Source organism: Mucor mucedo (genome assembly GCF_025094135.1).
Source record: "Mucor mucedo strain NRRL 3635 chromosome Unknown EV154scaffold_5, whole genome shotgun sequence".
NCBI lineage: Eukaryota > Fungi > Mucoromycota > Mucoromycetes > Mucorales > Mucoraceae > Mucor > Mucor mucedo.
In genome coordinates, this window is record NW_026252289.1 from 218,334 (window position 1) to 351,943 (window position 133,610).

The following is a 133,610-nucleotide window of genomic DNA, read 5'->3' on the forward strand; positions in this document are numbered from 1 at the left end:
CCACGAGACAGGGCAATAAATCCTGTGGTTGCTTCTCTGGCGTGAAAGAGTGGGGCAACAATCGTAGGAATCACATGCACCAACCAGGCGATCCAGTCCACCGAACGATAAATAGATCTAACATTATCCAGATTGACACCAGCAAACGAACCACTGAAATCCGCAGGAATTGCACGAAGGGAGTCATCCATGGCGGTTTTGATGCGAGTAAAATCAGCAGTCTCGAGAGCAAACGGGTACGTGTCTTCGTTACCATCAAACTTGAACCGAGTGTTGAGCTTTGGTGAAAGCATGTCGAAGCAAAGCTTGCTGACATTCGAAAACATATGTAGCTCGTCACACATGAAAAAGTCGATGGAGAGGAAGGTACTCAACTGACCAAAGGGAGAAGCACTTTTAATACCATAGTTGTGGTTGGGACAAGAAGGCTAATAAAGGTAAATCAATTAAAATATGTAAAAAAGGCTACACAAGTTAATACTTACTGCGTCTTTCTCAAGTAATAAAGAAGCTTTGGTTCTGATAGCCGAGTCTCTGCCAAAGAAGTACATACCACCTTTTCCTCCGTCAACTGGGTGACCGCCTTTAACTAAATTTAGAAGGGTCATTTTGTTAGTGTCCACGGTCATAGCTTAGTAACTGACGACTTACCAATACAAAATCTACATCCCCACCAGTTGGTATGACCACTAAACATCAACAACCGCTGGTTGATCTCTATACCATCTGCAATGACACCCAAATTGAAAATTCTAGCCGACGTGACATGAACACCATTCTTGCGAACAACAACAGGTTCACGACTCAAACGATCAAGGCTTTCAATAATTGGACGCAGATACGAGTCAAAGTCTTTCTTAGTGTCACCAAAAAGAATTGCAACTTGAAAAGTATATTCATCGGTGTATCTGCAAATGGTGTTATTACGACGTAAAAAGATTGGATGTATTGTATATAGAGCCAAAATTTACCTGATAGACGGATCAATGCTAGCAATTATAACGTGTACCATCACCATACTTTTTCTTGATACCTTCGAAGTGAACCCATCAACACATAGAACGATGGCTAAATCGTGCTGACCAGTGAAGAGACCTTTAGATTTCATTTCTTTATACGCGGCTCCAGAAAAAAAATCGGTATATGGATCATCGTCTGTCATGGAATCGATTACGTTTCGGTATTTTTCGACTTCATCACGAAACTCGTCACAAGCTAGCATACGACTTAAATGTTCACCAATATCAATCATTTTTACCACAGATTCTTTATGTCTAACAGCGTTACAGTGAGGACAAGCGGTTTTATCGGCATCATCGACAGGATCAAAGAGATAACACCCCTTTCGGGAACAGATTTCATGGCTTTGACTGAAAGAAAGTGGAAGTTTCTTCTTGATCAACGAACGACACTCCTTCAATGCGAGTACTTTTTTCTTTTTATCAAGGCCTAAAAGGTAAACTAAATTAGTAAATAATGATACTTTGTAAATACAAATCATTAACATACTGTTGTTTTGGTTCAAAGTGTTCTCAAAAAATTTCTTCATAACGCGCACAGCTTCTATGGTCATGTTTCTACTAAATGTAAGATAGTTGAACATAATACTACTCAGCTCGCTGGTGCTAAATACGTTAATGGGGACAATGATATCCTTGATGTTGTCCTGTATTGTTACATTATGATCAAGTGACAATGGTTCTAAAAGTGAAAATAATACATCCGGTAAGTTGTCATGATGTCAACAACTCGAGCATCCTTAGTTACCTTCGAAGTTCTCTTCGTCCGTGGATTCATACAAATCCTCGTCTACTTCACCGTCTACAACAAAACCATCATCAGAGGATTCATCTTCAGCATCTACGTCTTGTATGGACATTTGTCCAATTAAGGGAAGAGCGATTTGGTTATCGAGGTCAGCCATATCAACATCATCGTAAAAATCCATTTCTTCGTCATAGTCAAAAGGTGTACGGTTGGTTATTATAGCAGTTGGGAAGCCAGTAGATACTGAAGAGGATACAGCAAAAACAGAAGTGTCAGTTGGGCCAGGTATAATGGAGGCAGCAGTAACGGCCAAGGGTTCATATGTGCCTCTTAAAAGACGTTGGTTAGCGCCGTTTCGAGAAGCTCTAAGGTTCTTGGGTTTTTGAATTTTGGGGTAAACCATTTTGAAAAGTTTTTAAGAATTTTGTTTTTGGTAAGTCGGGAACCGATTTTTGCGCGTAGTTTTATACATGTTGCTACATCTTATTTACAGCTTATTAATAGTCACTGACCGTTCTTAGAACCAATTGGAATTACTCGTGAATTTATCTTATAATTATTAATAGAGAGGATATGGTAATTCTGTGTAGACTATGGATACCTTTCAAAACCACTAGAAATCGTTGTTTGGGACTTCAAGCTTGATCTATTGTTAGATTTTCGTGTAACGAGGTTATTAAGCGAAATTTTTTTTAATTCTGTACCGTGATTGGTGCAAATAAGTTGAACCACTTACATCAAGGTAAATGACAATGAAAAAAAAATGTATCTTTAAAACATCTATATAAGATCCAATACTTACACCTATTTTCTCATTTACATCGATTTTTCACTCTATTTATCACAATGAACGGTACCCAAAACTCAAATTCTCGAGACGAAGTCATTGAAAAACTCGTTAATGTCATTTACGATATGCAAAGAAAGCTTGATGCAATGCCTGCCACAATGAAAGAATATATCTACCTGCCAGTTGGTCAACACTGTGAATGCTGCAGCAAGGTTAAGAAAGTGGTCAAATCCAATGGTACTTCTGCAATTACTTCTCGATCTGGATATATCACTGGTACGTTTTTATTTTATTTTACTTTGTAAGACGAATTAAGTTAATAATTGCCCTATCTTTTCAGCAAGAAATTCCGCTGCTCAACAAATGTACGAATTCGTGGTCAAGGCTGTCGCCTATTACAAGGAGCAAGTTATACCCAATGGTATTCACACCTCTTGCAATTCTCTCGGTGTAAGATCCATCACCGTATGTACTTATACAAAGAAAACCGTTATAGACAAGGTTGCTGCGTACTGGAGATCTTTGGTAGGTACCTATACTGAGGATCAAGCTAAAGAAAGGGCGACAGCAGCTTACAACAATGTCTTCACCATTTGCCAACATTTCTTGAAAGCATTGTACCAAGAACGATTTGGAAAGAATGGTGTCATTTGGAGGGGGATTCCTGCAAACGAGCAGAATGAAGTATTGTATATGTTCGAAAGAATTGTATACTTTTGGAACAAGCGCTCTGGCTTGAACGTTGGTACACCCGTTGAGGCATATCCTGGAGACCTTATCTCTGTCATTGACGCCGAGAATCCTATGCTACCCATGCACCTCGCAGATAAAAACTGGATATCCAAAAATATGATCCAGATAATGTTGAGGAACTCAGCAAGAGTAAGTAAAGTTTAGATATCAAATTAAGAATTTTTAACATTAACATAAACCTCAACTCTAGCCAGATGACATTGCTCATGATACCTCGGGTTCATTTTTGACTGGCCTGGAAAACCTTGGTGTCAATTCGGGTACTGAAGAGAGGTACGAAGACTTGGATATGGGCCTGTTTGAAAATTTATTTTCGATCCCTGATAACAGACCTCTTGTACCATCGTCTTCTTCCGCTTCGGTACAAAATCCTGTTTTGACCTCTCTTCCTCCCTCTGAGATGCCTCCTCTCTCTGACTCGCCTCCTCCCACCTCTGACTCTCCTCCCACCTCTGACTCTCCTCCTCCCACCTCTGACTCTCCTCCTCCCACCTCTGCACCTGCCCTCTCCACCCCAAGTACTACCCGTCCAAAAGGTAAAAGAAAGGCTGATGAAATAGCATCTGGGACCAATAGTCGACCCTCAAGGGCTTTCCAAAAATAGAATTGAGCCTGAATTTTTTTTTTTTCTTATTTAAACTCTGATTTTTTTATTATTTTTTTCTTTTTCTTTCTATTTCTTTCAAATAAAAACTAAACTTAAGGTTTGTATATGTGTATAGTTTGTGAATATATGATTTATCATAACCATTTGTTTACAAATGAAGATATAGTTATGTGACTAAACATTAAACGTGCTGACACTCTCCAAACGGATTAAACCAAGACTCTTTGCTTTAAAAGTAAATTTACTTACTCTTTTTATATGTATTAACACATTTGTATAGCTGAAGCCATCTCTACTTTCACCGCTTGTGAAAAGGTAAATATCTCGACTTTGGTTTATGTGTTCATTATTAGTTAACCCAAATTCCTAAAGCTAGCTACTATCGCTGTTTATTTGAGGCTCGTACATCCCACGGTTTTGTAAAGGTACACATTGCTAAACTTGATAATTTATTCTCTTATTAACGTAAACCATCTTTATGCAGGTAAGTGAATACTGCTGCTCTTCCGAGGTCTTCGTATGGTCATTATCGTAGTTCCTCTCATTATGTCTGTCTCTGGTCATATTTTACTGGTCATTTTCTATATTTGAAGAGGTCTATCATGATCAGATTCGACGTTATTTAGTTTTTTTTTATAAATAAAATTTTTTTTTTTCCAATATATACAAACGTATCAATTTTAAGCCTGTATCCTGATTTAGCAGGGGTGTAAAAGTAATATTATATCGATTATCGATTACCCCATTTTTTTTACCCCATCCAACGATATTTTTTTGTTTTTTTGATTTATGGATCGATATCGTCAATCGCGATATTTTGGAAAGTTTGATCGATATTGCCAATAACGATATTTTAGAAAGTTTGATCGATATCGCCAATCGCGATATTTTGGAAAATTTGATCGATATTGCCAATCGCGATATTTTGGAAAAATTTATCGATATCGCCAATCGCGATATTTTTAAAAAAAAGATCGTTATTTCCGCTCTAATTTGTTTGCGATATTTTTCAATTTTTGATCGCTGATTTATTTTAGGGTGATTACACATCTAAAATAGAGATAGATGCTATCTATTAAAAGAGTGATGGGCGTATGTCAATCAAAAAAAAAAAAAAAAAATTGGCGTCCGAACAATACTACTTTATAGTTTTTTAACTCAAACATGTCAAAAAAAAAAAGAGAAAAATAAAATAAAAATATAAAATGGGATTATTATTATTTTTATTTTTTTTTTAATATATATATAAGTATGTAAGTAGGTTATAAAGAGAAATAAGATATACACAATGTTTGAATTATTATCAAACATTTAAAAATAATAATTTAAAAGCACATGAAGGAAGATTTCTTTTTTAACAGTTCATCCAACTGCTTTTCTAGCTTCTTTATGATCTTTTCGGATCTCTCTTGTTTCTGTTTTTGTTCAGCCAATTCCTTTTCCATTTCGTCACGAGCTAGCTTCATTTGATCCTGGCAATTGGAGAGTTCTTCCTGTAATCGGTTCTTGTCACGCGCCAGTTGGTCAATCTTGGCCTGGGCAGCATCAGCAGCGGCGTCAGCAGCAGCAGCAGCAGCAGCAGCAGCAGCAGTATCAGCAGCAGTAAAAGTAGCATCAACACCGGCATCAACACGGACAACAGCGGCTAAAGAATCTCGAGGTGATTGAGAAGGACCAGGTTGTTGTGGCATGGCTCCCGATCCGTTTTGGTTATTATTGGAAATGTCATTGTTTTTACCAGATGACCGGTCACCTTGTGTTTCGGACGAATCAACAATTGACATTTTACGAGTCGATCGTTCTTCTTGAATCATTATTAATTCCTTTATTTTAGGTACAACCGCATCATCTGATATCACACAGAGAATATTCTTCATGTCATTCATCTGCTCTTGATAAAGTTGGACATTCTCTTCCATCATATCCAGATCTTCGGCCAGAACCTCCTTTTCTTCTGTCATACGGTTCATTTCTTTTTCCAATTCTTGTGCTAAGCCGGTATATTCAACATTCTCTTCTTTCAAATCATGCATTTGTTTCTCAAGACCCACAATGGCTCTCTCCTTCTCACTTATCTGCTGAACTTGACCTTCCATCTCCATTCTGAGTTGCTCCATCTCTTTTAAAAGTGTATCTCTTTCTTGTCTGGCTTCATCCATTGCTGCGCCCTGACTAGCATGTGCCTTCACATCATACATTTGGATCTCGTCTTGATGTATTTCCTTCAGCTCCTGGATCGTCTTTTCGTGCACCGACTTTAGCTCGGAAATAGCCTGTTCATAACGAGTCAGGTCCACTTGGTGCCTTTGTGCAAGTGTGACATGGTCGGCCTTGGCAAGTACCAACTCAGATTCCAGCCTAGCTATCTTTTCCGTGAGTCCGCCTTCCCTTTGAAGTACATCTGACTGTAATTGTTGGAATTCCGTCGCATGAACCGATTGTAACTGTCCTACCGTCTTTTCATGTTCAGTTCTCAATGTTTGCTCATCCAGAACTGTCCTTTTTTGACAAGCTTCTAGTTCCCCCTGCAATTGGTGGATGCGTTCATTACTGCTTTCGAGAGCGGTCTCCCAATCCTTTTGGGCAAGACTTGTCTCCAATCCTTCGGCCTTCAACATTTGATGTTCTGTGCTCAACTGCTTTAATTGCTTTTCATGTGATATCTTGACTTCATTCAACTCTAATTGAAGCGTCTCTCGCACGTTCTTGTGTGATTCCTTCAGTCCTTCATTTTCTGACATGAGGCCTTCTAACTGAGTTTGATGCTCCAATTTCAATTTTTGCAATTCATCTGCGTGTAACGCCTCTAATTCAGCCAATGCATCCTCTAGAGCATCATGTCTTTCCGCTTCAGATTTTAATTGAAGGATTTCTTTTTCTAAATGATGGATAGCATCATCATGTTGTAAAGTAGCCTCACGCGATCGTTGATGATGAATACTGAGTGTTTCTTGATGAATGTTCTTTGCCAATTCCAGTTCGGTTTGAAGCGATGCCATGGTTTCGGCTTGATCATTGGACCGAGCCTCAAATTGCTGAGTCAAGGTGGAAATCTGAGCCTCATAATCTTGTATTAATTTCTCTTGATCCAAATAATTCGTATGCTGCGCCTTTTCGATTTGCTCCTTCAATTGTCTTTCCAACTCCATCATTTGCTCTAAAGCTTGCTCTTTTTCCAATGTTGCATGCTTTAAAATTTGATCCATGTCTTCCATGGTCTCCTGGATACTAATCAGTTCGTTCTGGTGTCTGTCCACCAACGCCTCCCTTTCTTGCTTGTGCTTTGCAACCTTCTCCGCATCCTCCAGAGCCGTGGTTTGTTTCTTTAAAAGTCCGTCATGGGAGATCTTTAAGACCGTCAAGGAAGCCAAGGTCTCGGCTAAGCGTTTTTGTAAGGAAGTCGATTGCTGATTGGACTTTTCCAGATTCGTTTGTAATTCGTTTTGGGTGGTGGAACGTTGCTCCAAATCTTGCTTTAATTGAACAAGGTAATTTTCCTTTTCGTCTAAATCAAGAGTGATCTTTTCTAAATCTCTTTTTAATTCAGCATGCGCTTCTTTCCATTGCTCCGTTTGTCGCTTTTCTAAATCGAGTAAGCTTTGATCCTGTTGGAGCGAAGCTGCGTGTTGGATATCATTTTGACTTTGTTGTGTCTTCATGTCGTCTAATTCGGTTTGTAACTTTTGCATTTGGTGATGTGTATCTGCTTCCACTAATTTTTGCTGTGCCAAGGTTTCTTGCAATGTGGCGATTTGTGCTTGATAGGCCTGCTTCTCCTGTACCAGGGCATCTTCTTTGGCTTGTGCAATTTCTTTGCTGAGATCCAGCGATTTGGGTACGGGTATCACGACATCCTCTTCATGAGCAGTAATGGAAGAAGAATCGCGTTCAAGAAAATCGAGCTGTTCCAAACTTTCATGATAACGTTGTAACACCTCTTCTAATTCCTTCAAGGTTTCAGCGTGATCAAATTGTAAATCATCGAAATTTCTTTGTAAGCGATCCGCGCGTTCAGTTTCCTCCTTGGCGCGCAATTCCGCCTGAATTAAAGTTAATGCAGCGATAGAAGAGGGGGTCTCCTTTTCATCTGCGAAGCTTTTACGGTTCTTGAACTGGGTGGGGGAGGCGATAGACGTAGATTCTAATTCGGATTCGAGGGTCGCACCTGAACCTGTCTTATCCACCTTATTGGATCCTTCTTCTTGTTTTAAGGATAAACTCGTACGATGATTCTCTTGAAGATCCTTGACTTTTTCTTGTAGAGCATCACGCTCTCTTGTCAGATCAAGATTTTTGGCATTCACCTCATCTAATTCTTTCAGCATGAGTTTCTCTGTACTCGTATTACTTGTGGTTTTGGATAATCGTTTCAAAAGCTCAACATTGGTTCGTTCTTTGGCTTCGATTTTAGCTTCAAGATCTTCAACGCATGTTCTTAAACGGGTTCGTTCTGCATCGCCCGAAGCCAATCGTTGCTCTAAACTATGAATATATTGCTCCGTATTTTCGTCTGTCTCCTTAAACTTCATAATCTTGTTTTTTAAATCGTTAAGCATTTCCTGATCCTTGGTCGTCTCATTGGCGGATTTCATCAACTTGGTTTCCAGTTCATGAATATAACTTTCATTGCTCTGTTCCCGTTCCAGCACTTTACCAAGACGTAACCTTAATTCACTAATGGTCTGCTCCTGTGAACGAATCAAGGTTTCTAACTGTCCTAATTTCGTTTGTTGTTCTTCATATCCCATATCCGAATGATTGAGAGCGGCTTTCGTCAAGGCTAATTGCGATTCCAATTTGGACACGCTTTTTTCGTATTCTTCAATCACGGGTTCCACCAAATGTTGGAAATCTACATCGTCTTCCTCCTGTTTACGTTCCACCATGGCTTCCAGACGTCGCACACGTTGTAATTCCTTTTCGACAATACGATTGCGTTCACGCGTCACAGACGCTTCTCCATCCAATTCTTCTACTTGTCGTTGCAAATCGGCAATCAGCATGCGTTGGTCATGATACGCTTCATCATCATCGTCGTCGTCCTTTTCCATCATGAGAGCTGCTGCGGTAGTAGGTGATACATTGGATTTGACATAATTTAGCTCATTTTTTAATTTTCCAATCAAGGAACGCAACAATTCGATATTTTCAGTCGTCATCCATTCCTCCACTTGGTTCTTTTCCGACCTATTTTTAATATTTCGAGCTCGGTTTGCGTATTGTAAGGTATTTAGGGTTTCGGCCAAATTATATTCAACAGGGCTGGCACAAGCAATCATTAAAGTCGTTGCACTCCCGCCCAAGGAATCTTGTAAAAGTCGGGTTAATTTAGAATCGCGGTATGGGATATGGACTTTAGTTTTCTTGGAGGGATCGCCCAGTGCAGAAATGACATTGCCTAACGCAAGTAAACCTGCATTGATATTAATTCCTTCCTTTCGACGGTCACCTTCTGCAGCTGTTCGTTTCAACTAAATAGTGCATAAATAAAAAAAAAATTGAAATATATATGAGGTTGATGTCCCAAAAAAAAAAAAACCATGGATTCAAATCTTTTTTGTTTTTTTACCCTTTCACTGCCCGCTAAATCCACGAAATGAAATTTGGAGGTGGTGATCAACCATTCTCCGTCGTCTTGAGTACCCGTGAGTAAACGGGATGTGTTGGGTGTAATGGACGATCGTGTGCTCATTGAACTGGCCGGTCGTTTTTTCTCAGCTGCTCCTGATGATGAAGAAGGCATCCATTTTTCCTGCTTCAACGATACTGAGAAAATCGCATGCGAGCGTGATGATTTCTCATTCATGTCTGTGGAACCTGTAGCTCTATTTTGGGTACCTTGCTCGAGATAACTAAATTAATTAAATAATAATTATATATATAAAAAAAAGGAATGCATTTTTTTTTTTTTAGTTTATCGAATAGTGAAGGAAAAAGTTGGGCTAAAAGGGGACTTACTAAAGAACATCATCCGTGCTATGGACAGTTACTTCTTTTACACCTGTCCAATAAATTCGTCCCTTTGTATCCTCCCGAATAGTGATAGGCGGTAATTCCTCCAGAGGAGCCGAATTTAATAAATCATGCAAATCCTCATTGTAAATTTCAATAAAGGAAACTTTGACAGTAAATTTTGTTTTATGTGGGCTGTTGGGTAGCTGTGGCACGACTTGCGGTACATGGCTGCTGCGATTGCCTAGTTTGGATTTGGGTCGTAATAATCGACTGCTGCTTTTGTTGGATGCGGAGGTGGAGGAGGAGATGGAAGAAGTGGGTGAGAGAGGTCTGGTGTCGTTGTTATGGAGTAGGTCGAATAAAAGTGCCATGGATCGAGGCACAATGCCTTCGTCTGTTGTATTATGTCCGCCATCCGCTGCTGTGCCCATGGTATAGGTTTTTCCAGAGGATGTTTGACCCTAATCATACTCTTTATAAATATATATATATATATAAAAATCATGTGGTGAGTTACAATTTCGAACTTACATAGGCAAGAATCGTGATGTTGTAACCTATTTTTTTCCTATATAAGTATTTTTTTTTTTTTATTGTGCCTGAAAAAAAAAAATGTACCTTCAACGAATTTTCGAATAAGATTATCACCTAGTGCCGAAAAGATTTCTTTTTGGGTACTTGTTGTTCCAAATACATGATCAAATGTAAATAGTTTATTTTGAGGTACAACTTGTACTGTACTTTCATGAATTTTTAAAACGTCGTCATGGGCAAGATTTGCAAATCTTGGTTGAGCTCGATCACGATCTGTTAATGGTCGAATTCGTAGTGCTATTGTTTTTATGGTTTGGGGTTTTTGGTTTATTTTTCTGGGTTATTTTTTTTATATATATACACAACACTCATAAAGAGGGAGAAAAAAGGGGGAGAAAACAACTCTACTTGCCTACTTGTACGGCTGTCGTCTGGCCGCCTTCTTTGGTCATAGTTTATGTCGTTACGGAAAAATAATTATTAAATGTGTCTAATATAAAAAAATAATAATAATAAAAAAAAAAAACTTTATTTGTGGAGTGTAAAATAAAACACACACAACAAATATGAAATCAATTAAGCGCTCAATGAATGAATGGAAAAGAGAGAGGAGTGAAAAAAAAAAAAAAAAAAAAAAAAAATCAGGTTGGAGCAAGGCTTGCTGAGGTTTAAAAAAAACATGTAAATATTTATTAAAGCTGGTACAACACAAACAATCATAAGAAATTTTCATAAACAATAGGAGAACATGTTATTTTTTCAGGAACAACAAAAAAAGCAAGTATTTATAAATATTCCGGGTCATTCGTGCTGCATCTTATTGTAATCTATTTTTAAGGTTGTATTGGAATTTTACTGACAAAAAAAAAAAAAAAAGGCTCAAACAGCATATGGCATATAAAATATGCACAAAAATTATATTCATAAAGCGACTAAGGCTTACTGTCCATTAAGCGTGTCAAGATGACGTACATTGCCCAATTTTGGAATTCTGCCATGAAGTGCCATGTTGAAACCCGCAACCACAGCCGTGTGACAATGAACGAAAATAGGTTTGGACTACAACCCAAGATATTTATTGATTAGGATGGCCAAGAAAATTCTGAAATTGGGACGTCACTAGTTTCTCTTGCTGCCTATAAATAAATAAATAAAAAAAGGGCGTGGCTGTGTTGTCTGCGTGTAATATCTTGATCTAATAACAATTGTTGGTAGATTTTACATTTGAGTCTAAAAAAAGGGAGTTATAAACCATACATATATGTTTAGGCGTATATGTAGTTTTAGCCATGATGGTTAAAGATAATACAAAAAACTCAAAACCAAACACAGTCATGACTGTTCTTTGTAAGTAAATTAGAGAAGACCAACCTGATTCACCATCGATTGTGGTTGGGAGCATTAGCTTGTAAGTGAGTCTATCAACGAATTAAGATTCATGCTGGATTGGATCCCCACCTAATTTACTTGGAGATACAACCTGACTTTTCACTGCATTGATATGGTTTTTTTTCATGACATGCTACACCAAATATCACATTGCATAACGAAATGTTCGTGCATTGTTGTTGTTGTTTTTTTCTAGAAAACATAGTCCCCCTCTTTTTCTCTTAGTGTAAAGGGGGTTGTTCAGTAAGACTTCTTCGGGTGCAACATGTGTTATTCTTGTGCAACCATTTACTTTTTGATTGTCCATTGATTACAGCTTTTACTTCTTAATCTTTTTTCTTCTGTACTTTTTACCTTTTCTTTCCACATGCCCGTGTCAATACATGTATGTCATGTAATGCTAAAGTCGTATCTTGCATTTAACATCTAGACAACAGAGTTACAGTTCCATCATTGCTGTCAACCCATGCATCTACTCTTTACCGATACTTTGGAAACCCAGAAAGGGTGGCTTTTTTTTTTTTTTTTTTTTGAAGCATGAAGCAAAATTCCCCCCTACCCCCGGTGTATTAAGAATGTGGCAAAAATAAGAAGCATCTATTTCCCCTTTTTGAACAAAATATAAACATGCATAACAATGAGTCTATTTTTTGATAGGCTGTGTGTGCTCTTCTTAAATCAGTGCTACTTGCATATTTTGATGTCAGCATGAAATTTCTATGGTAATTGCAGCATTTTGCGTAGCACTTGGCTATTTTTCAAAAAAAACACATTTGGCTCTTTCTTACTCTTTACCACTGAGAATCTCTATACGAAGCGATTAATACATTACCTTCTTTTTTTTTTTTTTTAATAGGGATTTTTTTGCATTGTAAACGCAAGTACTTGAAAGCCTTCATGTTAAGATGACGAGCTCTCCATCACGCAAAACATTCTACCTCTAATAAGGTTCCATTAATAAAATAGATAGTAACTAAAAATATACAACTTTTACAGTGCTACTCATAAGATACATCACATTATGATGCTAGCCAAGAAACCAAATCGATCCTCCCTACATGTAAAACAACTGAATCTGTGGGTTGAAACACAAAGCTTTATGTAAATATAAACTTTTTTTTTTTTTGGGAGTTCAAAGCTTTACAATGTAATGGGTGAAAACGAATGATAAAGTATATACCATGACCTCTTATTGTTGTTCTAGTTATTCATCATATAAGACTCTAATAAAATGAATGGACCTGAACAACTTGTTGATCTGACAAAATAAGAAAAAGTCTCGTCTCGATGCAGTGCTAACAAGCAAAAGTAGACAGTGAGTATGAAGAAGTAATGTAAGATTTTGATCAAGCAAAACTCCCCCGTAAAATTATTTATAAATAACCTTCTTTTGATCACTCATACTAAAAATCTTGATGTTAATTACCTATGTGGTCTCAAAAGTCATGGAAAATAATCAAAGCACGAGAGAAAGAAAACAAAGAATTAAACACTGGGTACATTTTCAAGTTTTAGTATTGCCGTTCACTTCAATCCAGCAGCCGCCTTTAAGAATAAATATATACTTTTAGGTATTTGACATTGGATTTCCTCTCTCTTTGGAGGATTTTACTTTTAGATCAATATCAAAAAAAAAAACTGCTTCTAATCAATCAAGTCTCTTGGATGACTTGTTATAATCCCGTAATATTAATATATTGTTAAAGGAAGTGATACAAATCTCACCAATGCCGATTAGCTTTCAGATAAAATACAACTGTAATCTGTGTCAATTTTCCTTACATTTCTCTTTTATTACATTTTATAACTTACAGTCAATGTATAATTAATTACATATATATATATATATAAACAAGTGGCTAGCTAAAGTGTCCAAGTTAGAGACTGTCACCAGTTTTGGCAATATTAATTGCAGCATCAACGGGCGTCCAAACAAATATTTGCAGTGCATCCCCCCCCCCTTTCAACAAAAAGAAAAAAATTTGCATGTCAATGTGGGGAGGGCAGGAGAGGGGTTATATAATTTCTTAAAAACAGGATAAAATACTTCCCTCCATGGATGTTCGAAAAAACTCTACCACAGCATTAGCCAAAGTGACACTCAGCCGGTTCAGTAGCAGCATGATTAGCCCAGTAAAACTTGGCGGGGTTGAAATTCGAGACGGCGGTGCATTGACGACGAAGAAAGGATCTCTTGGCTGCAACTGGTTTTTCTCTTTCCCTAGATTACTCCAAAAAAAGAAGAAATTAGAAATGTCCCCATCCTCATCATCGTCGACAGCCCCGAAATCTATCACCGAATTGAATTTATTGGCAAGAGTACACACCGATCCTTGTATACCCACCGACATTTATGTCAATTCAGCAAACCTGTTACTGAAGCAAGCACGCATATACCTCAAAGAGGAGAATGAGGAACAGGCCTATGTTTACTACCTTAAATATATCAAGTGAGCAATACATGTATACAATTGACATTACTTATATACTAAACATTACGATTAAGCTTGCTGTTAAACGAACTAAGTCTACGTCCTGGGTTCAACGATTCCGATCAAATGGTGGTCAAGGTAGATCGCTGATCAAGCATTACTTTGAAAATCTAACACTTTCTTTTCTCTTTCTTTTCAAAGACATGTATAGAGGCCCTAGATACGATTGAATCCTTAAAACCATCCATCGAAGCGGTTCATGAAAGCTATAAATTATTCCATTCAACGAAGCAACCTGACCCTGATTCTCACAAGGTCCCAGAATACAATGTTACATATTACACCGAGTAAGTGCATATACACGGGTTGAGCTCCACCAGATATCATTTTAATTTTTTAAGCGTGAATTTCTAGGCCAACCCCAATGGAATGGGAGTATACACCTGTACCTAGAAAGTAATATTGAATTTTCTTATAAAAAATGAAAATGTATATGTCGTAATTATTGAACCTTTTTTTTTATATATCCTGTAGATTCTCATCTCAACAGCAATTCACTGATACCCATAGATTAAATAAGAAGCAAGAGCAGCAATTACCTCCCCCACCATTGCCACCTAAAATTAAATTAAATCATGACATACCACCACCTCTGCCACCCAAAATTCGAGAATATTCAAATCAAGAGCCTCACTTGGATACTCAAACATTTTTCGAGCCAAGTAAGAATAATTTTTTTTTCTAAAAAGAACAGGGTGTTAAAACTAATGAATTGACAGCTATGTTACGTAATATTCACGTTCCCGTATGTATCAAAGAAAACTTTTTGAATGTTGCAAGGTATAATACCAGTCTAAATATCGAGACTTGCGGTATACTTAGTGGAAAATTGGTTTGTGGCTATTTTTTTGTTTTGTTTTTTTAGTTTTAGTAAACTGATTGATAAATTAGCAAAATAATGAGTTGTTTGTGACATCTTTGTTAATACCGAATCAAGAGGGCACGAGTGATACATGCATTACAAGAAATGAAGAAGCGATTTTTGAGTACCAAGACAATCATGGATTACTGACACTAGGCTGGATCCATGTAGGTTTTTTTTTTTTTAAAAAAAAAAAGAGTTTTATAGTCCCTTTCAACGAGTATTCAACATTTCCCCTTTTTAAAATAGACGCATCCATCCCAAACATGCTTTTTAAGTTCGGTAGATTTACATACTCATTGTTCTTATCAGCTCATGTTACCAGAGGCTATTGCCATTGTCTGTGCGCCAAAGCAAACCCCTGAGTAAATAGAAACATATGTCAATCTGTCTATTCCGTGATACTAATTATAAAGTTTAAAGTTTTGGTATATTCCGTTTAACAAGTCCGGATGGTTTACAAGAGATCACCAATTGCAGAATCCAGGAATCCTTTCATCCACATTCAGATAGTTCGATACTTTACCAAGTAAAAGTGAATCCTTGAATAAAGCAGTATCATAGTTACTAATGTTTAATTTATTTTTTTAAAATAGGACAACAGTGGGCATATCAGGTTGGATTCACATTGCACATTGGATATCATTGATCTCCGCTGATTTAAAATTTTATAAACATTCACACTGCGTGATACACAAAAAACCCAAAAAGAGAATATTTTTATTGTGTGAATGCTTTTTTTTTAAAAAAAAATATAAAATTATGATCCTGTACTTCGTCAAATGCAAAAGTCTTGGTTTTTTTTTTCCGCTTCCCTTTTTATTTATTTTGTGTGTGTTTTTTTTTTGAAAAATGGAATCTCGAACAAAAATCGACGATGAATCATGGCATGAGGATGTAGAAGCCATGCCGACGGGATTCAAGACTTACAAGATCCGTTTCTTTGGTCTAACCGTGATTGCTTTATGTAATATCGCTTCTTCCTTAAATTGGCTCGCAGTTGCACCTATCCCAGATTATTCTAACAGTTATTTCGGCGGTATTGGCTTAACGGCTGTCAATTGGTTTTCCAACGTATTCATGCTGGTTTATCTTGTGGCTGGTCCACTTTCCAGTTACGTTTATGAGCATTGGAATATCAAAATGGGTGTAAAGTTTTTTCATGATTTATTTTGATTTATATATTATGCTTACTTAATTCAACTTTTTTGCTTATTTAGTTGGTCATTGGTGCTGTGTTACAGGCCATTGGTGCTTGGTTGAGATATTTCTCATCATTTATTCATGATCCCAAAGGTAGATTTGCTTTAGCCATGCTTGGTCAGGTATAGAATTGACACACCACCATAACCCTACGTTTTTGTTTTGATTTAACTTTTTTGTATTTTGGGTCTAGGTGGTATGTGCGGTTGGACAACCTTTTATTCTAAATATTTGTACTCCTGTAAGTATGACATGATTGAAATACAGACTTATAGATCTCCTAACCTCGGACATCTAGTATTCTGCGTTATGGTTCAGCGCGGGCAGTCGAGGTACCGCTAGTATGATTGCTGGTGTCAGTAAGTATAACATGGTACATACCACCCTTTTTCTGTCCGGCCATTTATAAATGTCTCTTTTAAATGTAGCAAATTCGGTTGGTATGGCAGTTGCATCGCTTATTCTTCCTGCTATTGTCACTGGAGCTGATAGTGTTCATACTGGTGTAAGCTCACTTTTTTTTTTGTTTTGAAAGAGGAAATTATCATATGGGTTTAATGTAATCTAATTATTTAAAATAGTTCCTTGTCATCGCTTGTGTCACAACAGGTGTTGCACTACCCGCTCTTTTCGTACCCAAGAAACCCAAGACCCCTCCTTCACACAGCGCTTCGTCCAAGGACAAGTTTGCTATTCCATTTCGTCGGTCGCTTGGCCAGTTGGCTAAAAACTGGAACTATTTAATTATTATGGTTTCCTTTGGTATTCTTTGTGGTATGGCATCTGCTTTGACCTCTCTCTTGACACAGATTGTACAACCGTATGGTGTATCTGTGGACGATGCAGGATTTTTGGGTGCTGCCTTTATTATTGCTGGTCTTGTGGGAGCGATAGTCACTGGTATCTTTATTGATAAAACAGGTCGTCACAAGATTGTACTCAAGGTCTTTGTTCCTATTGTTGGTGCTGCTTACTTGGGCTTTTATTTCGTTGGTAAGATTTTTATCATCTTTTTCTATATATATAAGGTACTAAAAAAAAGAGAGATGCGTTATTTTAGTCAAATCTGCCAACTACAGCGCTATGATGGGCGTTTGCTGTATCCTGGGATTCTTTACCTTTTCACTTTTACCTGTAGCACTCGAGCTTTCAGTTGAATGTAAGTGCACGTGCAACGCAAATTTTCATTGATCTCTATTTTCTAACAATATTTGTATATATATATAGCATCATACCCTATCAGTGAAGCTATCTCTAGTTCTTTATTATGGATGTGCTCCCAAATATTAGGACTTATTATCTTGACGGTCATGGACGCACTTCGTAACCCAGATGATACGTACAGCCGAGGACTTATTTTTGCCACTTGTGTCTCATTTCCTATTTGTATCTTTACTACCTTATATAATTCACCCAACAAACGTATAGAGTTTGAAGATAAGGCTAATCATAATCAACAGCAGCAGTAAATATAATATGCGCGCTACTATCTATTTCTTTATTAAATTAATTTAAAAAAAAAAATTATTTTACAACACATGATACAGCATCGCATAACTTTAAAAATGTACTTCTATCTAATGTATCAAAAAACAAGAGACCAGATGCCTTCTCGATCGCTTGCAAATCCACCTGGAAGCTTGTAAGTGGGACGGAATTATCAATGGCCTGATTCGGCAACACAAATGCACCCAAGGTGTATTTGCCATCCTTGACCGACAACACAATCTTGAAGAAATGCGTAGGTACAGCTACATTGGCCGTCGTATCCCCAATCACCTTGTATGTCATGGTGTATTTGTTGCTGTTAGATGTAGCTCTCTTTTGAATTCCGTCGTCTCCAAATGTCACTTTGGCACCGGCAAAAGCATATTCAGCACTGCTACCGGTGGCACCGGCCGCATTATCAACGGTGGGTAAAAACAAGGGACCGGTATACACATAAACGTCAGTGTAGTTTTTGGTCAGGTCACGAACAAAAGTCTCTAAATAAGCCCAGTATTGACGATTGAATCCAACACCCACTTGAGGTGCAATATTCGTTAATAAAAATGTCTGGTCAAGACCTGCCTGGGTTGCACCAGCGTCGCCTGCAGGTGCCATGTGACCGCGATCATAACCACTGTAAGTGTAATCCTTGGTGGTGATACGAAACAAGGCAGGAATAGCTGGATCACCTACAAAACTGGAACTATCTCTTGTTACGCCATCGCCCTTGATAATACCTTGCGCTGTAAGGTGTTCTCCCACCCAATGAGGAATTCGGTCTTTACGGTTGAAGGAGGCGGTGTATGCAGTTCTTTCGAGTAGATCGGCGACAGGACCTATCTTTTAGGTTTAGAAAAAAGACAAAAAGAACAGCCAAAAAAAAAAAAAAGCAGGAGAAAATGAGTAATTACCTGGGTTACCGAACTTTAATATAGGGTTGGTATCAGCTCGGGCGTGATGTCGACCATGTGCCTTTTGAACATTGGTGCGGAATGGCATCAAGTTATACATGAAGAACATGCCCAAAAAGAACCCACCAGTTAGCCAGTAGAATTGTAGAGCGGGTACGGCCATTCTTTTTGTTGCTGTGTGTATTTTAGGAAAAAAAAGACGATAGAAAGAAAAAGAGAAGTAAGAAAAAAAAAAAGTGCGAATATTTATACCTACTAAATTTGTCAAACGCTATTGATATGTAAAAAGCATCTAAAGATTACTATAATTGGGAGATCACGTTGCAAATATACCATTCTTTAGAGGATTGTTTATTTGTTTCGTGTACCTTTTAAAGAAAAAAATGTAGCATTTGGACTAGTGTGTCCCTTGTACAATAGCTACACATCAATGCAAAATGACAAGGCCTGATCGAAGAAATTTAATAATAGAGCTATTTAAATTTATGTACTACGGCTTTTTTTAATTAATCATGTAGTAAAAAAAAAATTAAAAATTAATTGAGATAAGAAGGGAATATATTTAACAGAAGAGAAAAAAAAAGAATAGTGCAGTTGAGAAGAAAGGTTATAATACAAGTAATGAAATGAAGGATATGGAGTTGTTGTGAGAGGGAGTAATTTTTTTTTTCTTCTTGAGGAGAAAAAAATAGTTGACATGGGAAGTGGGTGTGGAATGATATTACAAGATTAAATAAAAAGTAAGAATTCTAATATGAAAAAATAAAAAGGGAAGAATAAAAAAGAAAGAGGGTTTTTAGATGAATCTTTGAGGGGAATCCTGAGATAATTGCATCATGGCAAGAACAGCGTCTTCTTCCGTCGTTGTCTTCTGTCGCTTATTGTTATGGTTATCAAGCGAAAATAGGTTTCGAATAGGTGGCAGCTTTACAGTGGGGTTGAAACTTGTCACGTGGGAAAGAGGAGGAGAGGGATATAAAGAGTAACAAGAAGGAGACGCAAATAATTTATCATAGGATTGTTGCTGGGGTGAGTGCAAAGATACTCGAGGTGGAGAATAGTGTGCCATCACAGGACTGCCTTCACTACTGCTTGTGCTTTCTGTACCACTACTGGTAATGCTACCTCTTCTTTCATAATAAGAAGGTGAACCGCCAGGGTTTAAGGTATCAATAAATGTAAGAGGAGAAGGGGCTATGGGGCTAGGCTGAGAAGGAGTGGCCAGAATGTACTGTTCAGTATGGATTTCAAGCTTTCTTTTGCGACAAGAGGCATTAGGACTAAATATAACATTTAGTTCAAATGAAAGATGAATATAAATATAAGGTATGACTTACACTTGGGCACGGTTTTCTTTACGAATTCTGATACGAGCACCCTGGTCAGAGAAAGATCTTGACAGGAAGGTAGAGTCAAGCATACCGGGGAACTTTTTGGTAGCGTAAACAGTAAATGGACCAGTGAATAAGTGTTGGAGGCAGACAGCACCTGTAGAAGTAATTTCAAATAACGAAAGCTTTAACCGAAAGTTTCCTTCCACCTTGACAGAGAGATCACCAAAGATAAAGAAGGCGCCATCTAAGTTTAAAGAGTTAGTAAGAAAGAAAGAAAAAATATAATGAAGCTAACATACCATGGTTGTCAATATCTTTAAGCTTGTACATGGAAGAGACTGTTTGACCAGACAGGGCATTGTGAGTGGGTGTGTAAATTTCATCGTCATCGATTGGATGAGCTAAATTGGCGCACATATAAAAATAAGAATTTTGGTGAAATGTGCTAAGAAAAAAAAAAAAATCAGATAAACAAAAATTTCTTAGATGATCAAGGGTAGTACATACTCAGTTTGTTGCGGAGTAGAGTTATTCAATCTAATTTGAACGATGGGAGGTGGATCTATTGGTCGACGATCTAAGATAAAAAAAATTGTGTAAATAAGAGTGCCCAGCCTTGTAATAACGGAAAAAAGTAAAAATAAAAAAAGGTTTGAATATTTTACCTCTTTCGTTGTTTGTACTAATACGAGCATGGATAGGCTGTTGACGAGTGATCAAAGAGAAAGAACTGGTTGGCATAATAATAAGAGAAAAAGTTAGATATCACAATAAATCTACCCTTGCAAAAAAATAATATAAAATAATACCTCGAAGCAGATTCAACATCTGGACAGGCGGGGACATAGTTGTAATGATTGATTTTTGACATTGTTGTTATAAGTAGTAGTTGTGTATGTAAAGATTATAAGTAAAAGTGTCCGGTTATCGATTGATTTTCAAGTTTTTTGTAAATAAAAAAAAAAAGAGGAAAAGAAAAAAAGATGATAAAGAAAAAAGAGAAGGTTTAGGGAAAAGAAGGAAAGGGTTGTGCTACAATAAAAAGATCTGATAAAATTGTTTTTCAAATTATTTAAACGGAGTTTTTGTGTCTGCGAGTTCTTTTCACACAACCCAACCCACCCACCTTTTGAGTTCAAAACCAAGCTTCCATCAAAACGTCAAGCATGATGATCCCCTCAAGGTTTAATGGGCTCGATTATAATCGATAGTAGTATTCCATCTATGAGTATAAAATCAGAAGAATAGGAGCATATTGGGGTCATAAAAATAAAGAGTGAGGGGACACCCGTGTAATACGAGAAGTTTCATCTGATTGTATCGTGTAACCGTAGTCCTGAAATTACTTTTTTAATCTCTTAAATGAATCATATTAATCTCTTGCATCTAGCAGCCCTATTCATTCAATGTCTTGCTCTGTCTGGTGTCCATTTGACACCAAACATGTCATAAATTACAAACAAGAAATATATGGAAATTCAGTCAAATGCAAGATAATTAGTAGGGTTGGCGGTATAATAAAATATTGGGTTGTATTGGAATCAGGGAGCCCTTGTATGTATATGATTATCTTACGGGGGGCTTTTTTTTTTTTTTTTTTTTTTTTTTTACTTCTCCAAGTTTGAATAAATGTTACATGAGTTTCTTGTAATACGGACCATGTCTCTGTGTATACTCGTATTTTGCCAATAGAATATATTGGTCTAAGGAGTGACATTGTCAAGCCTCACTAATTACTACAACCATTCAAAAACGGACCGAAAAAAAGCTGCAAATGCTAGGAAAATCGTCTTTTTTTTTTGCTTCACATATCTCCTATCCCCCCACTCCTTGAGTAAATTGGGTCATACTAGGATTGTTTGGGACACGAGTCCAAATGATTAGTCAATATTTTAAACTGGAGAAAGCTCCAAATTTTTATCTGATGGTAATTTTCTTAATGCTGGGTTTTATTTTAGTGTAAAAACTAGAAAATAAGAAGGGTATTAAATGACACCTTTCTCCTTTATCTGTCGGATGATCAAAAAATCATAGATGTACCAGTGTCTTGAGTTCAAATTCGGGAAGTTTCTTTTTTCGTGGGACAAAACTATATTTATTTCCCAGACATCCTATTCAATCATTGTCTTTTTTTTACAGGCAGTCATGAATTAAACACTTGCATGTACAAAATAAAATTTCGTATTTTATATTGGGCTGTATCCCGAAAAAAATAAAAAAAAACTCTTTAACCAGGTACCTATTAGAAAAGTATACAAATGCTTCAACAATCAGTTACTGTGGTGATAGTCTTACAAGTAACCATGATTATTGGGAAAAGAATATCTTTTTTGTACAACATGCGCTTTTCTTTACCAATCAGCGCATAATAACGTGGATTTGTCACCCGCGGTTCAGGTCGCTCTGAGTACGTAAATTTTGTAATCCTCCATCAATAATAAAGATGCCTAGCTTTTTTTTCAATTGGGTGGTCTTTCTTTCTTTCAAAAAAAACTTTCCAGTTTTAATTACTGTTGACTATAATACATTGACATCTTTCTCCTTCTGCAATCAATTGTTTTTTATAATCACAAACAGTATTAAATCATAAAAAAGAAATCTTCAATATTAATCATAAGGAATCTGATACTAACATTTGCTCAAAATGATATCGCTCTCATACAAATACCATGTTTTCTGATCCAAAATTATTTTCAAACGCGCGAGAGTATCAAATGAATATTAACCCCAACATTCGCCACTCAAAATTCTGAAATGAAGTAATTAAAAAGCGCGGCTATAAACATCAATTATCCCGTCCTCTTAAATCCTACATGTTGTATGAAAGAGAGTCAAAGCAGAATGATAGTTTATAGAGCTACAGAAAGAAAAAAAAACGTGCCTGTTTCTGATTATCATTCACCTTTGCATTATTTCCATCTGAGAGAACCCCAGCATTGAGGAGAAAAAAAAAGTCTAAAAAAAGGATTTATCACCCAATAAAAAAGTTATTTTTGTAATTTTGTCTGGATTTCCAGTAATCAGTTGGAAAATAGCTACTCTCCCTCTCCCTAAATCCCCCCCCCCTCCCCCAAACGTATTCCTTGGTCTCGGCAATACAATATTGCAAAAACACGACACAGTTCGTATTACAATCACTTATCATGCAATGTATTTTCAAACTTGGGAAAGAACTCTCCTCCTCTCCTTGAATAGTCATTTTATATCGAATAGTTCCCTGATTCGAATATAATCCGATTGCTTACTATGCCTAGCTAATTTATACCTGTGGCATCTGACTGTAATATTCTTTTTTTTTTTTTACATATATAAACTGCTGTTGCTTTAACAGCAGTGTACGACATGAATGGTTAGCCAACTGTTATGCTACGATAAATAATTACAAGTTAATATTAAAACCAGACAGTCCGATGAGAATACCAGTGTTGATTGACATGTAAATTAGCCATAGTTATCAGGCTCAATTAAATTGGGGCTATTTAAACCTTGAAGGGGGGTAAAGATCGTCGCATGTGACTCTTGGATGGAAAGCTTGGATTCAAATGGGTGGAAAATAAAATTGGTTCTGATCTGAGCAGGGAAAATATATATCCCCCCTAATGTTTGTCCGGGATGCCGACTTTATCAGAGCACTGACTGATCAATAGTAATCTCGATTGTTGTCTCCAAGGAGACAAATATTGTGCAACATGCATATTTGAAACCTGATCTGTTCATCCCCCTCCTTTTTGTAAGTATAATCCTGGTATCATATTGCAATCAATTTGCGTAAACATCTAAGATCCAAACGCAGTATTGCGTAATTTGAACCATTGTTTGATGGCTAGATTTTATATCATGTTGGATTACAACTTATTTTATTTATTTGGGCTTTCCTCCCTAGAAATACACAACAAAAAACACGAGTTAAAAATCAAACTCTGGACGGAATTGATTCAGATCTGCTCCAACCACTGCCTTGTCCGCCAAATCACGACGATCCTAAAGAGAAAAAAAGTTAGTGTTTCCTTTGACATGTCTATTACATATTTATTTACCATCTGAATGAAAGCCTTTCGTAACATTTCCCAAGAGTTATTTGATACATTCACACCTTCTTCCGCATCCCCGTTACCTCGTTTATGCATGGAAAGACCTGTTAAGAAATGTTCGGCGGCTTCTTTATAACAGCCAATGTTAATACAGCTCACGCCAATATTGTATCTAACACGGACAAAAGAGGGACGTAACTCAAGTGCCTTGTGATATGCATCAATTGCTTCTTCAGGACGGGCATTATTAGCCAAGGTAGCACCCATACGATTCCATAATAGATAATCCTAAAATGTACACATTAGTATACCACTTGGCATCTTCACGATAAAAAAAAACTTACATTAGGACGACCCTTTAATGCAGCTACAAAGCAATCAACGGCTTTATCAAGTTCTCCACTTCCATAGAACAAAACACCCAATCCTACTTGTACATCAGGGTCCATCAATTGTCCATCTGGAGCTTGTCTGGCTGCTGTCAAAAACAAGTCCGTAACTCTATCGTGAAGTTCAAAGGGAGACGTAGCATTTGGTAATGGTTGATGCCCCACCACATGGGGGTATTTCTGGGTGATCCAACGTTCTAAGATTTGATAAGCAGCATGATCGTAGGATTCATTGGTGTAACTGACAGCCAACGACATGAGAGCTTGTAGATTTCCTGGATCTGCCTCGATCGCTCTTTCCAAAGCACGAATAGCTGGCTCCTCTTTTTCATTCTGAGCTTGAGCATTACCTAAATGCATCCAAGCTTCGGAATCAGCAGGATTTTTTTGCACGACGGCTTCAAAGGCTAAAGCAGCTTGACTCAATGAGCCGCCTTCTTCTAACAGACGCAAACCAACAGCCATAGGATCTTGATGATTCAAGTATGGATTCCCAACTTCAAATACATACTCACCCAAATCCGGTTTATAGATGACACCTGTATTATTAAAGTTTCCAAATTCATCCTCCCAGTCATTATCCTCTGCCATTTGATCCCGAATGTTTTGCCAAACGTTTTCAAATTGGTCAAAAGCAGGATCTTGAGCAGCGGCAGCCTCCTCTACTTTGCGGGCCATTTCTTCTTCAGAGAGTTGATCAAATGCAGCGAATTGCTCTTCCCAGGGAGCATTGTTGTTTAATTCAAGGCGTCCTTTACCCTTATTTTGATGAAGATCAAATTCGTTGGCCCAATCAAAGTGTTTCTCAAAGGCAGTTTCGAATTCAGCCAATTGTGCTGGATTCATGTTACTGACCTCAGGATGCTTCATAAACTCATCTCGCCATACTTTTTTTTTTTAAAAAAAAACAGTCAGTTTTTTTTTTTTTTTTTTTTTTTCTTACATAAACACATATGACTTTACCTGATGCGCTTTGGGTTGGACCAGCAGCAGCTTTACTTTCCAAAAAGGCCTTTTCCATGGCGGATTCTTCTCCGGGTGTCAATTCCCAAAGTTTAGGACCTGCTTGTGTTGCATGACCAAATTCGTTGGCCCAAGGCACCTGTCGTACTGCATCCAACTCTCTTTGTAATGCTGAGAATTCAAAATTATTCTGCATACCCATTCTTTGAGGTTGTTGTTGTTGTTCTTGGCCAAAGAATTCGTTCACCATGTCTCCTCCGGCACCTTGAGGAAAACCTTGCTGTCTTTGTGTACGCATCTACCATGACATGAGTTTCTTGTGCAGATCAACCCCCCCTCCTTTATTTGTAATACTTACGGATGAAGGTCCGGCATTGTGTTGAGAAGGTCCTGCGAATTGATCCTTTTGTTTTATGTAAAAGTTAGAAATTTGCCAAAAAGGTGTTAAGAAAGAGGGAACTTACTCTTTGAAGCGAACGATCTTGACCAAACTGTTTAAGCATTTGAGCCATGGGGTTTACACCACCGCAAGAGTCATCACCATTCATCATTTAAAGTATTGTTTAAGAAAGGAAAAAGGAAAATCAAAAGATGACTAAAAGGCATTATATTTTTAAAAATCCGGTCTTTTTTTTTATTATTGTGGGGTTTTTATGCTGACATGTGTGAATTTTATTTTGGAGGACAGGAACCTCTTAAAAGTTTTTTCTTTTTTTAAAGTAGGGATCCACTATAAGACTTGACCACAATGGCTCTTTATCTGATGAAATTCTTTTCACAGCATCCATTCTCTTGACAGCGGGTTTTTACACAAATCGCCTCGCTGTATCCAATACGTGCGAGAAATAAATCATCAACTAAATAATCGTGTACCTTGTTTTTTAAGATACCGCCTCCTCCCCCTTTATGGCAGCTATTTCATAATAAGATAGCTGTGCGTGTGATCACAAGTATTATAAGCATGAAAATCCTTTACTTAGAGTTAAGCGCATTACATTTAATCATAATCGCTCGTACAAAAATTCATATTAAATAGAAGAGCTTATTTTATGGATACAGCTCAAAAGATAACTCGTACTACCAAACTTTTTTAACGATTGCTGTCATGTCAAACCCTCATGCAGGGTTTGTACCAGTTCCAACCGAATAAAGTTTTTTGTTATTATTATTATTATTGTTATTATTATTAGGCTCTTAATATCAAATGAACTTTATTGTGGTTATTCTTTCTGGATCAATACATCAACAACTGTGGGAGGAGCATTATTGATGCCATAGCTATTTTAATGTATTATTTTTCTTTTATGACATGCTATACCTATACATTACAGCGAAAAAAAAAAATTAATCATCCATCGCATTGGCCAAGTTTCTTACTTTTCGTTTCTATAAATCTGTCGTTGGTAGCAATTGATCAACATTGATAGAGTGTTGATTTTTTAAGAATCAAGGATTATCTGTTTACATGGTTTGGCTAAGGAATGAAATATTCATAGTTTAATTTATCCGTGTTTTTCAATGCCGAACCAAATCATCATTTAAATGTTTTTATGGTATTTATTTATTTTTCAAACGGACTAGTCAGTAGGTTATGGCGAAAGAGAACATATAATTTTTAAAATCGTATATATAAAAGGGATTAAAAACCTCAATCCCGGCGGTCAGGGTCGGCCAACTTGTGCACTGTTACGAATTTACCAGGATTGATACCAGTAGCATCTATTTTTTTACAGGTTAATTAATGAATTTTTGTGTGTGTACAATAGTATCGATTTACCTTGTGGGGTAATTAAAATATACTGCGAGGAATTATCATTTGCTGCGTTCATCTGTTTCATCGAAAATTAAGTGGGAGAGGGTTAAATAGATTAATTTTTACTCATTTTTTATAACAATACTTACAATCATGCTCATGGTTTGTTTACGATTCACAGCATCCATAAACACGTCGAATTCATCAAGACTAACGATTGAAATTAGAATTTAAATTGATTGATACGTTATTATTAGACCTACCAGATAATAGGCGAGGAAATACTCTGCCACAATGATAACAACAAACTGATTTGAGAAAACGATTTCTCGCCACCAGAGAGAGATCTTGAATCTTTTTGACGCGAGCCCTTACTGTATTGATCGCCTGTAGATACACGAATATCCAATCGTTTTGTGACATGATTAAACCGAAGCGTACCTTCATCACCTCTTAAATGAAGATAATAACTGAAATACTGTTTGGCTGCAAGTGACATGTAACCACGAAAAGATTCCCACTTAAGGAGACGTTTTTCAAGCATTTTTCGTAAAGAACGTAATAGCTTCTCCATACCTTTAATCACTACCTTGGCCTCATCCCAAGCAAAACATGTAGAAATTGTTAAAGCTTCGACTTCTTCTACACTAATGCCGACTTGGTCTTCAATACGAGAGGCGATACCTTGCAAACGCTTGATTTCCATTTCAATAACATGGGGCTCTCTTTCAGTATCGACTCGGTCAGGATAGTCTTCTTGACATTCTTGGATCCAGGTACGCACAAGATTTTCAGCTTCAGCCAAAAGCGTTTTGCGACTTTCATAACGAGACTTTGCTGTTAGTTTTTGGGCGTTTAGTTCCTCCAACTTATCAGTGAGCTTTGTTTTTAATTCGTGCAACTTATTGACTTTGGTACGATATTCCTGGGACACTTCATCTCTTCCTGCTTCCTTTTGCTCGATCAATCGAAGTTTCTTGACTACCTCCTTTAATTTTTCAACGACTACACTACGCTGTGCACTGATGCTTTTGAATTGTTGAACATAATTCTTGACCTTTTCATTACACTCATTGATCTCTTCCTCAAATAGAGATAAATCCACAGGATCTTCTTCTTTGAGGGTATCTTCCCTATCTTCAATGTAACGGTATAACTTTCTAATTCCTGTCTCAATGGCATTCTCATCATTACGGCAAGCCCTTTGTCTCCTTTCGAGTTCGGCGATACGATTGGTAATATTTCTCATATTCGCCTCGTTCTCTTCATATATCTGTTGCAGTTCTTCGATGTCATCTTTATATTTTCTAATTTGTGAATCGATATCTGTTTGGAATCTGGGAGGACCTCGATAAGAATCCAGAGATTCAGTCTTCATGCCGGATTGGCCACCAACCTTGTGGCCAGAACTCGTGAAACACATTTGGATATTTCTGGGTCTTTGTAACATAACATTGTCAGCCTCTGCACGATCTTCCATTAAAAGTGTTTTTTCAATCTTGTTGGAAATGATTAATTGACGTTTCACCCATTCATCTTCAAACTTGAGTGCACGAAGTACGGTCATGTATTTAGAATCTGGTTCACCGGAAGAATAGTCAAATATGTCATATCCAGACACCATGATTGGGGTTTGTTCCATTCTTGCTCTTTTCAGGATACTAAACAATAAATGTTTGTCTTCGAAGCACTCCACGACAAATGCATTTAATGTCTTTTTAAAAAAGATTTCCAATGTTTCGGCATACTGAGGCTGTAATAATTTCAGCGTAGATCCAAGAGGACCAACAGGTTTTCGCTTTTTCCACCGTGTCTCACGACGAATGGCATCCAAAACCTGAGGCATATTTGAACCATATGCTTTCATACTATCACCCCGTTGCGACTCTAATTGGTTTACTTGTCTACGGTAATCCTCGATCTTTGTTCTAATATCCTTGGATTCGTTTAACAGACGTCCACGGCTATCTTTGGTTGTCCTGATTTGATTTTCGAGATCGCTAAATTGGATCTTGAGCTCCTTACCCTTTTCTGTTTTTTCTTCGATCTTTGCCTTTGCTCCTTTGATCTCCTCAAGAATCTCGTCACGCTTAACTTTAGTGGATGCTTCAAGTTTATCTGTTTGGATCTTTAAATTGGCCTCCTGTCTCTCTTTGGCTAATTTTGTAGTTTTGATAAGCTCATTAATATCGGTAAGTTCATCCTATTTGTTTGAAAAGATAAGTTTTATATTATACATGTACAATTCTTTCGCTTTTTATACCTTGAACTCCCTGTTTTGAATTTCCATGCCTACTTTTTGTTCCAGCAATGCCTTCTTTTCGTCAGCATCAGGATCGGGCACATTTTTATGAATATCCCATTCGTTCTGTACATCTTCAATCTTCTTTACAACATCGTCAATTTTTGATTTTTGACCTTCGTATTGCTCCTTCATATCGCTCAAGTTTTTTTCGGCAGTAAGTACATCGCGTTTAAGTTTTTCAGCAGCTTTTTCCTTAAGAATGATTTGTGACCACACCAGCTCGTTGTTAAATTCATCAATTTGAGTGGTGACATCTCTAGCTTGTTGTAAATCCTCGTATCGACGTTGCGCTTCGTTCGCCTTTTCCTGTAATATGGGAAGGCCTTCCTTTTTACGCTCCAAGGTGATATGAGCAGTATCCAAACTCTCGCGCACCGTTTCAAAGTCTGCCTTTAGTTGGGATAGTTGAGTGCCATGCATAAAGAGCTTATACTTATCCTCTGCCGTACTATCACTAAGAAATTTTCGGGCCATATCCTGGGTCAGCATGGTCAAAGGATTGTTGACCAAGATACTGAAATGATCCAGGATGGCCACAAGTTCTTCCTTTTTGTACGATACTATTTTACCAGACGCGTTCTTAAGTTTGTAAGGCGAGGCACCCTCTTTATTCAATCGACGTTCAACGACAATGATGCCAGGGTATAGTTCTGGTTTATAAGGTCGATGTCCGCCGTTGGTAAGATGAATCGTGATATTAGCCACGCTAAATTCCAAACTCGTCAGCGATTGTATTGTTTTCGTTCTTTCTTGTTTTTACCTCATGCCTTCCTTGATAAAGGACCCAATATTCCTTCCACGATTAGTTGAACTGGCGTTGGCACCCAAAGCAAGTGTAATGGCCGTCAAAATGGCACTCTTTCCACTTCCGTTATGGCCAATGACGAAATTGATCTTTGGTCCCAAATCAACCTTTAAATATTTATGACACATGAAATTGACAACTTCAACTCTAGCAATTGTGCCACCTTCATTAATTGCCTAAATTTCAACAAAAAAAAAAAAAAAAAAAAAAAAAAAAAATAACCAAAATCAATTGACATGTTGCAAGTGCCTGTGCCTTTTTTTTTATTTCCTATTACCATGTTATCAAAGTCGACGTTATCTTCAAGTGTTCGTCCGGAAGATCGTTGAATCTGCTCTTCCTCTTCCTCTTCTTCTTCTTCAGAATACGCATCCATGTCTTCGTCTTCCTCTTCTTCCTCTATCACTTCCCGTTGAATCCTTCGATTCTTCTTGGGTTTGTCACCCTGCCATACACAAAAAAAAAACGTCAGAATATGTCCCTTTGAACCTCCCTCCTCCCTTAATAATTAATAATTTTCTACCACAGGCTCCGGGCTATCGCGAAAGCTGTTTGTTCGTTTCAATGAGGTAGACGGCATGCCTTGCTTTGAATTTAAAATGAGAGAAAAATAAATTAAAAGGAAAAGCTGACTTTTTTTTAAAAAAAAATAAAATAAAATAAGGTAAACCTCAGCATTCATCAGCTTTGTAAAAAGCCTTTGCTAAAGCAGGGGTTTTCACTTTAACCCCCATAAGAACCTCTACTAAAGTACTGTCTTGTCTGGCATTCGACAAATTCCCTCACGAAAATCTGAATTCCATTGACTAACGTACAAAGCTTCAAATATTGTCGTACTGCTAAAAAAGGGTCATATTGTCTGGATTTTAAAGTGTGTATTTCCCGCTAACCAACTGTTGTAGTTGGTTCGATTGTGAGGTTTCTATAAAAAATCAAACATTTATATTTTGAGTCAGCAAATTTTGCTCCAAACGTAGAAAACATTCATTATATTTGAGCAGTCTCCCAGTTTAACAAGAAGTAGGTAGATTTTTGAGTGATTACAACATCGGTATAACAAATACTTAAAAAATTAGATTTGTACGTGGGCTGTTCAGTTTTCAACTAGTTAAGTTATATCACCATCGAAGTTAAATAATACATAGATTAATAAATTATGTCTTAAGATACGAACATTACTGTCAGCCACACGGAACATTATCTGAGTGTCCTAAAGGTGTCAGTTAGTTATTTTACGAATTAGCTTTCTATTTATATCTTGATACTGGGTATTGGCACTGGCCAGTCCTCCATAAAAAATAGAGAATTTTTGCCAAATGAGCATGTCAAATTGGTACTGCCATGATTCTTTTCTAATATGGAAGCAAACAAACTTGACATTTCATGGGCGGGGTCGTGTGCGTTTATAGACGTAAAAAATGTAGCCGAGCTTTCGATAAGTGATATTGAGCAGGTAGCTTTCTTCTGTAATAATGGAATCCAATGGACTACGAACTTACTCGTTACTTATAAAACACTTAAATTACTTGATAATATAAAAATGGATTTTCTAGGTAAAATTTATGATAGGCACTTTATCCAATTCAGTTTAAGGGATGATATTTACAGTTTCAGGTTTTCTTTAGTGCTAGTGAGTGGTTTGTAACAAGATAGAGTGGGTTGAGTTGAGTTTAGCTCAATTCTGTTGAGATGTTGAGTATTGGGTATTGAACGTGTAGTTTAAATTTGGGAGGTTGGTGTCTCGAAAATTATCAAGGAAAGGCATTGTGTTCCTGGTATGAGTTGAACTAGGTTGATGGCGTGATTAATATATAGTTTAGAAAGCAGTTCCAACTAGATGATGTTGAACTAAAATCTAGACTGAAGTTCCCAAAAATTCATTGTAATTGCTAAAGTGATAATTTGTCGGTATTGGTTTGTGTTATGATGCTGAATGGTCTCAAGTTGAGATAATTCACCTTTGCTTCACTCTGAAGACTACATTGACCTTAATTGTTATGGATACCTTTACATTGTTATCATGACAAATATATTCAAAATTTTACTGGTTGCTGTATTTCGGTTTCTTCGTGTTATCTTGCTGCAGATTACAATTTCATTAACCTCCCTTCATTAACGTATCTAATTTTCCTCAATTATATTCATGTGCGACCTGTTTAACCAATCAAAATTTAGACATCACGTGAATATCACGTGATTTGTTACATTTAATTTACCGTCATATAATTGTTGTTGGTTCGTATTAAATATATGGTTTCTTGGTGTAGTCGGTTATCACGTCTGCTTAACACGCAGACGGTCGCCAGTTCAAGTCTGGCAGAAATCATTTTTTTAATTCTTACTTGATAACGTTGTACGTTGACTGTGATATTTTTTTGCTCTAACACACAAATGATAAGAGTTTTTTTTATGCAATCTGAGTTGTCTTTCCAGTTTATATGCAGTTCAATGAATATCGTGTGTAGCTTATCTAGTAATTTGTATAAAATCAATAAAACCCATATAGAGCAACAAATGGTTCCAGGTAACTAACTTTCACAGCCGCGGACTCGGTAGCGGAAACCCGCAACATGTTGCGTAATTCCACGACATGTTGCGGAAAAACGCAACATGGTGGATAAAACACGCAACCATCGGCATATAATTTTTTATTTATATTTATTTTTATTTTTCCTTCCTTTCCTCTTTTTAAATTTTTTTCTTTTACAAGCACTGTCATTAGATCAATTGTTGAAAAGAATTTAATTATAATAAAACTTGTCTACGCATTACAGAGAAAGATACGACCAACTTACAAATCAGCTAAAGAACCAGCAGGATAATGATTAACCTTATGAGTATAGTTAATTTAAGGCAAACAAGCATTATAAGAAAAATATAACTCTTCTTTGACCAATAAGGAGCAAATCCGTAGAAAAATGGATGATGTGCTTCTACAAAAAAGTGTTACAATCAGCTACTGTAGAAGATGTTTTAGCGTGATTCGCACTTTAAATAATTTGCTATAGATTAATAAATTTGATCATTTAGTTTTCTCCCTTTCTTTCTCTTATAACTTTTTTTAAGGCAGCCCGGAATTCTGCTTCGTGTTGTAAGTGCTGTTATTTAAGTAATAGATACCGTAGATTATACAAACTAGGTAAATATGACATATGAAATACAAATTATTATTATGTCATTACACTTTAAAGTACCAAGAATTTGTGTGTATACATTGTCATATGCTGAAGGTAATTATCATTTGAATTTCCAATACGGTTTTTCTAAAGAGTTGTATAGATTTTGAGCCGTCTTTGGATTTGAAAAGCAGGTTTAGGCTGTGAAAATTTTTCAATTAGGCTATATTTTTTTCTTTAGGCTATAAATTTTTCTTTTAGGCTGCAATTTTTTCTTTTAGGCTGCATTTTTTTTTAGGCTGATAAAATGATTTGGTCTATATACTGCTACATCTCGCGGGACTCTCGAATGTTACCTGTATCTATAGGCGGCTGTTTGGCTAGTATGGTGTTAATTGGGCCCGTTAATAGTAAGCGCAAGAAGTATTATGGAGGTAAGTGTACCTTATCAATTTGGAGATGATATGTACAAAAATTATAATAAATAAAGTAAAATACAAAATAAAAATTGAATAAAATAAAACGTTTTCATTTAAACCCTGCTTTTTTATTATATAATGTATTTCTTGATTGCACAACAGTATAAAGGTTCATCAGCATCAATAATAATATAGTTAAAGTGATGTAATAACGTACGTACTACGTTTTGAGTGAAAGGACGCTATATTATGGTAAAAAGACGCATCAAGTGGAATTTAGTAGCTACTAGAAGTGGTATAAATACGCAACATGCGGAAGAAACCCGCAACACTAGGTGGTAAAAACACGCAACATGTAGCAAAAACCCGCAACATTAGGTGGTATAATTTTGGAGTTTTACCACATCCGGTGGTAAATGAACCACAATTCCGCAACATTCGGTGGTATAAAATGGACGTTTTTACCACCAAATGTTGCGGGTTTTTACCACATGTTGCGGGTTTTTACCACCCAGTCCGCCACTGTGTTTACAGCCGTAGTCGTAAGTAAAGACCCAAATGGTATTAATGACGACAAACTGCCTCAATTAAAGAGAAAAACAATAGATTGGTTCTCTCATTCCATGTGAATTTATGACATAACGCAAACAAAAAGTGTAAGCGTTTCATACCTAGGAGTAAAAGCTCTCTATAATAGAAGTCTTATGCTTTTAATAATAACTCTCTTACACTTGTAGTTAGATATATATACAACTCTCTTTTGCCAGTGACATTTTCCCGTTTTACTAGGGCTATAAATTCCTTTGTTTAAGCTATTTTTGTTTGTCAACATAATTTACTTTCGGGACACAATTCCAATCATACGTTTCTGGTGAGCTAAATATAGCCTAAATAAAAAGCGAAACTGTAGAAGCCGTATATGATTACACAGCAAATGATTTAAAGGGATTTATGCAGGCTTTATTGGCACATTTGTTTAGAGGTGTTTTACGAGTAAATTCACAAAAACCTTGGCCTAAGTTTTCCTTAAATACATGTCGCTTTGAGCATTCCCGACCGTAAATTAGAGTGAAAAAAAGCCATCAGATCTTTAACAAAAATAATCGCAACCATTTATCAATATATAATCCACGTTATATCTAATCTTTAAAAAATTGGCCGGATCTAACTACAGAAATAATCAACCGTTGGTAATGCTCATAAAATCAATGTGATATTGTCGCTCGATATAACTTTAAACTTCTTTGTAGTTATCAACCCTGGCACTGTCAAGTACCAAGATAATTGAGTCCAGGAAAAAAACCGTCAAATCAGGAGATATACTGTTACTTTCTTTGCTAATACGTTTTTTTTTCGATCCTTGACAGGCCGTAAGATATTTTTTTTTTTACAAATATGAAAAGAAACTGGAATTATACTGTACATGTCAACTAAAATGAACTCCAAAAAGTATCACCTGATGCTGATTCGCCCAAGTTTAAAGTACCGACACCCGACAGATATAGTCCAATGTGCCAAGAAATCGTTTTATTTTACTGTTCTTTTATAAATCAAAACAGTTAAACTACTGAATAATGGCAATCTATTACGCACTTACCTTTGGTATATTGGTTACTGAGGTAATAATACTGGAATAATTGAGATAAATCTATACGTGCTAATGATTTTTTATAGATGGTCACCTTTGGTCTCCTTGTTGTAAGTGAAAAGAAAGAAAAGCGAGTAAACAACCCAATAATTTTATTCGACAACAATTTATTTTTATAGCTCCCTTTACCCTCTCGCTGGCGTCATGCTATGCTTAAGTTTGCTTTAGGCTCTCCAGCAGTAAAGTATTACCGAGATTAAGTAAAGCTTGCAGGATTTTAAACACAATTACTGTTTTTTTTAGATGGCAAAAGCCATGTATTTCTTCAAGATCATTTTCGGGTAAAGTACACTTTTGAGGCTGCTTAAAGAAAAAAATTACTTACTCTCTGTAACTAGGTTTATTTTTGTCCTGTTCATTGGTAAAAAACAAATAATAGGAGACGCGTTTTACCATTTACTTTTTATGCTAACATACGACGCGTACAATAGATACTATTAGTCGACTCCAACGTATTGATTCTGAAGTAGAAGGGGAACAACATCATCATGACTATAGCTATGAAACCAGTATCAAGGCCAAGAAATTTTATGCTCAAAGAAACCTCTATCTTACAGGCTTCACTCTCTTTTTATCCTTGTAAGTTTGAGCGTATAGGGGTTTTAATTATAATAATATTCACATGTTATTTTTTTAGAATCTTGGAAAGAACTAGTGCGCTTGTATTAGAATTATTACAACGTGAGGAAGAATTGAAGAAGGCAAAGACACAGGTACATAAAAATTGATGATATATAAGATTGCACGTTTTTAATTCAATATGCATACACCAGACTGCTGATGTCACCAAGGATCAACAGCGTTTGATTGACATGGAAGACGACTTTAAAAAGAAGGTTGATGTATTGAATGTGCAAATTAAGGAGTTGAAGCGTGAAAACCTCGACTATGAGACTTTGAAAAAGCAGGCTGATCAACAGGCAAAGGAATATAACAGATTGGCTGATGAGCATAACAAGCTGGAAAGACTTTCGACTCCAGTTGAGGCCAGAAAAGACATTTAAAACGGATACCACACTTGCTTTTACTAAAAAATAAATACCTTTTTTCCTCTTTATATTCATCAGAATATTTACATTTGTAAAATATCATAAAAAAAGACTACAAATTATCAGACCACTCATCTACTAACAGATAAAAAAATTCAACTAGGTTGACGTGATTGTATTTTTGTTGATAATAAAATACTTAAGGAAGTGTAGAATAATTATCCACATTCAAGGAAGAGACCGATGCCATAAAAAGTACCTATAATTCTTATTAAAAAAATTATAGCCATCCTTCTAGTTGTCAATTGTCTTAGTGTCTGGCAATTGAGTCTTTGCGACGCAGCTGTACAGGCCAATATTATTTTTATGCGAGAAAAAGATCATCTTTATTAATACTCTGTGAAACTAAAAATACAAAAACACAATTTGAACACCGATGCTCTTATGCAGCATCCTTCTTCACTCGCTTTAACCTTTTAGGTATGGTTGGCCTAAATCTTCCTGCTGGCTTGGTCCATCGATTCCACCTCTGTATGAACAGTGGTACCGGTCCGACATAGTTTTTGGAAAGAGAAGCTACATGCACCACACAATTAAAAATAATAAAAAAGTAATTCCCTGACGGGGAATTGAACCCCGGCCGCGTCGGTGAGAGCGACGAATCCTAGCCACTAGACCATCAAGGAAAGATATATTTAGCTATTTTGTAAATAATATATAGATTACAAAAATTAATAAAAGATCACGTGATATACACGTGGAAGAAATTCTATTGGCTGAATCCGTATGTCAGACAATTTTTTAAAAAAAAAGGATAATAAAACACGCCTTATCCTGTAAGAAAAATGTTCTTATCGTCTAAAACTGATTAGTTTACAAATATCTAAAGAAGGCATTATTTGATATTTTATTTCATATGCCATACTCCAAACACACAACTTGAAGTGCATACAATGAAAAAAGAAGTAAGGTCTTATTCATTAAGGATTACATTTATTTTTTACTGATTACATAAAATTATTACTGATATTTTAATTTAACTAGTTCACATATTTTTTTTGTCTTCTTCCTCCTGTTCATCCTCATCCTCATCAGAATCTTCATCATCTTTTGATGTTTTCTTCATGATTAGATAATGTGCTATTTGCAAGCCAATGATGCCTATTTTTTTTTTTAATCATTTGGAACAATTTTTATGAGTTTGAAACTTACCGGTGATGGATAAGACAATGATAAAATGAGCTGCAGCAATATTTTTTAATGATGTCGTTATATCATTCAAATCTGACGACTCATTCACCGTAGCAATAGCTATAATTGTAACATGTAAGTATTGGAATGCGTTATCCAATGTCAACTTCTATTACCTGGTCTTACAGATGTCACATAGGTTGATAATCCAAAAAACATTAAAACTATGACATAACTTAGAGATGTGCACATTTGTTGATATATTTATAACCCATTTACCTAATGATGCACCATCAAATAATAAATTACCGTCGGTCATTGTGAAAAGGCCTATGACAAATCCAGCAGTTGCAATGCATAAATTTGCGATTGGCACATATTTTAAGATTGAAGGAATATGTGCTTGATTTGCATAATAAAACTGGTTTATACTTTAGTTTATACTTTCTCAAGAGAATTAAAATAAAACCTACTGCTGCTCGACTAATAGCTTCTGGGTGGTCAAGTGGATTCGCCCACAATAAGTAATAGTCGAATGCCCAGTCTGACCAATATGTCTACAATAAAAGTTAAATAAGATCGATGAAAGATCGTTATACGTACTTACACCATATGAAAAGAAACACGAGCATAATACAAGTGCTACTTTAGCTGTCTGCATTGCTTCTCTTCCCATTGCTTGTGCGAATAAATAAGTAAATTGAAGCTGTGGGAGAAAGGAAAAAAAAGGAAAAAAAAAAGTCTTTGATCTACCATCGAAAATGACATCATTATTACCACTTATATAAAATTGAGTGGTTCTTGGATATTCGGCTCTGTCTTTTTTTTTTTTTCCTTTTCAACTTTTTTCCTTCCTCAATGAGCAATGAATCCTCCTCAAAGGGTAAAAGGCGACCGTATAATGCAGCTCCTTTACTAGGATCCCCATTGTCTGATCCCGGTTTACCTTCGCTATCCTCTTCGCCACAATCTTTTTTCATTGAAAGAACGAGATCACTTGATGTTTTTCAGCAACAAGATCAACAGGATTTCAGTCAAGATTTGTTTGGTAGATCACCCTCTTCATTCAGTGAAATTGATGTCATTTTGGATGATGGCACCGTACAAAAAAGAACTGTCTCTCTCAGTACTTTACCGGATGAAGATGAAGGCAGTAATGATTATATATCAACCAATTATAAAGGAGATAAAAGGTAATTTTTTTTTATTGTGATTTTGATTGTTTTTTAATCCAAAAATAGCCCACCAAAAGATACCACACCACTATTGAAGTCTCACAAAGATACATACCAAGGCATTGGATATAACGATGCCAGCTCATCTTCATCCTCATCTGATGATGAAGATAGTGATTCAGATGAGCCTTTCTTTCCTATAAGCACAAAGCCAAAAAGGAAATCAAGCCATATAGTCGAGGATGATGAAGGCTCGGCTGGTTGTTGGAGCCAGTTCCAAACAACAATCAAAAGTTTATATGATTCTTGTACGTTCTCTCCAAGACAGAGACTCGTCTTAAAATGTAGTTTCGCTTACTTTTTAGGTTCGCTTTTTACCTTTGTACCTGCTTTAAATGCAATGATCGGTTACAATCATACATCAAGTCATTTAGTAGCTACTGCTACTGTTTTTTTTAATCCCGCAAAAACATTGGGTGGTATGGTAGAAGCTGCTGCATATGGTTGGGCGTATGTTTTGTTTGCTGTATTTATTTGTCTAGGCTCTATGGTGACGACTGATTTTTTTGTTGACCGTCATTACAATGTCATTGCACATTCAGTATCTCTACTCTTTTGGCTCTCCGGAGCTACATTCATCATATCGTTTTTGAAAGCACATTGGAACAAACCACCTGTAGCTACAGCTTCAAGTCTTGCATTTATTACAATCTTTGTTATTGTTGTTCGTGAAGGATCTGCTAATTTAGGAGATTTTGATACCACTCGTATTGAACAAATCACTACCTCCGTTGCCACTGGTACTTTAATTACAGTTGCCTGCTGTGTCATCTTTTGGCCTGTCTCTGCTGCAAAGAAATTGAAGAAGGATGTCGATGCTACTTTGGCTTCCTATCGCGTGTTATTAAAGCTGTTAACGAAGACATTTTTATTGGATGACGATTTACCAGAATTTAAAGCAAATAGAACTTTGCAGACTGCCATCCAATCCCATCAAGCAAGTTTTACAGCCTTACAAAAATCACTTAAGGAAGCTAAATTGGAGACAGTCTGGAATAGTGAGGTTAGAGGAAGAGCAGAAGAGTACGATGAGGTCATTAAAAGTATGCAACGTTTAGCGCAACATATGGGTGGATTACGCAGTAGTTGTGGTATCCAATTTGAAATTATGGGAAGTGAAGCTACAAAACAATACAAGGAGACAACTCGTAAAAAACGAACCAAGAAACAACTTTCCAAGCTGTCTGAATCGCCTCTGGTTCATGCTTCAGCCGTTTTATTTGGAACGAAGAACTATGGAAGCACAACCAACACCAGTGATAAGAAACGTAGTACAGCAAAACTATCACAATCTTATGTACCACCTTCAACCTTAAAAGATACGAATTGGAATGTAAGAGCAGGTTATCGTCGCAGAAAACTTCAAGATGAAATGCGTAAACAAAAAACGTTTGCGAGTAAATCTGACGATCGTTTCGACGAGTTTTTGAAAAAACATAGACAAGGGAAATATATGGATTCGTCCTCATCCTATACACCTCACGAAGAAGAAGAGGCCGAGTACACTGGCACTTCATTAATCAACTTTATTCAAACCATTCGACCTCCACTTAAATCGTTTGCTTACACCTGTAAACAAACATTATATCATCTACAAACTAGTTTCTCAACAACCACTACAACCAATACATGGCTACCTCGATTAAGTAAAAATAGATCTTCGCCTTCGTTACCAGTATTAAAAGCAAATTTGGAAAAGGCTATCGCCTTGTTTGAAACTGCTCAGAAGCAAGCCATCAAAAAGTTATACCAAACTCGCGTAGAATATATTATGAATAGATCATCAGGGGATGAATCAGGTGATCACGTTGAATCTGAAGCTATTGGTTGTGTTCTTGGCGAAGAAGTCATCCTTGTGTATTTCTTTGTTTTCAATATGACTGAATTTGCAAGGGAATTAATTACGTTGGTTGAGTCTGTCGAAAATTTAAAAAAGGCGCACAGTACTGGATTATACACTTGGTTAATTTCATGTGTCAAATGTGGTTGGAACAAATTGACTTCTAAGAATCTAGGACAAAAGAAACATCACCATTTGCATATCACCCCATTTGTACCGAATGAAAGGAATACCTTCAACACATTGCACACACCAGAGCCAAAGACAACTTGGAGAAGATTCTTTATTCGTGTTTGGAGAACCTTTTCGTTATTTAAATTACAAAAGATCAGATATGCAATCAAGGCAACGATTGCTACTGTATTGCTAGCGACTCCTGCATACTTAGAACCGACCAAGGAATTATACCGTGAATATCGCATGGAATGGGCTTTGATTACTGTAATGTCGATACCATAACAAATAACCACGATATACACTGACTCATTTTTTTGATAGTTAATGGTGGTTATGACACCTACAGTCGGTGGAACTAACTTGGTCGCAATTTATCGTATTTTCTCTACCATTCTCGGTTGTTACACAGCCATGTTTTTTTACATGCTTTTCCCAGGCAATATGTACGTATTGCCTGTTTTGACCTGGCTGTTTTCTATTCCCAATTTCTGGATGATCTTGAACAACAAACACGGAAAGTTTGGCCAGTTTACCTTATTAGCTTATAATCTCGTCATGCTTAACAAGTTCAATGACAAGGAGACAAACAGTATTGAAGTATGGGTTTTGGCCACACAAAGATGTTTTGCTATTTTAATTGGTGTTGTAGTCGGATTATTCGCAACCGCTTATGTCTGGCCATATGAAGCTCGTGTAGAATTGCGTAAAGGATTATCTGACTTCCTGTTAAGATTGGCATGGCTTTATCAAAAACTAGTATCGATTTATGCCGATTATCCTGTCAAGAGCCGAGGTAACGGTGAGACCCAAACTCAACCTCATATCGTAAATTTGATGGAAATAGGCCCCAATGCATCCGAAACTCAAATATTAACATTTGAGGCACAAAAGCGATTAGCAACGAAATCTTTCATGGATTTGGAATTAGGATTACAACGTGCGTTACTAGATTTACAGTCACTGTTATCACAAACCCCTAATGAGCCACGTCTCAAGGGTCCCTTCCCTGTAGACACCTATCGAAACATGTTACTCTCTTGTCAGAATATTGTTGATCGATTTTTATCAATGCGAACCGTTATGCTGAAAGATGCGTGGTATGAAGAGGTACAGCATGATTTTATGACACCAGTCGCACAAGAAAGGCGTGAAATGGTGGGTAATGTTTTACTGTATTTTTATCTCCTGGCCTCTGCTCTTCGCTTAAAAACTCCTATGCCCCCTTTCTTACCACAAGCAAGAAAAGCTTGGAAATCACTATTGCAACAACTAACGGATATGCCGATTGCCAAATCAAAGCGATTATTGGAAAAGGACAATGCGTACGTCTTCTACTATGCATATGTTACGTTAATGGAGGATATCATTCGTGAACTAGACAAGGTAATTTTTTATTTGTATTTTCTTCCAAAAATATGCTTTGCTAATCATACTTTTTTTAGTTGGGTGATAATATGACTCAGCTATTCGGATCGCTTGTTCCTCCCGAGCAATGGGATTTATTGTTTGATGAAGAGCAACAACAAGTTAAATTGAGTAATGAATAAATTGTAATTTAAATGACTATCAAATTAAAAAAATGGATAAAATTGGTTTAGTGTAAGGCATGTGTTGATGGCTGTACACATATCTTCAGAGCTTAAGCACATTTTTACTTTGAGCGATTAAACAGTCGTTTCTTAAATAAAATTATGGATAATTTTCGCATAAATAGCAAAAAAGAAGCCGGAGATAGAAAGATTTTGCAAAACCAGCAGAGGCCCCTTCTTTTAATATTTCTTTTTCAGTTCTTTTTACCATGACTTATGAATCCGTCTGCGAAGAGCTGGATGGTTTAGCGCTATCATACCTTAATATACTCAACGAATATACACATCAATGGAAAGATGCTGGGAATGAGTTTCAGCAGGTATAGAATGAAAAGATTAATAAAATAAATAAATAAGGAAGCTTACAAACTTTAAAGGGATTCCTTGACTTAGCACATGCAAAGTATACGATGGGAGCAAGAACTATTTCACATTACTCATACGATGAGCGCATGAAGGCTCTTTTACAAGTGTAGCGTTAGTTGTGGCACACCAATCTTTAATATTTACTAATCAAACAAACTATTATAGTGAGATTGAAGATTCCAACGACATTACGTTAAAACATGTGTTACCACCTATTAAGGTACCAGATAACAAGAATGAGGGATTAAGAAAAAGACACGAACCAGCCAAGAAAAAGAACTCTGAGTGGGTTCAGACTGAAGATAACAGTTTTTCAGATAATGATGATATCGAGCTCGATGAAAAAAAGAACAAGAAAAAGATTAAAAAGAGTGGGGATCCTTTACATTGGTTTGGGTTGTTTGTGTCTCCCTCATTGAGAACCTCACAGGACCATTTCAAGACAGCTACTGAACAATTAATCCATCAAGTGAATAGAGTTAATCAACTGAAATATATAGAAAAAAGATATCATGAATTACAGGAAGAGAAACTCGTTTTGAAATTAAAGCAGACTACTATTGTTGCATAAAAAAATAAATTTTTATTTGGTATATTTATGATTCTTGTTCATGACGCATGTTTTCAAAAGTCTCAGAATCAACAAGCTTAATTTTGGTATCAGTCACTGTGGCATCCATTTCCGTTCGGGCAATCTCTTGTACGTCAAGTACCTCTTCTCCTAGTACTCCCCAGTTGGCAGCACCAGCTCCCATTTTTTTTACGCCAAAACGAATTTCAGTCTGGCCATTTCTATACACACTTAATTAGTTAACTTTACACGATAGTAGATTTGAATAAAGCATGTCATCTTACCTAGCTACGTGTTTTTCGTGGCGGTTTACGTTATCTTTGGTACGAGTCATTTGTTATTAATCAATTGGTTGATAAAGAGTAAGAAAAAATATGGGCGTAAACCCGTATCTTATTTATACCTGGGAAAATTAATATTATCGCATGACCGAGTAAACATCATGCGGTTTTTGACATGCCGGGCGGAGGTTCATTCGTATCCGAATTGTTGTGATAAAAATAACGCCATTCTTGTTTGACATCACACTTTCTTTTTCTCGGACGAAACAGAGTTTATTTTTAGATGTTGCTTCCTCTTAGCAACTTAAGATTAAACATCTTCTATATTGGCATTCTTTATTATTTTTTGAAAACCATAGATTGCTCCACTCCAGGACAAATAGGCTGTGTAACTGAAAAAGATGAAAAAAAAAAGCGATCAAGGGAATAAACCAATAGTTTTTAAGACTGCATCAAGTTGTCAAAAATGGCTGAAACAGATGCTTTAAACTACCGCTGACATAGTAAATGGGAGAAGCCGTGCACGTTAGTGGAATAATTAGGATTTATAAAATAATCTGAATAAAAGTACGTGTTTTTGTTATGTATGCACGATAGAAGGAAATATGATGGAACACCGGAGCTTCCATTTCTTATTGTCAAAAAGTTGTCAAGACAGTATTTTATTATACCAGATCTAAAATAATGATTAATCATATAAATTTTAATGCCGAATCACGCTTTATTACGCATCAGATTTAACTTTAGGATCTATAGCTTAAGATATGTCGGCTATCAACGAATACCAAGATTGTAACCAGAAAATAAGACTCAGTACTATGCATTTATCATACTTCAACACATTGAACAACGATAAATTAGAATCCATCTTACTCTTTAGATATTATTAAGTACGGGTCTAATAGGGTCACCCGGGTGCACTTAGTCATAATGTAGGATTGTATATCTACGTACAGACATGACTGGCGATATCCTCAATCTACATCTATTGCAGCATTTTTTACAAGAGTATTAAGCGAGATAGAAACAGCTGTTACTGACCAACTTTAATGTAGTAGGATTGATCAGACAAAAAAGATACTTTACAATGAGAGCCAATTCATGTGCATACAAATTGAAAAAGATTTTATTTACAAAAGTGGAAATAGTAGTCGTGTTGGTAGTGGTCGCGTAATATATTATTTAACAACAGGACAGAATGGAACAATTGGAATCCCACCATTGAGTGGATGAACAAAAGAATCAAAACTGACGTACTACGAAACAAAATATTAATATAGCAGTTGAAACATTTGTCAAGTGCAAGAAGCTTACCAGTGTAAATATCATGACTGCAACTCCAAACACGATGAGTGCAACGTTTAAAATAACATCAAGTCTCTTTTTAGACACCTTTAAATGAAACATGCCCGGAAAGATAAAACATAACGGCACACAAGCTATAGACCCAACCAAGGATACAAATTTATCCAAATTGTCTCCACCAATACCAAACGCGATCGCAGCACAAGTAATGCATAGAATAATTCTATATATGTTCTTGGACCATTTAATACCAGCATTATCTTTACCAGAGCTAAACTTATGAAACAAGCATTTTTCAATAATCTTCAATGCTGGGAACAGCATCAATGGAGCAGTGAGACAGATTGCTACAGAATACAGTATTTTAACTGTAACCGTCACCATGTTATCTTCTGGAAAGTTATAGATTACTGCAGACTGAATCGTGTCTCCGTAAGCCAAGTACGAGATCGTACCAATGAGTATATAGATGACGCACACAATGATCATTCCCAATGTCAGGACAAAGGGGAATTTATCAGGACGTTGCATCGATTCGACGATAGGTATAACTTATGTGTACATTATTTAATTAATAAACGAAGAAAAAATAGATGCACAATTGTTTTTACTTACTTAGGCCAATTCCCTCAAATGAAAAAGTCGCAGTTCCAATCATAAGAGCAAAATTCGATGGATTGACAGCTGCAACGTTGGGACCAATGCCATGTGTACTCAGCTGCTCTGCAGTAAAGTAAAGTGTACAAACTAACCCAAACAATATAAATACATCTGCAATGATGGCAGTGAACGACAGTTTAGCAATGTGTCGTACCAGAGCTAGAGGGATTAAAATAATTAATGGCATCCACATGTAATATTTCTGTTCGATTCCGGCAGAACAATTTGAAAGTACATCGACGACACTGACAAGATTACCGGAGACAAAGATAAAATAAGAGCAGACAAAGCCAACTTGGGATATGACGATAAAAAATAATACAATGAAACGAAGGAACTGGCCATAGAGAATACCGCCAATATCACCATAAGAACCACCAATAATTAATTGGGTGTTCACCAATCTTAAAAAGGCAAATAAACAAATCATGGCAATGATGATCATTAAAATAGGTGACAGAGCTAACCCCCCGTGCTGAAAACTAAAACAGTAGTAAAACTCGTCATTAATACAAGTATGTAATTGTGCATATCTTAAACTTACGCCTTTGGCAAAAATAATACTCCTGATCCAATAAATGCTTTTAAAAACATGACCATGGCTTTCCCAACAGATGCTTTAGGGGACTCCCCACTATCTGAATCAAAACTTTTGGCACTGTTATCATCCATTGTGCTGGAAGACTCTTTTAAATGTTTGCGCTTTTCAACATCTGACGTGTCCATAGATAGCTTTCGGCTGTCTTTTCTCTTGTTATGACTGAATCTCTCACCAGCAAAATGTGAATAAAGTGAGAAAGAAGATACTGATCTTGAGAACGATTTACGGGATGCCACAGATGGTCTACGTAGAGAATATCCTTCACTGTGTGATATACTGCTTTTGTTCATACCGGGTCTAATTGTAGATGCTTTATCGAAGTGAGCATGAACACCTTGTTGTTTTCCTCTCGGTAATTCAAAAGATTGCGATCGTAAGGTTGGCAGCGTTGGTGGTGCATCCTGAAAGGTAATGGTGGGTATGACAGTTGTGGGTGATACTAATTCTTCTTCTGAAGCTTTCCATTTTTCTTGTGACATGTTATAGAAGTGCGAAAGAAAGGGAAAGAATAAAAATTAGGTGCATTTATGATGGAGTCCTTTTTTTTTTCGATTCAAAAGAAACTATTTAAATTTACGCTAAAACAAACTCCTCGGGATCAAATTTGACTATATGTGATAGTGTTTAACACTGCATTTTGTTTTCACTACAAACATTTAGGTAGCATGAATTACAACATCCCCTTGCAAAAAATAAAAAAGAATAAAATTATCTATAATTGTGGCGTGCCTCCCAAACCGAAAATGTCGGCAATTTTATTATAACATTTATTATCATTTTATACAATAGCAAGTTATGTTTCTAATATTCATAGGCTCTGAGTGTACTAGTGCAGAATTATGCAATTGCCATGTGCGCTTACCTGTTATAATTGAAAACGTAGATAAAAATACAAAGTGTAGAATAATGTAAACGGTAACAACAAACAGTACAGAAATCAGAAAATATAAGAGTTTGATGTTACATGACCAGGTGAACGGTAACTATCTTATCACAGAAAAATAAATCCTGATACTATTTTTCATCGCCTGCTCTATACATGAAAAAACCAAAAAACCAAAAAACCAAACTGCACTCATAATTGTAATTCAATCTGTTTTATTGTTGTTTATCTGCTACTACTATTTACCTCAACAAACCTACTATAATTGGTCTAGATCATCGTTAGATTAAAAACATGATAATCTGTTATATCGTTTGCATAGCTACTCGCTACCTATAAAGCCTTTTTCAATTTAACCGAGTAACTATGTTAAAAGTATTTTGATCATCCGCATAAGCGTGTTACCATTGCTGCCGATCTTGTATTCTATCCTTTTGCTGTTTTCAAGGACGGAGATATACGGGTAATTTAAGACACATTCAAACACAATACTTCTGTGAATAGAGACACAACTCGTGTCCAGTTTCAGGTACAATAGTGTGACATGAAGACATGATCTGGTTAGTATGAAATCATAATCGATGATGGAGAAAGGAGTAGCAAGTTAAACTGCCCAAGAAAAAGAAAAAAAAAGCTCAGACTCCTGAGCTCCTGATTTTTTGGTGTGAATAAACACAGATAGCCTATTTTCCTACCCGGAGAGCAATTGTAGCCTATTTTATCTCCATACACATATTCATAAGCAGCATGTAAACATTGTTTTGTTTGATATGCGTCGGAACATTTATCGCTATTGAACTTTAATTTGTAACAAATCGTGAATTCCTGATCGATTCAGTTCAAGTTGTTTTGGCTGTGTGCACAACATCATTATGAATTGGGCTACCTATTCACACGGAAAACTTTAAACTCACTCAACAACAGAATCGTATTTTTAAAAAAAAACGGATTTTTATTTTATTTTAACATTATAAATAAACCTCTTACCTGTCAAAAAAATAAAGATAAAGGCAATCAGTCAGAGCGATGAATGAAACCAATTGAAAACTTCCGAGTAAAGATCATGGCGGGATGATCCATTGTTCTCATAAAGGGCGGTAATATAAGTGTCGATTTATTCAACTTTGTTACCAATTCCTTACACACATTATCAGGATAGATTAAATGATCGGTCGACTTATCATTCGACCACATACCGATGGATCGGGTTGTTTGTTCATTCTCTTTGGTGCAATCCAGATAAATCACCTTCATGACTAAATGTAATGTGTTTAGCCCTCGAACTATACATTTGCTATCCTAAAGGTTACCTCTTTCTCTTTTCAGACTACTGGACCCGTGTGTGTATCCGTTATTATAAATAATGTTTGTATCCCAATTAAACAACCAGATCAGCGCATAAATATTTTGACTTTGGCGACCTTGTATTAAAAAGCGATGCGTGGCATGAATTTTTGCTGTGTTGATCAAATCGGATACAAGGTAATCCGTGAATTCAGGGTGTTCAGGCAATGCAGGTACGATCGTGATGCAATACTTGAAAATTTTAACTGCCAGCAGTTTCAAAGCATCATCTTCTACACAGTATTGACCTTCACCAATAACATTTTTACATTTTGAACAGTTGACAGCAATCCATTTTGTAAATGTACCACGATCCCACTAAAATAATAAAAAGTTGGTTAATATGTGACATGGTAGTAGTTTGTTGTAAAACAATGAAGTTTATAGAAAGTAAAGCTTGCTTCTATCAAACTGTTGAATGCCGAATAATCTTGGATTTTTGTATCGGTTGATGATGATATCTAACGCATCATCAACCTTCTTGAAATCCTTTTGAAAATAGTAAAAGATAAAAAAAGAAAAGGTTCTTACGTTTGTGCGGTCCAAAACCATTTTGTCGACTTGAACAGAATCCTTTAAAAGATTATCAGGGTGGATCAAGAAATACGAAGTTCCCACCAACAAGAGATTAGGCCTTGCAAGAATAGGTCTCATACGAGCTTGATGCTCTTCAGGTTTGGTTTCGTGACAGATCCAACATTCAACCAGTTCATACCAGTGCTCCGAAGGTAAATCCTTAATTTTGTATTCCACAGAGTTGTCCAAGATAGACGCATCACAGTGTTGACAATGAATTTCCTTTTTACACGTTGCAGCACCTCCTAGTAAGAGTTTAGAAGTCCACCATTCTTTAACCTCGGCTTGTTGTGATCTTAGAGGTGCTGGCGCTTTGGCTAGATATAATTTGATTTCCCAAGGAAAGAGGCCACTCTTGTCTTGCTGGATGCTGGGTGGTTGAGCAACCACTAGATTATCTGTAGTAATTTCAACTTGCACGGCATTCAAGTCAGCTACTAACTGGTCCTTGAGCATGATTGCATTATTGCTAACTGAGAGAACTTCACTCACATTGCAAGAAGGTTCTGTAGATATAGAGGCACGGAGTACGTTAATGTTGCCAAGTTCTTCTGCGTAAAAAGGAATCATTTATTTATTAACCAACGTGAAAATTTTTTCAAGGACGCGTTGCCCCTGGGACTCTTTTTGTGTGCGGCACCACGCTAAACTGTTCGCACTTTAAATATTAAGGGAACTGGGGGGGGGGGAGAGTGGGAGGGTTTGACAAATGTCTTTCTGGGCAAAATAATAAAGCTAGTTTATTATGTTTTTAAAATAAGGATGTTCCATTGCTTCTTTAGCGGTCAGTCTTTCTTGGTGATCATATCTTAACAATTTGTCTAACAAATCAAACAATTCATTGGACATGTATTTTTTGTTATGAGGGCCAATGAACTTTGACCACGGAACGGGCTTAAAGCTAATTTAAATTGTGGTCAGTACGAATGGAAACAAATACAACTCTTTTTTTTTGTCTTTACCTCTTAATAAGACCATCATAATGTCTGCTAAGGGTCAAGTTATACTTTTTCAAGTAAGCGTGTAGATCAGCCGTGCCCAAAACTTTTGAGATGACAACCAGTTGATCATAATTGTCTTGGCCGTTGAAAAATGGATCTTTGCGAAACACCATACCGGCAAGCATGGCACCAAAACTCCACATGTCGAGACTGTAATCATATAATTGAAGATCGACTAATAGTTCAGGGCCCTTATAGCAACGTGATGCAACACGTACATTATATTCTGTTTTAGGCAAATAGAAATCTGCTAACCCCCAATCGATCAATCGTAACTATGAAGATGAAACGGAACGTTATTTTCAGGGACAGCTTTTTTTTTCTGGATTTTTACCTTTCTATGTTCATGATCAATCATAACATTGTGAGGCTTAACGTCTCTATGCATTATACCCCTTGAATGACAAAAGTCCAAAGCCTTCAACAATTCCAACATGTAGAACCTAACATCGTAATCTGTAAATCTTGGGTATAATATCTTAAATTCCATATTGTTAACGTATTCAAAAATCAATGAGGGTGTTCTTGACTAGACGATTGGGTTAGTACTATTAAACCGTCTATTTTATTCGGGGGTAACTTACTTGAGGATCCCGAACAATATCCAATAAGCTAACAATATTAGGTCCTCCGTTCAGGTTTTGCAAAATCTTGATTTCTCTCTTTATCTTCTTCTTCTTGACGGGTTTTAATACTTTGATAACACATCGTTCATTCGTCTTCACATGCTTTCCCTCGAACACTTCTGAGTATTTCCCTCTGCCTACTTTTCTACATATTTCATATACATCTTGTTCGCTAGGAAACAGAATTAACAATTTTTGTCGACTGTTATTTTATTTATAATTACCCCCATTGCACCTGAAGTCGATCGTATTCATAGTAATCTGGTGTTCTTTCCAGATTAGCGTTGGCGTATACTCGCGAGACGCTCTGGTCTGTTTCAACCTCATCCATTAAAGTATCCATTGTTTACTTCAACAAAAAAGAGAAAAAAGAAAAAAAAAACAAGTAACGAAATTTTTATGTCTGCTATTGAAATAACATTTCATTGGCCCTTCGAGCCCATCTACTATCACATTGGCGTAACACTGTTTTAAATACATTTAACCATTCAATCCGTAACCATGGATATTAAAATCAGTCGTATTTAGCTGTAAAATATATCGTAAGTGTTGATCGCAAGACCCTTTTATTCTCGGTCGGGTAAGCTGTTCATTTATTCACTATGTTTGCTGTAGCTTGACTGAGACGGTTAAATTGAATTATTAATCATAATTCCGGTTTGCCTAAAACTTTGTCTGGACTCACCTTACCACAAAGTATTAACTGAGTGCTCTTTGTGTTGTATTTTACAATTACCCATTGATAATGTTTTCAACCCATAACACTAAATGTCGGTTTCAAACGCATACATGAGAAAAAGGCAATATTACAACGCAAATAACAGCCTTAACAAATTCATGCAGAATTCATACGGCTCGGGATATTAAATATCCGGCTTCAAGTCAACCTTTTTTCTACGCCATCACCATTAGGTAATAAATCAATCATAACACTATTTAGGCTGCTTTATACCAATTAATTGATATAAAAAACCTTCATCCAAATTTCAAACATCATCCCTCGTTTGCCAAACATTGCTTAGTGTATAAACATGATTATGTAGATGACTTGACAATGCTTTGAAAAATAATCAAATTTTGATATTGTTAGTATGTATGAAGATAATCACTTTTTCTAAAGTTTGATAAAATCGATCCTTTTTACATACAAAAAGGGCTTATACACATTGAAGATACATTGAAAAACTTAACCAAGTGGTGCGCACGTAACGAAACCTCACCCTCTGTCAAACTCGCTTATGGATGATTAAATGTACCAGAGTTTGAGTTATTTATATTCCCATAGTATCGACATTGATCGCGATTATTGCTTCTTTTTAATCCAGGTAACCAAAAATTGAGAATAGTCAAGTGTATTACTTGATAAAATTCATGTATAAGACCAGGCATATCTACAACAATCTTTAAGTATTTTTTTTCGACGTAATCTTTACTTCGATCTCTTATTTTGAAGCTAGCAGTAAAAATTATACTCAACTAGACTGGGTTTTTATAGGGGGCGTCTTTGCACAGTCGGGGAGCGAATATCAGTGAAGCTTTAGATCGTATTAGAAGGTGCCTATAATATTTCTAAAGCTAAAATAGAATAAAAAAAAAAGTCTGTCAGGCGCGTTTACTTGATGAATCAAGATGCTTATTTAACCAGATACTCCTATATATTCCAGCGCTTACATGTTTCACAGAAACATATTGGCTACCATTTTTCGGTACCTTCAAATAAAAGTTATCATCCTAACAAATTATTGGTTTTACTCCTACTATTGATGTATTTGGCGTTAATTTTTACACACTTCGTCTTCAAAACAGGCTCATATACTTGTCATGTCAATTATCGACTTTTGTTGACTATTCATGCAATCACATATGGTTTCGACTATTTCTCTTTCTATTAGGATGTACATTTGATGGTTCATATTCGGAATTGCGTCCCGAAAGTAAATTATATTGATCTTTTTATTAATTGACAAAAAAACAAAAAAAAATAAACGAAAATAGCGTAAACAAAGAAATTTCTATTCCCAAGTAAAATGAACCTGTCTCACAAGGAACATATCGTCGATAAAAGAGAGGAATACATATTAAGATACAAGTGTAGGAGTGCTATCATTTAAAGCGTAAGAGCTTTACTAGCGATAGCTTTTACGACGTTCTTCAAGTATAAAATGACTTTTTTGTTTATGTTATGTCATAATTTCACTTGATTTGCGAGAAGCAATCTTTTTTTTTTGCTTGCGGTAAGAGTATAAAATGCTGCGCCAATCTATTATTTATCTCTTTTCTTCTTTAACCGGGGCAGTTTATCGTTGTTAATACCAAATGGTTTAGCCTATTAACCGCGTATAGGCGATGCTTTTTGTCAGGGTTACGGCTTTTGATGAGACATGCGGCACCTTTTTCTGTTAATAGGTAAAGTGTATTGAACTGGAGGGGACGGTCCCCCCCCCCTCTGAAGTGGCTTTCTTAACCGGTTCAATTTACACCTTGCCTGTGACGACACAAAAGAGAGTATTTCATGTTGGTTCTTACTTTTACTCTTTATACCAAAAGATATTTATATTTTAAAGGTTTCTTTCTCCATCTGTTTTCGCCTGAGTAAAACGAGTTGGGGGTTCTTTTTTTCTCTTTCCGCTCACTTTTTTTTTCTAACCTTAATAAAAAAAGATGAAGGGAATGCATGGATACAAGCATCTGCGTGACCATTCCCGGGCAACACTCTTTTAGAGTGGCTAATGTGTATCTTTTCCTTTTTAATCGTAATAAAATAACGTACTTTAAACTATTTAAAATGTCTTTTATTTCTTGTCTTTCATATCCATAAAAAAAAAAAAAAGAAAAAAAAAGGAATGATTGTTCATCAAATGGTTCTACAATCAGAAAAAGAAAGAACATTTGACTACTTGAAGAGTGTTGTAGAGACTAAGTTTGAGTGTTCCAGCTCAAATATCACTTATGACTCACAAGACGTTTACAAGCGATTAGATAACTGTAAAAAAATACATGCATCCAAAAAAACATGAATGCTGCCGCTCACCAAAATATCAGAGTGTAAAAAGATGATATTATCTAATATTTCTGATACCTGGTATCACACTGAGTGGGAAGGTTTTGCGCTATTAACTCGCAATGGCAGACGAAAAATTGGAGAGTACCTTTTTTAATCCAATTTTTTACAAAATGGACGAGGTCCGATGGCAAATCTCCACCAAATGCTGTGTCTCAGGGCTTAAACTTAATTTTTTTCCAAAATACCAAATGATCCTCATCCATATCTTAAAAATTTGGATTGCGGATGCTTTTTAAGTCGGTGTAAAATGCTTCCACCTTTAAAAGTATACTGTGTACTGAAATCGCACTAATTTCCTTACAAAATCTCATATAAACGCATTACATTAATCCCTGATCGATGACTTCATTTATATAATATGCGGCCAGTTAGATAGAAGTTTTTTTAAAAAGTGGGATGTAAACGGCTTCATCTTGTGTGTTATTTTGTTCCAATTATCAAAACTTGGATATCTGGGCATTCCACCGACCTTATTATGCAAAAAACAAAAAAACAAACAAACAAAAAACGATAATAAAGAGGGCCAGAGCTACCAGTAGCAAACGATGTAATGTTACTTAAAGCAATGCTGTATGTTCAGCGACAATCCATCAAACGGCTCCCTTCAAGTGTTTGGATGAAACAGTATACTCATCATCTTGGTTTGAGGACTAACACTGGTATTTTTGTGGCCGAGATACATGTCTGCGACAGGCTTTTGATGTAAATGGAAATGGATTATCTCACAGAAAAAATAAACCCTGTTACTTTTCATATACAACAGACTTTTTGAGTGATAAGGTTTTTAATTTATTTAAGAAGTTAGATCTTGTACTCAGAGGGGGAGATAGTCTCGTGTTTGTATTGTTTCTTTCCAGATCCGAAGTCACTAGCACCTTCACCGTTACCTAACAATTTATACTTATAGATGACCAAACCCTCTAAGCCAACGGGGCCACGAGCATGTGTCTTATTAGTACTAACACCTACTTCAGCACCGAAGCCATAACGGAATCCGTCAGCAAAACGAGTACTTGCGTTCCAATAGCAGCCAGCAGCGTCCACACGAGTCATAAAGTATTCAGCAGTGTCCTTATTTTCGGTCACAATAGCGTCAGTGTGCTTTGACCCGTGCTCATTGATGTGTTCAATAGCTCCATCTACATTAGCAACAGACTTGACGGCCATAATCAAATCCAAGAATTCAGTAAAGAAATCTTCCTCAACAGCGGCTTCGATCTTGTTATCCTTAAATTCCTGAGAAATAGCATCTGACTTTAATAAGACGGCGCGAACATTCTCCTCACATTTGAGAGTAACACCAGCGTTTAAAAGTCCAGATGCAACAGTGATAAATTCCCCAGATTCTAATAACGATTCATTGACCAGTAAAGTTTCAGCAGAGTTACATGCTGCAGTATAGTTTGTCTACGTAATTTTTAAGTACCCCTGATTTTTTTTTAATCACCACTACAAGCTTACCTTAGAATCGACAACAATCTTGACCGCCTTCTCGATATCAGCTTCCTTATCAACGTAAACAGAACAGATACCATCTGCATGACCGAGAACAGGAATTCTGCAGTTTTCTTTTTAGTTTCTAGAACGCCTCAAGTCTAAAAAACTAATTGTATAGAATTACCTTGTGTTGTTTTGAATATATTTGACCAAACTATTACTGCCTCTTGGTACAACCAAATCAATATATCTATCCAAATCCAATAATGCACTAATATCTTCACGGGTTTCAACGATCTGGACAGCTTCCTTGGGAATACCGTTGGATGCAGGCAAACTGGCAAGGGCATCTTGAATAACACGAGCCAAAGCAGTATTGGTGTGGGTAGCTTCTTTACCACCCTTTAAAATAACCGCATTACCTGATTTAAGCGCTAAACAAGAAATATTGACAACGACTTCAGGACGAGCTTCGAAAATTGTCAAAAGCACACCAACGGGGACTGTTAAGCGATACAATTCTAAACCTTCGTCTAATTTAGTCGCCATGGTCACCTTCTTTGTTGGATCTGGTAATTGAGTAATGTCACTAACACCTGACAAAATAGTATCGAACTTATCACCTTGGCAAACGTCCAAGCGTTTGTAAAGAGAACTTGAAAGCTTACCAGCCTTAACCAAACCTTCGGCAACCTGAGAGAACAATAGGTTTAATTTACAAGGTCTATTCGAATGAATAGGCATTTACCTTTTTATCTTCTTCGTTGGCCTTGAAGATTTCTTCTCTACGCTCACTCAAGACCTGCTTGATTCTTAAAAGAGCTTCATTCTTTTGCTCATTGGTAATGGACTGGAGACTAACAGAGGCTTGACGGGCAGCGCGGGCAGTTTCAAGAACAGACATTTCTATTTAATTTACTTTAGAAAAAAAAAAAAAAAAGAAGGGTTCACTATGAGTAATCGAAAAAACTGGCACTAAATACATAAGCGGAAGTTAAAATATTACATAGAATTTTTGGGATATGAATACTCGAAGATTGGTTATTAGCAACCTCATTATTCTTAATGATGAACTGGACTACATCGTTTTTTACCAGCTTTAATCATATTATTATATTTCAATTACCACGGCTTCATTGATGCAGGTACTTCTTTTGCGTGATTAAAAAGGTTAAAGCTACACCTGATCTGCTGTAAGGCTACACAATGACATCAACTGTGAACCCCACATATTTTCAGATGCTGTTACAGTGAATTGCGTTTGAAAATAGAATTTTTTATCATGACACGAGAAATTTTTCTTAGCCAATAGAAATTCTTATTGAGCAATTTAATATTGAGATCAATAGATAAAAAACACCACTGTTTTTGGCGTTCTTCACGTAGTTTATGGAGTTAGAAAGCCTAAGTAAAAAGGGTAAAGAAATACTGTGTCGTCGAAAAACAGTGGTTAAAAGTGTCATCATTTTAAGGTTCACAGACACAATAAAAATTGACGAATGAGTTTAATAAATTGGTTAGAGAGGGGCTGTAAGTCCTGGATGGCAAAAAAAAAACACACACACACACACGCTGTGTTAACATTTAATGATTTAATGTACACTTGGGAGAGGGAGACTGTAAGTTACGAACGACAAAAAAAAAGAAAAAAAATCACACGAGAGGGCCGCAGGGAAAATGTAAAACTCCGTATTTTCTTCAAACGTATTTTTTATTATCACGTAAATGCGATGGTTTGCCATGTTATACAGCCTGTTCCGATTTTTGGGCAGATGAATGCTGTCTAATGGACAAGAACAGCATCCAAGATTATATTTCTCAAGTTTCAGATACAGATCCATTCGCTATATTTGGATTTTTTATGACAACTCAAGCTCCAACAATTGACCTGGCGCCAAGACACGCCGATCCAACGATGGACACCCTTTACCGTATACTCATTGATGTGTATACGAAAATCCTTGACAAGGATATCCATGATGTTAAGGAGTTAAAAAAACTAAATGATATATACTCATCACAATACAAAAACATTATGAGGCTTTTAAAGGACGAAAAAACACCAAGAAGTAGCATCATCAATTATGTATCGGAGTCGACAAGCTTTGTAACAGAACAGAATCGACAGGCAGATGGACTTCATGCGAATATTTACCGTCACCATCCCAATAAAGCAATCATTACGGAGTATCAACAAAGAATGAACTTCGTAAAAAAATTTAAAGAAAATAGAGCTGAAGATGGCCAAACGATGAATTGGGAGCTCTGCTTGCAAGAAGGAAGAGAAAAATTACAATGGTGCTACAAAAATGCGAACAGCCTCAGAGCTGGGATAACGTTAACTGGAAACATTTCTAACGAGTAGTATTCATTTAACCCAAGGCGAAAATATAAGCTTAGTTTGCCACACATACTCGTAGAGGCGGGACTTGATTTAAACAAAGAAGAAAGGCAAAAATTGATATAAAATAATTCCCACAGGTTAAATTGTAGTACACTGGTGTGGTAATTCAGACAAGTTATAGAAATAAAATAGATAAACAGAGTGTGAGCACTTTGAAGACCGTTTATAATTTTTATTAAAGGTGAAAGTAAATATACAGATTTGTTGTACCAGGGCATTAGAAGTATATATAAGAAATGTCTGAATTTAATAAATTATTGCTGATAACATTGAAGAAGCAACAAAAACAGTTACAGCAAAAAACTGTAGAGGTTGGGCTCGATATTCCCAAAGAAAATTTCCAAAATGTCGCAACATGGGAAGGTTATAAATAAGAAAAAAAAAAATATTAACAGTAGAAAAAAAAACAGCGGTGTTTTTTTATCTATTGATCTCAAGAAACTCCATTGTTAAATTGCTCAATAGGAATTTCTATCGGCTAAGAAAAATTTCTTTTGTCATGATTTGAAATTCTATGTTCAAACGTAATTCACTAAATAACAGCATCTGAAAATATGTGGGGTTCACAGTTGATGTCATTGTGTAGCCTTACGGCAGATCAGGTGTAGCTTTAACCTTTTTTATCACGCAAAAGAAGTACCTGCATCAATGAAGCCGTGGTGATTGAAATATAATATGATTAAAGCTGGTGATAAAGCAATAATTGCAGCAAGCTTATTACCTGTTTTTCTCTAAGATGGCGATTGACAACTTATACCAAAATAGATTTAAAAGACTATACCTTTTTTTTATGCTATATAAATATTAGTTATATTTCTTCATATTCTATTTGTTATTTTAAGAGTAAATGTTTATGTTCCGCAGTCATCCGACAGCCATCATGATAGCCGCTGTTTTAGCCATGATGGTTGTTACTATCTTTGCTTTAGAACAAGATGATAGCACTAGGAGATCCGTCAAATCATTTGAACTTAACCTCAGTCTAGAGTATCTTAACCCGGATTGCTATAATACGTCTTTTGCTGTTATGGTGGTTAATAATCAATTTCCTGCTCCTGCATTGCATGTTGTAAAAAACGATGTAGTCCGGTTCATCATTAGGAATAGTGACGCTGCTAATAATCAATCTTCGAGTATTCATATCCACGGCATCAGACAATACGGTACAACCTTTTCGGATGGTGTAGCCGCTATTACCCAATTAGCTATTGCCCCCGGACAGGAATTCATTCAAGAGTTCCAGGTGTTGAATCAGTCAGGTACATACTTTTATCACGCGCATATGGGTGTTCAAGATGATACTATTACTGGGCCTTTTATTGTACATGAAGATGAAAATTCTTTTTCAGCTGCAACTGAATTAATGACACCTGTAACTGAAGGGATTTACACTTATGATGAGGAGCGTATCTTGCAATGGACTGAATTTTGGCATCAATCAGGCTATGACAGAGAGAAATACTATACAGGCTCTTCCTTTATTAATGATAATGGTCCTGATAGCGTTTTACTTAATGGAAGAACCGTATACAACAGTAGTGCGAGCCAAAATGACGGCGAATGCGCTGGTTTCAGCTATATTAATGTAGAGCCTAACAAGATTTACCGTTTTCGATTTATCGGTGCCCTCACTTTTCGTATATTAGGTATTTTTATACAAGACCACAATATGACATTAATGGAAATTGATGGCGAATATGTCGCTCCTTACAACTTGAAATATCTTGAAATTGGCGCTGGGCAAAGAATGTCTGTTTTGGTCAAGACTGGTAATTATCCTGCTGGCAGCTTGTTTCCCATAGCCTCTAATTTCAGATGGAAAATTAATGCTGATGGTTTTACTGAAAATGGATATGGATATTTACGTTACGTGAATGCTACAACTCCCACTGCAACGATTATTATGGATAAGCCTGTAATTGCAAATTTTCCTGCCGATATTTTTCCAGCCATAGATATACCTGGATGGGTACTTCGAGATGTGAAGCCTTTAGTATCAACAGAAAGGGACATTATGATTTTGAATAGAACAGCAGATCGTACAATTAAGCTTTTTATGCAACAAGTCACTGAGCTTGATAACACAACACGTTTTAGAAATAATAATAGAATGCATGTTCCTTGGGGGAATTCATCTTCTTCTTTATTGGAACAGGTTATAGCTAATTCTCTCGGTACAATTGGTACATTGGATGTAACCGACGGATTCTCATTGAGTCATCAAACATATCCTGTAAATTTTGGAGAAGTTATTGACTTTGTCTTTCAGAATAGCTTCAATGGAGACGGTGTTTGTGTCGCTCATCCATGGCACACTCATGGTCATTCTCATTATTTGATTTCCGAAGGCGAAGGTGATTATCTCCATGAGACTGATAAAGATATACGTTCATTTGCCGACCCATTGCTCAAGGACGTTAGTATTGCTTATCCTGCGATTGTCAATGGCTCGATTGGTTGTGGTTGGACCAAAGTTCGAATTCTCGCGGTAACTTTACCCCGGTATCAATTATTTAATTAATTACTAACTAAAGATATAATAATATTAGGATAATCCGGGGATATGGGCTGTCCATTGTCACATCACAGCACACATGTTACAAGGAAAGATGATCATACTTGAAGCAGCCTCTGATCTAATAGAGTCAACCAGGCGTGTATTTGTTTAGTAAGCATTGTCGCTTATCATTTGAGTAGCCGATAAAAATATCTTTTTTTTTTTTCACACATTTACATAAAACAGCCTGTGATTATGTGATTAAACTTGTTTTTTGTTTGTATGGTCTGTATTGTTTGTATATTCAACCGAGTCACCTGATTTACATGTTGTTGTAACAATACAAGATATTCTGAAGAACATCCCCGTTATGTACTTTACAGTATGTATTGCTCAAATTTAATGACATAACAACACAAAAATCCGGGGTTATATGTCACCTCTCACGAATTAATCTCGTACTACCAATGTTTAAAACGGGAATATATTTAGTGAGTGGATATATTTCTTTAATGGATAAAAACAGAAGCAACGTTTGCATAAAGTCAGAAGTTGTTCTAGAATACAGAGAAATAAATTTTTATTGGGAAGTTACTGTAAACCCTTTAGTATTCTTTAATATATTTATGCCCGTGTTTCAATTTAGTAACATTTGGTCACATCACGAAATAAAGTTTAAGCTTTTTTATATTTTGCAGAGCTCAATTTGTGCTGTTGCCTATAAGCATAAAACTGCATTGTTGTAGGAAAAAGACAAAACCTAAACCATGTCAAAGTTTTCGCCATGCAAACATTTACGTACGGTGTTCATCAGATCTAGACAAAATCTATCAATTTGACATAAATTTTTTTATTATAGTCAATTAAGATAGGCTACATGAATAATCCGCCGAAATGCAGAACTAGATAACTATTAATCCATGTTGATTAGATACCCTACAATAGATATGTATATTTAAAAGGAAGGAAGAAAACTTCCATGCGATTGCTTGTGCAACATCCGGTCTTCGGCGGAACATTGACTTTATGCTGAGAAAGAAAATATCCTATAATAGCACAATGTTTGTTGGTTTCTCTGAAATAGAACATGCATTGATGTCTTAAATAAAAATAATTGCTCTTAATAAAGCACTTTTATACAACTTCAAGCCCACAATGTCTAAAAACAAGTGAATTTGACTAGTTTAATTTGATATGTTCTAATGTGACACCAGAAGATAGCAATTTATATCATTATCTACTTGATAGGAAGCTGTCTGAGAAATGCAACTCGTAAAACACCTGAAGTCAATCTACTTTTTTTTATCAATGTTATCACCCGGGACAACATATACGCAAGTTATTCAGCTACCACTACCAGATAAGACTGTGATCGACAAGCATATCCAATTCATATATAAAGGAGATCATAAAGTAACTTTTTGATGAAAACATTATCCTTCTCAATACCTCAAAATGAAAACATCTCTTTTCTTATTAGCTACCGCTGCTTTGCAAGCCCTTGCTGCTCCTTCCGCTTCTGATGCAAAGCTGTCTGTCAAGACAGCCCTTGAGGCTGACTCCTTAGCCAACATTTATCTCGACTACGGTACCCAATCTTTTGAAGGTAACATGGTTTTATCGTATGGTTCTTGTGAAGACGGTACTACTACTGAAGAAATTGGTGAATTTGCTGTGACTTCTGAATTCCAACCCGAAAAATTCGCCTGGCATGTTCCCGCTGATGCCCAATCTGGTTGCTTAATTGCCAAGGATGAAGCTGGAAACATCATTGCTCAAAGTGAGGAATATCATGTTGCCAAGAAGTTCTCAAAGCGTGGTCATCCTGAGCTTGCTGACATGTATTTTGATGCTGTTGATTATCACAATACCAAGAAGGTTGCTAAGCGTGCTGCTGCTTCCAAGAAAAACAAGAGTAAGTCTTTATAGCATTATGACAGGATCATACGTTAATCATTTTTTAAATAGAAATTGGTATCGTCGGTGCTGGTATGTCAGGTTTATTCAGTGGTTTCTTGTTAGATCAAGCTGGTTTCCACAACTATGAAATCTTGGAAGCCAATAACAGACTTGGAGGGTATGTTTCATTACAGCTATAACACGAAAAAATAAAATAAAACTAACCTTATAATTTCAGTCGTGTTCACACTGAATATTTCGACAAGGCTAAGATTGCTTATCAAGAAATGGGCCCAATGCGTTTCCCAATTGAATACAACTATAAGGGCAAGACTCTTCCTATCACCGATCATCAAATTGTTTTCCAAGTAACTGATGAATTAAACAAGCTTAACAAGAAGTCTCACCATGTCGAGTATATCAAGTGGTACCAAAGCCGTGACAAGTAAGTCTTTTTATCTTCTGTATCTTTGTAGATAAAGATAAAATACTAATATACCTTACACAGCAATTTGTACTACAAGGATGGTTTCCGTCTCCCCGATGGCTCAATCCCAACTCTCGGTCTAGTTAAGGCTAATGCTACTATTGTTCCTGCTAGCGTTGATCTTTCCGATTTATCTGATGCGGTCTCAAAAGCCAGTTCTGAGTTCCGTGATGAAAAGTGGACTGAATTATTGGGTAAGGACCTGTATGCTGCTCATGAAAAGGCCATGGAAGAAGGCTTTGATGATTGGTCTGAAGCTGGTTGGTTGCACAACAAGATGGGTTTAAGTTTGAATGCTACTGATTATGCTACCGGTATGGAACCCACTCAAATTTGGATGGATATGTACGATTCATTCACTTTCGGCGCTTCCACCAATTGGAGAACCGTTCAAGGTGGTTTGAACCGTATTGCTGAAGCCTTTGGTCCTGTTGTTGGTGATAAGGTCAAATTCGGTATCTCTGTTAGCAAGCTTGATTTTGATGGCAAGAAGGTTTCAGTATCATGGAAGAAGAATCCTTACGATACCAAGTACAAGTCTGAGACTTATGACAATGTGATTGTATCTGCTCCCTTTACAATTGTTCGTAACTGGCATCTTCCCAAGCTCGATTATACTCTCAATTCCGCCATTCAGCACCTCGGTTATAGTCAAGCATGTAAGGTTGCTCTTAAATTCAAGTCTCGTTTCTGGGAGCACTTGGATCGTCCTATTATGGGTGGTTGTGATTCTACTGATTTATCTTCCGGGTCAATTTGTTATCCCGCTAATAACATTGGTACTAAAGGACCTGGTGTTGTCTTAGCTAGTTATGCCAGTGGTGATAAGGGTCTTCGATTTGCAGCCATGACCGAAGATCAACATGTATCTAATGTTCTCGCTGACTTTACCGAGCTTCACGGTGATTTGGTTAAGAAGTACTATACCGGTAAATATAGCCGTGTCTGCTGGATTACGGATCCTTTCCAAGCTGGTTCTTGGGCCGATCCCTTGCCTGGTCAACACAAGTTGTACATGCCTTCTTACTTCAAAATGGACAATGGTTTGGTCTTTGTCGGTGAGCATACTGATATCAAGCACGCCTGGATTTCCGCTGCCCTTGAATCTTCTATCCGTGGTGTCGTCATGATCTTGGTCGAAAATGGCCATGTTGATGAAGCCAAGGCTATTGTCAAGAAGTATAATGCCAAGTGGATGAAGATTTAAATTGAGTAGAGCTTATTTATTTCTTATATTTATACATAATAAAAACTATATTACCACATTATTTATTACCGATGAAATGTGAGTAGATGTCAGCGTTAGATAACATAATGTATCATTTAATAAGGGGGAGGAGGATTCAAGGCCTTTGGTAATTTTTGTTAAATGAACAAATATGCTGTACACTGTTTACCTAGAGTTATACTCTTCGAAATCGTATATTTGTTTTTCTGGAGAACCTGCACCTTGTGGGAATAGTTTAACTTAAAAATAGACTTGGTGCAGCGGAAGTTCCCATTTTTGGTAAAATAAAAAACGACATTCAATAACTTGAACTAAAGATTTATTTGTGAAAAAGGTTATCACAAGAAATAAGCCAGAGTAGTTTTTATTACGTTCTTGTTTTTTTTTTCTTCTTTTTTTTTTGCCTGACAATTTAAAAAACAATACGCTGTTGGAATAGACACTTGGTAAAAGTGCGCATAATAAATCACATCTTGTTGAGGCAACGAAGAACTGTTGACGAAAAAAAAAAGGGTCGACCCTTTTTTTTCAAGTCAATGATTGTCAATATCAAGAGTGACGTAATTCTGGCGGTATGTGTGCCTCATAAAATCCATGCACTAATGATGTAATTTTGGGAAAGTAACAGAAGAATAGTAGGAACTGTTTGATTGGCCAATAAATACACCATAAACAAGCTTAACCCCACATTTCTCTGTCTCTTTCCTCCTTTTCGGCTAAAACATTTATATTAAATACAACATGTCTTTGATGCTCGACGAATCAAGTACATGTGCGAATGACACTAAAGAGGTCCAGAGTAAGCCTCTTCCAGACTCGACCCAATTTTATTTGTTAGAAACTCCTACAGAAAAAGACTGCCGGATAAGGGAGCTATTTAATACACTTGACCGAGACAAAGCAGGATTACTGGACAGTAAAGCCATTCAAAGAGGATTTACAGCAATGACTCATCTTCCAGCTCGCACTAAATATGCAAATGAGCTAGTATCACGTTGCGATACTTCCCACGATGGTCTGGTAGATTTTGAAGAGTTTAAGACCTACGTAAACGAAAAAGAACGAGAATTATGGAAGCTATTCAAGAAGTTTGATAGAAGTGGGGAAGGTCAGCTAGACCCAAGGGATTTACAAATCGCTTTAAGGATAGCGGGAATGGAAATAGCTGAAGATGATGTGGTGGATTTCATGCAGTTAATGGACATTGGTTAGATAATGACACATAATTTTGATCATTATCTGTTACTGAATATTTTATGTAGACGGAAATGGATTAATCGACTTTAATGAATTTAAGAATTTTCTTTTGGTAACGTCATTTCGTGAAATGAGATTTGCAATAATAACATATTATCTAGCTTCTACCCCAAACAAATATGATGGAAATGTATAAATATTACGAGTCCTCAACTCAATTAACACATGACGGCGAAGTGGTTATACCGACAACTGACGAAACTGCAAGGCATGCATTGGGTTATTTATTAGCGGGAGGTATTGCCGGTGCTGTGTCACGGACATGTACAGCCCCATTTGATAGATTAAAAGTTTACTTGATAACACATAGTGGAACACCAGCGAACCCACTTAGCTTCATGAGTGCTGTTAGATCAATTTATAACCATGGTGGTTGGAAAGCATTTTTTTTAGGAAACGGTTTAAATGTCATGAAAATCATTCCTGAATCAGCTATTAAATTTTACTCTTATGAATCTTGTAAAGAGCTATTCGCCAATTTGCTTGACTGTGAGGATAAGGATTCAATACCCACAACAGCAAGGTTTGCAGCAGGTGGCGTGGCTGGCATTTGCTCTCAATTTTCGATCTATCCATTGGAAACATTGAAAACACGTATCATGGCACATCAGGTCTCGAATAATAATAAGAAATCTTTTACAACCCCAGTAGCAAATCCAAAATTATCGGCCGCTTTTTCCACAGCGGCATGTTCTTCTTCCAGATCAATCATTACTGATACAGCTAAAACCATGTATGCTCGAGGTGGTGTTCGCGCATTTTGGCCTGGTTTGGTATAATAGATTATTTCCTTTACACCGAATATTTAAAATACTGATGCCTTTGATAGACACTAGGTTTAGTCGGTGTATTTCCTTATCAAGCAATGGATCTTGGTATGAAGTATGACCCAAAGTATATCTAGGTTTCTAATTAACCAATTTTTGCAGGCATATATGAAACCTTAAAAATATCGTATTTACAGTACAACCAAGGAGAATACAACGATGATGGCACTCAAAAACAACCAAACATATTTGTACTTTGGTCATGTGGCATGATTAGTGGCACAATAGGCGCTACAAGTGTATATCCTTTAAATGTTATCAGAACAAGGTAACTAAATGGGCTTACATGCTCAGTTGTAAAAAAAAGAAGCTCATCTTTCGAATTTTAGGCTACAAGCACAAGGCACATCTGGACATCCTCGAATTTACAAATCACCTTGGGAAGCTGTGGAAGTGACATTTAAGTCAGACGGACTTCGAGGGTTTTACAAGGGACTGGGACCAACATTGTTAAAGGTAAAACACATACTCTACATCAAATTACATTTGAGACTAATTTTATCGAACCAGGTTGTCCCGGCCGTTAGTATTAGCTATGTTACTTATGAATGGAGTAAAAGAGAGCTCGGACTATCCTAGTATTAAAGTGTAATAAATTATCGCATTAGATGCATGTACAAAAAAAATCTTGATGTTTCTTGCCATCAGTCTTTACTGCGATTTTCTAATCATAACTTTTGTTCTGAAGTGCCTATCATAGCATATTATAGTTATGATCTAAATTTGTTTTTCCAATTCTCGGTATTTTCGAGACTCTAACACTGCTATTCCAATAATACGAGAAGAATAGGCGTAACCACCTCATTGTCGAGTTAAGTCAAAACAGGCACATCAAACAGAATTTACAAGCGGATATTTTAAACTTTATTGTATCGAGAAGGAAAAAAATAAGTCGCGACTTACACCACAAGGTTTTCGTCAGCCCAAAGTTTGAAGGTTCGATCATAACCACTAGAAGCGATAAACTTGTTGTCTGTAATTAGGTCGAGTTAGTTTACATATCTGCTTAAATAATAACTATAATAATAATAAAAAAAACCAGGTATGTACTGACCTTGGGAGATATCCACACCCATTACCTTTCCTTCGTGTCCATCCAAGCTCTTGACTAATCGGAAATCATCACCAGACCAGATTTTAACACAGCCATCATATCCGGATGTAGCAAGATAAAGACCAGCAATATTATGAGGATCGGAGGCACTGTTGTTATTTGTTCCAGGCACACCCTTACTATACTTTACATCTGACACAAGCGATTGATGAGCAGAAATTGTATATAAATTATTGAGGTTACGCATATCCCAAATCTTTACGGAATGATCAGCACTAGCAGTAGCTAATTGATAACCATTAGGAGACCAATCGACACCCAAAATATCCTTAACGTGTCCCTCCAGTGTCATTGTTGATCTACCAGTTCTCATATCCCACACTCTACCGACAGCATCTAATCCACCTGTGGCTACTAAACTTCCATCGCATTGAAATGCAATTGAATAAACCTCTTTTGCATGACCCTCCTGTAACAGTAATTCTTGAGTTGTATTTACATCCCATAAACGCCATGAACCGTCGAAACTAGCACTACCCAAATATCTGCCGGAAGGATGAAACCCGATACGAGCAACACGTCTTGCGTGGCCTGTCAATGTAGCGATAGGCGTACTCTTTTCTAAATTCCACAACTGAATTAATCCATCACCGCCACCTGTAGCTAAGTTGAGTTCACTAGACGATTGTGAAATTGTTGCCTCCGGGTGAAATGCAATACCACCCACTTTATCGTTATGTCCTTTCAAGGTTAACTTATGTTCACAGTCTGGTACAGACCATACTTTACAAAGGCCGGACCATGAACCAGTGACTAATAATTTAGAATCAGGACTAAATGTACATTGAGCAATAGGTCGATCATCAGCAATCTGTGAAGACCAGTTGGTATATGCTTTGAGTTTAGTGTGAAGTTCTTGGCGACTGGCTTTTAGTAAAGGAAGCGAAATTTTGTGCTCTTCCTTTTGTCGTTCGTTACGTTGTTTCGCTCTGTTTAGTGAGTATGTTGTCATCCATTTTCTAGCTTCTAAAAGTTCTGGCGTTCCTGGCGTAAAGAACTCCTCGTCTTCCTATTAATATAAAAAAGAAAATGATCTGTCAAATTCTTAAGTTCCCATTATTCGTCCATGCTATAGTTAATACCTCGTCATCCTCATCACCAGATTCCTCTTCACTTTCAACTTCGCGTCCTTGGCTCTTTGACATCAAGTATCTAAGACGATCACGACGATCCCCAGGCTGTTTGTAAAAAAGTTAACTTCTTAGGTCACTGATATATTTCAATAACTTACGCCTTCACCAAAGAGACATTGAGGTTCACCAATATCTCTAAGTCTTTGTCTGACACGTTTATCGTCTGTAGGTACGGCAAGTTGAAAAGCTCTCTTTCTTCTTTCAAACTCGGCCAGTACTTGCTTATCTGCCTCGCCAGCATTGATAGAGTAAGCAGGTTCCATACTCTCATCTACGTTAAAGCGTTAGCAGTACTCTCGTTTTTTTTTTTAAAAAATAACATTACCCAAAGCATCAAGGTCAATACCCCCACTTGAAGAAGTAGGTTCTTCAGTGCGAAGTCTTTTTACGGTATCCTGTCCTTCCAAAGAACCAAAATGAACACGGGGTTTAGAGTTTAGTCTAGATATTTGAGATTCTTCGTGATCCATCGGTAATGTTTTGGTTTTCGATAAAAACTGTTTTTTCCAAAATTTGACTTTCGTGACCGCTTCAAGCGCTACATTTCGTGAATCAAGTCGCAAGCAATGGGAGACTTGTATGACTTTAAATATTACAACAGCTTCAGTTCTTTTAATCAACATTTTTTTTTGAGCTATAAGCCTATGAAATATAAAGACAGGATATACCCAGGTTCACAAAAGAGAATGTCACCATATTGACTGACTGATATTTTTATCCGTTGCGTAACTATTCTCCTCGCTTACAGTGCGCACTCCAGTTAGCTAAAGCATAACATAAGTTGTTCATTTCAACAGACCATATAATATCGATTTTTTTTTTAAAAAAAAAAAAATGACGCCACAAAGACTTTGGTCAGCAAGTCAATTGCTATGAAAATTCAACCTCTCCATGATCGCAGGGTCGATTTTTATTGATATAAGATGAAAGAAGAACGGCGTCAAGTGTACATCAATTCCGTGTAAAGCCCCTTGCAAAAAGGATCATACATCGTAGAAGTGAATTACCAACAAGTAAAAGTGTAAAAAGAGAATAATAGATTGATAATACCAAGCTCTGATTTTTCGATAAAAAAATCCCATGCCCATGTTTGTCGCACCCTAATTACAACACTGATTCCTACCAGGAACCCTAATGACGATGCGACACTTGTAGTTTGTAAAATCAACAGTTTTTAATGAAGATTTGACTGATTTAAAGTCTCTTATAACATTTTCGCTTAAATCGATAAAAATCTTAAAGGCCTTCTGCGTTTTTCCCGTAAGGTAAATTTTTAATGTATATATTTATAAGGTTTAATTAGCGTTTATTATTATGAAGGTATGAAAAATAAAAGTAGAGAATATGAGTGATGCAATGAGTGATTAGAATATAATATAGGGTTGTAAATTGTAGTTTTGTTTTTGAGTTTGTTAAAAGCATAGTCCTGCTTCTTCAGGTTTACTAACTGCATAGCGAGTTGCAAAATAAGCAACTTCAAGCTCCCCGTCACTGTAATAAGTCTCTTCGTCATGATTAGGAATATCGTCAATGACAGCTATAATAATAGTCAGTAAAGAGTGCAAACTAATAATATTTGTATGCATACCATTTAACTGCTTTTCAAGTGAGATGAAGTCCTTGGGTGTATTATCTTGGTAATGAGTACTATTTCTTCTTAATCGGTCCTCTTCCCTTTTTAATGAATAATACTGGAGTCTACTGGCTGTATTTGGGGGCGTTTGGTAGCTGCATCGATCAGTTAAAAAGATATAGTCAAACTCAACCAAGAGTAAGTTAAATATACTTGATGGAATATCCAATGTTGCAGAAAAGACAATGCTGATGTTTTTTAAGGTCATTTTGTTCTGGTCTGAGTTTTCAATTACACGAATCAGATGGGCACAGAGTGATCTTAACAGGGTGTAATTCACTAAAGGTAATAATGAAACCAACTTTCCCACTTTGGATACTTTACTTTGGCGATCAGAAAAGTCTAGATGAAAGATAATCTTAGTTCAATGTTTATGTGTACGAATTTCATATATTTACCAAAACTTTGAGAAAATTCTATCAGCAGGGACTCTGTAAGAATGTTCTCAGGTAATTCACGGAGCCACATTTTTAAAAGTCCAGCAATTGCATGAACATCATGATACTCTTTGTCTTGCAAAATTTTGACATCGCCATCTATGAAAAGTTTAATACATCTTCCAAAATATTTGTGTGTAGATAGTTACCCTCGTTAAATCTTTTCTTTAAACTCTTCATCAAAGCAGCACTTCCACTTAATCTATAGATCCCTTCTTCAACTAGAGCGTCTTTCATTTCCATATATTCAATACAGCGGTGTACAATAGCGGGCAATTGGTATTGGTCATACACACGGGCAACCATAACTGCATTCTGTAAGGGAATACCAAATACTTGCGAGTCGCCTTTTGTTTCTTCATAGTCGTCTAACATGTGTTTATAGTCAATTGGGTGTGCATCGAAAGTGCTGTTACTGAACATTTTTTTCTTCCAAAAAGTTTTTTTGCTTGCGCGTTGTTTGGGTTTTCTAACTTCTTCAGTATCTTCTTGGAAATCATCTTTTGGGCTTGTCAGATCCTTTGAAGCTCTGCGGCCAAAGTAATGAAAGATATTATCCATGCTGGGTCTTTTCCTTACCATAGAAGCTGATTCGGTCGACGATGAAGGTTCCAAGACACCTGTCATACCCACATCTTCACAAAAGAAAGAATTCATAACGTCTTCTGTAATATGCAGTTTTTGTGTATAATAACGAAGTGCTTCGACCCAGCTATCTCTTTCATCATCGGAACTCGCACAAAAAATGTGCTTATAATTGGTGCCATTGGTACGGGGTTCCAAGATTAGAAAAGCATGTCTAAAGTTATCGTGGCCTTGGGGTTGGCATCCAATCTGTGAGTCTATGAGACTAATTGTGCCTAGAAACTGTCCATCTTTCTAATAGAAATAATTAACAAATCACGATTCTATCGCTTTCACCCAACACTTACACTTTCATAATATTTCAATAATCCAGTATGATCTAATATAAAGTATCTTGACATCCAACCCCCGAAATTCTTGCCCCTTTTAGTAAGATGACCATGCTTTACGACATTCTATGCAGAATATTAGCATTGAGTGGTTTAGAGAAAAACGCAACTTACATCTGCCTGAATAGGCAATTCACAAATCTGATCGGTACTTAAAAATGCGCTTATAATTCTCAAATCTACTGTTCTCAATGTGATAGCATGCTGCAGATATTCCTCGATCATAGCCTATAACACAGGATTAAGAATTGATAAGCAGATTTCCCGATAAACCCTAATTACCTTTCTTTCATCTACTTTTGCAGGTACATGAGTCATGACTTTATCGGGTAACCTCTTTAAATGGGCCATTGTGCCCTCTTTTAACTAAAGTAACCTGAATGTGAGTTTGGATGCAAAAAAGTAAAAAAAAAGAAAAAAAAAAAAAAAGAAAAAAAAAACCCTTACCTGAGCGTCCAAATTCAGAAAGTCGTTTAAATTTTTTTCTATCCGCCAAATTTCATAGTTTTCTTTCAGTTGAATGATTCCGATTGTGAATAATGGCACTTCTTTTCCTTTATCATCGATATGTATACTTGAGTTCACAACATTGAATCGAATGTTTGAAAAATTGGACAATACAGGTGTAGTAATTTTGGGTTGTTGATTAGACATCATTAAGGATTCAAAACGAGGCGTACGTGGTTTTATCGGGGTTGAAGGCTCAGACTTGCTTGATTTCAAAGTTCTCTGTTTATCTAACTGTGATGTTCTACTTTTGCCGTTGGGGGATAATGATGAGCGACGACTAATTGTGGGCGAAGGAATGGATACGACACGATGGTTTGATGTCTTCAATTGAAGTACAGGAGGTCTTTTCTGCTCTTTATGAACCCTATAAGGCGATCTTGGTGGCGGAACAGGCAAATTTGCTTCTACGACGGATAAAGGATGATGTGTGACACTGTCAAATTGTGTCAAATATTCCTTATTTTTTTTCTGAAGGTAATCATTTTCTGCAGTCAATTGTGTCACAGTTTTTTGTAAATTTTGGATGATTTTCCGCTGTTTCTCAATGATTTTCCAGTAATGGTCGTTTTGTTCCTTAAAATCTTGTAAATTCATAACCTTTTAGAAAATGTATTTGATAAAAAAAGGAAAAATTAAAAAAAAAAAAAAAAGTAAGGCTGAGGCTTTATTAAAGAAAAAAATTATTAGCATCTCCGATTTCTTCAATGTTTATTGTGGTACAGACATGCGTTGATTCATCATGATGAGTAAAATGACGGGTGAATTACCCTCAAACCTGTGCTCGGTAATTGATTTATTCATCGCCAATTGTTGTGGGAAACGACAAAAAAAAGGAACCTTTGGATGCCGAAGCTGATTGCTGAGGTTTATGTGTAACATGTACCACGTTTTTTTTTTATTTCTCGATGATTACAAAGTTTATACCCATTCTCATTTCGGATATTTAAAATCCCATTTTCACTTTAGTCCATAAACTTGAGACAAGAGATTATGCTGCTTCCCGTTGAGTTCTAATACATATAGGACAGCTTGAAATAATATCACTTAACCATAGTTTGGGTCTATGCTAAGTAATTGAAGTAAATCGTTGGAAGAGCTTCTCCCGGGTTCTCCTTTTTTTTTTAAAGCGGAGAGCTCTGCACGATTTTTAACAGCATGTAAGGATTATGTCATTTGCAGTAGATGATCGTAGGTATTTTATTAGGTGTATATGTTATGGAAAAAAAATCACCGGGGGTGGGGATAGGGGTGAGAAATAATAGAAAGTTTGAAAGAAGTGATTTGTAGTATGAGTTAATTTCAATATTCTTAAATGAGGGCATAAGCAGCAGCAACAGATGTTAAAGCAATAGTTACAAAACCACCAGCAAGTTGATTCGCGGCATTAGGATTAGCAGGGGTATCAACAGAAATACTCGCTGAGGCTACAGTTCCACCCATTCCACCACTAGGAATTACAGTACTACGATTCCACTGTTAGGACGCGATTATCAGCTTTTATTATGACTTACCTATTACCCTGGGCCATAGCTGAAGCGACAAGGGCACATGTGGCGGCGATAAGTGTAAGTTTCATTGTTTTTACTTGGTATTTAAGTTGAATGACTTATGAATTTGGCGATGAATGACCAGTCTTTATATATGTGCCAAATCATATCCATTAATCTTCACATGGCTGTTTACAAATGATGACTATTTCACATGTTGTGTCAAAGAGCTACAAATATCGCTACTTTTGTATGTATTGTATTTATTAGAGTCGTACAATAGATTGTACACTGTTTTCACAAGTAAAAATGTACTTATGAGGAGATATAATACACAAATTTATTAATAATACAGGGGGGATGGAGATAAAGGAAAGAAATATGTCTATCCTGAAGGTTTTTGTTGTGTAGTATCATACATACGGATAAGTCTTGATTGATCATTATCATTTTGGGAGAACGCAAAACCTCTGGACTGTTTCAATCTTTGTATCTTTCGTACCTTATTCACTGCACGACGGAAACGATCCATACGGGGTCTATAATCTGGGAAATTGTACTTTTGGATTTCTTGAATGTAATGATACGATTGAGGTCGATACATACGCTTAACACTATAAAGAATAATGAGACAATGCTTTTAAAACTTGAAAATGGACCCTTACTATTTCCAAATATAATCTCGAAGGACACAACAAAGTGGTACAGCGATGAAAAACAGCCAGAAGTTAACATTTCCTAATAATTGAGGTACGATACCGTTGTATTCCATAAAAATTTCCCAAGGAAGAAGTGGTCCGACGTACGCCGTAAGAAGTAAGAATAAGAACCAAATCACCATTGATCCTGGTATAGCAATCCATGAATACTTTGTCCAAGTACTTTAATTAATTGTTAGTAACCTTACATAATCCGTATCGATATCCTTACTCTGTAATCAAGGCTGCCTTCCACAGAATAGTAGCTAATGTAGCAGAAAAGATGGTAGTTCCTACCCACCACTGTCCACCAGAAAAGCCACTTTTAAATACAGAATCGTCAGCAAATGCGGCCATTCCAATAAAAAACAATAACTTTAAAATAAAACGTTAGCTATGGATAGAACTACAATCATATAAATATACTCACAGCAGAATGATAAACGGCATTGATGATCCAGCCCCAAAATCTTTTTTGGTTAAAAAACTCATTTTTTTGTCCTAAAACGTACATTTGAGGGTACTTGTCCAATAATCGAGCAGACGCAAACTGGTCAAAAAGACCGATTGCCATGGGCGGTAAAAAGGTAAAAAAAACATTGAAACATGACATTGTCCAAGATTCATACAGTGTTTGACCAGAGAAGCCATTGAATATCGCATACCAAAACTGAGTAAGATACAGCGCAACGTTCTTGTAAAAATAAAAAAAGATCATTTTACTCAATCTTTGATATGCCCAAGCTCCGTGTACCAGTAACAGTTTCTTGAGGAATCTAAATTGGGAAATAGCAAAATCTGCACTACGAGCAGCTTGCAAACCTTCAACACCACTAATACCTACACCAACATGGGCAGCCTGAATCATAGAAACATCATTGGCTCCATCACCAATTGCCAAAAGAATAGATTTAGAGTACTTCTTCACTACTTTGACTACCAACGCTTTTTGTAAAGGAGAAACACGACAGCAAATCACTGCTTTACAACGAGTTGCCAAGTCATAAAACACCTTTTCCAATTCTTTTTCAAGAGCAAACGTAAGTGATTTTCCCTCAATAATTAAAGCAAAAGGCTATGTTTATAGAATGTAGATAAGTATATGCACATGTTCTTTTTGCGTGTGTGTGTTCGTATGCTTACATCGTGTTGCATATGTTCAGTTACAGATAGAACATGGGCTAGCTTCTCATCTAAGAATCGCTTTGTAGACACATGATCGTCTTCATCACATATAATCAAATCCATTTCTTCTGTCAGTAGTTTACAGCTATAGCCGATATTGATTGCAGTTTCTTGTCGATCACCCGTCAGTACCCATACTTTGATATTGGCTTCATGTAAAGTGGCAATTGTTTCAGGCACTCCATCTTGAAGTTTATCCTCAATCGCAGTAGCGCCTAATAAAAACATGTTTTTTTCAATGATTTCTGCGGCTTGATCTAATTCCTCAGCACGATCAACCAATGTAGTTGACGCCTTTTCATAAACTTGTGACCATTTAGCATACTCATCATCAGAAATTTCTCTCATAGCAAAGCACAGTGTACGTAGACCCTCACACGCATAAGTCTATCTTGCGATATTAAATTTCCAAACTTTTTCATATTTTAAATTGACTTACTTCTAGATGTTCAAGTGTACATTTAACAAATGGATTGTCGTCAGCTAAACGTTCCAGAATCACTGTATCAGCACCTTTACAGTAAAGCTTGATTCTTCCATCAGGTCCACGTAAAACAACTGACATACGTTTTCTCGTAGAATTAAATTCACAGACATTTAGAATCTGATATTCTTCTTCTACACCTTTTCTTATGCAAGTGATCGAGTGGGGCCTTCTTGCAACAAATTTGTACCCAAATACATCACTAGCACCACTTACAAGAGCTCCTTCATCAGGCGAAGAAGCTTGATATGCAATTTTACCTGTTTCTTCATTTACTTCTGGGATAACAGTATGGCAGGTCATTAGAAGTGTAAGAAACTCATTAATGATATAAGCATCTTGAGATGTTTCTAAATGTTGTTCCAGCTGCTTAAATGAGTATTCGCCGTTGGAGTCCGTATCAGAAGTGGGTAACTTATCAGGATCAGGTTTCAAAGAATAAGATAAACCACTGATGGAGCATTGTCTGAATTCCATTTCATTGCAGGTTAAAGTACCTGTTTTATCCGAGAAAACATACTCAACTTGACCCAATTCTTCAATTAAACTACTGCTTCGAGCAACGGCTGGTGTGTCTGTCTTTTCATAATATATATCGAGATCGTTGTCAATCATGATTGCTTGGATATACTTTACAATTTCCATGGTCACCATTAAACTATATAAATGCGTTAGCTTATAATTTGACTTTGTATAGCCTTATTTTACCTGATCGGAATAAAACTGTTGAACAAAATCATGAATGTCAAGATATTAAAACCGAACTCTTTCGCAAGTTCGGTGTCAGGAATCATTATGTAGTCTCTACTACCACCGTTACTTTTTGATACTGCATAATTACCGCAAGAACATAGAATACTCATTGTGACCAGCATACCAAAGAGATATAAAATATTTCTGTTTGTGATTCGAGCGACATTTGATAGTTTAGATGGTTTTTTACTGGAATTAAGCATAAGTTTAGTTTCATGACCGGTGAAGACGACTAAGCCATAAATCCAACTTGTATTTCTTAGTTGAGCACCTCTCAATAATAATTTTCCAGGATCCAAAGGCAGTTTTTTTGTTCCATCACATGATAGTGTACCGTCATAATTATACAAGCGATTATTGGGTTGTTCGGATTGTACTACACCACCTAAAGTAGACAATTGGGCTGGAGAAATATAAGATGCGGTTTCTGGTAGGGCTTGCTTAATCTTCAAGTTGACTTCACCATCCAAATTACTTGTTTCGATATAACAAAGACCTTCTGGTTCCGAACTACTGATTAATATTAAATCTGCAGGAAAGAACTGGGAGTTATCGATACGACAAATATCGCCCACTTTTATATCTCTCCATTGTTTTTCGATAAACTGTGATCCATCAAATATTTTACATTTACGATTATTCAATTCTCGATCTGATTTATGCACTCCCTATATCATTGTCAGTATTCCTATTGTAACACAAGAACAGTGTAAATCTTACAAAATCTTCGATAGTTTCTTTAATGGCCGTAATTAGCAAGACGACTATTAAAGGGGCCACGGTAGTATATCTTGACGTAGGTGAAATGTTTGGGATTTGCTACAATGAAGTTAGTTTCAAACCGAATTTTTAAAAAAAAAAGATAAGATGAATGTTACCTGAATACCGGAAATGAATAAGAAAAAAATATTGGCTGTTTTACTGAACTCCTCGTATAGAAATTTCGGTAAAAAGGTGGCTAAATTATACTTTGCGGTAGAAACAGAATTGGTATAAACCCTTGATTTGTCTCTGGTTGATTGATCTGAATGATACGTGGACCTAGATTTTCTTTTTTGCGGTTGAAAAGAGATTTCCACGAAGACTTTGACTTTATTGATAGACGACGACGATTGAAGCTGTCAGTTTCTACTTTAGGTTCTATGGGTGGTAGCATTTCTGTTGATTCATATAAATTGGGTGATCCCAAAGCCGAAAATGAGTAATCAGGTACAAATTGGTTGCGTGGTGGTGAGTTGTTTAGTAGTCCAATTCCTTCTTCATATTCTTCTGGCATTGTACGGCCATCGTCTGAAGAAGTACCTATTTCAGAAAAAAAAAAAAAAAGTTAATATAGAAATATTGTCAAGCCATTTGTAAAGAACACACCATGCGTACCTGTATCAAACGAGCGTACAGTTTTTAACGGTGGTTTCAGTTGCCCTTTATTATCTGTATTTGACCATTGAGAAGAAGAGTCAACTGGATTCATTTTCTTATATGAAAAAAAAAAAAGGTGAAAAGGGGCTGAAGAGAGAAAAAGAGTCTAGTTCACTTTAAATGGAAAATAAAAGGTGATTTAAAATTATATCCCGGGGAACACAAAGAACAAAAAGCTATGAGAAATACTGCTTATATTCTTTTCCCAACGAAACAAAAAAGAGCAAAATAAAGATCCTCTTATCCACTATAACAAGGTGGTTGGAAATTGGATTGGATTGATTAGTATCTTAGAAGATCAGGCACATACGGCCCAGACTAAACTCTGTTCATAACTGACTTTAAAATTTACTTGGCCAAGCTTTTTTATTTCACATCATAATCGCAAGCACTAATAAAATAATTAAAACAATAATAAGGCAACAAATGCAATAACCAGACTTCGATTCTATTCATTGGTTAAAAAAAAATATAGTGCACAAAATTTAACATTGTTTATTACCTTCTTCTTTTCTAAGAATAGTAGTGACCCTTCTCATTGCATTTTTTAACTTTCCTTCTGAACGATCCACTTGATCTCCCAAATCATCCAATAGACTAAATTATTACCCCGTAAGTCATTGAAAAAGCTTAAATATATTCCACTTACATGACCTGATCATCGATTTCTGTATGCATAGTGCCCGCAATTTCCTTTAAGTTTACCAGTGTACCTCCCATTGCATCTAAATGATGATCCTGTTCTTGCATAATCATCTACTAGCCATATTAAACGCCAATCCTATTAATCAACAATGTCTCTTACCATTTGCTGCTGGTGCTCGTTTTCAATCATTAAACTATTCTCATTCTGCCGTGCTGTTTGATATGATGAACTTGCATTATTTCCAGACTTTTGCCTTAAAGTTAGACACCAGTGTTTTTGTCCTTACACACTTTGTTTAGTTACCTGAGACTTTTTACTAGGAGGATTGGCTAATGTTCTGCGGATGGTTTGAATGGAATTACGAGAGTTGTCCAAGAACTTTTTTCTCGCATTTAAATCTTTGGCAGTTAAATTAAATTGAGAGGGGTTACTTTGCGCTGCCTGTAATGCCTCTTGTAAATCTTCAATATCTTGTTCAATGGCCTCTAAGGTTGAATGTAACTCATCTGCTGTCCATAGTAATTCTTGATTCTTTGGCGAAGAGACTGTTTGCTGAATTCTTTTCCATGACTCGAATAAATTATACGCGTTGCTTAATGAATCTTCAACTTGACTAAAGAAATTATTAACATTCAATTTCTCTTGTTAATTTCCATTATTTATACCTTTTAACAATTAAGAAAGGATCTTCATCTATCATTTTTATAGTTTGGTTTGCATAAAAAAACCCGTTTGACGATTATTAGGGACTTTTTTCGAGAAAAAAAATAAGCTTTTTGAATCCCAGACTTTTTGTTTGGTTTCCTTGTGCTTGTGTGCTGAACTATGATCTTTTTTAAATCTTACTGCTGGTTCTTATCCAAGTATAGTATATCAATAACCATGTTGTTGTTAGTGCTCTACCATGATCTATATTGTGTGAACGATTTAAAGATTTTAAAGGCTCATAATAGTTATATATATCTATAAGCATCTTTTAGTATCACTTATTCACAAATCTCATCGGAGGCATTTAGTTATTTCAGTTAGTTTCATCAAAAAATTGTAACATTAGATACTGCAAGGGCACACAATCTATTCATGTTTCAATATAGTTATTCTTTAGCTGATAATTGTCGTGGCTATTAAGTGTGGTTGATTCAATAGTGTTACAAGTGTCTGGCTTAAATGTATCGTAATAGGTAATCATAAAAAGCATTGTCCTTTATTTAAACGTCATAAGATAGATGAACAGTTCACGTTATATCAATGTACAAGGTGGGTTTTATTGCTAGCATTGTTTTATTTGGATCTTTCAAAGTATATCGATCGGCCAGTTTATTTTTAAATCGGTAGTGATATCGTCATCATAATCTTACTGGTGCTACCATCTCGCCACCATGATACGTTATTTTTTAGAATGTGGATTCCAAAATATTATTACCACAGGCTGATAGAGTTATTCGATTTTTTTATAAAAAAATACAATCCACCAATTTTTAGAGGTTTCTAAGTAGCACTTCGCTTGTTCTATTAAGGCCAAGATCACTTATAGTACGAATCAATTGTTTATGCTTTTAGATGATGTTAATACCTTTTCATTTGTGCTGCTTTAAAATTCATGGCACTCAAAAAAAAAAAAAAAGCTTCAATTTTCTGAGGTCGTATCTTTCAATAGTTTATAGAACATGCTTATATTTACTTTTCTATGGTGTTTGGATTTAATTCCATGCCATGATAGCATATTAATACAATTAGCAACTTCTTTATCGATTGTTAACTCACAACAATAAAATTAGGCTAACATCTAAAGTATAATGAGATTATAAAATATTTGGGTTGTCGTGCACATGGTTGCTATGGCAGGATTTTTTTATAAATTTTTGTTTGCTGATCTAGTTTTTTCGACTTTAAAAAGTTTGTTTAGGTTAAGCAGTTTCCGTACTTAATGAGTCCAAATTTGTTTGAAAGAATGGTGCAACAAGCGTGGTAAAATCCTTGTGTTAATCGAACCAATCAATTATGCTTGATTTAAAATGAAAATTTGTGTAACATATTGTCATATCTAAGGGTTGCACACATATTTATTTAAATAAAAGTGTATGATTAAGCAGACTTGGTAGTATCAGTCTCTTCCTTTCTAGGGTTGAAACACTTTGGCATTTGATAGACAGGAACATCAGTCTTATCGGAACCTTGACGGAAGTTTGGTGGTTTAGGGACAAGACCAAGTAATTCAAACATTTGCTTGTCATCAGAGAACTCATTGTTAGGAGTAGTTAATAATTTATCACCGGTAAAAATGGAGTTTGCTCCGGCCATAAAACACATGGCTTGCTCAGGGACAGTGAAGCGAACACGACCTGCGGAAAGACGGACCATAGATTTGGGCATGATGATACGTGCGGTAGCAATCATACGGATCATTTCAAATACAGAGACTGGCTCTTGCTTTTCCAAAGGGGTACCTTCAACAGCCAATAAAGCGTTTACGGGAACACTTTCAGGATGCATCTTCAATGTAGATAATGTATGTAATAATCCAACTCTATCTTCGCCCTTCTCTCCTAAACCAATAATACCACCAGAACACACAGAAATACCAGCATTTTGTGCATTATCAATGGTTTTTAAACGTTCATCATAAGTACGAGTAGTAATAATCTATACAAAGACTAATTAGTTAACCGAAAATAGACACTACGATGGAAAATAAGTTACCTTGGGATAGAACTCACGAGAAGTATCCAAGTTGTGGTTATAGGCAGTCAAACCAGCATTCTTTAATGCTTTGGCTTGCTCTTCATCCAACATACCTAAAGTACAACAGACTTCCATACCCATTGATCTAATATTTATAAAAATAGATGGTTTCAAAAATCTTATCTTTCCATTTAGGTAACAATGATCTTACCGAATCACCTTGACGTGATCTAAAATTTTGTTGAAATTCGATTTACGACCAGCCAAATCTCTCCATGCAGCGCCCATACAAAATCTAATTGATGATGTTCATAATTAACATCTGGATTATTGTTATCTAATCAAGATTAGTTTACCTTGTGCTACCAGCGTCTTTTGCTCTTTGAGCAGCGAAAAGGATTTCCTCGGAATCAAGAATTTTTTGGGCCTTGACAGAAGTTTTGTAACGAGAAGATTGAGGGCAATACTTACAATCTTCAGTACAACCGCCAGTTTTGATGGATAATAAAGTACATTGTTGAACTTCTCTTGCATTGAAATTCTCACGGTGGACCTTGGCCTTTTTAAAGAAAGAAAAAAAAGTTAGGTTTCACATGTATCTGGGTACTGTGGATTTTTTTTTTTTTTTTTTTTTTTTTTTTTTTTTTTTTTTTTTTGGTTTTTACTTACGCCATGATACAATAAATCCATCAAAGGAGAATCATAAATGCTTTGAATCTCTTCTCTGCTCCAATCGTTTCTCATAGGACTACCGGCATGAATAGCAGCTGCGGATAAAGCTTCAGTGCTTGTCTTTTCAGTTACGGCAGCAAGACGTGTGGGTAAAGAAGTAGTAAAATGTCTACGACTTGATTGAAGAGGTCTTGTTAACAAGCGGAAGGCTGACATTTTTACAAGTAAAAAAAAAAAGAGTTGGGAGTGAGAGAAAGAAAAGAAAAAGAGGAAATCACAGAAACGACGCGTTTATATGTTTTAGATTGAAAAAAATAAGATGTCTTTTGGGAAATCTCATCGAAAAAGAGTTGGGGGAGATCGGAGTAAAAAAAACATTAGAAAGAAAAGGTGAGCCCTTTGGGGAAAGGGGTGTTCACACAACCAAAGTGTGTCTATTTAGCAGACCGACTATTAGGATATCAGTGACACTGGTATAAACCTTTATACGATTTACCGGGTGCATCGTCTTTTATCATTTAAACTCCAGTATTGTTGCTTAGTATTCCTTATTTTTATTAGCTCGAAATTTTAAACAGCTACTGCATAAATCACGCATTCCATTTTTATGACTGATTCATATCTCGAAAAAGAAAAGCAAGATAACTTGACTTTAATATGTTTATTTATACTCTTTTTTTTTTTATTTATTTTTATTTTTCTCTCGAGTCAAGTACCTTGTGCAAGCTGGAGGATAAAAAAAAGACGTTTATAAATAACTTTTTGTGCCTCAAAAAAAAAAAAAAAAAAAAAAAAAGAAAGGCCTAACAATGTGGTATTTTTTATATATAACATATAACCAACTCGCTCAAAGAAGAAATATAGCATTCAAATATAAATCAAAAGAAAACCAACCCTATGAAAAATAAAAAAAAAATAATAAGAGGCCCGGCCTACTCTCTGCGATTTTTATTATTGTCATACAGACTTAAGTCTCCCACACATCGAATCGTTCTACTTTCTCCATATCCCACGTTTTTTTATGTCCTTTCATCTACAAGAAAGATATGCATAGCATTATATATAACACAACTGCAAAACTTTTTTGAATTTATTTATTTTATTATTATTATTTTTTTTTTTCAAAAAAAAAAAAAAAAAAAACAAAAAAAACAAAAAAAAAGAAAGATTACGTGACTTAACGTTTTGTATTATGTTTGTTTGCGTTTTAACGAGAAAGACATAACGCGACTTGTGCTTACATTACACTGCATATTATGTATACAAATAAAACCTTTATGAATTGCATATGCGGTCATATTGTGTTGATTTCTGTCATCACCCGATTACACCAGTTCTGTGGTAAAAATGACTGTCACTTATACCCCACAAATAAATACTGCAAAAAATTGGGTTTGGACCCATTAGGTGGTAGCGAGATAGATAACAATTGGTGGGTACGTCTTTATGATTGATGTCCCAAAAAAAAAATAGCTGAAATAATATCGGTCTTCAGTTACATAGTCCGGTACCTGACTCAGACTTTGATTTCCTTGTGATAATAAAACATCAACCCCATCAACTACGATTAACTAAAAAAAGTGTCACTTAATTTTTTTTCACGTCAAAAGGATTAGGCAGCATTATTACAGTGGAGGAAGATGCCCAGATATACGGCTAAATAATTTTAACTGCTTTGAATAAAGATCTTTTTTTTTTTTTGCACGTCATATTTTTAGATAATTTGTGGTGCATATCTTTACACACCGAGAATTCTTTTTTTATTATTTTGGTTTTCTTCCTTCTCTACTTTCGCAATGCCAACACCATTCCTTCCAACGCGTGCATTCCAAGCTTACCAAATATTTGCAGCCAACACCAACGTTGGTAAAACAATTTTTGCAACAGGTTTATGTCGGGCAGCAGCTATTGTAGCTAAAGAGTCCAACCGAGACGTCTTTTACGTAAAACCTGTTCAAACAGGATATCCAGTGGATAGTGATGAAAGGTAAGGAATTGAAGTGCTGTCCATTTTATATATTTACTGACGGCTATCATGAAAAAAAAAAGACATGTCAAGAACTATCAATCTTCGGAAATGTTGAGATCGACTACCTTATACACTTATCCTGACCCAGTGAGCCCACACATCGCAACTGACAGTGTAAGATTAAAAATAATCGAGAGAGAAATTAAATTTCCTCTGACTGTGATTTTATTTTTTTTAGCCTCCGCATGATGTTGAGGTCTTATCGCGCGTAAAACAACAAATGTTGGATTATGTGCGCCAACAAAAAAAGAATGGAAGCTACCTTTTCTTGGAAACTGCTGGTGGTATTCATAGTCCTGTCATGTCAGGTAAGGGTTTTTTTTTATTTGGAGAAAAAAAAAAATGTTGGGGTTAATTTTTTTTTAATCGGCCTTATTTTTTTAGGAACACCCCAAGTGGATTTTTACAGATCGTTGAGGTTACCAACATTGTTAGTTGGGGATAGCAATTTGGGTGGCATCTCTACCACATTAACTTCATATGAATCTCTATTGATTCGTGGTTATGATATTCCAACCATCTTATTGTTTGACCAGCCTCAATATAAAAATCACACTTTAATCAACACCAGAGTCCAGAAAAACGGTGTTCAAGTAGCTACTATTCCTCCCCCACCCCAATTTTTACAAGACCCAATCCTTGAGCAAGAATCTATGAGAAAATACTACTCTCAAGTGGATGAATATTTAGTTCCTGTAATCAAGAATCTAGATCTGAAGAATGCTGAGCGCTTCGATAGATTAGAAACGATGGCCCAAAAATCTCGAGACACTTTCTGGTGGCCATTTACTCAACATGAACTTGTTAAAGATGTCACTGTCATTGACTCTGCTCATCACGATTATTTTACAACGTATGAAAAAAATCCTACTGGTGAAATGTCACCCAAGGAAATGTTTGACAGCTGTGCAAGTTGGTGGACACAAGGACTCGGTCATGCTAATCCTGATCTCACTTTATCTGCTGCTGCTGCTGCTGGTCGTTATGGCCATGTCATCTTTCCCGAATCTACCAATGAACCTGCCCTGTCCTTAGCTGAGAAGGTGCTCGATAAAGATACCTGGGCTTCTCGTGTCTTCTTTTCTGACAACGGTTCTACTGCTATGGAGGTAGCCTTAAAAATGGCCATGAGTGCTACTGCCAAACGCTACAATTTCGATATTAAGGCGCCTGTTGAAATCCTTGGTATAGATGGAAGCTATCACGGCGATACCATTGGTACAATGGATGCATGTTCTCCCAATGTGTACAATGATCAAGTACAATGGTACGAACCTAAGGGTCATTGGTTAAAGCCTCCTTCTGTTCATATTTCTTCAGGTCGTGCCTATGTACGTCTGCCCAAGGAGATCTCTAAATTCCAAGAATCCGGATCTGACAGAGTATATTATAATTCAATCAACGATATTTATTCTGTGGAAACTCAGGGTGGCGATAAGAAATTGGCAAAAACCTATGAAGATTATATTCGCTCTGAACTTTTATCTTTGAAAGCACAAAAACGTCGTATTGGATCATTATTGATGGAGCCTGTCCTAATGGGTGCCGGTGGTATGATTTTTGTGGATCCCTTGTTCCAAAGAACATTGATTGATATCGTTAGAAAGGAAGGATCCCAATTGCTCTATGGTGTTGATGATAAACTTATTTCCAAAGACACATGGCAAGGTTTACCCGTCGTCTTTGATGAAGTTTTTGCGGGGTGGTATAGATTGGGCCGAAGATCGGCATCCGAATTCCTTGGTGTGGTAAGTTTTTTTTTTTTTTTTTTACTCAATCGTAATCATTAAAACCCCAACCCTTTTTTTTCAGACACCGGACATCACTGCCTATGCAAAGACTTTGACAGGTGGACTTTTGCCTTTGGCTCTGACTGTCACTAAAGAATCCATTTATGACGTATTTCTTTCGGAAAACAAACCCGACTGCTTGTTACACGGTCATTCATACACTGCTCATCCAATGGGTTGTGCAGTTGCAAAGACTTCGATTGAAACGCTGGATGAAATGGCTATTGAAAAAACAGGTTCATGGGCTCCTTTCCGTGACGAATGGAAGGGTAATTCAATCTGGTCTATGTGGTCTACTAAAACCGTTGATCAGTTATCCAGACTTTCAAATGTTGAAAGTGTCATGACTTTAGGTTCTGTATTAGCCGTTGAGTTAAAGGATGACACAACTGCAGGTTATAGCTCATCCGTTTCAAAATCTGTCATTAAAAACTTACGCTCAGGTAAATTCAAGAATGGTTTCGATGGTACAGCCGAAACTGGCGTCAACTTGTTCGCTAGACCACTCGGTAATATTATCTACCTCATGACTTCTCAAGTAACCACTCAACAAGGTGTACGTCAATGCGAGCAAGCCCTTTTGGAAACTCTTCAAAAATGTTAATATATAGAATAACTATTCTTTTTTTTCCCGCTTCTTTATTGTATCCTGTACCATTTCTTCTTTTTTTATACTACACTTTTTTAATTTGCTAATAAATTATTTCAATTCCACAAATTCCTCTGATTCTGAATCCGAGTCTTCATGTATGTAAGGTGGAGGCGATACACCAGGCTGGATATGATTTCCAGAGTCATGGCTAATACTATTTCGTTCATTCGATCTGCATTGCATTCTGCATTTGTATAAGGCATAAGCAAAACCAAGCTAATATATGAAAAAAAAACATTAGCTGAAATGACACTATTAAAAAACTTCGAGGCATATATACTTGCATTGATCAGTAAATCCAAAATCGCCACAATAGCAGCCCATATCACCGAATCCTCCCAAAGCTGCTTACAGTCGACAAAAGAAGGCGGCGGCAGTGTCTGTTCACAGTTATTAACTGCTGTTGCTGTTCCATTTTCACTGACAGTTAATATTTCATCGTTGTTTCCACAATTTTCTACAATCACGTTTTCTGTAATACATCCGTGTACAAAGCTATCTTTTCCCAGACAAATAATCGACAAATTGGTGCATGCGTTAAGAAAGCTAAATATGGTCAACATGTAAAACACCCACCAGCATACATTAAGTGTATGTATACGAAGCTGTTCAGATTTTTTAGTTTGATAAGATTATCATTGATGTCTCGGTTTAATATATTTACTCTATATACACTCCAGGTACCGATCACCCCTGTGGCCATAAGCATAACGCTAAGAATGCACGTAACATAAATTGTAGGCATCACCAATTTATTTATTGAAGCTAATTACAATTAGACTTTGGGTAAAAGCTATCTATATATAAAAATGACATACCAGGGCGATTGTTATCAATCGCATCCCAAACTTGCCATAACGCTCGCATCTATGAACAACGAGGGTCAATATCTACCTGCATAATAGGATTCTAGTATTTATTTACCACTTGTATACCAGTAATTGTAGCCACTATTCTATTTGTATTTACCGGTGAGCATGCCCTTGGTTGTTCCATTTGCCACACAACAGAAAAAAAAAATGTTGAAGAAAACAATATCACACCCCCGTTTCAGAAAAAAATTAAGCCTTTATAATTATTTTAATATGCTCTACATTCCAGTCGATCTGATTTTTTTTTTTCATCATTTAATAGACAAGCGATATATATTAATGCTTACGGGTGGTTATGTAATTTATGTAGTGGTAAGATATGTGTACATAAAAGTTACATGCTTCGCGAAAGGAATTTGATATAGATTAAATACGCCTTACTAGTCTCATGATAGAAATTACAAAATGTATCGTGATTTAGAAGATAAATAGTTCCAGAATTGTTTTTGCAAAATTACAACATTTGATTTAGAAACGGACAGTGAAGTTTTTTTTTTTTTTTTATTATTCGCTTTTAATAATCATATAGGGGTGTTCTGCAAGGGTAAATCTTCTGTAAGTCAAGTGGCCCAATTACTAATAATCAAGGCACGTTTGACGTAAATTTAGGGATTACACGTGTCAAGGAGGGGGGCGTGATAGCCAAGGCTTACCATTGTTGCACAAGACAGTTCCCAAATAAAGAAAATAAATACTACCCCGAAACTGATGCGACAAGGAATTAATGCAACGAATTTTTTTTTTTTTTATATCATTAATTTTTTTTTTTTTTTTTTTTTTTTTTTTTGGTTTTTTGGTTTGTAAAATAGTGTGAAATGGGAGTAATTAGGAATAAGAGGTAAAATTATACAAGTGTCGGCAATAAAGAAAAGAAGAAAAAAAGGGTAAATAAAAAAAAAAGAAAAAAGAAAGAGTATATAAAAAAAAAAATAGAGGCAGAGGGGGATAAAAAAGGTAAAAATAGAAATTAATAGGTAGTACGAATTATGTGGCCAGAACCAAGTTTTTCACGCCTTTTGGTGTAGTATCATCATTTAAATGCTTTGAGTTATATCTTAAAGCAGATAATAGGTTTGTGGCGCTATATTCCTTGGAAACATTGAGGTTCGTTATTGTTTGGATAATTTTGACAGAATTTTTAATCTAAAGAAAAGATAATTTAGCCCATGATTCATGTGATTAATGATGACCAACTTACATTAATTGGAGAGTGTTTATAGAATGCACCATTTGGATCAATGTGATCGTACAATATAATAGAAACTACCATCACTTTCATACAGAAAGCAGATACTGCAGGGCTTTGATTCCTAAAGGCACAAATGTTAAATATACATTTTGGTTATTTCAAACAATAAAGACCACTCTTACTTTTTTTTACTGACGGTGTTGAAACATGTAGCCCATAAAGCTGCGAGCCAATCTCCTACGCTTTTTTGTAACTGATTGCTATTAACGAATTTGGTGGTGGTATCGATGATGCATTTTAACATAGGAGTTGGATATGCAATGAAAAGGGAAATCCGATTGGCTTGGTCATCTTCGATCATGGCACTCCTTAAATCAGACACACAAGAGTCGTCGTCTCTTCCACTACTGCGTCCTCTTTGTAACATGCGTCGATAGTATGAAAAGTCGTTTTGAAGTGTTGGGCTATGCATCTTGAGATGATCAAATTCAAAAACGAAATCCAAGAGTTCTGCAAATAATTTGGCTAAACCTTGATTCTTTTCTAAATTTTTGCTAACATCACCTTGACAAAGAACACCCAATAATGTAGGTAATCCTTCCTCTAATAGATTTTACAAGTCAATAAGATATATTATATTCTGGTTTGGATATTTCTTATTTACGAAGATCGGCAGAATAGTCATAGATATCACGCAAAATATCTACAGTAGGTGAAACTGCCTCCCAGGCTTTAGCTTCGTTCTCGGGAGTAGGTTTGGCAATTGCATCACGAATTAGATCGGAGGCAGGAACATAGCTTTTCAAGAGATGTAATAAAGCTGGTCCCGGTTTAACTAATAAAGATGAAAGCTTATTGTACAACTGAAGTTCGTCACTAGAAGGTGTAGCACCTAAAACAAGTAATGTTAATCATTTTTAGCTTACAAAACTAATATTGAACTTACTCTCGAGATCAAAACCCAGCTCAGGTACAAGAGCATCGCCTGGACGGAGATTTAAGCCAGAAATTAATTGTCCCATTGTATTTTTTGAGCTATAAAAAGGTTAATTTATTGCCTAGTTGATTCACATTTTTTTTTTTCACCTACTTGGGATCGTCTTGTTTTTGAGATGATGAGGGATTGAGATTCTTGCTTCGAGATGTAGACAAGAATATATGTTAATGAAAGGTTGGGGGAACCGTTTTATAAGAAACGGTACAAAAGTAAAAAGATTTATTTAAAAAAAAAAAAGAAGTTAAGAAGAGAGAAAAAGAAGAAAAGAAAAAAAAAGTGTGCAGCCAAAATAGATATTTTTTTTAATTACCAATCATCTGATGCAGACCACAGTAACACAGAGCGGGTCAATAGGCGTTGTTTAAAAGGCATGGTAGAACGAAAAAAAAAAAAAAAAAGTCTATTGCATTTACGGTTGTGTCAATATAATGGATTTAAATAGATACCAAGGATTTCTTTAAGCAGGGTTGGCTTGGAAGTCAATGCATAAAATTGTAGAAATTTTATTTTTCCAAATAACTTGTACCCGGATTGCCTTATCCAGAAACGGGTATAGGAGGGCGACACTTGGCACAGCCACAGCACTCGTCATCGTTCAATTAGTGGTAGCCACTACCAAATGAGTAACTGAACGTACAATGACCGTAAATACATTTCTCCACTCGGCAATTATCCCCCATTCACTGGGTAAACTATACTTAACTCAAGTTGTTCAATAGGCCTCCTCCCTCCTTCTTTTTTTATTCACCTGTGCACGTATATTGAAAATTATTGTCAACAAGAGAACCTGAAGGTCCAAAATAGAAAATCTGATCGACATGCACAGAAAGGTATATTTGGCTTTAATTTTACTTCATTTTGCAAAATTAGGCAATAATTTGATGATCATGTTCATGCTAAATATATTTTATCACTAATTGACCGATGCGAAAAAAAAATTGAGATTAATCATATGCGATTTCTATTTTAACATCATTTAAAAAGGAGGTAAAAACGATTTGGAAAGTGAACGCCCTCACTGTGCGACCTTCAATTTAGAGTTCAAAAGCGCCAATTTAAATCCCATTTTTGCCCATCTGGCATTCTTTAAGTAACTATGACAACTACTAAAAAAGATACTCAAAGGTCTAAATGAAAGTCATACACATCCTAAAAGTTGTAGAGATCTCTCATTAAGATCTAGTATTTTTTTTTACTAAAGCTGATTCTAGATATGATTGTAAGATGCTGTAAATATTTAATATCGGTATATTTTTTTAACATTTCATAGTAGTTGGTATAATTCTATTGAAGCTTGCAAATAGAAAATAGTGTTCTTGAGAATCTTAAAAGTGTTTAATCATATAAATATCACCTAATATTACGCAATGTCCTAGAGGCCAATATAGTGAAGATAGAATTATATCACAAAATACATTGCTAGTACAAAATGTAACCTTTTACGTCTTTGTAAGAAAAGACAAAGCGAGTATGGCAAATTGAGATGACCCGCTTTAGACATTGTAAGGCTTTTTATACACAAAGGTAAAACCATATTTCAAATTGGCGAAAAAAAGAAAGACTCGTTTTTTTTTTATTTCTTTTTTTTTTTACCCTCTGATAAAGATTCCCTTTTCAAACACACTGCTAAATCGACCCTTTGATGATTTATCCATATGGTCCAACCCAAGCGCATCCTCTTCTTGAAGACGTGCGTTTCGAAGCTCAAATGTGGGCTGATCGATAACTGTCACTTGTGGTTCTGGTGCATTCAAGTTCCTCAAAACGGTAAACTTGACCTTTTTCCAATCCATGTCACCCAAGCCAGTTCTCTTTTGTAACCGCTTTTTGGTCTCCTCAAAAGGCTCGCCCTAGAAGAACAACCCTTTATTAAACATTTGGCCTTTTTTTTTATATATGTCTGCTTTGATTTTTTTATTTACCTTAATAGCAACAAACCGGAAAGGAATACCATGGAATTCAGTGGGGTTCTTGTGATAATGAACAACTTGAATCAAACGGTCTGTATCTTGGTCCATTTCTAATTCGTCTTTAGGAATAGGCTATATGTATTTTTTACGTCAGTTGGTTAACAAAAACATATACAATATCTTTCAAGTTACCTCGGCATACACGACTGCAGTTTTTTCACAAGCTACATTGTCCACAGTCTGATCAAGCGAGAACTCCTGTGTGACTTTACCGTCAACAGCTTCATAAAGACGGATTTTACTGGGATCTTTGATTTCCATTTTCCCCTTGGTAATCACTTGATCCAGAAGCTGACGGACGGATCCTGCTCTTGTGACAAGCGCAGTAACTTTAGTCTCTTTACGTAAAGTGGGACCAATGATATTCACTTCAATTGACCGTCTTGACTCTAACTCTGCAACATCCAGATCCATGATCTCGTAGTACATGACAGGTGTATTGATATTCTCGAAGCTGACAAATTGAGCATAATCATTTGGTTTGGGTAAAGTAGGGATCATCTCTTCAAGCCTTTTCCCGGGTTTATAATGGATGATATCGCGAGGTTGATTTGTAGCAGGATCGGAGGACATGAAACGGATTTTGGTAGATTCCACATGAAGTTGACTTGCAAGTCGATTTGCAACATGTGCATAACTGGCAGTTCTGTCCAAGATAAGCTTTATATCCTGCTTTTTGCCGTTTCCTACTCTACTGTCGGGGACAGGCTGTAATAAGATACACACCTTGTTGTATAAGTATTTATAATAGTGTGGTACTGAAGGGTATTTTTCAGCATTTAACAATTCATCAATTCTGTTTTGAAAAAAAAAACCTTTGAGTAAACGCCGTAAGAAAAAGAAAAAGAAAACTTACTCTTTTTGAGATATTGTTTGTTGGAAACAAACAATATCACCATGTTGGATTTCTGCCTTACGGAAGGTTTGGTCACTCTTTAAAGGGTCAATTGATGTAGGTCTGATCTCTTCGTAAAGCTGAATTGAAGTGCTCTTAGGCAAGCCTGCTTTTTCAACCAGTATGGATAAAATACTGCCAACCTTATCACTAAGAGAGACAAATATGTGACCAAGACCTCTGTATCAAAGATTATTAATAACAAAATTTTGACTATTCTTCCCCCCCCCCTTTTTTTCTGTACCTTAATTTTTGTTGCTTGACATCAAAATATTTAACGAAGACGAGCATTTGGTCGTTTTTAAGTACAGGTAAAGGCTTATCTTTTTCAGCTATTTCCATATAAAATTTGGTGAATCCATTATTTAGAGAGCTGACACAGGTAGCCTCTCTCATTTTTTCGACAGCTAATAGTTTTTTTAAATAGAACGGTAAGAATAGAAATTACAGGGATTAGATGTAGCCACGCTTACTGGTTCTTTCGTCAGCTAATGACAGAGGCTGATCTACTCGGACAGTCTTGTTTTGACGGTAAAGAATACTCCACAATCTAAATCTTTCGGGTTCAACTTTGTAATGGTCTATTAACTGCTGTTTAAATGCGCTAATTTTTTCGGTTTTGAGAGCCTTGAAAATATCGACATTGTCAGATGCTTCCAAATATCTATCATCGAATGCAGCTAGATTAAACCCTTGATATTCTTTGAAGGAGTCATCCGTCACAACCTATATTGCAAAATCATATAAATAACACACTTAATCGAATACATGCATAGGAAGTCTTACAGCTACTTTGACATTCAATTGCATGTCTAGTCTATCTTTCTTGCGTTTTTCGATTGTTGCCTTTTCATCGTCCAAACGACGCTCTAATTTTTTTTATAAAGGTAAGTATATAAAAATAATCATGTAGACCTCTTCTTACTTAAATGCTCGGGGATATCTGTTTCTTGTACAGGTGCTAATATTTCATCCAATTTGCTCTTTCTGATATAAACCAACATGTATGCATTAGTGAATCTCTTCATCATACGAACACTGTTTACTCTCGTAGTGCCTGTTAAGAATGGTGGAGATGCAACAGAGGTATCTTTGTTATCACGATGAGGTTCATCACCGTAATTTTCCTCAAACACTTCCTTTTTGGAAACAGGCGTCACACGATCGTCATCGAAACGGAACCATTTGTCGTTGGCTTCAGGTCGAATTAAGGCAAAATAATGGCCACCCGTGATGTCACCACTATGGACAAGAACACTATAGCAAAAATGTAACCATGAGTAATGATGACATTATCTTCTATATAAAAAAAAAGGGGTTTACCCGTGAAGTTCATAATCATATGGGCCATCTTCATCGGCAGTTGAACAATACTTGTCCAAGTTAATTTCGGCGGGGAACTCGTGTCGGTCATTGATCTTAACAAATAAAAAAGTTATTACATGAACACTTCTAAATTAAACTTTGAAGTAGTACCTTGACCATCGTATCCCGCATGAAATCATATTCAAAACGCTTGAGCTGTAAGTGTAATACAGGAGGGAAGCTTTCAAAAATGACACCTTTGTTTGCATCTTGAAGACCATGCCCCTCAGCCATGTATTTATTATCACCTTCCAATGTTTCGACTGTAATATAATCTTCAAATGAATCGATCAGGTTTTTACAACCCTTAACATTTAACTGGATATCATAATAATCTTCAACTCGTGAGGATTCAAAGTTGACATTTATGCACTTGATGTAACTTTTCATTTTTCCTTCAAACAATTTCGAGATGGCTCCATCTGCTGGTGTACCCTTCATCTTTTCTTCCAAATTATCTTGTAAGACACGATTGAATTCTTGTACGTCATGCTGCATAAAAGCATCCAGAGTGTTCCAACCAAACGAGTGAGTTAATTCTGTAGTGCCGACAGGAGCAGAAGCATATTGTAGGTTGTAGAAACATCGCTGAAGAGCCAGGGCAACACTTTTGGTAGGCTCGTCCCCCTCGGTAGGAATCTCATACACTGCCTTTCTGAATTTATTGGTGCAATAAAGCGATTGTAACAAAGAGTTCATATAACATGTAGCTCCTTGGTTTTTAATACCAACATAGCCGGTTTCCTTACGGGAATCGTAATTGACAAAATTATGCCAAAGAACTCCTGTTTCGTCTTTCACGATACGGATGTAAACGGAAATGGTCGTCTTATTATTGACAAGGAACGGTCCCTTTCCTGCGGCGGAAACTTGACCAAGATCTTCTACATCGTAAAAACGCGTGAATCCCCAATCAATCTCTTCAGATGAAAAACGATGATTAGCACCTAAATCATAAAAGTTAGCTTATAGATTGAACACTACGCTTTCTCTCCCCCCCCCGGCTTACTGCTTGGGTAATAACAAGTGGGATCTTCGGGATTGGAAATGGCAAGTGCGAATTGAGCACAAATGTGCCATCCATCTGGTAGACCATTCTCTTTTGGACTAGCAATTTCGAGATAAATGGAGGTAGCTGTCTTTTGGTTGTTACCCTTAGGAAATAACAAAATACGCCTATGTTATAAAGAAAAGAAAAAGCAGTGGTAAGTATTCGTTTTCTATTTTTCTTTGTATATGTATAAGGAAAAGTGTTTACCAAGGGTATCCATTTACATGGAATACAGGACTATGTGTTTTAGTCTCTAAAGCCTTCCAGTCCTCAATGTGCCAATGAAAGGAACCGACACTCTCTGTTTCCAATTCATTGTTTTTTGGCAAGATTGCTTTGAACATGGCCTCTTCTAACTAACGGCATTAATACCTGAAACCACTGTGTTTCTCTTTGAAACTAAAACATACCGTCGGTAATCTTTGGCTTATTGACTTGAGCTTTTTCTTCCTTCTCTTCTTTGGTTTGAGTCTTTTCTTCCTTAACGTCGTTTTTCTCTTCCTTGACTTCAGTCTTTTCTTCTTTGGCCTTCATCTCGGGCGAAGACTCCAATTTTAAGTCTGAATCAGCTTCAGGACTTTTATTTACAACCATTTTTTTATATATATAAAACGTAATAAAGAAAAAGAAGTTTTTTTTTTTTTTTTTTTTTTTTTTTTTGCTCTTTTTCACGGAGCACCAAAGCTTGTAATGCAAATTATATTTTAAATTCAGGCCAATCAATAAAAACACCTTCTGAAGGCCATATAAAAGTCAGAGTCAGGCTAAACATTCATGCTAATATTTTTATACTTCAAGTATAATAAATGGACCTCTTCCCGCATCTCGTAATACATATAACTTTCTTAACCAGGCCATTTACAGGCATAATGATGTATTTGGAGCCATGTACAAAGACTAAGACGAAAAGGAAAAAGAGACGCGTCCGTAGTAGAGATCAGTAGACCCCTTTTTAAGATCGTTGTTACTAGGCATTGTGTTGATAGTCCAGCAAGTCTTCAGTTCGTATTCTGCGGGTCTACCACTTTTACGCAGACGGTTTTGAGCTTTATTCAACTCCTTGTCAATAGCACTCGATTCCAAGATTCTTACGAATTCGACTTCTTCATTGGGATCAAGCTGGTCTTCGTGACTTGAAGATTCATTCACAATATCGTCAGAGTGTTTAGAAGTTTCTTCTTCAGCCTCATCAGACACGGGATTATACTATGAAATGGTAGCATTAAACAATATCATATTAAACGACATATATGCGTGATTATACACAAACATGCATATACAAATACCTGCTCAACATTGTCCCGGGATGTTTCTTGGCTATTGCTTGCAACACTTGTATCATGAGATACTTCAAGTGTTACGGGAGGCATAACACTGGACTGATCATCATTCTAGTTAATATCATTAGAGTTAATGTTTAATTTGAATACTGAAGGTAAAACTGTACATACACGGGGAGGTTCGTTAATAGACAGCATCAATGTTGTTTGAAGTGGTTGATGGAGAGCTCGTATTTGTATTTGTAGCAAACATATCGATTAAGCTCGTTTGTTTTACTCTTTGTTTGACCATTCTATGTAGTTTTAAGATAGATATTACTGGGCTTTATTTCTTCGAAAAAGAAAATATTAAACAAGGGAAGGCTGTTTAGAATATGAAGTCTGGCACTCATATGAATAAGTATCTCCAGCTATTAAGCTCATTTTTCATTCATCAATTTAAGACATAGCAAACGTATTAAACTCAGGTTTTTTAATTTTTACTAATAGTTGATATCATTATATTGGTTTGTATGATACTTGTGAAGCATTTGAGATCAGTATAGACATGGGTAGAGCCTACATCCCAGTTCTTTATATAAATATCCATAGTTGGCCCTATGACCATAGGTGTTGTAGCAAAAGTAGGCTTATAGAGGATAGTTTTGCAGAAAAAAAGGTAGAAAAAAACAATAGGATCAATTAGAATTCTTGTCAGAGTTTATTGATGTTAAAGTTAACTGAAGATTTAAGAAGAGGAAAAATAAAGAGTATTTATAATAAATGGAATGGACGAGGCTGAGGATACTACTCTTAACAATATGAGTATGCTATCAATAACAATATCTATATTGGACAATTAGTGCTACGCATAGTCAATAGAGAAATAATAACAATAACATGTCTTAAGTTTGGACATTGGTGTTACGATACCGTGACACTTTAAAATAGTGACCGGCTTTAGCGAATTCCTTTTTTATGCCTGATCATGATTTAGCTATCATTTATCAGTGATGATGAGATATGAATTTATTATATGTACAATCTATATGTGTGATTTAGCACAGGTGTGGTTATTTGTCTCAAATCTGATTTAATTAATGTGATTTTTACAGGACTACATTGAATATAAATAAAGGTTTAAAACTGATAGTTTATTACATAGTTTGAGAAGTACAAAAATTTCTATTCATCTTGCCCTTGTATGAAGAGCTGTTAAACTTCTTACATGTCCTTGGTTTTCTTTCTTTCGGTGGAAGAATGTAAAAATTTCCGCGATTTGTAGTAGTAGTAGTCGCAGACATAAAATTATGTTGCAATCGAGAAATTTGCATTCTAGGACTATGATGAGGCTGTTGGAATGCGAAAGAACTACTACTGTCGATTGGTGTCATAAGGGTTGGAGCAATAATTCTAGCTGGCCTGGTAATTTATGGAGTTCGCAAAGAGCTGATTATAACAGGAACATTTAGATCATTACTGATGATGTTACTGCTCAATTCACTTGAACCTAATAGTGAAAGTATTGGGTCCTTAAGCATTTGCCAAACGTGATTCATGTCGAATGTTGCCACGCATCATATAACACTGAGCCTGGTTAATCAAAATAGTATCTCTGTATTTACTGTCATCCTTTTTTTGTTGTTGTAATATAATATAAGGTGTTCAGGACACTTGTAAAATATAGAGACACCATCTACTCTTTCAGACCATGCTTTACTTATTGCTACCCAGGTAAAATAATTGTTTAGATTTTGAGCTGAGAAACGGTTATTGACATGTTCATTGTACAATTTGTACTCCTCATATGTGTGTACGGGAGTCAATGCAAATCTAATTCCTTGTCTACTAGCCAGATAGTGGTACTTATTGTACTTGGTTGATCTTAATGCATCTGAAAATACTTGCAGATTCGTGTTTTTATGTGACATAAAATTTAACATCAGCATCTTTACGGTAGGCAGTTTTACTGCAACAAGCGAGCTCACTTCCAAAACATCTACAATATTGTTAGGTATCAGTAATCAACTTAAAAAAAAACTTAATTATAAATCTGCGATTAATTACCTTGGGTCTGTGATAATTGAGAATAAAAAGGGAAATGTAAATTGGAAAATAAAGCAAGTAAAGAAATGAGACTCTATAATCCTTTATTATAAGTTGGAGAGTTTGTCATGATAAAAATAGAGGTTCTTTTTATATTCAATTACTACTTCAAGATTTTTCCTGCGCAGATCGAATTGACTATTTACCCGCAAACTGGGAAATGGTAGAATTAGATTTAGAAATCAGTTACATATGAAACATAGCTTATTGTTATATACAAGGAGCTAGTTGACCCATATCCGGCACTTCTAGAGCATTATAGTTTATTCATTCAATGACAGGGTCCTTGATTGGATTACTAAAATAAATTTATGAGAAACTAGAAGATTCGGCAGCTACTCGACCAATCCAGGAACGATTATGAAAACTGATCTCAGTTTGACATATGAGGGAGCTGGTACTGTGTTGTACCAATAGGAATGTATTCGCAATATGGTACTTATAATACATAGGTTATATGTATTATAATTGAGTGACAAGATAAGAGTAATTGTATTCGTGGAATTAGGCGTCAAATACGACAGGTTGTTTTAATTTCATAGTTTACTTATTTAAACGATCTGCTTAATTATTCTTAAGTGAATCGTACCCAAATACGACACCCATTTAAAATAAAACTTTGAAAATAATGTAAAGAAGTTGTGCTAATTTCGTATATAGAGTAGGTGTTTATAGACGGAAGCAAAAAATAAATGAGACTCTTTGTTCCTTTATTATAAATTGGAGAGTGTGTCATGAATAAAATTAGAGGTCTTTTTATGTACGAATTATACATAACTTTAGCTACTTTCTCTGCTCAGTTCTAATTAAGGTCTGACACGAGGTGGTGATACCTTCATTTAAAGTACAAATCAATGTCAATATAAAGTAGAGTTTATTACTTAAGTAATGTTGTTTTGCATGGAGAACAAAATAAAAAATAAACCAAAAGAGATACTGTTAGAACTTGGATACCACTTTATTATGGACGAAAAAATATAATTAAAAAACGTATTAAAAAAAATGTATTCCAAATGTATTGATGGTCTACGAGAAAAAACTATGGATATTTTTATAAAGAACTGGGATAGTTCTAGCGAGAATAGTAAGCGTCTTATTGGATCATGATGTAATAATCTGGTGATAGTAAATAATCAACATGTCTTTAATTTTAGCCCTTCCATACTAAGTATATAAATATTAGTCAGAGGGATCAACAGTTATAACATCAAATGACAAGAGTAATATTTGTGCTCACGATCTATTAATATTTTATAGTCCAGGCCCATTCGATTGTATTGCTTTTGCAGAATAAATATTTACTCGCCACAGGGATGTGCCCTGTGTACAGACTCCAACGGTAGGATGAGAACAAGTGGGGGTAATGCGTGATTCATGATTAACTTTTATATTTATTATCCATCCATAATGTGATGTGACAATTAACTTTATCATTATATCTATGATATCCTCAACAAACGTATCCTCGCTTTTGTATGTTTGAAGTCTTTATATAAATATAATCATTCATAGTTCCTTTACTTGAAGTTAAGGGTTTTAGAGTTCTTGATCAAAGTACATATGTTATAAGATTCCACAGTTACACGACAACCTGGATTTAATGTAAGATATAGTCGCAGAGTAAATGTTGTGTGTTACTGGCATCGTGCCTTTAACCACTAGGAATGATATTCACCAGAGTTCTTGTTATAACATGGTATGTGTTATAACGAAGAGGCAAGCTAAATTGTAATTATTCGGTTTAATAGGAGTAAATACGACAGAAGTGCTGAAAGTTTTTGTTCCTTTGTTTTTATTTATAACCCTTCAAAGCGGAATAACAAACTAATTAACAACAGGCTCAGCTACCAAATTTTTCGGGCCGAAAAATTGGCCAATGAAACTTCCTACTTATGCTCAAATTCAGCCAACAGAATGCTCTACTTATGGTCTATCCCTGAGTTTTGATTGGACACACCCATGGCCAGAATGCCGACGTACGTTGCCCCTCGCCCTGAATCCCTGACTACTGGAATGTTCTGAAATCACATGCTGAGATTCAACACCATCAGTGTCCAGAACCTTCCCAGACCTTCCAAGACTATCCATGCAATGAACCCCCGCTTCCAAGTATCTCCGACGCCAAGTAATTAGTAGGCTGAAACCAACACTAAGACTAATTAAGTATGCCAAGACATTCTTAAATGCAAAGATATAAATACTCCGCCTTCCCCGTTCCATGTCGATTGTCTTGTATTCCTTTCCCTTCCTCATAGAATCATTTATTGTTATTAAATCGTTTATAAACCACTCTTCCTTTGTCTTTGTATAACTAGTAGGTATCTTCTGATATTATTTCTATAATATATTCCTTATCACATTCCTGACAGGGACAATGACGTTAAACTTATTTCCATTCGGATGAAACTCAATTAGCCCAACTTAATGTTCAATGTCTGCCACATTCATAGCCGCGAATGTTGCTTGCGCTGAGCCTGAAAGAGTCTTGACAATTCGAACAGACATGTCGTCTCGGGTCGCTTCTTGAGATTCATTGAATTTGACTAGCGCCAAAACTGGGAGATCACATTCAAATGAACATGCTTAAAAGAAACCGAATAGCACTTAAAAGCTCACAGCGATGGGGAACGTGAAAGTGGCTAAGGTAAAAATAGAAAAAGAAAAAAGGAGTGAGATGCTAACTGTTAAAAACAGGATCGACTTACGTTTTTGTAGCCGGTGGTACAAAGCACGCAATGAGTAAAAGATACCCTTTCTAAATATTATTGATGATCGAGTGGTGTTAATGCTACTTCGTTTGGTGCTTCTGGAATTGCCATTGCTTCTAGTGTTTGGATAAACAACAATGTTTACTCCTCCAGCATGTACCAAATACGAAGGAACGAGATTAGGCGGGCACACCATCCGTACCTTGCTTCCCATTTCTTTTTTATTTCCTTTCAGTCCAAAGAAATGGGAAATAAGAAACGCAAGAGTCTTTCTAGTAAGTATTTTTTGGACGACAATATAGTTTGTACAGAAACTCATAAATTGATTAATGTAGCCCAAGACATGAACCATAGAAAAAGAAAAGCAGACAAGGCTGAGGAAAGTGATAACGGACAGGTACCTGTCAGGAATTAGCCGCATGCTACTAGGTACCCGGACAGGTTTCTTTATACTTACAAGGCAAGGCTAGGTACTAGGTAGGACTACAACTCCGCACCGAAAATATTCGACACTTTTCACAAAAATTTGAGTTCCTTTAGTCATGCATTTTTTTAAAACCAAAAACTTGTTAATAAAAGGTATCTCAAATTCTACCAAACTTGACAAAATAGCAATATATATATATATTTTGTAAAAAGAAACTTTTTTATTTACGTTAATAAGTGGTATTTGAGCCACGAGCTTTTTTTACTGCCCGGCATCTATCGGGCATACTTTCTACAAGCTTATGACACACTTCATCCCCCAACAACTTCCATTCCTGATGAAGTGCAACCTCCAATTCATTAAGATTTTGAAGCTGGGCTCTTCTTTTAGCAATCCTTTGTCCCAGGAGGCGCCAAAGGTTCTCAATCGGATTCAAATCGGGACTTTGAGCGGGCCATCGCTCAAAGCCTGCAATCCCAGCCTTCTCTTTCCACCACCTCGTATATCCTCCTGTATGGCATGGGGCACCGTCTTCTTGGAAAATAAAGTCATGACCATATTTCTCTGTCAATTGTTCAAGCCAAGGGAGAAAGTTTTGACTTAAACAATTGACATATTTTTCTTGATCGACAGACCCTTTTAGTGTCACCAAAGGGCCCAAACCGCCTGCCCAAAAACATCCCCATACCATCACTGATCCCTTACCAAATTTAAATGTTGGTAAAACAAATCTATCCATATACCTTTCACCCTTCTTTCTAATAACTCTCACACCACCGTCGTTGTGCCTGAGTGCGAATCGCGACTCATCGGACCAGATTACCTTCTTCCAGTCATCTAATGTCCAATTCATCTTGTCGTCGACCCATTCTCTTCGCGTTTTTTTATGTCTAAGACTCAAAAACGGTTTTTTGGAAGGTCTGCAAGAATAAAAACCGTTTTTGCGAAGTGCATTCCTCAATGTCGTCAGGCTGATTGGATCGGTAGCCTTCGCAAGATTTTGCATATGAACACTTAAAGGTTCAAAGGAGTCCCTTCGAACTAAAAGCGTCAGGTGATGCTCAGCTCTTGCTGTCAGCTTTGCTGGTCTTCCTGGACGAGGTTGGACAGTCGTGATCCCTTCAGTTCGATACTTTTTTATAATCGTAACAACGGTTGTTCTAGGAACGCCCAATTCTTTGCTGATTTGGGTACCTGTCCATTTGGCATGCTCTGCCAAACCGCAAATGACTCCACGATCGAAATCTGAAAGTTCCTTGCTTTTTCTAGAGACTTTGTTAGTAATGTCAGTAAGTGGCATGATAAATTGTGTAATAAAATATGAAAGAATCGTTGAACGAAGAAAGAGTAGGTTTATTTATTTTTTTGGCTCAAAACGGAAGTGTCGAATATTTTATGTGCGGAGTTGTATATGGTTTGCGAGAAGACAGACAAGAAAAAGGTAGTAAACCTAAAGGTTTACATAAATTATAATAGGGTATACAAGATATCAGATAAAGATCTGTACTTGTCTAAATAATCCAAGGTATTTATAATAAAAGGAAGATAGTCTTAAGGACTATCTTCTTAACGTAAAGGGTCTTGAGTTAAGGCCTTGGGGAAGGTCTTGAGGCGAGGTACTATGGCGGTATCATGGAACGAGGGTATGGCGTATATTGGTTTGGTCTTGAGGCGTGGTCCCATGGTGGTGACTCGTGATCGGTCTCATGGTGGTGTCTGATGGTTTGGTCATATGTGCTGTACAATTTGATCAGCATACACCTGCAAAACTATGCGGGGATGGATGTATGCTTGTATGCATTAAGGTATTGACCACGTGGTTCATGACAGTACCACTTAATTAGCCTGTTTCATCAAGCAGTGGTAATGGTGGTGGTCCTCCTGTCATCGGCTCTTCCAATGATGCGGCGTCTAGTCAACCACCACCCCTCAAAAAAAGATGATATGTACCATATTGCAGAATTATATGGACGCTACTATTTGGCTATCAATACTCACAACAATATTTTGTCACCAAACAGAGTTCAAATCAACAATCAGCATTGGAAAGCGTTGACGTTGGAATACAACGAGCGCCAAGCCCTCCTTCCCAACAATGAAGGTTATTTCAGGACCGAAAAAGCTCTTCTCGAGAAATATGGTACTATGAAAACAACGTATCAGAACAAAAAGGAGACCATTAAGTCGACCGGTTCGGGAGGTGGCCCACTTCTTGGGTACCTTCAAAAAATGCAAGCACAACACGGCCGCTCCGCTAAAAGAGTTAAGAAAGGGGGTAGGTAAAGATACGTGTTATACGACATAGATATTAATGTATTTGCAATAGTATTTAGATGACTTTAAAACCCTTCTTGACAGAACTGTAAGTTTATCATATATCTTTTTGTGCACCTTGCTAAAGTCCTCTTTTTATTTTTCAAAGGATATGTATAATATTTGCAGCAGCTGCGACGTCGAAATGATTGGAACAAGTCTTCTGTTTCAGTTGGCAGCACCAAAAAGCAACAGTTGTTGCATGGGATGTTACAAGTAAGTTAAAAAACAAAAAGAAAAACATCGACCATTAATCATTGTTTTTAGGCTGGATGGATTTCTTTCTTCAGGCCAGGATAAATCCGACTTCAATATGTGGTTGAAAACCCACAAAATACCTAATAATGATCGACCGCCGGTGTTGTCAGAAGAAACGCTGACAAAACGATTGGGCGCCCGAAGAAAGGGCATGAAAATCCGTATCTCTAAAAAAAAAAGCAACGGATCCAAACTTGCTTCAGTCGAACAACTAAAAAAAATGTGCAAAGAAAGTCAGTATCGATGCATAATTACCGGGTGTCAAATCGCTTTTCACGATGTTAAAAAGCAAAGATACCCATATTGGGCACTCTCCATCGACCATAAGTTCCCATTAACGCACTGCAGAAATGATCCCTTCGCCTGGACCATTGGCAATCTCCAAGCCATGGCCGGCAGCATTAATGCTATTAAGGGTGATCTGTCAGATGACGAAGTTAAACGTTGGTACGATCGGTACTTTGATAAAAATTGTAAATAATAAAAGACCTTCTTAGCTTAGTTTTTCTAAATAATATCAATATCATTTAATCGTAACCTTCCCTCGTAAAAATTAAAAAGCCCGACGTTCCATGAATAGGGGTGAAGAACCATTCGATACTGTGTGGAGAATATCTTTGATATAATAATAAAATTAATTTCATATCACATTAAGGATGGATAAGTATATAAAGTTTAATCATGAATCACACATTACCCCACTTGTTCTCATTCTACTTTTGATGTCTATACACATGGCATACCCTGTGGCGAGTAAATATTTATTCCGCAAAAAACAATACAATCGAATGGGCCTGGACTATAAAATATTAATAGATCGTGAGCACAAATATTACTCTTGTCATTTGATGTTGTAACTGTTGATTCCTCTGACTAATATTTATATGCTCAATATGGAAGGGCTAAATTTAGAGACGTGTTGATTATTTACTATCGCCAGGATTTTACGTCATGATCCAATAAGGCGGTTAATATTCTCCCGAAAACTATCCTAAATCTTTATATAAGTATTGTGGTGTTTGACAAAAATATTACAAATGAAAAAAGTAATGAGAAAAAAGTATATCTTTATTCGAGGTAAAAATAGACTAAAAGAACTCTGCTGCGATGAAATAATTGATCCTTTTTATATTGAACAACTTCCCCTGGTAGTTGTGTTGAGTCAACCTTTCTGGTCTTGTAATAAATCTATACTCAGTTTCCCGCCTTACATTAAATGAATTCTACTCGTTAGAATTGATTTCAAATAACGTCGCCCTGAATCAACCGATCTGGGACACTCTTATTGTTCTGTTTAAAATACAGAATTCCAGTAAGGCATTGTGTAACGGTGGCTAGTTAAAAGATGCATAAGGTTTTTGTGTTTAATTGGCTGTGGTAGAACATGTAGTTATGTCTGATCATTTATCCATTCTGTTGATTATTTTTATCTAAGACATGGGTAAATATGTGATCCTAAATATAGAACATCTTATCGATGTTCTATATTTAGTTGTAGAAAATAGGCATCCAAATATTCCATGCACTACTTCTCTTATACACTTACAGTCGTATAAGTTGGGTTTATCAATATATAAGTAAATGAACCATTTATATAAATAGCTGTTCTATTCTCTCTATGGGTAGCTAATCCATTGAGAGAACTATTAATATTAAGTTTCTCTTTCTTATATTTCTTGATTTGATCGGAGAAGCTTCTCTTCCCGACCGGTGATATCGTAACTCAGTGGTATATGTGCTAAAATCGCACTTATAAATAATAAAATAAAATAAATAAATCGTCGATCCCACATGGTCGACTCATATACCAAATACAATATCACAAAAGAAAAGAACATCAGGTATAAAAACTGAGTTACTACTTTAGAACTCAGTTTGACTTAAGATTTCTTAGAACCATCGTCCTCTCAATTCTGACAGAACAATAAGACTAGCTCATTGTTTACGAATCAATCCAATCATAAAGGCAATGACCGCTTAAATTTAAGGCACCATCGGACATGTATTATACCACCCAATGGTACCTTCACTAACTATTAGATAACCGTTTAAACTACAGATCCCAATAACTATAAATACCCTGCCTTCTACTATAATGTACAAGGGGATTCAGTTTTAAAACTAATAATAAGAATAAAAGCCTACAAGCACTATTAATCTTATTTACCTGTTTTTTATCTATTTTTTTCTGTGTTAAACAAAGTTTCTCCACAGTATAGAATTCTATATCCAACTGTCATTCGTATATCGATTTTAAGCCAATCATGCAATCTTTTTGTATAGAAATATGTACTCATAGTAGGAGTCGTTGTGTAGCAGTATACAGGTGTATGCTGTTACTCAATATTAAAGGATGTTTTATTCCATGTTTTTATTTTATTCGATTTATTTGTTTATTCTCAAATAAATCATACCCAAATACGACAAGTATTCATAGTTGTTTCTCATAGTGCATCATACCTTTTAATTAATTTATTTTTATTCGTTCTTATTAATGTTTTATCCAAGTTATAACAGTATCGCTTTTGGTTGTACTAAAATTTCATTGTCCATGCAAACCAATTTGTACTGTTAATTACTTTATGATAACTACTGGTATACATTTTCTTAAAAGTGCCGGTTCCCCTGCTACGGATAGTAGAGACGTAAGCCAAGATAATCCAATTAATTTATCTAGTTCGGTTCCTTTCTTGAATAGTGATTCACTGTTTTGTAGGTATACAAGAAGTGAAACTGATAATGAAATGAGAGAAGCTCAACCTCAATCACCTACACCATTGCATTCTGGCTCTGTCTGTAGTAAAAGTAGACTTTAAGAGAGAATAGTTTTACAGAAAAAAATAGATAAAAAAACAATAAGAATACAATTATAAGTCTTGTCGATTTATTTGTATAAAAATTGATTAAGAGCTAACTAGACGGGCAGGTTTGCCCTTGTTGTGTTTTGAGGTAAGTAAAAATTATAAGGCAGTTTATGAATAATTTGAGACTGTTTATCAGATTGTCTTTATTATGAAATAAAATGATCAAGTATTTATATAAAAAAGACTATCTGCTGTACCATTATCTTTAGTGTATCTTTGAAGTTGTTATCATTTTCCCAGTGTGTATCCTGTTACCTTTAACTGCTTATTTTGTAAATATGTTACACTTGGAATTACTGTCATCTTAGACACATTGTACTTCCATATCTTTAGTAAGCCTTAGTCACTGTGTTCTTGTAACCTTGTGATATGATAGTACTAACTATCTATATTGGGTAATTGATTCCTTAATCATTCTTAATGTATTGATGTCATAGATATGGATTTATTTAATGTAGCAACAATATAGCAGATCACCACAATATACTCAGTATGGAAGGGCTAAAATTAAAGACATGTTGATTATTTACTATCACCAGATTATTACATCATGATCCAATAGGGCTCTTACTATTCTCCCTAGAACTATCCCAGTTCTTTATATAAATATCCATAGTTTTTTCTCATAGACCAAAAATACATTTTTTGAATACATTTTGTTGAATACATTTTTTATACGTTTTTAATTATATTTTTTCGTCCATAATAAAGTGGTATCCAAGTCCTAACAGTATCACTTTTGGTTTATTTTTTATTTTGTTCTCCATGCAAAACAAGAATAAATATTTACTCACCACAGGGTATGCCCTGTGTACAGAAGTCAATGGTAGAATGAGAACAAGTGGGGTAATGTGTAATTCATGATTAACTTTTATATAAGTATCCATCCTTAATGCGATGTGAAATTAATTTTATTATTATATCAAAGATATTCTCCACACAGTATCGAATGGTTCTTCACCCCTATTCATGGAACGGCGGGCTTTTTAATTTTTTACGAGGAAAGATTACGATTTAATGATATTGATATTATTTAGAAAAACTGATTTAAGAGGGATTTTTATTATGTACAATTTTTATAGAAGTACTGATCGTACGAACGTTTTACTTCGTCATCAGACAGATCACCCTTGATAGCATTAATACTGCTGGCCATGGCTTGGAGATTGCCAATGGTCCAGGCGAAGGGATCATTTCTGCAGTGCGTTAAAGGGAACTTGTGGTCGATGGAGAGTGCCCAATATGGGTATCTCTGCTTTTTAGGATCGTGAAAAGCTATTTGACAACCGGTAATGACGCATTTATATCTACTTTCGATGCACATTTTTTTTAGCTGATCCACCGAAGCAAGTTTTGTTCCGTTGCTTTTCTTTCTGGTTATTCGACCTTTCATTGACTTTCTTCTTCCTGTCAATCTTTTGGTCAAGACATCCGGAGACATCGTTGGCGGCTTATCGTGCGTTGGTATCTTCTGGGATTTTAACCACATATTAAAATCTGATTTTTTCTCGCCAGACGAAAGAAACCCATCCAGCCTAAAAACAGTTATTAATGGTCGACGTTTTACTTTTTGTTTTTTAACATACTTGTTGCACCCATTACAACAGTTGTTGCTGTTTGGGGCGGCCAATGGAAAAAGAAGACTTGTTCCAACCATAAACACATTACAACTATTGCATTTATTACAGTGTGCCTTTGAAAAAAAAAAAGATGACTTCAGCAAGGTGCACAAAAAAATATATGATAAACTTACTGTCCGGTTTGCGGTTTCCTCCCCTTTTGGGCATAACGCACACACAACGGTTTCTTTCCCTTCGGGGGATAACGTTGTCAAAGCGGTTTCTTCTTCTTCTGGAGATAACACTGTTCTTGCGGTTTCTTCCCATAACAAGGGCTTTGAAATCCTCCAAAATACTATTGCAAATACATTAATATCTATGTCATATAACACGTATCTTTACCTACTACCTTTTTCGTTTCTTTTTGAAGAATGGCTGTGTTTGGCTTCCTTTTTTTGGGGAGTGGTGGTTGACTAGACTCGGCATCACTGGAAGAGCCGATGACGGGAGGACCACTATCATTACCACTGCTTGAAGAAACAGGGTAATGAAGTGGTACCTGCTCGTTATCAGCTTCCTCAGCCTTGTCTGTTTTTCTTTTGTTATGGGTAATGTCTTCGTCTACATTAGTCAATTTATGAGTTTCTTTACAAATTATATTGTCCTCCAAAAAATATTTACTAGTAAGACTCTTGCGTTTCTTATTTGCCATTTCTTTGGACTGAAAGGAAATAAAAAAGAAATGGGAAACAAGGTACGGATGGTGTGCCCGCCTAATCTCGTTCCTTCGTATTTGGTATATGCTGGAGGAGTAAACATTGTTATTTATCCAAACACTAGAAGCAATGGCAATTCCAGAAGCACCAAACGAAGTAGCATTAACACCGCTTTGTACCACCGGCTACAAAAAAGTAAGTCGAACCCTGTTTTTAACAGTTAGCATCTCACTCCTTTTTTCTTTTTCTATTTTTACCTTAGCCACTTTCACGTTCCCCATCGCTGTGAGCTTCTAAGTGCCATTCGGTTTCTTTAAAGCATGTTCATTCGAATGTCATCTCCCAGTTTTGACGCTAGTCAAATTCAATGAATCTCATGAAGTGACCCGAGACGACATGTCTGTTCGAATTGTCAAGACTCTTTCAGGCTCAGCGCAAGCAACATTCGCGGCTATGAATGTGGCAGACATGGAACATCAAGTTGGGCTAATTGAGTTTCATCCGAATGGAAATAAGTTCAACGTCATTGTCCCTGTCAGGAATGTGATAAGGAATATATTATAGAAATAATATCAGAAGATACCTACTAGTTATACAAAGACAAAGGAAGAGTGGTTTATAAACGATTTAATAACAATAAATGATTATACGAGGAAGGGAAAGGAATACAAGATAATCGACATGGAACGGGGAAGGCGAAGTATTTATATCTTTGCATTTAAGAATGTCTTGGCATACTTAATTAATCTTAGTGTTGGTTTCAGCTTACTAATTACTTGGCGTCGGAGATACTTGGAAGCGGGGGTTCATTGCATGGATAGTCCTGGAAGGTCCTGGACACTGATGTTCTGGAATCTAACCATGAAATTCCAGAACATTCTATTAGTCGGGAGATTTATGGTCAGGGGCAAAGTGCAAAGTACGTGATTCATGACAGTCCCCTACTATATATTCAACGATAATCGTCATGCAAATAAAAGAAACCTTTACATTTTGTATGTTTTTGTAATTGCAATTCGTTTCCTTTTTTTTTTTTTTTTTTTTGGAAGACATGCCGAATAAAATAAGAAAAAAAAAAATTTGTTTGGAGTAAAATGATAATAAAAAAATCGTAGAACGACAAAAAAAAAAGGGACATGTCTAGACCTCCTTAATTTCTTTAAACGTATTTTTTTTTTTGGGCTGTTCACAATGAAAATAAAAAACAAAAAAACGTATTTTTGTGTCATTACGTCATGGGAGTTTTTTTTTCTGACTGTTTTTTAAACGTATTTTTTATAGAAATCAGGGCAGTTTTTCCGAAATACTTTTTTTTTAAACAAATAAAATGAAAGCCAAGTTTCTCGAAGAAAAAGACACTTTCGAAACCGCAGAGGAGTTTCTTGATGCTTGCGATCTCGCAGCTATTAATCTTGGATTCCAAGTTTACGTTAAGGACATTTCACCACTTGGACCTAATGGGTTGACCCCTTACTACCAATTAGCCTTTGTTTTTGGTAGCAAAATTAAGAGGAATGCAAACATCTCTGAAGAAGCACGCAAGAGATTGACATTGACCAACTTGAAGAACTGCCCTTTTATGATTCGTGCCATTCTTCCATAAAAAAGGTAATAAGTGGGTTGTAAAGAAGTGTGTTGCTATCCACACACATGACATGCTTGTAGGTGATGGGAGAATATGTTTGGTGAAAAACAGAAAGCTTAGTCCAGCTCAGGAACAAACAGCCTTGGAGCATCTTGCTGCAGGAACAAAAATATCAGCCATTGTTTCTGTAGTCAATAAAATGGATTTTCCTAAAAAGATAATCGCCAAAGATCTCACGAATATGCGTACTGTGTTAAGAAGAGCTTTAAACGAAGGCGAAAATCAAGAGAACTTAAACCCTTTTATTCGACAAATGGAGTCAAGGGGATATACTGTCACCGCTCGTCATGATGAAAGCAACCGTTTAGTCAGTCTTTTTTTTTTCATACAAAACAGCAGTAGAAAACGCAAAGAGGTGCCCAAAAGTTCTCATGGTGGATGCGACCTACACAACCAATGCTTTTGGATACCCCATTGGTGTGAACAATGTTATTACTGGAAAAAATAATGGGCTAACGAATTATTCTATTGCTTTGTGTTGGGTTGCAGATGAAATCAAAGAAACGTACAAGTGGTTTTTTGAAACCTTGAGCAACCAGGTAATGTTACTATTTTTGATTACACATACAAAAAGGATCAAACATCAAATATTCACATCACATCATTTTATAATTTACGTTTATATTTTATTTAAATATAAAATTGTATATTCATCATAATTGTTATTGTGTATCCATTTGTCGTATTTGACGCCTAATTCCACGAATACAATTACTCTTATCCAGTGCAAGAAACAGGGCTTTTATCTTAAGAATAATTACAATAAATACCATGAAAGACAAGTCGTTTTCCCAAAAAAAACCAAGAGATACTTTACTTTTTTCATGTAATTTTAAAGTTGTCTTTTCAAATTTTTGGGATATGTTCATGGAAAAGACAACTTTAAACTTTAATATTGACTTTAAACAAAGATATATGACGATATACTAAGGCCATCCGATTGGACATGAAACCCATCTATTGAATTTATTGTTAGTCTTATATCAGTAGTCTATGACGCATTGGGAATAAGCTTTGCTGCTTATAAAATAATGATTAGATAACTCCGAGATAAAAATATATAGATGATGAATAGGATGACAAAAAAGGGATCAAATATCAGTTCGCTGAAAATTCAATGTGTGGACAGTGGGTAAATTAGGTATGTATAAATAAACGATTTGTTATAAAAAAATTTAATATTAAAGCCATAGAATAAATGATTGCATCTATAAATGTAATCCTCGATTAAAGAACAGTTTGGGCCTAGCAATTTATATTGCAAAAGAATCTTATCTTTATTTTTATGATTATTTTACGCAACCTCCCCCTCCCCCCCTCCCCGATTAGTTACCTGTCGGAACAGCCAAAAGTGAAGAACATGTTTGTAAAAGACATTAGAAAAAAAGGGCTGAACTTCATACATGTTTAAGCCATAATTATTCACTTGATATTCTCGACAGCCGTTCTTAGACTAAAGGAAGGCTTCATAAAAATACATCAGTCAAACGTTTCTATCACATACCATGTTAGACATTTATACATCAGGATACATATCCCCTACACCAACTATTATGACACTGAAAATAAAACAATGAGTTGTGTAAACTTGGCAATTGTAATCATAACCCCATACCTTTGGATAGACAGAACGGTAAAAAAAGTATTTGTAAAATATTAGGTCACCTTTCGATCCACAGATGTATGGTTGATCAACCTCATAATCTAAAATACATGATATAATTAGAGCGCATAAAAGAACAGTGGTTTAATAATTACCTTGCAAGTCTGATAGCAATTTTTTTTTTAAAAAAAAAAATAGATGTAATAGATGTAATAGGGAAGATAAATGAGAAATACAAGGAAAATAAAAGAAAAATAAAAGAAAAATAAAATAAATGCTTTTTCATCCGAAAAAAAAAAGGGACATTCAATTGACGTTCAAATAAGGTTTAATCAAGGTTCAATCAGTAATTTAAATCAACTCCAGCAGTTGATAGAAACATACGCATCTGTCTAAAAAAACAATAAAAAAGTGGTTTTTTTTTTACTCGTTGTCATAATAGTTAATAATGTTTATTTCCTTGAAGAAGGGGGAAGGAATGATTTATTCAATTAATTAAAGATTAACTGGTCTTATTGGGGTAAGACAAACAAAACATTTTTGTCGTTGCTCGAGGCGAAAAACTTTATTTTACATTTGACGTGTGACCATCGTGGATGCTCTTAACTATAAATTATACTAAAACAGTAATACTACGTTGTTTCACTTACCTTACTATCAAAAATATGAAAAAAGCAACACAAAAAAGAACGCGTGACGAGGTAGACAACAGTTCACTTGTTAATTTGATTCAGGAAACCATCAGAGCCGAAATGAATAGAGCTGCAACTCAACTTGATCAGAAATTCGAACAACAGAAGATGGAAATTGAAGAAAAATTTAGAAACCAAATGGCAGCTCTTCTCGAACGTTGTTTCAATCCCATGGAAGAAAGGCTTCGAGACGGTTTTTACAATAACTTCAGATCAGTGGCAGAAAATCAAATCCAATTGATGGAAAACCAACTAGAAGAACTTGAAGGTTTGTTTAAGCACCCGACAGCTACGATCAGCAAATTGCGCCCACGCGACATGGTTGTCAATAAAACTTTGGACGAGACAATCAACTTTGTTGATTCTGAAGATGTTGCAATAAATGTATATACTGGCACTGGTCGCGACGTTAATACTGAAACTTTGGTGGAAAATTTCGGTGAGATCGAAAAGAAAAAGAAGGATAACAATCCTAGACTGACAGTAAGTAAAATCAAATATATCATAATGAGCAAACTTTGACCTTTTGTTAGACTGCTATTCGAAAACAAATAAGGAAGTTAAAGGACCAGGACCAGTTTAATGTCAAAATCCAATTTTGTCAAGGAGATAATCCCAATGTTGCCGATATAGTTGGTGCACATATTTTGTCCAAGTATACTGAAATCACAGGGAAAATGATCGATATCAACGACAAAGCTAGCATGATAGATCTGAAGGATGAAATTGAGATGAGAATAAAAACTCGATTTAACAGTATGCGTCGCGAGTGGAAAAACAGTGGGAAGGCTAACCCCGTTTTGACAGAAGAGGAAAAACAAGAGGAAGCCAAGAAAGCCGAAGAGAAGAAGGTGAAGCAAAAGCTTTACAAAAGAAAGGAATACGTTAGTTTGAGACAAAAAATGATCCGTATCATGAACTTACCTTATAATTTAGAAATTGAAAGGTAGAAAACTTGCATTGAATCTGCCTGCCGTCAAGGCTAAATTTGAAAATAACAATGTGACTTTGGACCAAGTAAACCGGTTCATTGTATTGAAATACATGTCTGAAGAGGAGACTGATAATGATTCCAATCAATTGGGTATGTTCGACAGTAATAACGAGAAGCCGTTGTATGTCAAAAAACCCATGTATCGTAGCAATAAGGTAATAAAGATATTAATTATTCGAGTTGAAATAATTCCTATATTAAACTTCCTTACCTTTTTTCTTTACAGGCTACGAATATCTTAAAAGTTCTTGATAAGCACGGACGAAAGGTCAATGAGAGGAGTAGAAAGAGATCCATCTATTACCATAATTTAGCAGCACCTGCTGATGTAGATCAGTGGATGGTTCGTCCTGACTATGATGCAGTCAATCAAACTACGCCAATGACGGACAATGGGTATATTCCCAGTCATAAAGGATGTGAATCAGAAGATATGTGGAGCTGGGACGAGGTAGACTATATATATGGTTTATAATAAACAATTCTTTTTTTTTCTATTTCTAATTCAAAGTAATAATGTTTAATAATTTAACCCAAGACACAATAGTTATTTCTTTCTTAATTACCTTTAAGACTAATCAAATACACCCCTTTGTAAAGGTATAATGACAATATGATTGTTATGGTCATCTACTGTATCCCTTGAAGGCTTCTTCGCCAAAGCGATTGGAGAATATATCCGGAAAATAGGAACCACAGAATCTCTACACAGGTCACTATACGAAGATTGCCAGACCTCCAATCCTTGATCCTTATACTTGTAACTGTAGAACGTATTATTCAAAGGCGTGAAAAATCTAACAAAAGCAAAAACATGATCCTTTTCCTGAACCTCATTACCCTGATAAACCCTTTGGCTATGTCTAAAACAGTAGAGCACTCTACCTGGCCAAGCTTCAACTTTCTCGTGGTTTTGACCTACAAACAAACTTTGTATGCAGCTGCCAGAGGGTGATCTTGTTTCGGCACTGTTGATTGTTTTTCCACTTAACCGAATGGATGCAAACTTCTCTATATGCACTGAGGTTGTTGGCCATCCGGCTCCAAAAGGGGGCGCGACAAAGTCAGAGTTCAGCAGTCCAAGTGCCATAGCCCCTGGATATGCGGCATCATAAAAATCTAAAAGACATTCATAATGGCATTCATCCTTCACTGTTTTTGTTAAAACTTTCATGGGAACAACACCCAAAGGAAGAGGCTCAGACCCGGTGACATTAATGTCTAAATTGACACAAGATTCGGCAAATTCAGTTGCAACAAACCCTTCTTCAATTTGGCGTTTTACCCGGTCACTGGAGCGTCCACCAATCATAATCCTCTCATACAAGAACGTTTCCATTCTGTTTTGAAATTGGAAGGATGAGGATGATGGTGATGGTGATTCAATGGCCTTGTTGTATGCTCGAATTGTGTTATGCTCACATAGTTAAAAGATTAATTTCGTGCAGTCAATTATGTCTCAGTTTTGGTATCGGTTGGGTCAATACCAACCAAACAATTGACATTAATCCGACAAAGTGATTTCTGTCGGGTGGAACAATACCATGCAAAGATTGACAATCGAATTTGCTTAACTTGAATATAGTGGGGGGATGGGTTGACTTTAAATCTTGTAGTAACACATTTTGTGATGTAAGCTGCAAGCAACTATTTAAAGTTATGCAAACATCACGTTCTCCGATGACAATTGTTATTTTTTTTTGTGGAACTTCAAACTTTGTACATTATGCAATTCATCAAATAAACAAACGATGCAAATCGTGGCTAAACAAATAACTTAATTACTGAATGATCTCATGTATCTGAAACTAAAAGCTTAATCTATTATTACTTTTGAGGTCTTTATAAACATTTGTATTTAACGCTTCGGGAATTGTCAGGGTTGATCCTACACTACTCGCACAAAAACACACAAAAACACACACATACACACACATATACACACATATACACACATACACAAAAGGGTAAGGTTTCATAAACGTTACTCGTTGCATATAGCAAATTATTCGATGTATAAGGGAATATTATGAGGAAAGTATATTCTATTTTATTTTATTTTATTATAGAAATAGTAGAAAAACAGCGCTATGTATCTTTTTGTCTAAGTATTTCCCGTATCAGACCTCACAGTAGAGTAAACCAGCGCAATTCGCTACGGCCAAGCATTAGAATTAATTACGCAGAGCAGTCGCGTTGTTCCTGTATTTTTACAGCTTGCATAACCTTTTGAAAAAAATTAGATACGGGTATGCTTAATAAGATATTGTTTTTGTGTACCTACTGTTAAACTGACTTAATGGTCCGGGAATAGAGGTGGTTAAGCTGATATAAAAAACATTTAAAGTGCACCTAAGAAATACGTCCAAATGATAGCCTATAATAGATATGCATGTTTGGATTTCAAAGAACTAAAATAAAGCAATATATGGTTAAAAAATTTGGCATGACAAGTATGGGAGTAAAGCATTACATTTTAGAAAGTTTGAACAAAAAGAAAGAAAAGATATTAAAAAAGCCGAAATAATTGTTTCCTTCTTTTATATTTTCTTCTACACCGGAGGCAACTGATGCTTCGTAATATGCATGAGTGGAATAATACTTAAAAGACTTGATAGTATGTTTGTCAATAAAAATCACGTTAAACCCTAAAAATTGAAAGTCCATTTATACTAGTCAGGTACCAAAGGTCATACACAGTTTCGGTCCCAATTGGAATATCACAAAAAAACATAATATTGAATGAGAGCTCATCTGTGTATATATGATTATTTCACGTTTTTCATCCAGAAATTACTTATTCTAAATATGACTAGACCTACCAACCCCTCTTCAAGATATTCTTCTTTGCCTAACAGAGCAACTAGAAGTCGTAGTAGCTCCGTCTCGTCGGTGACAGACAATATTCAACAAGAAGATATGGTATCTATTGCTCCCATGAATACGTCGCAATTAAGCAGCAGAGATGATTCAGCAACTGTTGGTGCCTTTGTAAAATGTTTTCAGATAACAGGAATTAAAAATGATCTGAACAGTATAAAAAATGAGGTCAAGGAAGCCATCGTTACCGGAGAAATTTTGAGGGCACGACTTGACATGGTGGAAGATAAAATTGACAAAATATTGTCTATTCTTTCCGGTGAAGCTGCTGTTTCTTCAGCTACCCCCGCATTGACTAATGGAAATGTACCTCCTTTCCAAATAGGGGGTGCACTTTACAATAGTTTGTCGGTATGTCACCAAGAATAGAGAACCGTTCATATATCTAATCTACCTTGTAATTATAGGCCTGGATTAAAACGTCCATTGCTAACCAGAAGGTTGGTAATCTGGAGTGGAACCTATCTAAGGCATTTATGACGGTAGAGAACACCCGTATAACTAAAAATATTATCGATTTTGTTGGTGCTCAAATCACATTGTCAACCAAAAAGAACTGGACGGAATCCATTACCTACAACGATCTTCAAAACAAGATCAGAAATGTCTTTCGCCGTAAGCAGGATAACGAAAAGCAATCTCCCGCAGCAAAGCTTTTAAAAAATAAGAAAAGTACAAGAAAGGGAAGAAGAATTTCTGTAAGTTACGAATATGCAAGGCGTTTCCAAGGTTAATATTTAATATAATTGTAGAAATGCAAGCACAGAAAAAACGTGATGGTCAACGAGGAGTATGGCAAAAAAATGAGAGATGCTTATGGTGATGACATAGAGAAGCTCTTGATAGAGCAACTCCAAAGTGACGAGGAAAGCACGGATTCGGAAATAGGGATGACCGAAAAAAACTCACGCTTGCGGGTTATGGTGCCCCATTGGCGCACAAATGAGGTATACAATATGAGTGTATTCCTATTAATAGAATACATACTAAATCAATTCGTCTTTAGGCTCGTCGCGCCTTTCAACATTTCGATGAGTATGATCTCATTTTGAGAAAAAACGCCCAAAAAGAAAAGGAGACAAAGGATACGGGACGTTTCAAGCATGTGGTGATCAAGCCCGAATTTCTAAATCAGGCACCCGACTGGGCCCGAGTTCCTGAATTGTAAATAAACAATTTTTTTCTTCTTTTTTAATCTGCTCCCCCTTTTCCAACAACAATTTTTTACATATTCATAGTGGTTTATTGAAATTAAAAAAGGGCATAGGTGAATTAGCTTAAACATATATTTTTTTTTCTTGAGGAATTATTACAATGCAGCCGTTTTGAATTCGTGGATTACTAGAATTGTCAGAACTACATGCAACCGTGATTGCGTTGTGTATTCTATGTACAGGTAAAATCGAATGAACATTTGTATTTTCATAGCCTTTGCATATTTCCATAGTTTCATTTTCTAAAATGTTGTTACCAGGGTTGACGGGGATAAACCACCGTACGAAAGCGAATGTGTGGGGGGTAACACTGCCGTTAACATTTACGACGTGTTGAAAGAAATATTGTATCTCGCCGTAAAAGCAGGCAACGGACTCCGACGAATGATTGTTTTTAAAGAATGTTTGAATATACGCACCTTTCATCGATCTTGCCATACGGCTTTTGTACATAATATCAGATTGAAATTGTTTGGATATTCTGGCGTCGGCACCAACATAAATTGAAGGAATGTTATTGGAAAGTGAATTACCATGGTTGTTGCATAGATTTGTCGTGGTTAAATGAAAGAGATTGGTGAATGAACGATTTGGGTAGCATAGAGTGTAATATTCAATAAGAAGCATATGGTGTGAAGGATCGAGCGGAGTGGATTTAATTTCATCAAAGTTAGTAGGGATAATATTCGGATGAGAGTATAGCATTTCTGATCCGGTCACCACACCTCCCGAATTGGTATATTCATAGGAAGACAATTTGTAAAAATTAATGCGATCTTGAGGACTGGAGCTTGTGTATAAGGATTGGTTGATAGCGCTGGTGTTGTGGAGAATGTGGGCTTGATCTTTAGAAATGATATTGGTGCTTGTTAATTGTTTAATGAGAGACGAGATATGAATGCTTTCCAAAAAATTTGTCATGTACGAAGTTTGAATTGATCGAAGGTTTCTATTCTCTGTCGACTGCTTTAGGACACCATTCATTCTTTCGAGAGAGAAACAAGAAGTGTTGAATGTACTGCCATAGTATTCAATATTTTCTGACAGGTGGAGGACGTAATGATAGTTAGGTTTGATTGCCTCAGGGCCGAAAAGTACCACATAGTCTTTGCAAAAACAGCGGAAGAGTTCTCGTGCTTCGAATGCCTGGGCTGTAGTAATCGCGGGTTGTACAACAATTCTACAAGCTTGCACAAATTGTAACCAGTTTGCATAATGCTTTTTATGAAATCCATCAACTAATCTATCAGAAACAATCATGTACTTTAAGACATATTCGGAATAGTGCAAGGTCCAGATTTCGAATTCGATGCCCTTCATATAAGAAAAACCTCCTTTTATTTTGGCATGTATAGAGCTGCAACCGTTGGGCGTGATGATACTTGAAGCGAGTGCGGCCATACTGGAACATTTTTACACAAGGTTAGTAATGACATTTGCGTATATATAGTGTCATAAATTTATAATACCTCTGATAGTGTTGTGGTTTAAAAAATCCAAATTCTTCATACTTTGACATAATTGATTTTGCAAGACCCAGCCAAATGCAATGTAAATGATCCTGGGTGGTAGCTTTTACAAGATCAAGGTACCTCAAACTCCTTAAAACGCTATATCTCATACCGTGGGCCCTGTCTTGGCGATGTCTTTCGGCGTTATTATGGCTATTTAACCACTTGTCGGATTGAATGTCATTCAGCTTCTTATTGGCGTTTGCAGGATAATGCACAGCATCAAAGCCGGAATAATCCAAATTAGATGTGTCAGGAAAAACTTTAAACGATCTATCACATCGGAAACATGATCGCGTAGAAGAAAATCCAGTAAATCCGCTCAATTTTCGTTGCATGGGTAAATCGCACAAGATTTGATACAAACAGGCTCTGACAGTAGCACCGTAATCTTGGCCATGTTTTCCAGAGTTGAATGTAGACATTTGAACACCAAAATACAAGGAGCGAAGTTGGTTTGTAACAATGGATAATAGGCGTTGTGTTTGACAAGTGTTGGGTTCATGCGGTCCTTCGATTAATGCAAGCAGTATCGTGTTTTCTTTCTTTATGCGTTCCTCGACTGGTAAATTATTTACTTGCAGATAAAAAGCGACGCAAGAAGCGGAGGTAGTATCATATGGTTGGAATCCATCTATGTTTAACTGGGTTGTAAGTATATCTCGTCTTTACCTTTTTTTTTTTTTTTTTTTTTTTTTTTTTTTTGTATTCTAACCTGCATTCAATGTCAAACATAAAGATCTACTGCTGTTTACAAAAGGGTCGCCACTGGGAGAAAGAATGCTTCTCCACATTTTTCCCTGGGAGCAATGGTACATCATATCAGTTGGGTTTACAGCCTCTTCAAAACTACGCCATTCTTCACACTTCTCCTCGAATCCTTCTCTCAGATACAACTTTTGGATCGAACTTATAAGACAATGGTATACAAACTTTTTGATTGGAGTATCGGAACCGTTTTGAAATAATGGGGTTTGACAAGGTACTTTTTTGAGGATATTGATAAATGTACATATTTGTGGAGGCCCAGGCTGTGTTAACCCGTTGCTTGTAGCATAAAGATAAACTGAATAGCATTTAGGACAAGTTGCGTAGACAGTCATATCTTTGGTAAGATCGATAAATCCAGTTTGAAGCTTGATCGTGGGTAACGATTTTGGAAACTCAAAATTGCTGAATAGCATACGGAACAGATCAAGTAATTTGTGTGTAGCGATGATAGTCAAGAAGTCCATTTGGAATATAAGTACAAAACAACAAATAAACAAGTAAGTGGGATCTTGTGGTATTCTGGGATGATTATTTTGTTGGACTACGATTGTTTCAATAAAGTTGCAAATATTTATTCCGAAATTCAAGCCTACCTTTTTTTATGATAAATTTTTCACCTTGATCATCCAAATCATCTAGCATTTTGAGAACTTCATCGGTCCAATATATCTCACTGCTGCTTTCGACAATAACCTGATTTTCATTATCATCATTTGCATCAATGCTATAGGATTGATCAAAGATAAAGCCTTCTTCATAATCGCGCTCATCATCTTGAAACATTACTCAGCATCATGTTATAAATCATTTTTTTGTATGCATACCTGAAGAGCATTCATCCTGAAAATGGTTATCAACTTGAGTCGAACTGATATTAACATGTGCAAACTCTGCTTCAATAACAGATACGTTCAAACGTGAAAATTCTAAGCTGGTGTCTACTACGGCGTCATCTATTAAAATTTCTGTTAGTATAGATTACAGTTTGTTGTAGGTAAATATCTGATGAGGGTTACACACTTTCTTCTAGTTCATCCAAACTTCTTTTGGAAGCTGCCGCCTTTTGGCATGACTCCTCGTACATTTTTTTTTCGGCATGTCGTGTAGCAGTATTGATTGGAACTGAGCAACCGCCACACTTGTTGCAATGGCAAATCTTGGTCCTTTTTTTTGTAGAAGACATTATGATAGATGATGGAATTTGTACCCGGTTTTTTTACTTTATATACAGGGCAACAAAGACGTGCCCAATATACCAATAGAAAATTTACTGACACATGGTCACACTAAGTCGGATTAGTTGTCAATGCAACTGTTTGAAAGGCTGAGAGTGGTACACAACTCCCATCGCACCTCTTTTTTTTTCATGTATGATGAAACGACAGAAGAAATAATGTCACACGACATTTTTGATGCATCATAACGACGTTTTCGCTTTAAAAATTACTTTCTATGTCCAATCGTATTAGGCATTATTTGTACATTTTATTTAGCTCAAGCAGATATGCTTTATTGTGCAACCTGAAAAATAATCATAGGATACTATTACATATAACATATTCTTTTTATGCTTTAATGCTAATCTTGAAGCAATAAAAACTACTTTTACAGATAAAAAAATGGAGTGTAAATGTATGCTCTATAAAATACACAATATCCATCAGGTATAAAATAATTCAACCAAAGTTTTTTTGTTTGTATTTTTTGTGAGAAACTTTATCTTGGTTTTTTTTTATTATTGCACGTTCTACTTATTGTTCTGTGAGTATATCAAGCTCTGATGAATTGAGCAATGTTCAGATTTTATCTTTAATGATAACTGATATCAAAAATCTTTGGAACATTTCATAAATATTCAACAATGTCGCATCTTTTGGGAAACACATGACATACATTGCTGCATTAATTACGTACTCAAGCAACATAAACCCACCATTTGTTTTTCAGGAGCTGATATAATTGGCTTTGGACGGTGAGTCAAATAAACTTGTCGGTATTGTTCTTTTTAAACAAAAACGATGCTATTCCGGCATATTGGTTATATCACGAATTTGCGTTTTTAACACTGTGGCTGGAGATTGTATTTTTCCAAAAACTTTTTCATGAACGTAATTTCCACATTTTTTCCGTTGTTCTTAAACGATCCCAGATATCCATTGCAACGTTCGAAAGAGAAAAGCCAGTATGCATGTGGTGCTGAAAAATCTTCAATGGTCTGCTTCAGATGCCCATGAAGATGCTGATTCATTGCAAGACATTTGTTACCGTATAAACCTTCCGCTACTCTATTGAAATCCAAAAAGAGCTCGTGTGCTTTATCAACCTCGGATTGTTTGATGCCGGTTTTCAAAATATATCTGCATGCATTTACAAAATCCATCCAGTTTCTCATGGTTTTTTTTGGGCAAAATACCTGTGCATTACAAAGTTAATAAAGAAGACGTTTTTTATGACGAATAAGATTTACCTGTCAAAACAAAAGGGGAATACCTCAGGCACCAACTTTTCCAGTTGTCAGCCTTAAAGTTGGTAAAACCACTTGCAATCTTTTGATCAATACTTTCAAAACCAGCAGTTAATTCAACCGAGTCGGCAAGAACTTGCATTTTCTCCAAGTTGACTTTGGTGAAGTACCCTTCTTCCCTTAAATCTTCACAAATCTTGAGCATGTCCCCAAAAGAAGATTGTGCATGGGATCAATAATGCTTTGTCTAACAACATTAAAGTACCCCAATCGATGCAGTTCGGAATACCTTGTTCCATTTGCCTTCACGAGGTCCTCTCTTTCTTTCTCAGTAGTGGCATTGCGCCAACTCAACGCCGCTCGTAAGTTGCTTGCCTTCGATCGTTCAGGCCATTTACTGGCAACAGTGTTGATTCCGGAAAAATCAGGTCTACCTTCAACCAAGGGGAATTGACCTTCACACTTGTTACACGCATGGCCACTGGAATGAGCTGCAAAACCAGCTACTTTCCTGCAAGCAGGTATATCGCATGCCAACATCAACAAAGCACAATGGATTTTAATCCCGTCAGGTTTTGCCGCCGTTTTCATCATCACTCCTCTTTCCAATTCTAAAAGCTCATCAACCAAGGGTTTCAAGTACGTGTTGATTCGGTCCAGTTTTGGCTCTTTTTCAACAGGCATAAGCCCAATCAGGATGATGTTTTCTTCCTTAAATCGATCTTCTCTTTTCCAATTATTGATGCACATGTAAATAGCACCACAAGAATAATTTACATTATCAAAAGGTTGGAACCAGTCGACATTTAACGTTGCCTACAACGGATTTCACAATGTTGAAAATGGAAGGCCGGTGTTATCCATCAATGTTTTGAACATTTTACCATCATATATGTCGTAATACGTTCCTGGAACAACATCTCTTAATCTCCAATCATTCATTGTAGATTCGAATTCGGGGCGAAGAATCAACTCTTGCAACGAACTTTTGAGAGACTTGTAGGGGTAAACAAACTTGGGCTTGTAGATGCTGTTGCCATTACGTTTCCTCACCTGCTCAAACAAAACTTCATCACAAACATCACCATCCAGCGAGACAAAAGAACATGATTGTTGAGAGGGTGTTTTATCCTGCATTATAATGATTAGACGTTGATTTTAAGAACGTGAATTATCATACCTTGGTCACTTCAGGAGCATAGATTGAATGGCATTTTCCGCAAACCGTATATCTGGTGACACCAGCATCCCAATCACCATTAAACTTTTTCTCAACTGTTTGGAACGACTTTGGCAAAGCAGGTTGATTATTATCATTGGCATCCTTTAAAGCGATGTTCAAAAACTGAAGAAGGGTATCAGCTGCTTTATCGGTGAGACCTTCCTTAACCTTAAAACTGGCAGCAAATAATCCATACATGTCTGCTCTGATTTGTGCCTCAGTTTTTTAGGATCGACATTCTTCTCGACGTTTGTTTCGATATTCTCATTGGCACAAACTTCCTCTTCTTCTTCCTCTCCTTCGTCGTCATCGTCATCGTCATCTTCCCCATCAACTACCATGCTTACATCTTCGGCATCTTCGATATTGTCTTCATATTCTTCGACATTACTGCTGCTTATATCATTCATGATATCTGTTTGTAAAGTTAGTTTGCGATGAAAATTTTTTTTTTTAACAATTTGCATGAACCTTGTTCAACGGCAAGTGCCTCAACGTTGGGAATGTTCTCTTCAACCTCATTCGTTCTTCGACGTTCTATTTAGGCTGTTAATATTTTTTTGTTTTTGACCTGAAGAAAGTAAAGACATGTCTTACTGTTGTTACTGCCAGACATCAGTGCATTGAAACGCATTTGTCTTTCAAAATGGTAGTTGTAGCTGGTGATACGGAGCTCGACTCCTTGAGGATTTTTTCTTAAGCATTGGTCGCATTTACAAAGATGAAGAATCATTTTGGCAAAAAATAATAAAAAAAATCTGAAGGGGGAAAAAAGACCTTTTTTATGATGAGATGATAATTCTATTTTTAACTGTGAACCTTTTTTTTTTTTTTTTTTTTTTTTGCTTTTTTTTTAAATAAAGTTGCCGCCAGAACTACTTTCCTCGTTATTAAAGAGTGCATTTACTATCGAAAGTCTACATTATTCATGATATCTTCATATCATATAAAAACAACCTGTTTTACTTTTAGAGCACCTAGCTGTGGGGCTTAAAATGTAAAATTAAGGTTTTTGCCTCGAGCAATGTCCTGAACGTTTTGTTTGTCTTACCTTCACGTTTTCCAAAGTTGAAAATTGATGAAGCAACAATCATCCATTTTTCCTTCTTCAATAAAATAAACAATGCCAGCTATTTTGACAAGGAAGAAATCTTACAGAGAAAACAAAAAATATCTATCCAGGTACACACAACCTTTTTAGTGCTCTTAAGGGTAAGAGTTTTTTTTAAGTGTAACTGCTGCAGTGCTCTTACTGTTCTGGTCTAACCCCTTTTGTGATTTCAGATGACCATCGATTAGAATTTATTGATACTACGGTCTCCAAAAACTACTTTAATATTGAATTTAAAGAATCTGTTCACTACAACGCGATACCCATTTGAACGATTATTAGATATCATACACCATAGCTCCTTTTTGCGTAAGACATCATTCTCTTCATTTTTTGATGGATTAAACTATTTAACCGGCTTCTCTTTTTTTCATAAAAAAAAGAGGTACGAATTTTCTAAAAATCCTGCACCAGTTCCATGCAAATAGACACTGTTTCTTGCACTGGTGTGTTACTGGCATTGTGCCTTTAACCACTAGGAATGATATTCACTAGAGTTCTTGTTATAACATGGTATGTGTTATAATGAAGAGGCAAGCTAAATTGTAATTATTCGGTTTAATAGGAGTAAATACGACAGAAGTGCCGAAAGTTTTTGTTCCTTTGTTTTTATTTATAACCCTTCAAAGCGGAATAACAAACTAATTAACAACAGAATGCTCTACTTATGGTCTATCCCTGAGTTTTGATTGGACACACCCATAGCCAGAATGCCGACGTACGTTGCCCCTCGCCCTGAATCCCCGACTACTGGAATATTCTGAAATCACATGCTGAGATTCAACACCATCAGTGTCCAGAACCTTCCCAGACCTTCCAAGACTATCCATGCAATAAACCCCCGCTTCCAAGTATCTCCGACGCCAAGTAATTAGTAGGCTGAAACCAACACTAAGACTAATTAAGTATGCCAAGACATTCTTAAATGCAAAGATATAAATACTTCGCCTTCCCCGTTCCATGTCGATTATCTTGTATTCCTTTCCCTTCCTCCTATAATCATTTATTATTATTAAATCTTTTATAAACCACTCTTCCTTTGTCTTTGTGTAACTAGTAGGTATCTTCTGATATTATTTCTATAATATATTCCTTATCACATTCCTGACAGGGACAATGACGTTGAACTTATTTCCATTCGGATGAAACTCAATTAGCCAAACTTGATGTTCAATGTCTGCCACATTCATAGCCGCGAATGTTGCTTGCGCTGAGCCTGAAAGAGTCTTGACAATTCGAACAGACATGTCGTCTCGGGTCACTTCATAAGATTCATTGAATTTGACTAGCGTCAAAACTGGGAGATGACATTCGAATGAACATGCTTTAAAGAAACCGAATGGCACTTAGAAGCTCACAGCGATGGGAAACGTGAAAGTGGCTAAGGTAAAAACAGAAAAAGAAAAAAGGAGTGAGATGCTAACTGTTAAAAACAGGGATCGACTTACTTTTTTGTAGCCGGTGGTACAAAGCGGTGTTAATGCTACTTCGTTTGGTGCTTCTAGTGCTTGGATAAACAACAATGTCTACTCCTCCAGCATGTACCAAATACGAAGGAACGAGATTAGGCGGGCACACCATCCGTACCTTGCTTCCCATTTCTTTTTTATTTCCTTTCAGTCCAAAGAAATGGGAAATAAGAAACGCAAGAGTCTTTCTAGTAAGTATTTTTTGGACGACAATATAGTTTGTACAGAAACTCATAAATTGACTAATGTAGACGAAGACATTACCCATAACAAAAGAAAAACAGACAAGGCTGAGGAAGCTGATAACGAGCAGGTACCACTTCATTACCCTGTTTCTTCAAGCAGTGGTAATGATAGTGGTCCTCCCGTCATCGGCTCTTCCAGTGATGCCGAGTCTAGTCAACCACCACTCCCCAAAAAAAGGAAGCCAAACACAGCCATTCTTCAAAAAGAAACGAAAAAGGTAGTACGTAAAGATACGTGTTATATGACATAGATATTAATGTATTTGCAATAGTATTTTGGAGGATTTCAAAGCCCTTGTTATAGGAAGAAACCGCTTTGACAACGTTATCCCCCGAAGGGAAAGAAACCGTTGTGGGTGCGTTATGCCCAAAAGGGGAGGAAACCGCAAACCGGACAGTAAGTTTATCATATATTTTTTTGTGCACCTTGCTGAAGTCATCTTTTTTTTTTTCAAAGGAAAAATACAATATTTGCAACAGCTGCAATGTCAAGATAATTGGAACAAGTCTTTTGTTCCAGTTGGCAGCACCAAAAAGCAACAGTTGTTGCATGGGATGTTATAAGTAAGTTAAAGAACAAAAAGAAAAACATCGACCATTAATCATTGTTTTTAGGCTGGATGGATTTCTTTCTTCAGGCCAGGATAAATCCGAGTTCAATATGTGGTTGAAAACCCACAAAATACCCAGTAATGATCGACCGCCGGTGTTGTCCGAAGAAACGCTGACAAAACGATTGGGCGCCCGAAGAAAGGGCATGAAAATCCGTATCTCCAAAAAAAAAAGCAACGGATCAAAACTTGCTTCAGTCGAACAACTAAAGAAAATGTGCAAAGAAAGTCAGTATCGATGCATAATTACCGGGTGTGAAATATCTTTTCACGATCTTAAAAAGCAAAGATACCCATATTGGGCACTTTCCATCGACCACAAGTTCCCCTTAACGCACTGCAGAAATGATCCCTTTGCCTGGACCATTGGCAATCTCCAAGCCATGGCCGGCAGCATTAATGCTATCAAGGGTGATCTGTCTGATGACGAAGTTAAACGTTGGTACGATCAGTACTTCTATAAAAATTGTAAATAATAAAAATCCCTCTTAGCTCAGTTTTTCTAAATAATATCAATATCATTTAATCGTAACCTTCCCTCGTAAAAATTAAAAAGCCCGCCGTTCCATGAATAGGGGTGAAGAACCATTCGATACTGTGTGGAGAATATCTTTGATATAATAATAAAATTAATTTCATATCACATTAAGGATGGATAAGTATATAAAGTTTAATCATGAATCACACATTACCCCACTTGTTCTCATTCTACTTTTGATGTCTATACACATGGCATACCCTGTGGCGAGTAAATATTTATTCCGCAAAAAAACAATACAATCGAATGGGCCTGGACTATAAAATATTAATAGATCGTGAGCACAAATATTACTCTTGTCATTTGATGTTGTAACTGTTGATTCCTCTGACTAATATTTATATGCTCAGTATGGAAGGGCTAAATTTAGAGACGTGTTGATTATTTACTATCACCAGATTATTACATCATGATCCAATAATCACTATGGCGGACATACCAGCAGCTGTGAACCAAATGGAAACATAACTGCCATTTTTTTATTTGCTCGATATCCCCAGCCAATAAGATTCGAGCAAAAGATTGCTACAAATGATCATAATATCATAAAAAAACAAAAGTGCTTCAAAAACATTTCTGGAACCGTCAATATGTAGTTTAGATGTTATAAAAACTATCTCGAACTTAAAATTAGATTGGTATATGCCAAAAATTTGTTGCAATATTGATCCGAATTTGATGGGTTACGGTATAAAAAATAATTTTTTGCGCCTGTGAAGCAAATGGTAACAAACTGCCATTTTTTTATTATTTTAAAAACCAGATTTATTTATTTTATTTTTTTTAAAAAAAAGAAGTTCTTTTTTTCGGTTCTGTGCTTCTTTTATTATCATTTTGCCCCAAGAAAATATGACCTTATTCTATTCGACATGTGTTCCATAAAAAAAAAGAAAAGTAATGAAACGAATGGCAATTACAAAAACTTACAAAATGGAAAGGTTTCCTTTATTTGCTTGAAGATTATCGTTGAATACATAGTAGGGGGCAATGACGTAGAACTGGTTTCCATTGAGAGGAAACTCAATTAACCCAACTTGATGTTCAATGTCTGCCACGTTGATGACCGCGAATGTTGCTTGCGCTGATCCTGAACGAGCCTTGACAATTGGAACAGACTTGTCGTGTCGGGCCACGTCGTGGTGTTTCATGACTTCAACTAGCGCCAAAAACTGTGGGATATTATTCAAGTCAACATGCTTGAAAAAGAACTGAACAGCACCTACAAGCCAACAGTGAAGGGAAACGTGGAAGTGGCTAAGGTAAAAATAGAAAAAGAAAAAGGAGTTAGGAGCTAACTCAATGAAAACAGGAATCGACTTACTTTTTATAGCTGGTGGTGAACATCACGTAATGGTTTCCCGACTTATCTGGTTCCTTTGTCTTTGGTAAATGCTGGAGGAGTAAATATTGTTGTTTATCCAAGCACGAGAAGCAATGGCAATTTCAGAATCACCGAAAGAAGTAGCAGCATTAGTACCACTAGATCTTCGGTAATATCTAGATAAGGCATCCTTTACTCGGCTACATCTGATATCTTCTATCATCTCACCATCCAGAGAGGCGTTACCACCAAACGGCGCCCAAAGCTGCACATCATCCAGGCTATCAGGAAGATCCATGAAATCGATGTCACCTGGTCCGGCTGGTACGATCAAATCAATTTCCCTCGTAATATCCATAATACCGTTGATGAAATTACGAATTGCAAATCTTTCAATGAGCATACTTGCATTTCTACCGCCCATTCTTCTTGATTAAATTAGTTTCGAGTATACACCAATCACTCTCTCCATAGATCTTGCAGAGTAACACCTCAAGGGACCTTGTTACTTGATGATGTATGGAACTTGAATCAAGTAATGTTGGACAGGACGAAACACGCTCCGAGAGATGTTTTTTAGATTGATTTGCTCCAGAAGATACGTGTGCCAAGTCGCAAAGAAGCTGTCAAAGGTAATATATTTCTGTTAAATAACTGATATCCCAATACTTTAGTATACCGACTTACCCCTCCATTTCATTGATAAGATCTGGTGTAAGATCCCACTACAATGCAAGAGCACAACCTTTGACCAAACCCAGGACGTTATTTTTGGCAGACCTGTTAGGCAGGTAGGGCACAACCAGTGTGGGAACAATGTACAAAAGGAAGTCCAACCAATCCACCGCACGTGTACCATCAATCTTTTTCAAAACATTGTCGAAGCTACCCTGGAAAGAAACGGGGACATGCTTTCTCGATGAAGTGATGCAATCCCCAATAATATCTAAATTTTTCTTGAGATGTAGAAAGGATAGTTGGCGATTGAGACGGTTTTATCTCGCTTTGTATAGTAGTACTTTTGATCTTTGGAAATTTCTACTGTGATCAGATCGTATAAATGTTTGCCGATACCTCTGGCTATAAGATGGAGCTCATCCAACCCAAAAAATGAGGAACCGGAAAATGTCGATAGCTCACTGAAAACACTAGGTTGGTAAATGTTTTTTATCTATAGTAGGTACACTCTATTAATCTCGAGAAAACAAAAGGTCAAGTCATTATACTTACAGGATTTCCAGTTATGTAGTCTTGCAATGGTCTCAATAGGGCAGAACTATCGTCGAAATACTTTCCATGAGACTTATTGTCTGGACTTCTCCCTTTCGATTCACAAAAACGACAACCGTATGTACTGGTATGAGAACCGATGTGAGCCATATCCGCCACAGCTGGAATATCACCAGAGGCCAGCAACAAATATACTTTGGAGCGACAGATTTCGATATCACCACGTTTAACAGCAAGCCCATGGGTTTCCAAATCCTTTAACTCGTCGATGATGGGCCGCAAGAATGAATCCAGATGAGTAGGTTTTTTAGGACCAGGTAAAATTGCTAGCTGTAACATATGCTCGTTTGTGTATCTAATGTCTAGTGTTTAGAAAGTTGTAACTTTTAAGACCAGTATAAGTTGTTACCTGATGGAAGGATCAAGATTGAATATCACAACGTGGATGATTGTAAAAGAATTTTTGCCCTTCTTTTGGTTTACAAACCCATCCGTGTAAAGACCAATGGCGATATCGTCAGGATTGGAGAACAATCCCTTTCTTACCAGATCCTTGTAAATTTGCCCATCGAAAATATCACTCATTTGCATGTTTCTTGATTCCCTGTTGGCTCTATACTTTAGAAGGTCTCTAGTGTGAGGATCAGCCAACATGTTGGAAAGAAGATCACCGATAGACATCAATTTCATACTGGCGTTGGGGACCTTAATCAATTCAGTGCTAGTCTTATATCGCTTTTCGTCACAGTCGATACATTGGTCTTCTTCATCATCCAATCCATACAATCTACAGCCGTTGGGACAGACATCATATTCGTGTCCATGAACACTGGATTTAGCTTTGACTAAATCAGCAACAACCTCACCATAGCTAATTTTGGCTCCGGGTTCTGAATGAATTACCAATGTGATGCTAGAAAATTTAATGTATCAAGACCATATGTTTATTTTTATTACCCATCATAATCTCATCGTGGTCCCGAATAACCGTATTAACAAATCTTACAATGTCCCTGTAAGCAGCTCTGGCTATCTTGTGTTGCAGCATCAATTGGGAAAGATGAATGCTCATTAATTCAGCTTTTGTGAATGTGTTGGAGCCGATTCTACTGGCTTGATAAACGTGAGCCCTGCCTTCATTTTCTTCAAAGCTGCATCCGCAATTATAATTGATTTGGTCATCAACATCCATGCCAACGGGGGTAGAGACTAAAATTATCTTGTAAGTTATTTTTAAAATAAGGAGATAAGGTAGTTATTTGTACCGTAATCACTGACGTCTCCATTATCAGCAGAATTATAATTGCTTTCTTGCATATCGGTATCTTCAGATGTTGTTGTTCTTATATGAACTCTCTTATGGTTTTGGAGTTGACGGTGACTGTCAAAGATCATCAAACAGCTGTCACATTCAAAAGCTTCACGAGGAAGTCTATCTCTTTGTCTGTTGGCATTTGACGAAGAGGGAGGGAATGACATTTGAAAATTTTGATATTTGTAGAAGTGTGATTTATATTTGGAAAATGTAAGCGGTGTAAGTAATGTCTATATGTAAGGTGCTTTTTATATACTCAATAACTTAAGTTTAAAATCGCCTTTTTAATTATTTCCCTTTCATAGTGACATACGTCAATGATGAAAGTTTCCTGGAAGATGACGACAGGTACGATATATTATTAGCTATGGTCTTTGACCTTAAGTATTAATTTCGATTTTGTTTCCGTCATTTAAATTTTAAAACGCCATGACATGACGACATGTCGTCAAAAAAAAAAAAAAAAAAAAAAAAATGACATAATTTAGATAAGCAGACAATTCAACTCCAAGTAACTAAAGGTGGGATAAAAATATATTATATGTACTAGCATATCTTCTTTTAACTTTTTTATACCTTTTTATTCATTAAAAAAATTTATTTTAAAACAAACATTTCCAAATGTCTGATATGAATATTGCACTCACCAATTCTGTTCGTAAAATCGAACTTGACGTTACCGAGATCAAACAAATGCTAGCTGCGCTGTCTGATCAGTTCAAAAATCAATTTGCACCAAACATCACCGATGAAGATGTAAATATGATACAAAAAAGTATCGTCGAACAAAGTGGTAAAGCATATCCTTCCCAGATTCTGATAATCGTGACTGAATCAGTTTTTTTTTGTATTTTTTAAGCTCTTGATCGAATCACCGAGTCGGTAAAAAGATCCCAAGTGATTGAATATCCTGATCAGCTTGGTAAACGAACGATTGACACAAATTCTGAAGAGTTTGAAGGAAAGAAGGTCTCGGGTAGACTTAGTATACTGCTGCAACTTTTACACACAAAAGACTGGCAGTTATTTTGTAAGGAAATTCCCGATGAGCAACAAAAGCCACCTCTAGTCCCAATTTCACAACGTGATTTGGAAATCAAACGAGTTCAGTTGAAGTCACTGGCACGTTCGTTGAAGCATGATTTGATTGACCTGGACCACCCTGACGTGTTAAAAAACTGGAAGGATATCCCGGCAAATGATAGGGATTTTTACATGTTGCGCCTGGAAAAGCTTGCGAATGACAAGGGATTCAAAATATACCAGTGTAAGAGAATGTGGTGTGCCAAAAGCTTGTTAAGGGAGAGCTTTAAAAGGGACAACCAAACATACAGGAGAAGGGTAACAGTAAAACATTCTTTAGCGGTTTCTTTCATCAATATCGTTAACAAGGTAAAAAAATGTAGAATCAACAAGATCCCGATAGTTCAGACTCTATCAATGACGCTTTCGAAGATATGGGTCGCGATGAGTCCCCCATCATAGCAGACGTGCTGTAAGTTTTTTTTATTGTTTTTCATGCTTGATATATGTATACTCATATGCGATAATTATTTTTTATACAGTTCTCCTCCACCAGAGGTAGCGAATGAACCTTCACGTAAAAGAACCAGAAGAAGATAATAGTCGTGTCTGGTCGACATGATTGGTCCATTCTGGTTTTTAGCTTCTTTATTAGTGTATATTTTAGCGTTCTTTTAGCTTACAATTTTTTCTCTCTTTCTTTTACTTTTATTTATCTTTTAAAATAAATAGCCTTCAAATAACAATGGTAAGGGTATATAGCACCTTCAAAATAACGGAAAGTGTGAACAATTATGTTGGAATTGGGTATGTTTGCAATGACTGAAGCAATAACATGTAATCTGTATAAAAAACTAAAGGGTTTTTTTTTTTAGATAAAAATTTAGCCTATTTTTTTTTTATTTTGATCAAACTGAAGTACGTCTGTATAATATAACCATTTTCCATAGATAATGGTCCTCATCAATAAACGGTTCTATCTTTACAGGTAAATAGCCTTTAAAAAGTTATGTTTTATTCTTATTGATATCATACTACTTAATATAGACTATTTC

At 36.2% G+C, this 133,610-nt stretch overlaps 35 protein-coding genes and 2 non-coding genes across 37 annotated transcripts; 16 read left to right on the forward strand and 21 right to left on the reverse strand.

Moving 5' to 3' along the window:
* Positions 1–5,242: 5,242 nt before the first annotated feature.
* EV154DRAFT_411499 (uncharacterized protein) lies at positions 5,243–10,303 on the reverse strand (the record flags this gene model as incomplete). The annotated part of the gene is made up of 7 exons (XM_051595460.1): positions 5,243–5,446; positions 5,693–6,066; positions 6,202–6,758; positions 7,062–7,500; positions 7,561–9,388; positions 9,487–9,769; positions 9,876–10,303. 7 exons carry the CDS (start codon positions 10,301–10,303, stop codon positions 5,243–5,245), a joined length of 4,113 nt encoding a protein of 1,370 aa, XP_051462840.1.
* Positions 10,304–14,271: 3,968 nt separating this feature from the next.
* EV154DRAFT_238686 (uncharacterized protein) lies at positions 14,272–15,905 on the forward strand. The gene is made up of 9 exons (XM_051594540.1): positions 14,272–14,365; positions 14,429–14,574; positions 14,642–14,683; positions 14,762–14,949; positions 15,007–15,119; positions 15,179–15,316; positions 15,399–15,514; positions 15,573–15,678; positions 15,746–15,905. Exons 1-9 carry the CDS (start codon positions 14,354–14,356, stop codon positions 15,806–15,808), a joined length of 924 nt encoding a protein of 307 aa, XP_051462841.1. The 5' UTR covers positions 14,272–14,353; the 3' UTR covers positions 15,809–15,905.
* Positions 15,906–16,462: 557 nt separating this feature from the next.
* Positions 16,463–17,821, forward strand: EV154DRAFT_535688 (major facilitator superfamily domain-containing protein; the record flags this gene model as incomplete). Its single annotated transcript, XM_051604085.1, has 7 exons — positions 16,463–16,474; positions 16,546–16,593; positions 16,651–16,711; positions 16,781–16,857; positions 16,934–17,345; positions 17,413–17,511; positions 17,580–17,821. 7 exons carry the CDS (start codon positions 16,463–16,465, stop codon positions 17,819–17,821), a joined length of 951 nt encoding a protein of 316 aa, XP_051462842.1.
* Positions 17,693–18,983, reverse strand: EV154DRAFT_238640 (uncharacterized protein). The gene is made up of 2 exons (XM_051594539.1): positions 18,752–18,983; positions 17,693–18,676 (listed from the first exon to the last, which is right to left on the reverse strand). The coding sequence occupies exons 1-2, from the start codon at positions 18,912–18,914 to the stop codon at positions 17,877–17,879; spliced, it is 963 nt and encodes a 320-aa protein (XP_051462843.1). The 5' UTR covers positions 18,915–18,983; the 3' UTR covers positions 17,693–17,876.
* Positions 18,984–20,084: 1,101 nt separating this feature from the next.
* On the reverse strand, positions 20,085–20,502 carry EV154DRAFT_411660 (velvet factor; the record flags this gene model as incomplete). Its single annotated transcript, XM_051595468.1, has 2 exons — positions 20,085–20,329; positions 20,385–20,502. 2 exons carry the CDS (start codon positions 20,500–20,502, stop codon positions 20,085–20,087), a joined length of 363 nt encoding a protein of 120 aa, XP_051462844.1.
* A 3,489-nt stretch (positions 20,503–23,991) lies between these two features.
* On the reverse strand, positions 23,992–25,980 carry EV154DRAFT_535690 (uncharacterized protein; the record flags this gene model as incomplete). The annotated part of the gene is made up of 6 exons (XM_051604086.1): positions 23,992–24,066; positions 24,123–24,404; positions 24,461–25,392; positions 25,469–25,766; positions 25,827–25,871; positions 25,933–25,980. The coding sequence occupies 6 exons, from the start codon at positions 25,978–25,980 to the stop codon at positions 23,992–23,994; spliced, it is 1,680 nt and encodes a 559-aa protein (XP_051462845.1).
* Positions 25,981–26,988: 1,008 nt separating this feature from the next.
* On the reverse strand, positions 26,989–30,689 carry EV154DRAFT_434986 (RecF/RecN/SMC). Its single transcript, XM_051596776.1, has 7 exons — positions 30,609–30,689; positions 30,287–30,507; positions 29,485–30,232; positions 27,485–29,424; positions 27,371–27,431; positions 27,246–27,297; positions 26,989–27,187 (listed from the first exon to the last, which is right to left on the reverse strand). Exons 1-7 carry the CDS (start codon positions 30,609–30,611, stop codon positions 27,117–27,119), a joined length of 3,096 nt encoding a protein of 1,031 aa, XP_051462846.1. The 5' UTR covers positions 30,612–30,689; the 3' UTR covers positions 26,989–27,116.
* Positions 30,690–31,688: 999 nt separating this feature from the next.
* Positions 31,689–32,447, forward strand: EV154DRAFT_476447 (uncharacterized protein; the record flags this gene model as incomplete). The annotated part of the gene is made up of 2 exons (XM_051598036.1): positions 31,689–31,884; positions 32,281–32,447. The coding sequence occupies 2 exons, from the start codon at positions 31,689–31,691 to the stop codon at positions 32,445–32,447; spliced, it is 363 nt and encodes a 120-aa protein (XP_051462847.1).
* A 136-nt stretch (positions 32,448–32,583) lies between these two features.
* Positions 32,584–32,657, forward strand: EV154DRAFT_t9. The gene has a single exon. It is a non-coding gene; the product is annotated as a tRNA-Val (tRNA).
* A 1,064-nt stretch (positions 32,658–33,721) lies between these two features.
* EV154DRAFT_547430 (uncharacterized protein) lies at positions 33,722–34,677 on the forward strand (the record flags this gene model as incomplete). The annotated part of the gene is made up of 4 exons (XM_051604756.1): positions 33,722–33,881; positions 34,099–34,204; positions 34,245–34,408; positions 34,604–34,677. Exons 1-4 carry the CDS (start codon positions 33,755–33,757, stop codon positions 34,675–34,677), a joined length of 471 nt encoding a protein of 156 aa, XP_051462848.1. The 5' UTR covers positions 33,722–33,754.
* Positions 34,678–35,411: 734 nt separating this feature from the next.
* EV154DRAFT_492233 (B-cell receptor-associated protein 31-like-domain-containing protein) lies at positions 35,412–36,571 on the forward strand. Its single transcript, XM_051599652.1, has 8 exons — positions 35,412–35,485; positions 35,541–35,564; positions 35,634–35,693; positions 35,758–35,795; positions 35,853–35,875; positions 35,946–36,093; positions 36,152–36,227; positions 36,288–36,571. Exons 1-8 carry the CDS (start codon positions 35,441–35,443, stop codon positions 36,516–36,518), a joined length of 645 nt encoding a protein of 214 aa, XP_051462849.1. The 5' UTR covers positions 35,412–35,440; the 3' UTR covers positions 36,519–36,571.
* A 546-nt stretch (positions 36,572–37,117) lies between these two features.
* Positions 37,118–37,189, reverse strand: EV154DRAFT_t11. Its single transcript has one exon. It is a non-coding gene; the product is annotated as a tRNA-Glu (tRNA).
* A 185-nt stretch (positions 37,190–37,374) lies between these two features.
* Positions 37,375–38,370, reverse strand: EV154DRAFT_589448 (ER membrane protein SH3; the record flags this gene model as incomplete). The annotated part of the gene is made up of 6 exons (XM_051606852.1): positions 37,375–37,664; positions 37,716–37,814; positions 37,871–37,918; positions 37,974–38,115; positions 38,168–38,251; positions 38,302–38,370. 6 exons carry the CDS (start codon positions 38,368–38,370, stop codon positions 37,549–37,551), a joined length of 558 nt encoding a protein of 185 aa, XP_051462850.1. The 3' UTR covers positions 37,375–37,548.
* Positions 38,371–38,552: 182 nt separating this feature from the next.
* Positions 38,553–42,493, forward strand: EV154DRAFT_476451 (uncharacterized protein; the record flags this gene model as incomplete). Its single annotated transcript, XM_051598037.1, has 4 exons — positions 38,553–38,887; positions 38,936–41,210; positions 41,268–42,329; positions 42,389–42,493. The coding sequence occupies 4 exons, from the start codon at positions 38,553–38,555 to the stop codon at positions 42,491–42,493; spliced, it is 3,777 nt and encodes a 1,258-aa protein (XP_051462851.1).
* A 126-nt stretch (positions 42,494–42,619) lies between these two features.
* EV154DRAFT_238942 (uncharacterized protein) lies at positions 42,620–43,292 on the forward strand. Its single transcript, XM_051594541.1, has 3 exons — positions 42,620–42,855; positions 42,913–43,012; positions 43,067–43,292. The coding sequence occupies exons 1-2, from the start codon at positions 42,745–42,747 to the stop codon at positions 43,009–43,011; spliced, it is 210 nt and encodes a 69-aa protein (XP_051462852.1). The 5' UTR covers positions 42,620–42,744; the 3' UTR covers position 43,012; positions 43,067–43,292.
* A 165-nt stretch (positions 43,293–43,457) lies between these two features.
* EV154DRAFT_492242 (uncharacterized protein) lies at positions 43,458–43,823 on the reverse strand. The gene is made up of 2 exons (XM_051599653.1): positions 43,757–43,823; positions 43,458–43,693 (listed from the first exon to the last, which is right to left on the reverse strand). The coding sequence occupies exons 1-2, from the start codon at positions 43,804–43,806 to the stop codon at positions 43,498–43,500; spliced, it is 246 nt and encodes an 81-aa protein (XP_051462853.1). The 5' UTR covers positions 43,807–43,823; the 3' UTR covers positions 43,458–43,497.
* A 1,172-nt stretch (positions 43,824–44,995) lies between these two features.
* EV154DRAFT_589451 (transmembrane amino acid transporter protein-domain-containing protein) lies at positions 44,996–46,798 on the reverse strand (the record flags this gene model as incomplete). The annotated part of the gene is made up of 4 exons (XM_051606853.1): positions 44,996–45,192; positions 45,310–45,609; positions 45,674–46,200; positions 46,263–46,798. The coding sequence occupies 4 exons, from the start codon at positions 46,796–46,798 to the stop codon at positions 44,996–44,998; spliced, it is 1,560 nt and encodes a 519-aa protein (XP_051462854.1).
* A 1,335-nt stretch (positions 46,799–48,133) lies between these two features.
* EV154DRAFT_492245 (ubiquitin-conjugating enzyme E2-binding protein) lies at positions 48,134–49,714 on the reverse strand. The gene is made up of 2 exons (XM_051599654.1): positions 49,078–49,714; positions 48,134–48,864 (listed from the first exon to the last, which is right to left on the reverse strand). The coding sequence occupies exons 1-2, from the start codon at positions 49,690–49,692 to the stop codon at positions 48,502–48,504; spliced, it is 978 nt and encodes a 325-aa protein (XP_051462855.1). The 5' UTR covers positions 49,693–49,714; the 3' UTR covers positions 48,134–48,501.
* EV154DRAFT_456191 (casein kinase II subunit alpha) lies at positions 49,715–51,114 on the reverse strand. The gene is made up of 5 exons (XM_051597368.1): positions 50,974–51,114; positions 50,708–50,921; positions 50,458–50,652; positions 50,085–50,398; positions 49,715–50,023 (listed from the first exon to the last, which is right to left on the reverse strand). The coding sequence occupies exons 1-5, from the start codon at positions 51,090–51,092 to the stop codon at positions 49,858–49,860; spliced, it is 1,008 nt and encodes a 335-aa protein (XP_051462856.1). The 5' UTR covers positions 51,093–51,114; the 3' UTR covers positions 49,715–49,857.
* A 3,469-nt stretch (positions 51,115–54,583) lies between these two features.
* Positions 54,584–56,273, reverse strand: EV154DRAFT_541575 (glutamate-5-semialdehyde dehydrogenase). The gene is made up of 4 exons (XM_051604488.1): positions 55,999–56,273; positions 55,435–55,943; positions 55,275–55,371; positions 54,584–55,220 (listed from the first exon to the last, which is right to left on the reverse strand). The coding sequence occupies exons 1-4, from the start codon at positions 56,152–56,154 to the stop codon at positions 54,615–54,617; spliced, it is 1,368 nt and encodes a 455-aa protein (XP_051462857.1). The 5' UTR covers positions 56,155–56,273; the 3' UTR covers positions 54,584–54,614.
* Positions 56,274–58,558: 2,285 nt separating this feature from the next.
* On the forward strand, positions 58,559–60,323 carry EV154DRAFT_411442 (Cupredoxin; the record flags this gene model as incomplete). The annotated part of the gene is made up of 2 exons (XM_051595457.1): positions 58,559–60,142; positions 60,204–60,323. 2 exons carry the CDS (start codon positions 58,559–58,561, stop codon positions 60,321–60,323), a joined length of 1,704 nt encoding a protein of 567 aa, XP_051462858.1.
* A 1,038-nt stretch (positions 60,324–61,361) lies between these two features.
* Positions 61,362–63,755, forward strand: EV154DRAFT_435008 (flavin-containing amine oxidoreductase-domain containing protein). Its single transcript, XM_051596777.1, has 4 exons — positions 61,362–62,066; positions 62,120–62,228; positions 62,289–62,495; positions 62,559–63,755. The coding sequence occupies exons 1-4, from the start codon at positions 61,607–61,609 to the stop codon at positions 63,742–63,744; spliced, it is 1,962 nt and encodes a 653-aa protein (XP_051462859.1). The 5' UTR covers positions 61,362–61,606; the 3' UTR covers positions 63,745–63,755.
* Positions 63,756–64,313: 558 nt separating this feature from the next.
* Positions 64,314–66,475, forward strand: EV154DRAFT_492256 (mitochondrial carrier domain-containing protein). Its single transcript, XM_051599655.1, has 8 exons — positions 64,314–64,337; positions 64,402–64,972; positions 65,028–65,074; positions 65,124–65,795; positions 65,852–65,897; positions 65,952–66,117; positions 66,179–66,305; positions 66,360–66,475. The coding sequence occupies exons 2-8, from the start codon at positions 64,507–64,509 to the stop codon at positions 66,426–66,428; spliced, it is 1,593 nt and encodes a 530-aa protein (XP_051462860.1). The 5' UTR covers positions 64,314–64,337; positions 64,402–64,506; the 3' UTR covers positions 66,429–66,475.
* Positions 66,476–66,838: 363 nt separating this feature from the next.
* EV154DRAFT_411500 (WD40-repeat-containing domain protein) lies at positions 66,839–68,566 on the reverse strand (the record flags this gene model as incomplete). The annotated part of the gene is made up of 4 exons (XM_051595461.1): positions 66,839–67,972; positions 68,046–68,141; positions 68,195–68,367; positions 68,422–68,566. The coding sequence occupies 4 exons, from the start codon at positions 68,564–68,566 to the stop codon at positions 66,839–66,841; spliced, it is 1,548 nt and encodes a 515-aa protein (XP_051462861.1).
* Positions 68,567–69,508: 942 nt separating this feature from the next.
* Positions 69,509–72,244, reverse strand: EV154DRAFT_411693 (uncharacterized protein; the record flags this gene model as incomplete). Its single annotated transcript, XM_051595470.1, has 7 exons — positions 69,509–70,071; positions 70,134–70,265; positions 70,316–71,045; positions 71,099–71,206; positions 71,255–71,368; positions 71,423–71,506; positions 71,588–72,244. The coding sequence occupies 7 exons, from the start codon at positions 72,242–72,244 to the stop codon at positions 69,509–69,511; spliced, it is 2,388 nt and encodes a 795-aa protein (XP_051462862.1).
* A 596-nt stretch (positions 72,245–72,840) lies between these two features.
* Positions 72,841–73,233, reverse strand: EV154DRAFT_492258 (uncharacterized protein). Its single transcript, XM_051599656.1, has 2 exons — positions 73,162–73,233; positions 72,841–73,112 (listed from the first exon to the last, which is right to left on the reverse strand). Exons 1-2 carry the CDS (start codon positions 73,224–73,226, stop codon positions 72,959–72,961), a joined length of 219 nt encoding a protein of 72 aa, XP_051462863.1. The 5' UTR covers positions 73,227–73,233; the 3' UTR covers positions 72,841–72,958.
* Positions 73,234–73,456: 223 nt separating this feature from the next.
* On the reverse strand, positions 73,457–77,874 carry EV154DRAFT_492260 (uncharacterized protein). The gene is made up of 11 exons (XM_051599657.1): positions 77,635–77,874; positions 77,241–77,559; positions 77,144–77,186; positions 76,978–77,076; positions 76,213–76,925; positions 75,460–76,162; positions 74,979–75,407; positions 74,266–74,910; positions 74,068–74,210; positions 73,803–74,018; positions 73,457–73,751 (listed from the first exon to the last, which is right to left on the reverse strand). The coding sequence occupies exons 1-11, from the start codon at positions 77,726–77,728 to the stop codon at positions 73,523–73,525; spliced, it is 3,633 nt and encodes a 1,210-aa protein (XP_051462864.1). The 5' UTR covers positions 77,729–77,874; the 3' UTR covers positions 73,457–73,522.
* A 15-nt stretch (positions 77,875–77,889) lies between these two features.
* EV154DRAFT_456209 (t-SNARE) lies at positions 77,890–79,055 on the reverse strand. The gene is made up of 7 exons (XM_051597369.1): positions 78,988–79,055; positions 78,626–78,935; positions 78,482–78,568; positions 78,326–78,432; positions 78,179–78,273; positions 78,017–78,124; positions 77,890–77,923 (listed from the first exon to the last, which is right to left on the reverse strand). The coding sequence occupies exons 1-6, from the start codon at positions 79,020–79,022 to the stop codon at positions 78,048–78,050; spliced, it is 711 nt and encodes a 236-aa protein (XP_051462865.1). The 5' UTR covers positions 79,023–79,055; the 3' UTR covers positions 77,890–77,923; positions 78,017–78,047.
* A 1,237-nt stretch (positions 79,056–80,292) lies between these two features.
* Positions 80,293–81,976, reverse strand: EV154DRAFT_492266 (biotin synthase). Its single transcript, XM_051599658.1, has 5 exons — positions 81,674–81,976; positions 81,361–81,563; positions 81,216–81,299; positions 81,023–81,149; positions 80,293–80,965 (listed from the first exon to the last, which is right to left on the reverse strand). Exons 1-5 carry the CDS (start codon positions 81,890–81,892, stop codon positions 80,408–80,410), a joined length of 1,191 nt encoding a protein of 396 aa, XP_051462866.1. The 5' UTR covers positions 81,893–81,976; the 3' UTR covers positions 80,293–80,407.
* Positions 81,977–83,387: 1,411 nt separating this feature from the next.
* Positions 83,388–83,906, forward strand: EV154DRAFT_492273 (uncharacterized protein). Its single transcript, XM_051599659.1, has 2 exons — positions 83,388–83,663; positions 83,726–83,906. The coding sequence occupies exons 1-2, from the start codon at positions 83,473–83,475 to the stop codon at positions 83,892–83,894; spliced, it is 360 nt and encodes a 119-aa protein (XP_051462867.1). The 5' UTR covers positions 83,388–83,472; the 3' UTR covers positions 83,895–83,906.
* On the forward strand, positions 83,768–86,147 carry EV154DRAFT_239188 (pyridoxal phosphate-dependent transferase). The gene is made up of 3 exons (XM_051594542.1): positions 83,768–84,013; positions 84,090–85,453; positions 85,518–86,147. Exons 1-3 carry the CDS (start codon positions 83,926–83,928, stop codon positions 86,097–86,099), a joined length of 2,034 nt encoding a protein of 677 aa, XP_051462868.1. The 5' UTR covers positions 83,768–83,925; the 3' UTR covers positions 86,100–86,147.
* Positions 86,148–87,753: 1,606 nt separating this feature from the next.
* EV154DRAFT_492284 (uncharacterized protein) lies at positions 87,754–89,480 on the reverse strand. The gene is given in 7 exon segments (XM_051599660.1): positions 87,754–88,162; positions 88,218–88,329; positions 88,391–88,811; positions 88,873–89,100; positions 89,155–89,243; positions 89,299–89,445; positions 89,461–89,480. 5 exon segments carry the CDS (start codon positions 89,228–89,230, stop codon positions 88,004–88,006), a joined length of 996 nt encoding a protein of 331 aa, XP_051462869.1. The 5' UTR covers positions 89,231–89,243; positions 89,299–89,445; positions 89,461–89,480; the 3' UTR covers positions 87,754–88,003.
* Positions 89,481–90,693: 1,213 nt separating this feature from the next.
* EV154DRAFT_239233 (uncharacterized protein) lies at positions 90,694–95,112 on the reverse strand. Its single transcript, XM_051594543.1, has 13 exons — positions 94,897–95,112; positions 94,694–94,842; positions 94,445–94,611; positions 93,547–94,382; positions 93,394–93,488; positions 92,996–93,327; positions 92,857–92,939; positions 92,544–92,796; positions 92,315–92,477; positions 92,032–92,250; positions 91,308–91,971; positions 91,128–91,247; positions 90,694–91,055 (listed from the first exon to the last, which is right to left on the reverse strand). The coding sequence occupies exons 2-13, from the start codon at positions 94,828–94,830 to the stop codon at positions 90,795–90,797; spliced, it is 3,330 nt and encodes a 1,109-aa protein (XP_051462870.1). The 5' UTR covers positions 94,831–94,842; positions 94,897–95,112; the 3' UTR covers positions 90,694–90,794.
* A 7,860-nt stretch (positions 95,113–102,972) lies between these two features.
* Positions 102,973–104,038, forward strand: EV154DRAFT_598405 (uncharacterized protein; the record flags this gene model as incomplete). The annotated part of the gene is made up of 4 exons (XM_051607045.1): positions 102,973–103,261; positions 103,313–103,348; positions 103,409–103,515; positions 103,567–104,038. The coding sequence occupies exons 3-4, from the start codon at positions 103,412–103,414 to the stop codon at positions 104,036–104,038; spliced, it is 576 nt and encodes a 191-aa protein (XP_051462871.1). The 5' UTR covers positions 102,973–103,261; positions 103,313–103,348; positions 103,409–103,411.
* A 3,412-nt stretch (positions 104,039–107,450) lies between these two features.
* Positions 107,451–108,196, reverse strand: EV154DRAFT_492304 (uncharacterized protein). Its single transcript, XM_051599661.1, has one exon. The coding sequence runs from the start codon at positions 108,076–108,078 to the stop codon at positions 107,485–107,487; it is 594 nt and encodes a 197-aa protein (XP_051462872.1). The 5' UTR covers positions 108,079–108,196; the 3' UTR covers positions 107,451–107,484.
* A 17,969-nt stretch (positions 108,197–126,165) lies between these two features.
* Positions 126,166–127,604, forward strand: EV154DRAFT_558447 (uncharacterized protein; the record flags this gene model as incomplete). Its single annotated transcript, XM_051605487.1, has 6 exons — positions 126,166–126,189; positions 126,262–126,463; positions 126,524–126,735; positions 126,822–126,914; positions 126,975–127,081; positions 127,133–127,604. The coding sequence occupies 6 exons, from the start codon at positions 126,166–126,168 to the stop codon at positions 127,602–127,604; spliced, it is 1,110 nt and encodes a 369-aa protein (XP_051462873.1).
* A 4,549-nt stretch (positions 127,605–132,153) lies between these two features.
* EV154DRAFT_476476 (uncharacterized protein) lies at positions 132,154–133,381 on the forward strand (the record flags this gene model as incomplete). Its single annotated transcript, XM_051598038.1, has 4 exons — positions 132,154–132,325; positions 132,392–132,799; positions 132,949–133,027; positions 133,288–133,381. 4 exons carry the CDS (start codon positions 132,154–132,156, stop codon positions 133,379–133,381), a joined length of 753 nt encoding a protein of 250 aa, XP_051462874.1.
* Positions 133,382–133,610: the final 229 nt, after the last annotated feature.

Excerpts from the sequence above, each read along its gene's own strand:
- EV154DRAFT_238686 (XM_051594540.1), top strand. Across the intron at positions 14,950-15,006 it reads TCAAACATTTTTCGAGCCAA|CTATGTTACGTAATATTCAC; the intron begins GTAAGAATAATT and ends ATGAATTGACAG. Across the intron at positions 15,515-15,572 it reads GCGCCAAAGCAAACCCCTGA|TTTTGGTATATTCCGTTTAA; the intron begins GTAAATAGAAAC and ends TAAAGTTTAAAG.
- EV154DRAFT_238640 (XM_051594539.1), bottom strand. The coding sequence starts at position 18,914 with ATGGCCGTACCCGCTCTACAATTCTACTGGCTAACTGGTGGGTTCTTT. Across the intron at positions 18,677-18,751 it reads ATTAAAGTTCGGTAACCCAG|GTCCTGTCGCCGATCTACTC; the intron begins GTAATTACTCAT and ends CCTAAAAGATAG.
- EV154DRAFT_434986 (XM_051596776.1), bottom strand. Across the intron at positions 29,425-29,484 it reads TTCAAAACAGGGAGTTCAAG|GATGAACTTACCGATATTAA; the intron begins GTATAAAAAGCG and ends TCAAACAAATAG. Across the intron at positions 27,298-27,370 it reads AACAAACCATGAGCATGATT|ATGAACGCAGCAAATGATAA; the intron begins GTAAGTATTGTT and ends TCGATGAAACAG.
- EV154DRAFT_492233 (XM_051599652.1), top strand. The coding sequence starts at position 35,441 with ATGGCAATCTATTACGCACTTACCTTTGGTATATTGGTTACTGAG. Across the intron at positions 35,486-35,540 it reads TTGGTATATTGGTTACTGAG|ATGGTCACCTTTGGTCTCCT; the intron begins GTAATAATACTG and ends GATTTTTTATAG. Across the intron at positions 35,876-35,945 it reads TATTTTTGTCCTGTTCATTG|ATACTATTAGTCGACTCCAA; the intron begins GTAAAAAACAAA and ends CGCGTACAATAG.
- EV154DRAFT_238942 (XM_051594541.1), top strand. The coding sequence starts at position 42,745 with ATGACTTATGAATCCGTCTGCGAAGAGCTGGATGGTTTAGCGCTATCA. Across the intron at positions 42,856-42,912 it reads CTGGGAATGAGTTTCAGCAG|GGATTCCTTGACTTAGCACA; the intron begins GTATAGAATGAA and ends CAAACTTTAAAG.
- EV154DRAFT_492242 (XM_051599653.1), bottom strand. The coding sequence starts at position 43,806 with ATGACTCGTACCAAAGATAACGTAAACCGCCACGAAAAACACGTAGCT. Across the intron at positions 43,694-43,756 it reads CACGAAAAACACGTAGCTAG|AAATGGCCAGACTGAAATTC; the intron begins GTAAGATGACAT and ends AAGTGTGTATAG.
- EV154DRAFT_492245 (XM_051599654.1), bottom strand. The coding sequence starts at position 49,692 with ATGATTCCTTTTTACGCAGAAGAACTTGGCAACATTAACGTACTCCGT. Across the intron at positions 48,865-49,077 it reads TGGTTTTGGACCGCACAAAC|TGGGATCGTGGTACATTTAC; the intron begins GTAAGAACCTTT and ends TTATTATTTTAG.
- EV154DRAFT_456191 (XM_051597368.1), bottom strand. The coding sequence starts at position 51,092 with ATGGATACTTTAATGGATGAGGTTGAAACAGACCAGAGCGTCTCGCGA. Across the intron at positions 50,653-50,707 it reads ATATTGTTCGGGATCCTCAA|TCAAGAACACCCTCATTGAT; the intron begins GTAAGTTACCCC and ends CCAATCGTCTAG. Across the intron at positions 50,024-50,084 it reads TATGATGGTCTTATTAAGAG|CTTTAAGCCCGTTCCGTGGT; the intron begins GTAAAGACAAAA and ends AATTTAAATTAG.
- EV154DRAFT_541575 (XM_051604488.1), bottom strand. The coding sequence starts at position 56,154 with ATGTCTGTTCTTGAAACTGCCCGCGCTGCCCGTCAAGCCTCTGTTAGT. Across the intron at positions 55,372-55,434 it reads TATATTCAAAACAACACAAG|AATTCCTGTTCTCGGTCATG; the intron begins GTAATTCTATAC and ends AGAAAACTGCAG. Across the intron at positions 55,221-55,274 it reads AGATTGTTGTCGATTCTAAG|ACAAACTATACTGCAGCATG; the intron begins GTAAGCTTGTAG and ends AAAATTACGTAG.
- EV154DRAFT_435008 (XM_051596777.1), top strand. The coding sequence starts at position 61,607 with ATGAAAACATCTCTTTTCTTATTAGCTACCGCTGCTTTGCAAGCCCTT. Across the intron at positions 62,229-62,288 it reads GCCAATAACAGACTTGGAGG|TCGTGTTCACACTGAATATT; the intron begins GTATGTTTCATT and ends TTATAATTTCAG. Across the intron at positions 62,496-62,558 it reads TGGTACCAAAGCCGTGACAA|CAATTTGTACTACAAGGATG; the intron begins GTAAGTCTTTTT and ends TACCTTACACAG.
- EV154DRAFT_492256 (XM_051599655.1), top strand. The coding sequence starts at position 64,507 with ATGTCTTTGATGCTCGACGAATCAAGTACATGTGCGAATGACACTAAA. Across the intron at positions 65,075-65,123 it reads AATTTAAGAATTTTCTTTTG|CTTCTACCCCAAACAAATAT; the intron begins GTAACGTCATTT and ends CATATTATCTAG. Across the intron at positions 65,898-65,951 it reads TTATCAAGCAATGGATCTTG|GCATATATGAAACCTTAAAA; the intron begins GTATGAAGTATG and ends CAATTTTTGCAG.
- EV154DRAFT_492258 (XM_051599656.1), bottom strand. The coding sequence starts at position 73,226 with ATGAAACTTACACTTATCGCCGCCACATGTGCCCTTGTCGCTTCAGCT. Across the intron at positions 73,113-73,161 it reads GCTATGGCCCAGGGTAATAG|TACTGTAATTCCTAGTGGTG; the intron begins GTAAGTCATAAT and ends GTGGAATCGTAG.
- EV154DRAFT_492260 (XM_051599657.1), bottom strand. The coding sequence starts at position 77,728 with ATGAATCCAGTTGACTCTTCTTCTCAATGGTCAAATACAGATAATAAA. Across the intron at positions 75,408-75,459 it reads GTACACTTGAACATCTAGAA|ACTTATGCGTGTGAGGGTCT; the intron begins GTAAGTCAATTT and ends ATCGCAAGATAG. Across the intron at positions 74,211-74,265 it reads ATGCCGTTTATCATTCTGCT|TTATTGTTTTTTATTGGAAT; the intron begins GTGAGTATATTT and ends TTTATTTTAAAG.
- EV154DRAFT_456209 (XM_051597369.1), bottom strand. The coding sequence starts at position 79,022 with ATGATAGATGAAGATCCTTTCTTAATTGTTAAAAG. Across the intron at positions 78,274-78,325 it reads GAAATCGATGATCAGGTCAT|TCTATTGGATGATTTGGGAG; the intron begins GTAAGTGGAATA and ends GTAATAATTTAG. Across the intron at positions 78,125-78,178 it reads TATTCTTAGAAAAGAAGAAG|AATCGAAGTCTGGTTATTGC; the intron begins GTAATAAACAAT and ends ACCAATGAATAG.
- EV154DRAFT_492266 (XM_051599658.1), bottom strand. The coding sequence starts at position 81,892 with ATGTCAGCCTTCCGCTTGTTAACAAGACCTCTTCAATCAAGTCGTAGA. Across the intron at positions 81,300-81,360 it reads AAAGACGCTGGTAGCACAAG|ATTTTGTATGGGCGCTGCAT; the intron begins GTAAACTAATCT and ends ATCATCAATTAG. Across the intron at positions 80,966-81,022 it reads CTCGTGAGTTCTATCCCAAG|ATTATTACTACTCGTACTTA; the intron begins GTAACTTATTTT and ends GTCTTTGTATAG.
- EV154DRAFT_492273 (XM_051599659.1), top strand. The coding sequence starts at position 83,473 with ATGCCAACACCATTCCTTCCAACGCGTGCATTCCAAGCTTACCAAATA. Across the intron at positions 83,664-83,725 it reads CCAGTGGATAGTGATGAAAG|ACATGTCAAGAACTATCAAT; the intron begins GTAAGGAATTGA and ends GAAAAAAAAAAG.
- EV154DRAFT_239188 (XM_051594542.1), top strand. The coding sequence starts at position 83,926 with ATGTTGGATTATGTGCGCCAACAAAAAAAGAATGGAAGCTACCTTTTC. Across the intron at positions 84,014-84,089 it reads TCATAGTCCTGTCATGTCAG|GAACACCCCAAGTGGATTTT; the intron begins GTAAGGGTTTTT and ends TTATTTTTTTAG. Across the intron at positions 85,454-85,517 it reads CATCCGAATTCCTTGGTGTG|ACACCGGACATCACTGCCTA; the intron begins GTAAGTTTTTTT and ends CTTTTTTTTCAG.
- EV154DRAFT_492284 (XM_051599660.1), bottom strand. The coding sequence starts at position 89,230 with ATGGGACAATTAATTTCTGGCTTAAATCTCCGTCCAGGCGATGCTCTT. Across the intron at positions 89,101-89,154 it reads GCTGGGTTTTGATCTCGAGA|GTGCTACACCTTCTAGTGAC; the intron begins GTAAGTTCAATA and ends TACTTGTTTTAG. Across the intron at positions 88,812-88,872 it reads TGACTATTCTGCCGATCTTC|AGGAAGGATTACCTACATTA; the intron begins GTAAATAAGAAA and ends AAAATCTATTAG.
- EV154DRAFT_239233 (XM_051594543.1), bottom strand. The coding sequence starts at position 94,830 with ATGTTCAAAGCAATCTTGCCAAAAAACAATGAATTGGAAACAGAGAGT. Across the intron at positions 93,328-93,393 it reads TATGATTATGAACTTCACGG|TGTTCTTGTCCATAGTGGTG; the intron begins GTAAACCCCTTT and ends TTTTTGCTATAG. Across the intron at positions 92,940-92,995 it reads AGATATCCCCGAGCATTTAA|AGCGTCGTTTGGACGATGAA; the intron begins GTAAGAAGAGGT and ends AAAAAAAATTAG.
- EV154DRAFT_492304 (XM_051599661.1), bottom strand. The coding sequence starts at position 108,078 with ATGGTTGGAACAAGTCTTCTTTTTCCATTGGCCGCCCCAAACAGCAAC.